This window comes from Phoenix dactylifera, chromosome 4 (genome assembly GCF_051530095.1).
Source record: "Phoenix dactylifera cultivar Ajwa chromosome 4, Ajwa_hap1_PhDact_Kaust_v1.1, whole genome shotgun sequence".
Classification (NCBI taxonomy): Eukaryota; Viridiplantae; Streptophyta; class Magnoliopsida; order Arecales; family Arecaceae; genus Phoenix; species Phoenix dactylifera.
In genome coordinates, this window is record NC_143193.1 from 47,513,348 (window position 1) to 47,635,243 (window position 121,896).

At 37.2% G+C, this 121,896-nt stretch overlaps 9 protein-coding genes across 32 annotated transcripts in view; 5 read left to right on the top strand and 4 right to left on the bottom strand.

The window, feature by feature from the left end:
* The window catches only part of ELF9 (RNA binding (RRM/RBD/RNP motifs) family protein), a 13,322-nt gene extending 8,256 nt beyond the window's left edge, over window positions 1–5,066 (top strand). For all 4 annotated transcript variants that reach the window (XM_008802545.6, XM_008802553.6, XM_088720210.2 and 1 more), the window contains exons 11-14: window positions 1,702–1,778; window positions 1,969–2,049; window positions 3,375–3,466; window positions 4,393–5,066. In XM_008802545.6, the coding sequence (XP_008800767.4) occupies window positions 1,702–1,778; window positions 1,969–2,049; window positions 3,375–3,466; window positions 4,393–4,516 (374 nt within the window). In that variant the 3' untranslated portion in view covers window positions 4,517–5,066. The remainder of the gene's footprint in view (window positions 1–1,701; window positions 1,779–1,968; window positions 2,050–3,374; window positions 3,467–4,392) is intronic.
* A 5,646-nt stretch (window positions 5,067–10,712) lies between these two features.
* On the top strand, window positions 10,713–17,245 carry LOC103715054 (protein FAR1-RELATED SEQUENCE 6-like). Its single transcript, XM_089930216.1, has 7 exons — window positions 10,713–10,840; window positions 12,179–14,303; window positions 14,397–14,507; window positions 14,716–14,826; window positions 15,018–15,083; window positions 15,220–15,427; window positions 16,678–17,245. The coding sequence occupies exons 2-6, from the start codon at window positions 12,207–12,209 to the stop codon at window positions 15,268–15,270; spliced, it is 2,436 nt and encodes an 811-aa protein (XP_089786342.1). The 5' UTR covers window positions 10,713–10,840; window positions 12,179–12,206; the 3' UTR covers window positions 15,271–15,427; window positions 16,678–17,245.
* A 1,995-nt stretch (window positions 17,246–19,240) lies between these two features.
* On the top strand, window positions 19,241–24,526 carry LOC103715097 (protein FAR1-RELATED SEQUENCE 6-like). Of its 4 annotated transcripts, XR_003387217.4 has the most exons (9): window positions 19,255–19,536; window positions 20,167–20,286; window positions 20,382–22,526; window positions 22,614–22,724; window positions 22,823–22,933; window positions 23,203–23,271; window positions 23,407–23,486; window positions 23,590–23,694; window positions 23,979–24,118. XR_003387217.4 is itself a non-coding variant. In XM_008802625.5 (8 exons), exons 2-7 carry the CDS (start codon window positions 20,170–20,172, stop codon window positions 23,449–23,451), a joined length of 2,598 nt encoding a protein of 865 aa, XP_008800847.4. In that variant the 5' UTR covers window positions 19,241–19,536; window positions 20,167–20,169; the 3' UTR covers window positions 23,452–23,486; window positions 23,979–24,526. The 4 variants fall into 4 exon arrangements, 3 of the variants coding, with proteins under 3 accessions (XP_008800847.4, XP_088576337.2, XP_038989586.3); XM_008802625.5 differs by lacking the exon at window positions 23,590–23,694 and having other exon boundaries at window positions 19,241–19,536; window positions 23,979–24,526; XM_088720211.2 differs by lacking the exon at window positions 23,590–23,694 and having other exon boundaries at window positions 19,255–19,533; window positions 23,979–24,526.
* Window positions 24,527–25,968: 1,442 nt separating this feature from the next.
* LOC103715111 (eukaryotic translation initiation factor 2 subunit gamma-like) lies at window positions 25,969–38,766 on the bottom strand. Of its 2 annotated transcripts, XM_008802645.6 has the most exons (9): window positions 38,576–38,766; window positions 37,813–37,947; window positions 30,719–30,780; window positions 29,793–29,905; window positions 29,601–29,703; window positions 28,176–28,403; window positions 27,865–28,083; window positions 27,181–27,441; window positions 25,969–26,474 (listed from the first exon to the last, which is right to left on the bottom strand). In XM_008802645.6, the coding sequence occupies exons 2-9, from the start codon at window positions 37,916–37,918 to the stop codon at window positions 26,172–26,174; spliced, it is 1,395 nt and encodes a 464-aa protein (XP_008800867.1). In that variant the 5' UTR covers window positions 37,919–37,947; window positions 38,576–38,766; the 3' UTR covers window positions 25,969–26,171. The 2 variants fall into 2 exon arrangements, with proteins under 2 accessions (XP_008800867.1, XP_088576338.1); XM_088720212.2 differs by lacking the exons at window positions 30,719–30,780; window positions 37,813–37,947; window positions 38,576–38,766 and adding an exon at window positions 30,247–30,376.
* A 2,648-nt stretch (window positions 38,767–41,414) lies between these two features.
* Window positions 41,415–46,424, top strand: LOC103715127 (protein FAR1-RELATED SEQUENCE 6-like). Of its 4 annotated transcripts, none has more exons than XM_008802663.6 (7): window positions 41,415–41,634; window positions 41,888–44,008; window positions 44,136–44,156; window positions 44,341–44,457; window positions 45,317–45,385; window positions 45,476–45,656; window positions 45,823–46,424. In XM_008802663.6, exons 1-6 carry the CDS (start codon window positions 41,563–41,565, stop codon window positions 45,617–45,619), a joined length of 2,544 nt encoding a protein of 847 aa, XP_008800885.4. In that variant the 5' UTR covers window positions 41,415–41,562; the 3' UTR covers window positions 45,620–45,656; window positions 45,823–46,424. The 4 variants fall into 4 exon arrangements, with proteins under 4 accessions (XP_008800885.4, XP_008800891.4, XP_088576339.2 ...); XM_008802669.6 differs by having other exon boundaries at window positions 45,832–46,424; XM_088720213.2 differs by lacking the exon at window positions 44,136–44,156.
* A 1,391-nt stretch (window positions 46,425–47,815) lies between these two features.
* Window positions 47,816–59,479, bottom strand: LOC103715148 (putative V-type proton ATPase subunit H). 3 transcript variants are annotated; one of them, XR_003387233.4, is made up of 13 exons: window positions 59,364–59,479; window positions 59,104–59,203; window positions 57,549–57,674; window positions 56,699–56,801; window positions 56,553–56,625; window positions 56,137–56,202; window positions 55,940–56,057; window positions 54,790–54,951; window positions 52,802–52,927; window positions 52,588–52,713; window positions 51,502–51,681; window positions 47,956–48,407; window positions 47,816–47,871 (listed from the first exon to the last, which is right to left on the bottom strand). XR_003387233.4 is itself a non-coding variant. In XM_008802690.5 (12 exons), exons 2-12 carry the CDS (start codon window positions 59,131–59,133, stop codon window positions 48,159–48,161), a joined length of 1,359 nt encoding a protein of 452 aa, XP_008800912.4. In that variant the 5' UTR covers window positions 59,134–59,203; window positions 59,364–59,479; the 3' UTR covers window positions 47,816–48,158. The 3 variants fall into 3 exon arrangements, 2 of the variants coding, with proteins under 2 accessions (XP_008800912.4, XP_089786343.1); XM_008802690.5 differs by having other exon boundaries at window positions 47,816–48,407; XM_089930217.1 differs by lacking the exon at window positions 59,364–59,479 and having other exon boundaries at window positions 47,816–48,407; window positions 59,104–59,361.
* Window positions 59,480–66,120: 6,641 nt separating this feature from the next.
* LOC103715158 (formin-like protein 1) lies at window positions 66,121–75,040 on the top strand. The gene is made up of 4 exons (XM_008802699.5): window positions 66,121–67,701; window positions 67,784–67,983; window positions 70,055–70,299; window positions 73,985–75,040. Exons 1-4 carry the CDS (start codon window positions 66,191–66,193, stop codon window positions 74,789–74,791), a joined length of 2,763 nt encoding a protein of 920 aa, XP_008800921.4. The 5' UTR covers window positions 66,121–66,190; the 3' UTR covers window positions 74,792–75,040.
* A 1,889-nt stretch (window positions 75,041–76,929) lies between these two features.
* On the bottom strand, window positions 76,930–102,760 carry LOC103715167 (carbon-nitrogen hydrolase family protein). Of its 11 annotated transcripts, none has more exons than XR_015977277.2 (16): window positions 101,584–101,808; window positions 98,829–99,040; window positions 96,239–96,544; window positions 94,915–95,138; window positions 93,422–93,525; window positions 91,510–91,644; window positions 90,306–90,474; window positions 87,325–87,460; window positions 86,530–86,668; window positions 82,320–82,496; window positions 81,776–81,943; window positions 81,289–81,384; window positions 80,642–80,770; window positions 80,266–80,534; window positions 79,954–80,037; window positions 76,930–77,084 (listed from the first exon to the last, which is right to left on the bottom strand). XR_015977277.2 is itself a non-coding variant. In XM_008802729.6 (15 exons), exons 2-14 carry the CDS (start codon window positions 99,020–99,022, stop codon window positions 80,304–80,306), a joined length of 2,208 nt encoding a protein of 735 aa, XP_008800951.3. In that variant the 5' UTR covers window positions 99,023–99,040; window positions 101,584–102,760; the 3' UTR covers window positions 76,930–77,084; window positions 80,266–80,303. The 11 variants fall into 11 exon arrangements, 9 of the variants coding, with proteins under 9 accessions (XP_008800951.3, XP_008800960.3, XP_088576346.1 ...); XR_605341.5 differs by lacking the exon at window positions 76,930–77,084 and adding an exon at window positions 79,383–79,760 and having other exon boundaries at window positions 101,584–101,824; XM_008802729.6 differs by lacking the exon at window positions 79,954–80,037 and having other exon boundaries at window positions 101,584–102,760.
* An 848-nt stretch (window positions 102,761–103,608) lies between these two features.
* On the bottom strand, window positions 103,609–116,426 carry LOC103715196 (integrin-linked protein kinase 1-like). 2 transcript variants are annotated; one of them, XM_008802750.6, is made up of 12 exons: window positions 115,349–116,426; window positions 114,983–115,057; window positions 114,741–114,845; window positions 113,617–113,702; window positions 111,538–111,658; window positions 111,198–111,277; window positions 110,521–110,583; window positions 110,285–110,400; window positions 109,771–109,856; window positions 107,775–107,899; window positions 105,326–105,457; window positions 103,609–103,851 (listed from the first exon to the last, which is right to left on the bottom strand). In XM_008802750.6, exons 1-12 carry the CDS (start codon window positions 115,763–115,765, stop codon window positions 103,845–103,847), a joined length of 1,413 nt encoding a protein of 470 aa, XP_008800972.1. In that variant the 5' UTR covers window positions 115,766–116,426; the 3' UTR covers window positions 103,609–103,844. The 2 variants fall into 2 exon arrangements, with proteins under 2 accessions (XP_008800972.1, XP_088576347.1); XM_088720221.2 differs by lacking the exons at window positions 103,609–103,851; window positions 105,326–105,457; window positions 107,775–107,899 and adding an exon at window positions 108,028–108,204.
* Window positions 116,427–121,896: the final 5,470 nt, after the last annotated feature.

The window sequence follows — 121,896 nt, forward strand, 5'->3', positions numbered from 1 at the left end:
AGATTGTAATCGCGTTAGAGGTATATGAAATGAAATGCCGTTTTGACCCCCCAAAAAAAAGGCTATATAATATAGCTTCATCTATCCTCTGTGCTGTCTGGGTAGATCTATCGGCCGTCAATTGTATTGAACCTTTTATGTAACAATGGTTCCAACCAAATCACATATTATATGCCATTTCGTTTAAGTCAATGTAACACTTTTCCTTTGTATTGAGTTCATATGACCGGAAGTGCTTGCTGTGGATTTTCTAGATTGTAATTCCTCTACCTTGTGTTCTGGGTTCTGTCCACATCTATCCAAAAAAAGGAAATAAATACCCAAACCCCCCTTAGAACTAAAATCCAACAAACTCAAACCCCTAAGGAAACTATTGTCTTCCAATCAATCTATCAGGAGCTACCAAAAATGATGAATTAAACAGTGTATGTCTGTCTAGACAAGAATATAAAAATCTTTTGTCCGTATATAAAACACGCTAATGCAAAATTTTCACAGTAGTTGTTGACAGAGGTAAAATAGCCAAAACATACTTGAACTCAATGGACATGTTTATCTCAAATGCAGTAGGAACACCCAGTCCAAGGACTTCAGTTGCTTTTAGGTTGGATCTGGCATGAAAAATGTGATAAGGTTCCTTTGCAAATAGTTTTTACGGCCAACATTAAGCAATTTTGTGTTTGGTCCAGATTAGCATGTAGACCATGTTTTGGCAGGAAATTAACTTAGTTATAAGGGTTTTCTGTACAAATGAATAGATGTCTTGGTAGAATTTTATTGTTAAATATATATTTTGTGTTCTACTATAATCAGCATGAATATAGTATGGTTATATTGGGGAGAGGACTTTGCTCTCTTGCTCATGTACCATTTCAAGATGTTTTTAAAGTTGTGGCTCTGATGCTTATGAAAATGATTTACTGCAATTACAACCTACCTCATAATTTCTACATGGTTAACAATATTTCTTGCCTACAATACTCTTGTCCTATGCATGAGCATTTATGGTTGGCCAGGTAGATATCATCAGGCACTTGTACATCATTTATTTTATGTTAAGTTCTTTCATTTTTATACAAGTGCATCTACTTAAGGATCTGCAAACTTGGCTAAAATTGTCAATAAGATCCAAGTTTACAAAAAGTAAACATATCCAAGGAATATCCTTAAAAATGTTGACAAATGTTTTTTTAGGTTTATTGACATATCTAGGAATGCTAAAAAAAATTGATTTTTGGGTCGTATCCACCTAAAGAGACCCATAATTTGTTGACCTAAACTGTCAAATATTACTGTGCCAGTTCGTTTAAACCTTTTGCTCTAAGCACTGGTCTGGTATTGCTACATCCTGTTAAATGTAAGTTTGTGGGTTCCGCATCAATCTAATATGCAATATGCTGGATAAAAGATTAAACCATTTTAATGCCCTGCACATGTCATTGGTGCCTTTTAGTGCAAGAAAGAAGGTTGTATCCTATATGAATATTCTATTTCATTGTTTAAAAAGTATCATTACTTACATTAAGTTTTTGAATTACTCTCTTCAGTTATGCTTGTTTAAAAAGAGTGGCATCTTTTCTTTTTGCCTGTTATTGGGGATTAGCATGTGTTCATCAGCAATTCTTAACAGTAATATATTGTTGCTGGATTAGTTTTCTGTGAGTTCATTGTTATCTATTGCCACCAACTTTTCCTGCTTAGGTGGACATGATGATGCCAAGCTGAAAATTCCAGCAATCATTGTTTTAAGCAATATGTTCACTCCTGCTGAATTGAGGGTAAGCAGTTAAAGCTCTATTATTCACCAGATCTTTTCATTCATGTTATGATGTTATACAAGGTGGATATTATTTGATAACAATACCATGTTGTAACAATATTCTTTGGACACTATTGACATACATAAATCATCTACGTATTCTTGAAGTCATGAATTCTTGTAAGTGAGTGTGTTTCAAATGTTTGCAGTCTGATGAGAATCTTCTTCCGGAACTGGAAATGGATGTTAGAGGGGAATGTATGAAGCTTGGTCCAGTTGATTCTGTTAAGGTATGAAGAATGCCCGACGTATACTCCCAGACATCATTGAATTTGATTTGCAAATCTCCTACTATAATATGGTGCGAAATTGCTCATAATTGAGATCTGAATTATGAAATTGAATTAGGAATACTTCACTTGAAATGTAGTTATTCTTTTTACTGCATTTTCATCAAGTGCTGTTACAAAGTTATTCGAGTACAATGGTTTAGTTAGAATATTAGATTTATATACCGGAGTTATTACCGCTTCATTGTTTAGTTTAGTTAGGTGATACAAACAAATTTTCATTTTGCCTTGAAGGTCTTTTGTACTTCTTTAGTTGACATTTGCAATTATCGATGAAATGATCTATGTAATGGCAAGGGTGAAACTGTTCCTGTTTAAATTACCTGCATCAAATGCTAGCTTGTAGTTATTGGCAAGGGTCTCTCTTAAGGAATGTGATTCCTCTAAAGTCTAAAGGTTATCTGCTTAAGCATGCTTAAAGAGCTCCAACAATTGTGGCTATTTGTAGAGTGGAGATGTGTCTAGAGGGAATTATTAGCTATATGTATGATAGAGTAAGACTATCTCATAGATTCATGGGAAGGGAGCTTTAGATGAATTGTTGAAGAAATGTACAATGAGTGAATCTCTAATGAAAATGGCATGAACTTCATTATGATCAATGCAGTTTACAGAATCGTGGCATGATATGAGCTACTGCAGACTGTGAATCAAACTAAACTTTGAATCATGTAGACTTGTAACCCCACTCGCCTTTTTGCAGATGCCACTTGATAGGGATGGAAGTTTGAGTATTAATGCCAGGGTTGGTGCTTCTTGGAAAATCTGTGTCCGATGATGAGATTTTTATGCCTTCAAGGCTATTACACATTAGGAACTAATACAGTAGGAGATTCCAAAAACTTAACGTATCTGATGGCTCATCATTTTTAATGTCCTTTTTTACTCAGGTAATCAATAACTTGATAGGTTAGAAGGTCGGATGACAAGAGTCATGACTAAGAAAACTTGTAGAGAAAGCAATAATAAAGAATTCAAACCTGCCAAGGAATTGGTTCATCATGAGGAATGGCAATGGAATCTTTATAAGGCTTATCACAAATTGAAACTGTAAGATCCTTTTTTTAGATGATATATGATGCATTAGATATGGTTGTATATGGTCCATTAGTATATTATCACAACTTTTCTTTAAGTTTGTTGCTGTTTGGTGAACTGGAGTATCCCGAGGTATCTTATGATGAGAAATTGATTAATTGTTAATTATTGTAGCTCTTACTAGTTTTATTGCTTGTGTCGATACTAAATTGTGGATTTGCATGCAGGTCTGTGAAAATCATCCGGAAGGTGTTGTCTTGGTAAAATTTAAGGATCGCAAAGATGGTGCAAAGTGTATTGAGCTGATGAATGGAAGATGGTGTGTTTTCTAGACCCTACAAGAAAATGTGCTTCTTGATTTAACTGAGAGCAGACCTCACTATTTAGTGCTACATGCTATCATTCATGGTTTTGTCGTGCTGTATGCCTTTTGAAAGGCATTACTTTGGATGTTGCTTTTTAGTACCAAAAGTGATATGCAAAAACAGCCTTAAACACAGATTCAAGAGTTGGAATCTGTGTCATTCTCTTATCTTTAGGCTATACTGCAATTCTTACGATTGAAGATTACAAATGTTTTAGGATGCAACATGTTAAGAAAGCCAAACTATATGGAGCATCAAGACCATAAGGTAGTTGCACATCAATAGTTTATACTATGTTTCTGAGTAATTCTTTTTCCATTTTCCAAAATTCAGCACATGCGGTAACAGTTGTCACACTCAAAAAGAGTTCTAATAGGCTTGTCTCATATTATGGGACAATGCTATCTTCTGGATGAGTGCATGCTAGCACGTGAAATACACCCTTCCACCTTCACCTATGTTAATCACCTAACACAGGCGGGAGCGGTCGAGAAAATGGACTGTTCCATCAAGCAATCCTGCTTTTGCCTGGTTCCTTGAAGTAAAATTTCCCACTCTACCAGCACGAAGGCTGAAAGTAAACTGTGTTTATGTTAGTGGTATGATTAATACCAGTATCTCTGGGAGGAGTTTTTGATTGCAAATCCTAGATCCCATACTACTTTTACCCTTGGAATCAAAATTCTCAAATATGCCCCCCCTCAGATATATGCAATAATGACAATTGACAAATCAGATATATAGGTTTCTTCAGCGGTTTTCGCGTTTCAGTTTATTAGCTTTTCTTATTTTTGGTGGTCTATGGGGATTTCAGTTGGCTCTGTATCTGAAGTTTCTTATTATAGTTGCATGCATATCTCAACAATTTCTTATTTTGTAGGTTTGGGGGCAGGCAGATACGTGCACGGGAAGATGATGGTTCCGTTAACCATGCTCATGTTCGGGATCTTGATGAAGAGGTATCTAGGCTGGAGCAATTTGGTGCAGAACTCGAAGCCGGCTGATAGCAGATTTGGGGATTCCTTGTTATAGCCAGTACAGTGACAGTTACCGGATATAGTTCTTGGGAGGATTACTCATCTTACTCTCACTTCCATGGCTTAAAACCCATCAATAGGTTGCATGGAGTCAGGATGATTTGAAGCATTTTTGTAGCATCAATCCTGTATATTTGACAAGATAAGAGACATACAATGTTGCCCAAACTGTCATTTAAACATTAAATGGCTTCGGTATGAGCAGCTGTTGTACCAAAAAAAAAAAAAAACATTAAATGGCTGATAGTTTGTAGCAGAAGGTCAGCAGGTCCTGTTTTGTGGTTCAGCAAAAACTGTTTCAATCATTATGGAGGTGCGATCCTAACCATTATGTGTTTTATCCTGTGATGGTGTAAATAACACTGCTACAGTCTGGGAGACTGATTAAGTTGGTGGTGCTGTGTCTTGATATTTGTACCGCATTGGAGAGTATCAGAATCCATGTACCTTGTGGTTTAGTACTGTGAACACAAAGTTCTATTAGCTGGTACTAAGCTCTATGTGCCTTGGTTTTATAGTTCGACTGTTCATGTTTAAAGTTAAGTATTCAGATATGATTTTTTTCCCTTTATTTTTTTCAATCCTTTCTTGCAACAACCATGGGTATGTTAAAGTCTCTTTCTCATCCTGCATTGGAGCCTCTTTACAGGTAATAGTTAGAAAATATAAGAGACATAGGGCCTATTTTGTTTGTGGGTTTCCCCACTTTATGTGGTATTATGTGGAAGTTGATTTTGATCATGGCGTTTGCGCAGAGCTCTTAAGCAAGAGAGGTTTACTATGAATATTTTACAAACAATTAAACTTAAAAAAAAGTTTTTCAAGGAATAGATTTTTATTTTCATTCTAGTTAGCTCTTCTTAATTTTTTTTTGAAAAGAAATAAGAAATGAAAACATTAAGCTCCAAGGTATCCACAAGTTTTCTTTTTTTTTTTTTTTTGGTTAAATTACTAATGTTGTCTTGAACAGAGCCGGCCCGAGCCTTAGGCGATCGAGGCGGTCGCCTAAGGCCCCGGGCCAATGGAAGGCCCCAAAAGGTGAAGGGAGAAAAGAAATTGAGAGAGAGAGGGGGAAGTTTTTGGCACCGTGATCAAAAGGAAGCAAAGGCCCCTTTTAAAACGGAAACAGGAGCTGGCTACGAGTCTTCCCCCTTGATGGAAGGGAGGTGGAGAGTTTTCTGGCCTGCAGAGGAGCAATTTGGGAAGTTGGGGATAGTAGTTTTGTTTTGGGTGGAGGGGGAGAGAGAGAGAGAGAGAGAGAGAGGAGGGATTTGGTTAGCTTGATACCCGCCTAAAGCCACTCTTATCTTTCATCCCTTCTCTTTTTTGGTTTTGGTCTTGGTTTTCCTTCCCTCACAATACTCCTGATCCACCTGGGCCATCGGGAAGAAAGATAGGGGGATTGGAGATGGACTTCTTGGAGGGTAGAGAGAGAAAAGGAGGGAAGGGGGGGGGGGGGTGTTGAATGGCTGCTGTGCTGTGATGCTGCAGTAGCTGCTTCGGTACTCACCAAGTAAGGGTACTCACTTTGAAAGGGAGATGGTGGGATGGGATTTTTATTAATTAGATCGAGTGAATTTTCCATAATGCCCCTACTTTCTTTTATAGAAAAGGCCTGGACAAATTCTGCTCTTGCTTTACCATAATTCCCATAATTTCTTTATCTTGACCATGAAGTGCCATAGGATGATCTTTTCCTATTCTACTCTTACTTGACAGAATAAAAGTATTATTAAGTATTATCTCAGTTATTTAATCAGTTTCATGGCTCTTTTCTTAGGTTAATTACTTTTCTATATTTTCATTCAAAAATTATATTAAATTGAAAAGACTTCTTATCTATTCTTATTAGATTCGTGTATCTTTATTGGAATATTATACTTGATTACTATCTATTTTTATATCATTTTTAAAAAATATTTTATACTTATTTAAAATTTTATTATTAAAAAAAATGCCTCATCTATTGGATTCGCCTTAGGCCCCCAAATGTATTGGGCCGCCCCTGGTCTTGAAAGCAGTACAACAATTTATGTAAAATCAAGAATTAGAGCGAAAGAAAAGTAAGGGGATCCATCCATTCAGATTGATAATAATTAGTTAAATCAAGAATTGACAAAACGTATTTCACAAAGAGTACAAACTAAGACTAAACTAAGAATCAGGGTGATAGAAAGTATTGTGCATATGCTTGTGCCTGCATGTAGAAGCATGCAGAAAAAGTATAAATATTTCTTCATGCATGTCTCCATGCAGGAGCATGTGCGTGTTTCTTATGCATCATGGGCTTATATTGAATGTTTATAAAGTCATAATTCCTTAATAACAATCAGTTCATAACAATATTATTATCTGTTCCTTTTCATATTTTTGCTATTTATCTCAATAAGATAATATTTTTTAAATCAAAATGCTAGTTACTGAAAATGATATCATTATAAGTCGAACAAGATATTAGGAGATGGGGATAAATCTCGCCAGATTCATCAGCAAGTGAAACATTCCATATCTCTCGGGGAGTAGAAGAGTAAGATTCCAAAACACACTCAGCTGCGTTGTTGCTCTCCCGATAGACATTGGTCAACCATAGTTGCAGGCATTAGTAAAAATTGCACTGTCGGGCATCTTGAATTCCACTTGATCACCTTCTCTAAAAAAAAAGAATTAATTTGATGAATTGTAATTTGAGCAAGAGACTCAATTAATCTCCAGAGCTTTGTAACAGTCAATATCTTATTCCTGAATGCGCTCTGAACTCGTTTAGTTCACAAAAAAAAGAATGGAAGAAAGTATGATTAATGAAAAAAAAAAGAAATACCTTTTGTTTGGTTGGAGTTTTCAAAGAAAAAAAAGATGGAAAAGCAGTATTCCCATGAGAATAAAATTTTCATGTTTCTTAGTAAAGAAAAATTCATGGAAAATATGGAAAAGCTACTTTTTTGCCCGTTAGAAATTTGGATTTTTTTTTCAAAAATTATTCTTAAGCCATAAAAACGTATAAGTAAGATCTTTTTATTTATTAAGGATATAATAGATATTTCATATAACTTTCCTAAAAATGTAAATGCTCATCAATCAAATATAAGTCACTCTGAAATATATCACTTTTTCATTATCAACTAAACATACCAAAACCAGTTTTTCAAATACCATATTCGTACGAATCATCTTTTTGGGAAAATAATTTCAGTGAGAAAATTTTTTTTCCACAAACCAAACAAGTTCTTGATCAATTTGATCCGAAGAAACAAAAAATCACTGTTCCCACTATCAATGAAAAATAATGGATTCGGCGAGGTTTGTTTTTTTGTTTTTTTGTTTTTTGAGATATCACTATCTTTTGAAACCTTTATCAGGAGATCACAGCCATCCATGATTCTTCCTCACAAGCACTGCTCGTGCCCAAAAACAGGCTCGACCCAGTCCAATTCTACAAATGAGTCAGGTTGGATCCCTTCTTCGAACCCAATTCAAATTGGTCCAGACCAGCTATTCAAATCAGTCTATTTAGTGATAGAAAAATATTCACAGCAGTGTTTCTCTCAACTTTTTATATTTTCATTCAAAACATACACAGAGAAGCTCATATGGACACTAGATAAAGAGAGAAGCCATCCTATACGTTCTAGTTTCCCAACTTTCGCTACTAACCTCGTTCCAACTCTGCACAATCTTGTACTTCTTGGGCTTACGAATCCGACATTCGCATTGGTTATGGTTAGTTAAGCTTGGATTGGACCAAACAAATGAGTTCGGGTGTCGGACCAATCAGGAAAGTCACCTGAAAAATATATTGATTCATGCAGAAGTCAGATTGGGTTGAAATTGCTCATGGAATCAGGCTAATCTGGTTATTGTTAGTTAAGCTTGGATTGGCCAAAGAAGTGAGTCGAACCACTCAGAAAAATCACTTGAAAACATAAGAGATTCATGGTTAAGTCAGATTGGGTTGAACTTGCTCAAGTCATGGAGCTAATTTGAGCTGAATTATATATGAATAAGTACATTGTGATTGTACTAGACACGAAGAACATAAATAACACATGAAATAAACATCACTAGAGCATGTATTAATTCTTGTAGTATAGTTTTCATCCTATAAATAATAATATAAAAATAATATTTTTATATATGAAATTAAAATTATGAGATTGATGTATTATAAAAATAAAGTTCAGATATTGGTGGAAATTGATGTTGTGAATAAGAACTATATTATTCAATATCGAGAATATTGTCTAATGTATTTCTAATGTCATCAAAATGAGAATAAGTTGTAAGATAGTTTTCTTTAATTAAGGATCCTTTTGTTTTAAGATTTCTTTCAGGCATAGTTTGTAGCGAGTACATGTTAAAAGAAGATACTAGCTCTATATTGTTAAGATACTTATTTTTTATATCATTCTTAATCCCTCAAAAAATATTTTTAACTCTCTAATTATTTTTTATTAAAGAGAAAAAAATACAAATGGAATCTTTATCTGGATACATTCTTATAGGAAATTTGTATTCAAATTTTACTCTAAAAATTTAAAGAAAAGACACGTCTTCAATCTTTTCTGTTCTAATTCTCATTTTTTGTGAAAATAAAAGTCTTTTAATATTTTTTGTAGCATTAAAAGTCTTACTCTTCTTTCTTGCTACAACAAGCATTCGGCAAGACATATGCTTATCCCTTATAGTTTTAATTTATTTAGAATTGGACTCTCGATGGATCAAATATTTATAATTTTGAATTTTTTGTACTAGAGACATGATTCCAATTTTCAAGGTTACATATAGTTTGTAGACAGGATTCCTCTCTTAATTGTTTATAGCATGGGAAATCATATAAATACTTTCTTTACCATGTGAGTTGTTGTAATCATATACGATTTTTTTATATATTTTTTTCCAAATTTTATTATTTATTTATTATCAAATGATATTATTTTATTTTTTCAAAACATAAAATCTGGTTTTCTTCGTGCCCAGCTAGCAACTCTTTTTATTGGTGACTCACAAGGGATCATGGCCTGGGCGTGTTTCAATATTTTAAATACCCCTTGTACTTCCCATCAAAATATTATCTTCACTTTCAATCTTGCTCATGCAAGAAACTTGATAGGGTGCTCGAATAATGTTTTATCAAGCCAATGGTTCACATTCAACCCACGGATCCATTACTTCATGCACATATACACATACACATACATACATACATATTTTTCACTTACATACATAAGTACGTATGTGAATGTATGTGTGTGTATAAAAAGAGAGCTAGACTTGGTTACACTCGAGTAGATCTTCACTCATATCCAATTAGACCTAAAGTGGATGATAGGAGTCCCACAACGATGATCCGAATTATTAGATATGATTTATTATATTAAAATTATTGACATAACAAAAATCATATGAGTGGGAGACCCCTACCTACCCATCAAATAGTCAAAAAAATAGACAAGTCTAAATAACACTAGATTATATATATTCTTTGATTACTTGATACATAAGTTGAAGGTCTTTAAATCATATGATTTTTACTATGTAAGCAGTTTAAAAATAATATATCATATCTGATAGCTTGAATTATTGATGTGAGATCTCTACCATCTAATTTGTATTGTCCATATGTAAGTGAAAATCCAATTGAATGTAACCAAGTCCAGCTCTCCCTCTATATATTGCATAACAAAAGTAAATGAAATAACCATACAAATCATAAAACTCTAAACAAATATTAGATCCAATGGTTCACGTTTAACCCACAAATCCATCACTTCGTACCTATATATTAAATTCTCAATGATAGCTATTATTAAATTATAAAGAATAGTATTTTTATCATATTTTTCAGTTGCAAACCTCTCATTGTCTCCGCAGATGAAGTAGTTTTAACAGAAAAATGGATCATTTCATCTTCCTCTTTCACTAGTAGCCTCTCTTTTTTTTTTCTTTTCAAACTATGTTTTGTTTTGTTATCAAAGGCTAAACTTCTAATAGTAAAAAGTTTTATTTGATCACATGGAATCCACTTATTTTGGGATTTATAATTATCTCGCATGGGTGCCCTAGTTATGAACATATCTTCTGCACGTGCAACACACGTGCCGGAAAACTACTAGACCACAAAACCCCACGCACCCGGTGACGCACAATTTTAGTTTGTGGTGAAAAATACTCGGTGCACGTCCTCGTATTATATCCCCCTGCTAACCGCACTCGGTTTCGCACCCACCCTTCGCTGTTCCCCTTCCCACCTCTCCCCTCCACCCATACCCTAATTTGGCGACTCCTCGTCCCAAGGTTAGTTTTTTCCCCAAGAAATCTAATATTTAGTAGAAACCCTCTTGGTTCGCCCGGTCGATTCCGCTTCAAAGGTCTTCTCGAAGGTTTCCACCTCCGATTCTTAAGTCTGTAGATTTTACTGATAGAGTTTTCCTTTTTTTCGATTTTTTTTTGAACCAAGAATTTGTTTTTGTGCCTTCCGTTGGAAGATTTTATGACTAGAATTTTATGGGCTAGATACGTATTTGGGTTTTTTCCTCCCAGTTTCGTCCTGTTCTTTGGTAGATAGAAGATTGCTTTTTCTTCTTCTTTTTCTTTGAAATATACGTTTTTAGGAAAAGTGTTATTTTGTTAAATCTTCTTGATTTTATTAGTCCCTGTATTTAATTAAAAATATAGCTCTTCTGCGTTGGGGGAACTATATTCAGTATTAGCTCATTATGTAAAATGATGGAATGGTTGCTGTAGATTAAGATGGCTCTTGCAAGTTTTCAATTTCAGACCGTGTTTATCTTGAGAAAGTTATGAACATAAAATGTTATGCCTATTGGAGTAGTTATGTGACAATTATTCCTTTTTTTTGGCTAGAATTTCTGGGGATAATTTTCAGCTGAGGGTGTTTTTGTCCCTAGAAAGAGGGAAAAAGAAAAGGAGGCACACATAAATGATGAGTTTCTGCCAGGAATAGCTTTGGAATTGTTTTGCCTGACATAAGAATGTTTAACCAGCATAGCTATTCCATGCTTGTGCTTGTTTTTATTAAGGGGCAGGGATGAGGTTTATGACAAGCCTATGCCTGCATCATTCCCAACCAAGGCTGATGATAGAAATTTTGCAATTCTTCTGATTGAACCTTGTTCATGATTTTCCCTTTGAGTACTGTTGACAAGTTGATTTGAATACTATTGGTATCATTACTCGCAATACCTCAAAGTGCTTCGAGTTTTTCATTCTTGCATTGATGATTATATTACAAGAGGAGTTTATTGATTCATCGCTAATTGTAAAGTCATGTGTTTCTAGTTATTATATTTAGTTGGGGGAATTTAATTTTAATGACTTTTGAAATTATAAATGCAGCTGCTTGCTGAATTCTATGTTTATCTGCCTCTCAATGTATGAATAGTTTGAAATTTGTTATGAACTAGTGTAGAACCTGTATGTCTTCTTCTTTTTTTCGGAAGTGTAAAATATTTCCATGACTCTAGATGTCAAATTCTGTATCCTCATTATTTGTTTCTTGCGTCCTAAACGTTGGTAATGGTTATCTTTTTGCTGGACTATGCTCTCTTGTTTTGAAAATGTAGGTGCTCTAGCGCACTTCTAAGAGATGACTGATACTTCTGTTGTGGCTAGTTCATCATGTGAGGAACCAAACAGTAACATGCAGAATGGGGATTGCAAAACAACTGGTGGAAATGATGATAGGACACCTCAAGTTGGAATGACATTTAGATCCTACGATGAAGTGTCAGAGTTTTATAGACAATATGGTCGACGTATAGGGTTTGATGTACGTTTAAAGAGGACGACCTTAAACAAAGCTGGACAATACTATACAGTGGAGTTCATGTGCTCTCGTGGTGGCAAGGGGAGAACAGATCCTAGCTACCTGGCCAGACCAACAGCAAAAACAAATTGTCAGGCTGCAATTCTCTTGAAGTTACATGGTGATGGATTATTACATGTGAAGAAAGTTAATCTTGAACACAACCATCCTGTTGATCCTTCTATGGTTAAGTTAAAGAAACATAAAAGGAAGATGTCCAGTGGTATGGGAGAGCATCATGAAGAGAATGAGAAGGAAGTCATACGAAGAATTAGGAGGTGTCAAACATCATTCCACGAAGTTGGTGCTGAGGGCTTAACTTCTGGTGAGGACTGTGAAGCTTTTAATAGAAGAAGACACTTGATGCTTCAAGTTGGAGATGCTGATGCTATGTATAAGTTTTTTATGCACATGCAGACACAAAATCCAAACTCTTTTTATTCAATAGATTTTGACGGTGAAGGTCGCTTAAGGAATCTACTTTGGGTTGATGCCATGTCAAGGGCAGCATATAAGTATTTTGGAGACGTTCTTTTGTTTGACACAACCTACTTGACAAATGACTATGATTTGCCTCTTGTTCTATTTCTTGGAGTAAATAATCATAGTCAACTAGTATTGCTTGGTTGTGGCTTGCTTTCAGATGAAACTGCTGAGACATACTTTTGGTTATTTAAGACATGGTTAGCTTGCATGTCAAGCCGTCCTCCAAATGCCCTAATCACAGACCAATGTGAGGCCATTAAAAATGCAGCTGCAAAAGTATTTCCAGGAGCTCGTCATCGTCTATGCCTTTGGCAAGTAATGAAAAGGATTTCAGAGACATTGAAGGGAAATGAAAGGTGCAAGGAAATCAAAAAGTCATTAGAGAAAGTAATATACAACTCTTATAGAGCTAATGAGTTTGAAGAGGACTGGATGAAAACCAGTGAAAAATATGGACTTAAAGATAATGATTGTCTCAATTGGTTGTATGAAAATCGACATTCTTGGGTCCCCCTTTATCTTAAAGATACATTTTGGGCTGGAATGTCCATGACCCGGCGTGGTCCCAGCATGTGTGCCTTTTTTGATGGATTTATATATTCTGGAACTTCCTTAAAGCAGTTTCTAAGCTTGTATGAGACTGCTTTACAAAGTAAATATGAAAAGGAAGCTCAAGCTGATTATGAGTCATTCAACAAGGGTCGGAACTTGGTCTCGAAATTTTACATGGAAGAGCAGCTGTTCGAGCTGTACACTCATAACATGTTCAAAGAATTCCAGGAGGAGCTGAAGACCACGATATATTGTAATGTTTCACTGGTCAAAGAGGATGGACCTGTCTCAACCTTTGAAATTAATGAATCTATTTTTCTGGAAGATGGCAGTGTTGCAGAGTATAAAGCTCTTGAAGTTATTTACAATTCAGAGGAACAAGAGATCCAATGTCTTTGTGGTTCTTTCCAATTTAGAGGTATTCTATGTAGGCATGCCTTATCTGTGTTTAAGTTACAGGTCTATGAGATTCCATCTCGGTACATCGTTGATCGCTGGAGGAAGGATGTTAAGCTTTTACATGCTTTGGTTCAGTCCTCCAATGATTCAGTAGCCAACAACCGATTGGAACGTTATAATAATTTAGTTATTCGCTGCTTTCAACTTGTTGAGGTAGGAATGACATCCGATGATAGATACCGTCTAGCACTGAATTCAACAGGAGAGTTGGAGAAGTTTCTATTGAATAACAGCACCTCTGCAAATATGCAAGTTAAGATCGTGCCTTGTGAAACAAAGACAAATGAAAATGCTGAGAATCTTGCAGCGTCACAGCTGGGCACAATTGAGGGTGATAAGGTTCTAAATTCGTTACAAGGGAAGCGGAGAGGTCGACCACCAAAGAAAAGGAAAGAATCCGATATAGATGCTTCATCCTTATCAGATAAGAAAACGGTACTTGAAGGCTGAAACAAATTGCTTGAATTATTTCCAGTGTTACGTTAATTTCAGTCTCAGATATTTTGTTTCTCAAAATTGTATGCACAGAATGATTTGAGAACCTTGTGTATTGAAAGTCAGAGTGAGAGGCTTCTAGTTGCTTCTCCTACTTTGCATCCTGGCTCCATTATTGGTGCACAAGAAAGCTTGATGCTAATGGTAAATAAAATGTTCAGTTTTCGTTATTTTTAGTTTTGATATTATAACCATGATGGCTGTAATTGCTTGTTCTGCATGATCCTGTAGCATGATTATAGTAGTTATGAAAAGTTTTATCATGTAGTTCTCAAATAGATTATAATTTTATAAAATTCCTCTTAGTACTCTTGTTGTTCTTATAAGTCATGGATCTGTTAATGTAATGCAGGGAGAAGTAAGCCCAAATGATTTCTCACTCGGTAGTCATTATGACAGACAAGTGAACCATCAACATCAACATGGCAGTCAATCAAGAATTTTTTCGAGTGACTTGTTACAGGTTTTTTTTTTCTTTTGTTTTATCCTTCTATATTCTCTTCCTTTGGCAAAAATGACCAAGTGTCGCATCCTTTGGCATGTGATTGTGTTATCTTAATGAACTGTCCATGTTTTTCAGTTAGCTCTAACAACTTAATAGCTCTAACAACTTAATAGCTCATGTTTGTCATTAATTAATTCTTATATTAACAGGGTCAATTTGCCCAAACAGTTGAAAATCAATCAAGGATGCAGTGGATCTATCCACATATGCTGCAGGTTTGTATTTAAGTTGCCTTCCTGTTACTTTTTATTTTTTCAATTTTCTAGTGGTAGCTCATGTTTCGGTATTAGGAATTTTCCTTGCAATGTGACTTTAATATGATTGTACACTGATCTGGTTGATGTGATCAAGAAGCAGGAAGCTCAATTACAGAAGGCAGCTCCTGATCAAACAACTGGGTAGAGGAGGAGGCATCCAATTACAAAATTGAAGATGTCATAGTGATGTCTATGTTTATGTATACTCTCAATAGTTGTTCCTTGAGATTCTTGCCTGTTAAAAGCATGATGTATTCCTAAGTATGGGTTCATCATGGCATCACCTAATGAAACATATTCAGGTAATTTTCCCCTTTACAGAACTTCATGTTGATCTTCTAATATTGTTGAATTTATTTATGTTCCTGATTGTTGCTTATAACACTTCTGAAAGATTGAAAGGTGCTTTTAATAGGTTTATCTAGCATCTTTTGTATTGTTGTGTGTATCCTGACTTTCAAAATATGGATGTGTTAGACATGTTGCATTTAAAAGTAATAATTATAGCAAGCACACCATAGGACAGCAGTTCTTGCTAAATGAATGTTTGTATCTTTTCTTTAGATTTTTAGATGTTTATCAATGTTCTCAATCAGGGACTTATGAATCTAATCCTTTACTCCTCCCTCTCAATCTCTGTGTGTGCATGAATTCTCATACACACATAAATAAGTAGATTCACGTATTCACTGAAAACAGGTGTGTATGTATGTGGTTGTGTGTAATTTATATACATATATGGGTATGGTTAAATAGACACAAGGTGTTCCGATAGGACTTTATATCCACCCTCGATCGTAAAATGAAAAATTTAAACCAGTGGATCCGACTTACCTATATGCAAAAAATTCATGTGTTAAAGAGACTCCTTTACCATGCATCAAGTAGCCTAAAAAGAGTCCCTTTTATCATGCCATTGGAACTATATATTTGAGGCTACTTGTTGCGTGGGCTATTGGTCTCAAAAACATTAGTTTTTGTAAGGTTGTTTTTTTATGTTGTGTAATAATTGTACCCATATATTGATAGGGTCAGGATCAGGTTACACTTGGTGTAACTCTATAAGAATTACACCTTTTTCGAGTTGGATAGGGGGGTCCTACATTAATGATTCGAGCCATTGGATATGGTTTACTATCTTTAAACTGCTTATACACGAAAAAAAAATGTGATTTCAATATCCCTGGCCTATTGGTCGAGTGGTCAAAAAAACATATATTATTTTATGTTATTTAAATTGTCTGATTTTTAATTACTTGATGTATAGGTTAGGGGTCTTCAATCACATAATTTTTGGTATGTAAGCAGTTGTCCAATTCAAAAAAGATATAACTTGAACCTCACCCATATATGTATACACACATACATACATATGTGTGTGGGGGGGAAGAGATCAGAAAATTAAATTTTCCAGACAACTCATTCTTTAACAGGCCAGTGAGCTGGATAAACTAGTGTCTTGTATCACAAGAGACCCTTTACGGCCATATATTTATCTGCTACATATTGCTTAGGCAGTTTATCTTGAGATACTTATTACATGATCTGGCAGGTCTCGGCCATTGAAAAGGTTAAAACTGGAGCTCAAGGAAGACACATCAAGGTAATCCTTGAGGGCAATCAAGGTTTTAAAGCTAGTATTAGAACCACTTGCCTTCTCCCAGATAACTGCAAGTTTTCCTTGGGTGTCTGAATCCACCTTAGGAGAATTAAGTTTCACTCTAGAAGCTTGTCATTGCCAAAAAAAATTTCTGGTAAAATCTCTGACCATGATAAAGATTTTTTCAGTTTTAAATGTAAAAATTGTGAATTGCATGAGATGCTGCAGGTCATAGAAACTTTAGGGGAGCGTGTCAATATCTGGATTCCAGGGAACATGTTTCTACTGCACATACAACTTCAAAGAACCAACTAAAGCTCGGGGGATGGATCATAGAGGCTGGTGACAATTTTATATCTTGGGGGCCTTGTTCAGGATATGAGATATGTTTCTTGTATATTTGTGGAAGCAACTCTGTCCTATAATTCTTTGGAGTGGGAAGTAGTAGTTCAACTTTGAGGTTTGTACTGATGCACTTGAAGATATTAAGGATATCCACAGTCACAATATTCGGGAGAAACGCCTGATTCTGTTGTTGCTATCTGTGATCATGTTTCTAGAGAATTTAACTACTTGACTGACTGGTTAATTAACTATTGCTGCTAATTACTGCGTCTCAGCTGTGCTTGTCTTTTGTATTTGTCAGGCCTTAAAATTTGGATAATACAGGAAATGCTAGGTTGTAAGGACCCCAATACTCTTTGCATGTGATAATGCATTTATGCTGTGTTTACCTCAGATTTCCCCCCAAAAGAGGTGGTGAGCAAGAAAAATTGGAAGCACCGTGATAGCAAAACTTCCCACAACAATATTGTTTATTGACAGAGGTGTTGCATTTTTCTTTTATTGATCCCTGCAATCTGTATCCCCAACCTTAGAGCCAGGTTGCCCAACTTTTAATTCCTACCCTCAGGGAAGAAGCGCAATAGTGGCAAGGGGTGATTTTTTTTCAGATGAACATTGCAGGACTTACAGCTCCACACTAGCCTTCTCTGATGGTTTTGATGTTAGATGGTTTATGAACCTTGATCTCAGGTTTGCAAATCACAGTCATGAATCCTCTGTTAATTGGCATTAGATGCTTTCATTTAGGACTAAGATCAGACACCATTTTAATGCATCTTTTCTTCTTTTTTTTTTGTCTCTTCTCCGTGGTTGGAACCTATTTGAGGAGCATGGTCATGGAGACTATGGAGCCCAGCTGAATATTAGTGGACTAATTATTGTGACTATGAAAAAGGATTGCATGTGTGATATTTCCCAATGCTGTGCAGATTCTTTTGCACCAGATATATGTCAAGGAACTAGAGCAGGTTTTGCTTTAAAGTTGGAAGAAGTAATGATTATTGAATATATTTACCTCCGAAGAAAATCTTTAAGCTGTTGTTTTATTTAAAGATGGGAAGGTTAGCTCACAAATTCACAGCTATTATTCTTGCATCACCTATAATATCTCAGTGTCGTTGAAAATGTGTTTGTAAAACCAAGGGGAGATCCAGACATACTTACAACTTGTAGGATAAGTAAATTGTGAAAAAAAAAATTATAAGACTGTTGGAACTGCTACTTGCTAAATTTTGAGAACTTAAACACTCATGGCCGCTCAAATAAAATATCTCGGAATGATTTGTGGGAGCTTTCAATGGTTTTCCACGCACCTACCAGAAATTCCTTGTTTATTTTGATAATTCTATTTGTGATCTTGCTTCCTGAACTTCTTATATCCAGCATTTCTGCTTTCTTGAACTCATCTCAGTATGGCTTACTTGGAGTTTCAGTAAGCTATGTTCTGAATTCAGCAAATCCAAAATTTTTCAACAGCTTCCACCTAAACTAACTTGTAACAATAGCAGCATGGGGGTTCGAATGCTTGAATGATCTGAAAAAGTGGTGAAACTTGACAGGTCAAGAAAAAAAAAAGGTCAAAGAAAGATCCCTCTTATATTCAAAATCAATCTGTCTGTGTATTGGATACAGGCTAAGCTTATCCAACCAACCAAACTTTGTGAAACATACTTCAGCTTTATGAATTTCTACAACTGAAGATCATAAAGATTTGACACTCCAAGAACTAGATGGGTGACCGGTATCCAGACAGCCACGACCTCAGTTTATTCTAATTGAGAAGCAGTAATGAAATTTTTTTATAGATTCCAAGATTTTTCCAATAATATATAAATCGAGATACGGGAATCTCAACTAGTGTAATAGATACAATTCTAACTATCATATTAAAAAACTTTTTGAATATTTTACAATTTAAATTTTAGGAGAAAATTTTGATTGATTTATTAGTATTGTATCGATCACATACCATATCCATAGATATTGGTCCAGATAATAGAACTTGAAAAATTATTTATATCATAATTTCATAAAGATCATTATCTCAGCTATAATAGAATACTAGATACTTTAAAGTGTTCGGCTGTTCTCCTGGAAACACAGGTGGGCCCACTTGTATTTGATTGCATCAACATCCTTAAATAAGTGGGGCCCATCCCCTCCCTTTTATGGGTGCCGGACTGGGGGTTACGGCGACCGGTCCATTCATCTCGAGCCATCCACCTCCTCCTCCTCCTCCTCTCCCCTCCCTCGCTCGCTCTCGCGCCGGCCCGCCTTGGACGACCCTAAAACCCTCTTCCCCCCACCCTTCTCGAATCCTCCCGGCCTCCAAAACCTTATTCAAATCCGTTCTAATCCGTTGATTCGCTCCTGCCGAATTTTTTGAATCCTCCAACAAGGATCGGAGGAAAAGGGAGGGCGGAATCGAAGAGAGCATGCGTCTCGCGCCGTGATCCGAACTCCGTGGTCAGATCTCTCCCCGTTCACATTTCCAGCTTTTGATTTCCGGAACTTAGGATTTCGCACCAGAAGACTCGATTTTTATTGATTTTTAAGAAATTAGGGTTTTCCTGCTTTTGAACTCATTCGCTAATTCTTGAGCTAGGATTTCTTTCTATGGAGTTGTGGGGTTTTTATAGGATATTCGGAGCCTAGACGCCTTTATGATGAGGACCGAATTGAATATGGAATCTGGTATCGTTTAGTCTAATATAAAATTTGATATCTTTTCCCCCTGATTTTAGATGAACTTTCTTGCGATCAATTGGTGGCTTTCAAGACTGTAACTCTGTAAAAGCCATCAATACTTCTGGTGATTATAGAATTGGCTGGTCGAGTACTTGTCGTGCTTGTATCGAGTTGTTGCAGTGTTGTGGATACAGTACTTTAGATAAATTAGATTACACTTGTTCAGCAATATATGTGACGTATTTGAGGGAAAAAAATGAATTAGGAATACTGAGTAAATTCTATTTGCTTCTTTCTTGAAGCTTGGATGCTCAGTTTTTGATTAGTAAAGCGTAATGTTTCATGCCAAGTACTATAAGTTTGTGAGGGGGTTATAATTTGATGTCATGGGTTCTCTTCTTTTTACAGGGAATGGCAGGTGATTCTGTAAGGGAAGTGCCACTTGATGTTGATACTGATATTAATGTAGGAAAGGACACGGAGCTGAATGGGAATAACATGTCACCTGCAGATGATAAAACATCTCAGGTATATATGGTATTCTGAGTTCTGTTGTGAAGTTTTGAAATTTTTCTTATGCAACCTTAATTGCTTACATAAATGTTGTTTGTTTCCTTTGTCAGGAGCTGCCAGATTTATCCCCCACTAAGGAATCCTTACTGGGTGAGGATAAAGAAGTTACTGTTGGATATAATGTTCGTGATGTTGAGAAAAAGGATAACGCTGAGCTTGAAGAGGATCATAAAGCAGTTGGAGGAGATGATAAGACACCTCAAGTTGGGATGGTTTTCAAATCTTATGATGAAGTTTCTAATTTCTATAAGCAATATGCTCTGCGTGTAGGCTTTGGAGTGGCTGTAAGAAAGTCTCAATTTACAAAATCTGGAGTATGTAGAAGGTTGATACTTGCATGTTCCAGGGCAGGCCGTGGACGACAAGATGCATGCTACCAAGCTAGACAGACTGCAAAAACAAACTGCCAGGCGATGATTGTATTGAAATTATGGGGTGATGGGTTGCTTCATTTGGCAGAAGCCAATCTTGAGCATAATCATCCATTAAGCCCGTCAACAGCACGTTTCTTGAGCTGTTATAAAAAAATGACAGATGCGATGGTAGAAGGACCTATTGCACAACCAAATGGACATCAGAACATTCAGTCTGAGAACAGAAACTCTAATGAGATAGGGCGATTGAAGCTTGCAGAAGGAGATGATGAATCTATTTGTCATTTTTTTGCAGGCATGCAGAACAAGAATCCAAATTTCTTTTATTTAATGGATTTGGACAAGCATGGTTATTTGAGGAATTTGTTTTGGTCTGATGCCAGATCTAGGGCAGCATATCAATACTTTGGCGATGTTGTTTCCTTTGATACAACGTACTTAACTGAAAAATATGATTTGCCTCTGGTTTTGTTCATTGGTATGAACCATCATGGACAATCGGTGCTGTTGGGATGTGGTTTAGTTTCGGATGAAACAATTGAGACCTATATTTGGTTGTTTAAGGCATTCCTAACATGTATGCTAGGGTGCTGTCCAAATGCTATAATCACTGACCATTGTATGGCCATTCAGGGTGCAGTTGCAGAGGTTTTTCCTGGAGTTAGACATCGTTTTTGCATGTTTCATATAATGAAAAAGATGCCAGAGGAATTGAAGGGTTTTGCAGACTTCAAAGCAGTCAAGAAGGCGGTAAAAAAAGCAGCATATGACTCTTTAAGAGTCAATGAGTTTGAAGAAGAATGGAAAAAAATAATCGAGGGACATGAACTTGAGGGTAATGAATGGCTTGACTCGTTATATGAAAATCGGAACATGTGGGTACCAGCTTATCTTAAAGATGCATTTTGGGCAGGAATGTCCATTTCTCAACGCGGTGAGACTGTACCTGCATTTTTTGATGGGTGTCTATATCCAAGAACTTCCTTGAAGCAGTTTCTCAGTAAATATGAGATGATCTTACAAAGTAAGTACAAAAAGGAGGCACAAGCAGACTCAGAGTCATTTCACAAGACCCCACTCACTATATCTAAATTTTATATGGAAGAACAACTTTCCAAATTGTACACTGTTAGCATGTTTAGGAAATTTCAGGATGAGCTAAAAGCCACTATGTATTGTGATGTTTCACCGATAAAGGTTGATGGATCACTCATTATGTTTGAAGTCAGAGAGTGTTCATATATGGAAGATGGTAAAAGGACAGAGAAGAAGGATCATGAGGTTCTTTATGATGCAGATAAATTTCAGGTGCAATGCATTTGTGGATCATTTCAGTTTAGGGGCATTTTATGTAGACATGCTCTATCCGTTTTTAAGTTACAACAAGTGTTTGAGATTCCATCTCATTACATTCTTGATCGTTGGAAAAAAGATTATAAGCGATTACATGCTCTTGCTCATCCTTCACATGACATGCTAGCTGATACTATCATGGAGCGCTATGATTATCTCTCCATGCGTTGTCTTCATCTTGCTGAGCTAGGGTTCGTATCTGACGATAGGTACCAGGTTACATTGAAGTTAATAAGAGAGGTGGAGAAGTCTCTTTTCGATAATGGCTCGTGCAGAGACAGGCAACCTATGCTGCTATCTCTTGAAAGTCAGTCAAATGAAAATGTCCAAAATCTTCTGGTACCCCGTCTGGGCATATCTGAGGGCAATAAGAATTCTAACTCTTCCCATGTGAAGCGGAGAGGTCGGCCACCGAAAAAAGGGAGAGAACCTCAAGTAGAGTTGTTAGTTCGATCAAGCAAGGAACAGGTACTTACAATGATAGACAGATGTGCCAATCATTCCTGATAAACATTATTGATTCAAATGGGTTTCTTTTCAATTGTATATGTCCAGGATTTTCTAAGATCATCATTAGTTGGCAATGAAAACAATGTGCTCCAATCTGCCCCACTTGCTTCGCATCTTGATGCTCATATAGGGACACAAGGAGGCATTGATCTAATGGTAGTGGTTTATGATACTCATGTTCTATCTCATATTTCTACGCCTCTTCTATCTGTTATATCTACCTTTTCACACTCTTTTTCTGTAATTTTGATTAGGAAGAAGTTACCCCAGATGACTTGTCATTTGGCAGTCATTTCAGCATCCATGTTAATCACCAGCATCATATGGGCAATCATACAAGACTGCAGTCAAGCAATTTACTGCAGGTGTGTAATTTAATTGTTTTAATATGTAATTGGATGTCTTGATTTTTCCTCTTTTTCACTACCTAATCACAGATTTTTTTTTGCTTTTGAACTGTGTTCAATATGCGAGATCACCCAATGAACTCTCTCTCTCTCTCTCTCTCTCTCTCTCTCTGTGTGTGTGTGTGTGTGTGTGTGTGTGTGTGTGTGTGTGTGTGTGAACTGCTCGAATATGTACCAAAAGGTGTTGGACATCTATATTCTCTTAATATGATGTTCGCAAACTGCAGGGTCAGTATGATCATCAAACAATTGGAAATCAGTCAAGGGTGCAGTGGATTTATCAACAGATGTTACAGGTTTTTTTTTTTCTTCCAGTTTTCAGCTTCCCATAATATCATTATTGCTAGCTGTTACGCTTCTTTATAAAATAAGATGATACCTGATGTCGAGTGTAAAGTTGTTCAGGGGTTTGATAAATGATAAAATTGCAGGACGATCAGATTGCAAATGCACATTCTGGCCGAAGGACTGGGTAGAAGATGAGGATGTAGGTTATGAAATGCAAACTCAGGTAAGCACACAAAATTACCTGCACACAGTTTACAGTCTCAGTATCAGATCCCATTCCCCATATTGAGTGTCTTTATGGTATATATCTCGGTACCTTCACCCAGTACGCGAGGGGTACCGATTCTTGGTGCACAGTCCGGTACAGCAAACTATGCATGCACATGCAAAGGCTTGGTAACAATATCTTTATGGAACACTATTATCTTCTGGTATGTTCCAGTAATTCATGGAGTATACTACTTTTGGCATCTAATCTAATAGACACAGGAATACCATATTCTGATAAAGTAGGCAGGTGAAAACAAAAATTGAGGACATATTCTAGAAATACAAGTAATTGTTTCCTGAATATGTTACTGCCAATTCTCTGTCAGCACTAATATTTTCCATGGCCTTGATCTGAAACTTCCCTACATATGCATGCACAATTTTCCTTTCCAACCAAAGTGTTTATCACAATTTAAATTAAAGACCAAGTTCACATGTTTGGCAGGTCTAAAGGCTGTGGAGGAAAAGATGGGAACATTCAACAAAGGTACTTAACAATGATTAATATGAAAACATCGCACGGATACTAGACCTGTCATGCCTGCTCGCTGATGGTGCTCAGCACCAGTAGTACACTTGACATTGCCAGCTTACTGATGTTGCTCAGCACCATGGTTGACCTCTAGCTCCTGAGGAGTCTGAATTGAACTTTGGATAATTTGGACACCAGTTGCCACTGGAAGATATAGCGGTAGATAATCTAACCAAGATAAAAATACAAGATAGAGGCTGCATTTTGCAATTGAAATATTCGATACGAACAGCAGCAGGAAGCTTTTGCATAGAAAATGCCTTTTTGTTTATGGAAATTCCTATTTGTTGATTTTGTTCAATCAACCTTACCTTCCTTTTTTTCTCCAAATATGTTAACGAGCCTTCCTCTGATTTTAGCTAGAATTGTTTATCATCGTGTCTTTGAAATAGCTTTTGTCAATGTGCATATGGATATATTTGTATATTTAATTTCCTTTTTGTGGAGTATTACTCATGAAACGCTGTATACTCTTTTATGGTTGAGTTCCAGCTGATTGGCAATGAAGTTGGATGGACAGACCCTAACCCAAAGATGGAAGGTAGGTCAAGTCAAATTGGGCTAGGGTTGGGGTTGGATCAAGTTTTTGCTCCATCGCAACCCAATCCAGTTCAGCATGGAGTTCTTGGGCACAACCTAATTCAAATTTACCAAAACTTAACCGGCCGCTACCTACTAAGGTTTTTAAACCTTGGTGTATCAATTATCTCGATGGATGGCTGAGACTCAGATGAATTGAGATCTCAATTTATCTCGGCTGATAAGATAAGTAGAAAAATTTGGAGAAAATCGTGATTTTCTGACACTTCAATAGGTTTTTTTGTTCCAGGATTCCAAAATATCAAATAATATGGTCAATTTAGATTAAGAATTTATTTATGTATTGATTTCAAAGCTTATTAATTAAAAAATCTTTATTGATAGACATTTTATATTTTATCAATTTATATTGACCGAGATAATAACGTTGAAATCTCCATATATATATCATATCGCTGCGGTCCCTGGTATTGATGAGAACCGAGATCCAGGCCAGAATGATTATATTGCCTCTCCCCCATAAGTAGGTTGGGCCGGTAAGTTTGAGTTCTGACCAATCCAAATTACACGCCACATTATAATGCTGTAATGGTTGTTAAACAATAGTTTCTCTGAGTTTATATTAATCGTTTAACAAGTTTTCTTTTGGACTGTAGGATTAATTTCACCTCGATGCTTTCTAATGTATCGTTAACCCAACACCATCGAAGCACTGTAGTATTATAGGTAGTTCAATTTTACATGCAGCGATATGAGTTAAACCGATATGAGTTGTCCCATCTGCCATGTCTCCGTCTCCGTGCAACTTAAGAATATAGTTGGGGAGAGTTAGGATCACGAGAATGAGTGACTTCCACTACAATTGTCGAAGAAATCTCAATCTCTCAAAGCTTAATTCCGGCTCTTCTTTCAGTATTTCACCAAATTTACTATCTAAAAAAAATTAATTTTTTCAAAAATACCTCTGTTTCATTAAATTTTTAAAAATATTTTTTTATTAATTGATTTTCAACATTATTTCAATCACGAACCAAATACATCTGAAATTATGATCATTCCAATTGACATTCCAATCACTCCCATTTCTATGCTGCTTGTGAACCAATTACATCCTAAATTTCCGAGCTTCAGCAGTGCACTGGAAACAGTTCTAGAAGCAACAACAGATATTGGTTTGCATCCTTGAAGGAAAAAGCGCATCCACCATGATTCAAGATATCAATTTAGTTGAGTCTGAAATTACTGAAAAACTCTCCAGGCTTCAGGTAAATTCTTGAAACACTAGCAACAACACGATTTAAATCGTTCAAAGGAAAAGGCACATTTGTTATGATTTCAGATATCATCACTGTTAAGCCTCATATTGCTGAAAATCTGATATTACTGAAAAATACTCTCCGGTCTTCAGATAAATTTTTGAAACACAAAAGCAACAAAACTTCGTAACTTTCATGTTTTCTTCTCCATCTCACAAAAACTGTTCCTAGAAGCTGCCTACCCTCCCACATGATCTCTCACAGATCTCTTAAGTATTGCTCTATTTTTTGCGTTACAGAATCCTTTGGTTTAGAAAGGGCATGGTGGGACATCAAGAGTTACACCAGCCTGGATCTGGCCCCACCCAATAAGACGCCAATGCTTCTCAACCCGCCGGCTGAGAGCAACCTTCTCACCTTTGCTTGTGCACACTGGTGCAGTGAGCTGCAGCTTAGCTAGATCATTCTTCACAGCAATCACTCGCGCCCCAGTTGACATAGATCCAATGTTCAACATCAGGATCTCACCCTTTGCAAGCTTTGATACCTTCCCTTGTTTCTCTGTGCCCTTTGTCCTTACCCCTAAAAGCCTCCGGAGAAGGAAAAAGTTCACCTATAAAATCAACAAACGTACGTGTCAGAAAAACAGTCATGGCTGAAAGCAAATAGTAAGCATATAAACCCTGAATACGATATGATTCCATTCATATCTAGGTTTGTTGCCTCTGGCTTCCGCTTGCAATTGGCCCTTCAGTTAGTCTGTGCTTAACAGATGAAGACAGATCAAACATTGAAATATTCCTTTATCTGCATGATTTTCCTGAGTTTAAATTGTGTACTCAAATAATATGAAGTAGTCTCCTCGCAGTTAATCAACCCTCTAAATTTCACCCTCACTCAAAATCATCTTGGCAAGCAATCAGCCAACAAGAGAGGCATAAAATCATGCCTGAGTACCAATTACGAGGTACGCCATACCAGCCCGAACCGGATAGTACGGGACGTACTTTACCATATCGGTTCGTAGTGGCGTTACTCAGTACGCCAAAAAAAATCCATAATATACCGTACTAACACTGTGGTAGTGTAGTATCAAGATAGCGAACCTTGACCAATTACAAATTGTTTTTCGGCTTAGATGGATAATCCTTGATCCATTTAACTGACACAAATCAGTTCAGCATTAGTTTTAGGATTTATGTTTCTGTCAACCATCTTAAGTTCTGATAATTTTTCTTTTAAAAAATAATACAACTAATATCACTCTATTCAGCATCATTAATTCAGGGATGGAAGAGGCATTCAGAAGATTGGCAAACCTCAAGCTCCACAAAAACATCAGGCAGAGTTCCAACTTCCCCAAGAACCTGACCCACCAGCCTGTCAGCACGTGTTAGCGTAGGGTCCATTGTAGTGCCTACTCCAATGAGCCCCCCAGGTACAGCAAATTGGAGCTCATTTTGCTCAGCATAAAGTGAAACTATCCTTGAATATATTGGAGTGCATTTGATGTTGCCACTCTCATCTTTGATAACAATACCTGGACGGACTTCAATATACTGGTTCACCTTCAAAACTCCCTGAAAAAAAGGTTACTCTATATATAATAACAAAGCATAGAGTCACATGGAAAAGTAGCTATAAAAATTTAACGTCATCATCATCCAAGCATTTCCCACCAAATATGGTGTCAGCTAATTGAATCCTTTCATTAAGAGATAGTAAATTATAACATGTTAACAGCAAACAACATGTAGCAAATTTGTCTGGTAAAAATGCTGCATGGAACATAAAACAAGATGTGGCTACTAAAATGCATGACAGTGATTATCAGAGCAGCTTCTACATGACAAACAAATATCCAGAGGACCCAAGTTCCTACAGAAGCAGAACTGTGTAGAATTCATATATGGTAGTTAGTAAATGGTAAAGAGAAATCTGAATAATAACTATCAAAGCTTATAGCTAATGATGTTAAAATTTCTGAATGAGGAGCTGCATACCCTAAGGATACTTCCACCTGCAACACCACCTTTTATCTCATCAACCTCTGAACCAGGCTTATTCACATCAAAAGAACGAATGACTATCATGTTTGGTGGTGAAGTAAAGTTTCTCTCTGGAATAGGGATTTTGTTAACAATATACTCGGCAACAACGTCAATGTTATACTTCAACTGAGCAGAGATTGGTACAACAGGTGCCCCATCAGCAATTGTGCCCTGCATGGACCATTCAAGAACTAATGACAACAAGTAGATTGCAAAAAGAAATACTGGAGAACAGGGTGGAGTGTGGCTTGAAAGTTACTGACCTGAATAAATTTCTGGATTGCTTCATGCTGATTAATTGCCACACTTTCCTGAATAAGATCAATCTTGTTCTGTAGAATAATAATATGCTGAAGTCGCATGATTTCAACAGCAGCCAGATGCTCAGAAGTCTGAGGCTGGGGGCAGCTTTCATTTCCAGCAATCAAAAGCAATGCTCCATCCATGATTGCAGCTCCATTAAGCATTGTAGCCATAAGAATATCATGTCCCTAATAAGAAAACAGAGAAATCAGAAGCATTGACATAACAAAAGTGAATGCTCATAAATTTAGAAGGTAAACAAGAAGGAATTGCATTTCATAGTATGCTGACACCAAAGATAGGTGCCATAGTCTTGCATGGCGATGAGTGGAAACAACATATTAAAAAAAAGAAAAGCAGTAGAAGTCCCATTTATAGAAGATTTCTCCACTTGTGACATTTATGATAACTCTGCAACGAATACAAAATAACATGGTGAATAACTGCATGAAAGATCATCATCAAGACATTTTCCCAACAAAAGGAGACCAGATATCGAGCACAGCTTCTAAGTCAAAATGGCAATCACCAGGTTTTCAGAAAAGAAAAAAGTAATTGCGGTTAAGTTTCATTGAAAATGTTCAAACAAAGTACGGTTTATCTTTGTGATTATCACGTAATGGAGCCTTTGATAATGATATAACTTAATAAGCTTGTCAGACTATTTCAAATGTTTAGAGATACAAAAGGTAGATGCTTATATGAAGAACAAAGCAAAGAAGATGTCGTGGACATATGTCATGTAACCAGTGTGAATAGGGCTATGGATGTTTGGCTGATTTTGATATATCAGCTGGGTTTAACAAGAACAGCTCTTTGGATTGTTTCTTCTTTTTTTTGATAAAAGCAGCATATTAAAATTTAAAGGCTAATAGAGCCAATACATAAGCAATAAACCACATTTATATGCTTATTTTGGTGGGAATCACACAACTTTTTCCCAGATTTGATTATATAACTAATAATTTCAACAGCTCTCTCACCTTACGGTCAAGAAGACTTCCAGCCAAGTTTTGCTATTTTTTAGTGTTTCCAGAATCATCTCAAAACCTATAGAACTTTAGCTGTGATTGATTGTGCAGTGCTTAAACCTCTTTCAAAATTATCCTTCTTATACTTTGATACAAAAATTATTCAACAAAATTGTGTAATTTCTTTGTGTATGAAATAATCTTGGAGGCATCTTGACAAAGCGATTCTACACTTCCCTACAAGGATGGTCTTAAAGCCTTGGCATTTGACAGGCTTGAATTAACTACATGTGCTAATACCAACAGATCTTAGTCCTCCAAATCCTTCTATTTAGTATGAACTATCAAGACAATTCAAACCAGGTCTAATGGTCTTGCAACAAAAGTTAAAGGTCTAAAGATATGCCATCTTACCGGGCAGTCTACAAACGAGACATGCCTTAGGAGTTTCATCCTGGTGTTCTCAAATCCCGGCACATCACATAGAGGGCTGTCTTCCTTTCCGCTTCCATAAGCCCTGTGAACAACATAAGTCATCAGCATAAAGTAATAAGCATAAATGCAAACAATAAATATTTGTCCTCAACTCCTCACTGAAAATCATACCTGTAGCACATTGGTCGTGGGCATCTATCATCTTCACATTTATATATTTTTGCATTAGCATATCCGAGCTTGATAGTGATATTTCTCTCCAACTCATTCTTAAAGCGAACAGTCTGCAGACATATAAGAGGGCTGGATCAGCAGCATATGGAAGCAGAGGAAGATGGTTAAAAATGAACATAAAACTACTCTATTTAGTGTATCTTATTATTAGTTTTGATTCCTTTGGTGTTCAATGACATTGAGTTTTTGGCACTCTTTGTTTCCAACCCTTCTACACAAACCTGAGCCTCTCTTTTTACCTAGGCTCCTGAAATTCTGATTGCACATGCTTAGATATCATCCACTCACTTCTCTCTCAATGTAGTCAATCGGAACAAAAACATTGAAATCCACTCTGATATGGTTAGTATAAATCTGAAAACAAAGGATGCACATAAAAAGGGTCGGGCACCTGTCATTGGCAGGGTTTGGGAACGGTCAGACGTAGGCAGCCTTACCCCCGCAGAGAGGCTGTTTCCGTGCTTTGACCACATATAGGTCACAAAGGATGCAGATACGACAAAGAAACAAAGGTCAAGAAACTGCCCGGTGATCATACAAGTTACAGAAAGAAGTTTACAAATCAATCATAGGTCACTGTATAGAATGTAAGTTGACTATAGAATAAATTACTGAGTTTGGCAGGGAATCCCTGAAGGAATTAAATCAGCATCTTTTTCAAATGTTAATTGATTTTTTTTAATTTGAGGAAACCACTTCTAACATACTTCTCAATACCACAATCACGGACATGCTCAAATTAAAAGCAAAACTAAACTATTTGCCAGAGGGGAAAGAGGAATAAAATGAGTGCAAATAATAACTGAACACCAAAAATAACTTTTACAACAGTTAAGTCAAATAAAAATGAGTGAGCATAATACCTGAACACCAGAAATAGCTTTTACAACAGTTGACTTTCCATGGGCCACATGACCAATGGTACCTAAGCATTTAATATAAACAAGAATCAAATCAGGCAAATCATAATATTAACTATGCTAAAATAGTGAACATGGATTTGCAAGCGCAAGTGTTGCGCACGCGTGCACACACACACAGAGAGAAGAATTATATGAAAGATGTAAGCTATAATTTTCAAAGAGGCATTCAACAGTTTTTCAGGATCTAACTAAAAAATATATATATGAAAGATATAAAACAGTAAATATCTCAAAAGAAAATTTGGATGAAGAGAATATGTTTTGATAGAAATTCTAGCAAATAGATATCCACTTTTTTTAGGTACCAATGTTGGTACAAATGAAATAATGCTTGAATTGGACCAAACAGAGAGATTAAATCTCAATTTAAGCTTTTGGACCTTTCTCCAATCATATTACAGCTAGGACACAAAGAAACTTTAAGCAATAGATCCATGATTACGAGCATAATGTTTAATTACAGCATGAATTTTTGAATACTGGCATACTGCCTACTGATGTATAATCTTAGGAAGCAGGTAAAAAAGTTGAGCTGATATTTATTTTTGGTATTATGAAACATCTCAATAAGATGTGGGGTACTCTTGTGGGCCTCGCTCACCACCTCGGCTTCATTGGGCCCAGCTGCTCTCAAAGGGTGGGCTCATTGACCAGCAAAAGGTGGGCCCACAAAATCAATCTAATCGGGTTGGATCGGATCAGATTTAATATTAATTTTATCAATCCACAGGATTTTTCGGATCAAAGTGGGACAAAAATAATCCAAACACAAATGATAATAAACATATATGAATTGACTATCTAATTATATTATAAACATATTATGCCATAAAAATAGTAAGCAACATATAAACAATATTAAAAACATATTATGTATAGGATCTGATTGATAACCAGCAAAATTGTAAACAACAACATAAATTATTGACATTGTATCATGAGAAGAAGACTAATGTCTTATATTCAAGAGGGTTTTGAAATATACAGTATACTAGTTTTGAATCAATTCGGGTCAGATCGGAGTTCAGATTAGGAATTTAAGGATCCAAATCCCATCCATATCTGAAATAGGCCATGTTTTCGAATCCAAGCCTAAACCAAATAACTTCAATTCAGGCTGGACTGGATTAATTTCAGATGGATTCCAGATTGGAAGCGGGTCAATCCAATCCACCTGCAGCCTTATTGACCATTAACACTGCCCATACCAGGGAACACCACTTTGGGACACAAAGCCCAACACAATGTACTTAAGACACCATAAACTACAATAGAACATTAGGAAAGGGTTCATGTGTGGAGCTTATTGACATCCTACACGATGAGATAATTACCTCTTCTCTAACTATTTTTGATCATCCATTGGGCTAAAGACCATGAGAATGATATACCAAAATCCTCATTGTTCACAAGCTATAGCTCATGGCAAACAAAAAACCATGCCGCATAAACCTCCTTGAACTTGGATCTAGAGCACTATTTGGCATTGCTCTAAGGTTGAGACGACCAATGTTCAGAAACTAGTGACTTGGTCAATTTGCAATAATGTTTGGGTCACCAGTTGTCAATTCAGCCATGGGTTATACATGGTTCAATCGGCCCACTATAAAATCCCACTTCTCAAAAAACCCTAACACCTAGTTCGCCCATCTTTCCGAAAATATCTCCATGTCTCCAAACTTCCTTCTCGACTTCTCTTTGGAAGGAGAATATGAAGCAGTGCTTGCCTCACCATGCCGCCTCAACTCAATTCTGATCTGATGTCCATCTCTCTCCTCTCTCATCTTGATCCCCATTGGGAACACCGTGCTGCCTTGGTTCTCACCAATTTCACTGCTGGGTCTCAATTCTCACTGATCAGGCAAACTCGCCTGGAAACCCATCAGATCAAGTCACCTGACCTCGAAACCTGCCATATCTGACTATCTCACCTAGAAATCCAGTAGATTTAGCCCCTCTGAATCCAGCCATCACCTTCAATTTTACCAAATATCACCATGCCAAAACCTCTTGCAACTCCTCCATTCCATTGCGCCAGATAATCCAACCTTGGTCCACCCATACCAATAGTGGACAGTGGACAGGAGATCTTGGATGTGGTGAACAATGAAAATCAGTGGCAATACAAAGCCTCGATTGCAGCCAAGGTGACAAATGGTAGCACGATGGTGAGAAGAAAAGGATGCCTCTCCCAAGGCACCAACCGATCCAATACTTTCCCTTTCTCTTTCTTTAATTTTTTTTTATTTGAGCAATGGTTCAACTAGTTGTTGGGAACCACTAATTCAGTCTGGACCGGCCCAACAGTTCATTGTACGACCCATTAGGTCTGGTGACTCTGATCCAACCCAGTAGAGACTTTGGTGGTGAGTCAGGTAAGTTGACCTGCCCGACCCTCTAAAACATTAGCAAGGAACATGGGAAATACTTGGCAAGAGATATTGTGACAGGTTAACAATGGCCAAAGCTAAGAAAGGATCAAGGTCTTCGGAAAGGATGTAGAGAAGCATTGAAACCTTTGCTCAAGGCAGCGTACAAGGCAAGATGGCACAAAATTAGCTTAGATAGCCCAAGCGGACCCAAAATGAGGAGCAGCCAATACATGCTAAGAGTGCAGCAACCAATTAAATTTTCCATGGAGTTTCTCCCTCTGAACTTTTAGAGCGAAAGGAATATCTCCAGATTGCCTTGTACAACATGAATCTATATTATATTAAACAAAACCTAATATGTGAAATAAGATTTCCATAAACATATATATGACCAGTTGTTTTCTATAATTCTTCTTGCTTTGTACATCAAAACCAAATGATCGCTCTACTTATCATTAAAAATTGTCATTTAGAGCAAAATGCAATCTCTAGATTCACATTTCAATTAATTGTTGTCATTATTAAGCAACTGCCTGACTTGCTAGAAGATGGAGCATGTTATCCAACTTCTATACAAGGAATAAAGAAAATAGGTAAGACAGACCTCGAACCCTTTGCTAATAAACAATGCAATATTATACCATATAAATTACCATGTGGTGCCAATTTGCAAGTTGATGGCGTAATACACCGTGAATTTAATACTCTTTAAGGTCATGTTGGGTCAAGTTGGTACAATAATATATGGAACCTTGACCCGCACCTGACCAATCCTGACATCAGAATGAGGTTCTTCAACCCATTCCCTGCCCACAGGTTGACCCCAATATCCCAACCTAACCAAGTTGGCCCTTAATGCAATCTACCGCATGATCCATGCCTTAACCTAATCCAATATGCTTGACCAAACCCTTGCAAATCTCTGTGACTCAATTCATTGTGAATTGAACAACTCTTTGAATCCTTAACCCAAGGTCATGATACATGCAGAATAAGCTGACCACCCAAATAAAACCCTACCCTACCTTACCCTTAGGATGCAGGCTGGATCCAAGCTCTAACCCATTCCTAACCATTTAAAGTTCAAATTAAAAGTTTGACCCGTAGCCAACACAAACTAAACAACAATAACTAATGCCCAGCCAAGCAGGGTTGAGTCAGGTCAGATTTTCAGGTTGGATCAATTTTCATCATCCCTACTTATTAGTCGATTTGGTTGTAGACAATCGAAAGACAATTTTTTTTTCTATTAGAACATCAACGAGCCTGACAATAAGATCAAGTAATTGTTTTAAATTTGTCCTCCAAATAAGCCAGGATCCAGGCATCTAAACTAAATAGCAAAAAAATGTATATGAATAATAGACTGATAAGAAACTATCAATATACAGGTAGATTATTGTTTTCCAATGATGAAACTAACTTAAAGTGATACATGCCCGAAAAGATAACAGATAATTTACTTTGATGAGACTTAGATTACTGTAGAGTTGTAGAGAATTCCTATTTCCAAATGAAGTAAAAAAATCTAATATTTTTTAAATTAATTCACCTTGGAACAACTTAAAAGTCTTGGAGTAAGGATGTATAGAACAGCCAAAAGTCAAGTTTAGACAAAAAATCAAATCACTTGAAAATAATACTGTAACATGTATTTTGTTGAATGACTGTTTCTTCTACTAATGTGAAAATAGTTAGAATCGCAGTGTTAGACAGATCTAGAAAGATTAAAACAGCAAGAGTTGCTAAACGATCTTTAGGATAAATGTCTTTAAAGATCCTGTGATTTTATACCTTTAAATTTAGGAAACCTCCTAAAGTTTTTAACAGAATATTGGAAAGAATACCATTTCACACATTGTCAACATTTTATCCTCCTTGAATTCAGTTAGAAAAGGAATGCCTATAAATATAAATAACACTTTCCACAATGTGATCCTTAAGAGTGACAGCATTGATAATAGTTCAAAGAATAACACAAAGCATTTTCACAACTAAGCAATCAGACGTTACATCCAGAGCGAGGTAAAGATAATACAGATTCAACCATTTCTAACAAAATATGCACCAAGTTCGGCTGAATCAAATAAAACCGTGAATATGTATGAGTTGCATATGATTGGACCAAGTGACCTGAGGCTAAAAGAGATAAATTAAGTCTTTGGATTTATCAATATAAGTCTGTTGATTATTTTCTTAAAACTCTTTTTTGCATCAAAATCATTCGTACATGTTTCCAAAAAAGTTGGTAGATAATCAACAGCTCTCCAGTGAAAAATTATAATTGTGTATTTTATACAATTCCGGCTTTCCTTCTAGTAGTCTGTGAGTTTCTACAGTCGAATTTTTTGGCCAAAAAAACAAGACACTCTTGTCCAAAATGCAATTTATTTCTGTTAATATCCTTAACCCCTCAACTAAGAAAACCATTGAATCCAGGAATCAAACCTTAGTCCGAAATTACTTTAGCAAATTAAAAAAGCACTGGTAATGGTCCAGCAGTGGACCATTGTAGATAATGTTATCGTAGAGAGGAAAGGAGATATTTTGATACAAGAGAAATATAGAGGCATTTTTCCATCCCCGGGGTGGGGGAGGAGGGGGCTAATTCAATGTGATAGAAAAAGGGGAAAAAGACTCAATTTTATTATGAAAAAAAAAAGAGAAACAAAGAGAGTGAAAAGAAACCATTCAGAATGTTTGCTATCCAAACTAATAAGAATCATCCTCGTTCACTAATTTCAATTCAAAAGGCACCACAGACCTCCTCAGTCTACATGATAATCTTCTAAATTGTTTTCGAATTTCTACTTCACCATATCTTTCACCAAACCATATAACAAGCCACAGTCAACAATGGTTTTTAAATAACTGCTCGCTCATTTACTTTATTGATAGACATGTTGAAATATCAATTCAATGAACCAATTCCTTGATCTCTACAAATTAAAAGTTCTCTGATTTACAGGTCCAGTTACATTTAGTTTGAATGGTAGTTTCCCTATGGTAATTATAATTCTTATGCTGCTGTGCTATTGATATCACATAAGCCTCTTGAATTCACTTAGAGATATAATACCCAGATAGGTAATCCCTAGCTCCAAGGCCGTTAACATTGGTAACTTTAGTTTACCAAAGGTTCGATAGTAAAGTAGATATTCTGGTGGTGCACCAAAAATTGCCCATTGCTGTGGATGGTTGAATGAGTCAGGTTTTAATCTCAGCCAGTATATACATGGATATAACTTATAACTCAGCCAATATTATATCAGACCATATAATATCAAAATATCAGCCGACATTTCTTAATATGCATTTAGAATATTAAGTTAATGTTTTAGTTATTAAATATCCAAGTAACTGTCTTGATATGGAAGTTCAAGTTTATTAACCACGACTTTGGAAATCTTGATACTCTACTGAAATCTCAGAAATCTCGATTCTTTCCCTTTTTCTGAGTTACCTATCTTGGCCAAGGTAAACCAAGACCTCAGTTTATCACAGTATTAGACACCTTTCAAGATGGCAAAGATCACAACAATCAAAAAGAGGAGAGAGAAGAAAATGAAAAGGGACATTCATAACAAAGGGAGAAGATTGAAAAACGTAATTTATTTTTTTTTATCAAGGTATAGCGTAAAATGAATGAGATAAGCTGAGCTGAAAAATAAGGTAAAAAAAAAGTAACTATAAACAAAATAACATATTATAAACAAAATCGTCCATAATGGTCATTCTCAGTCCAAATATGCAACTTGCAGCCTACTGAGACCAAAGACATCCCCACCCAGAACCGCACAGATCAAGCACCCACCTTTTTCTACAATCTTTACATGTTTGGTTATCTCTACCTACTCACCAAAATTTTCTTTTGTAGCTGCCACCTTAAGCACTGTTTGGTTTTATCAAGTACGAGTATAGAAGAAGAAAAAAAAAAACATCCACTAACTGAGAATCGACTACGTCCTATTTTGGTATTGGATCTTGTTCACAACCTACTCCTCTAAAATGGAAATTGTTATCTCATAGAGAAAAACAGAAAAGTCAAAAAGTGCAGTCATAAAATATTTCTTCAGAAAAGATCTTATGAAGATAGAATTCACATTTAGCTAACAGAAATTGCAGAAGCAAAACCAAAGAAACACTTTTCGTTTAATAAAAATGAATGTATTTAGCAATCAGCGTAATACAGAAACCCCATCTAAAGAAGGAAATCAACATTGAATTGTGTATTAGAATGTGACGCCTTTGGTGCCAGAAGATGTTTTATTTATCTCTCATTTATAATATTTCATTGTTATCTAATCCATAGGATTGACTTAGCAATTAGCATACTTATATTTATAAAAGTCAAAGAAAAATATGTTTTTTTGTGATTGTACATATATGCTCAGAATCATTATCTAGATTCTTACTTTTCTGCGAAAAAAATGACTCTTTAATAATCTATCCTCTCACAGTCTTAGCATACATATTATTATCATTAACCAATAATTAACTTTTTCGCATTGTAAGAGAAGTTCAGGCCTGAAACCTATTATGCATGTCTCTATGAAGAATAACAACTTCATCTAGCTAAAAGTACAATGCACACAGAGCTCCTTAAGAACTTAATTGTGTGACATCAAGTAAAAAATGCATACAGAAATATAATAGTCTTACCAATATTAATTGTAGCTTGACGTGAAATAACTTCTGGTGACAGTGGATGCAGTTTTGTCACATCAAGCTTACTTAGGTCCTGCTCCATTAATCCTTTACGAGACATTTTTGCTGCAGGTAATGTACCTCCAAACCCTGAAATGGGAAGAGAGAAATATACATAAGTGATATGCATTTCTGAAGCATCAGAAATGTTTTTATATAATCTCTAAATCTTGAAATGTGACAATTTGTGAAGTCAAATGATACTTCTAAGGTATCATTCAGTAAATTGCATGCATCATCAACTTAACCAGATTACATGGGATGACAACAAAAGCAAATGAAACTACTATCTTCAGAATCTTGGTTAATTATTGTCAGTCGATGGAACAATATACACAGTAAAACCAGTCTCCTTCTACACTTATTACTCATCCTTATCCACCTAAAAAAATTAATTCCATGAAGAACCAACCAAAGTTTAAGACTTGTGAACATTAATCTGAATAAAAATAGGAAATACATTCATAATCATGTACATCACGGCAAAACCAAGAAGATCAAGAAGAAGGTCCAAGAATCAATACTTAAAAGAAAAGAAAGAAAATAGAAAGGGAGAGAACAAACAGAAACTGGGGCATAGGCCAGGGTAAGGATGGGGTTGGGAAATGCTGGGAGAATTGTTGGGGTAGGGTTACAGGGTTCCGGAGAGAACATTCTCGCCGGCGACCGGGTTACGGCAGAAATGGGGGAACGGGATTGGGGGGAGGAGGGAGCTCACCGAGATCGGAGACTAGGGCGGTCCTCGGGAGAAGGGAGGAGGGGGGCGGTGGCGATCTCTCGGCCGAAGAGAGAGCGGAGGATCGGAGGCAGTGGGGAGGCGTCGCAGGCGGAGATTAGGGGAGGGGCGGAGAGGAGCCGAATCGAGGGTTTTTGGGTTACGCGCAATCGCACGTGTGGCGGGATGAGTATAAAGAGGCTGGTACTGACACATGCGAAATGCACGTGAGCGGCACGGGGGAAGTGTTACTTGAAATGCTATACCTTGGCATAAATTTGGCAACTATGAAGCTTATACCAAAAACTTTGCATCCGCTTCATACTTTGACCCAAAAACTGCAGGAAGACATGAACTTTGTCGGAATTAACTTTGTCAAAATAACTCCAGCTCTCCATCGATGAAGTCAGTTTTCATAATTTTTTTTGAACCCAATTCAAAAACTAAGCTCAAGCCATTTCAAAAAGAACTCAAAATAACTTCAGCACCCACCTAAATTTTATAAAAGAAATAGGTAGCGTATCGACACTCAATAGGCTAAAAAAACTCCATACCGTACCGTACCGATATTGTGCTAGTGTGGCACCGGTATGAAATTCGGTGCTGAGATGGCAAACCTTGATCTATATAAATAGTAGTATTTTGGTATAGATGCATGCCTAGGATGCATGTCAGGACAAGTGTAAGCATTGTCCCGCGAGAAAAGTGTTGATGAACCATGGTCGCATTCTGTGTCTAATGAATGCAGAAGTTATGAATTTATATTGTTCCCTTGGCTTCTTTAAGAGCCGACACAATGTTGATGAATTTTTATTGAAGGATAAGTACACATATTGTAAATGGATCGTTGACTATATTTTACTAGTAACATAAGCTTAAAGATTATGGATGAAAATTGAAACTTGGTTGCATCGTAATAGCGGATGATGCTAGCCAAATCTACTAATGCATTACCATATTCATTAACTTGTATTCTTTGTAGTTGAACCATGTAAACAATAGTTTTAGCTATACTTGCAACTACGGTTGATTTTTTAATAAAATTTAGTATTTTCTTTTCTCATTTTTTTGTAATCTAGAACACTTTTTTTTCTATTTTTGAAAAATAAGTTAATGCTATAATTATTTTGTCAAGATAACAGAAAGAAACTAATAAAATGAGAGTTATATATATATATATATATATATATATATATATATATATATATATATATATATATATATATGGAGCCAACTGAATCAATGTTCCGATCGAGCTCTATCCTGTTTCATAGGCTCTGTCCCACACGGGCTCGGGGCATGAAATATGCTTTAGAATGTAAATATGTTGATCATGCTTGTAAAGGCACTAAGATAACATATTCTTTTAACATAGTCAATGCTTGACCGACAATTGCCAAAAAAATTGTTGGTCCTAGGTTATTTTGAAGTTGTCAATTTTTCAGTTCTTCTCTTTGGTGGTATTAAAATGCTTGAAAGGAAATATAAAGCTTAGATTATAGTAATATGACCAAAGAATAATGGAAAAAATATATAATTTATAGATTTAGTTGGACTTGGACAAAAATGAGAAATTGAGATAGTCTGTGAACCTTCCTTTGCTGGGAGTTTTCTTTTCAAGATCCTAACTTTCATGGTAATTAAGCCATGTGAAGATTGTAATTCTTTTAGAAATATGTTTTTCAAGAATCAAGAGGCCAAAATAACGAGAAAAAACATATATCAAAGATGAAGAAAGTGACAGAATATTTTGACAAAGTATACTAGCAAGTTGCAAGTCGCAAAGCAAAGTAGAGAGGAGTATTCTAGTTAATTCATAATTGGTCCTAGGGTCAAAATGGCATTGTAATGCTTCAAAATTTTCAACAATGAATTGGATATATATGGATTTCATGGCAAGGATAAAGAATAGTGTGAAATTGATATAAAAACAAGCAAATGATAAGAATTTTTCTAGCTATAAAGAAATATATATTTTTGAAATGTTTAGCAAGAAATGATTTGTGGATCTCAAAACGGATGCACGTGCATAACTCGAACCGAATATATATAACTCCACTTTGATGATTATGATGGCAATATAGAAAAAAAATTTATAATCTGTCGTAAGAGAGATTAGTGAAATAAAAGGCTATGAGCAAAATATTTAATTATTCTTTTTTTCCAATTAATTTCTCTAAAGAATAATATTTTTATTTGTTTTATTTTTATTACTATTAAAAAATTTGGTTTCTTATGTTGGATGTCTGAAGACTCTTATTTTATTTAATATTAAATAAATTATATTTTTTTATTTTATATTATTTATTTAATTTGCATATAAAAAATAATTTTTATAGCTTTATTTAACTTGATCCGTTACAATCCGTTCTAACTGTATCTGGGCATGTGATTTTCAATTGCGGGATGGGTGCACCTATCTAATCCGTATCCGGTCGGTTGCCATCTCTAATTTTGATTGCACCAAAATGTTGACCCAGTCACAATACCTGACACCTGTCACCGGCAGCAGTTTTCCTTCGTCTCCACGTGATGTCCTAAATGCCGGTCCTCGTTGCAGCCTTCCGGCAACTTTCGATGGGACCCACGACGGCGAGAACCCCGGGTTTCAAACCCAGGTTAAATCACGGTCCGTAGAAAATTATAATTTCAGAGTAACTCAAATAAATCCATTTTAAAAATCAGCGATAATACTCTCCCCCGCCCACCCAGTCCACGTGTCGCTCTCTCGTTTGCTCTTACGACCTCGTGGCCTTTTTCGCGTCCCGGTCCGGATCGTCCCCTGGACTCGACTCGGCGCGGTCCCGTCACCTCCCGCGGTCCCCTCGTTCCCTCTCGGGTCCCCAAGAAATTAACCCTCGAATCGAACCCACGTCCTCCCATCCGTCCTTCGTCCCGTTCGCCAGAAACGCTTCCCGTCCTCGCCGGTGAACACTCCCGACGGACGATCCGTGCCCTCCGGTCCGATCTCCGGAGGATCGAGGGTGGAGATGGAAGAACCCAGCGCCCGATCAAAGAACCCTAGAAGAGCTCGTCTCTCCCGCCGTGACCTCAACTCTAAGGTCCGATCTTGTCCCCCTTAAAACTCTCCTCTGGTTCCATTATACTCTTCCTTACCGCCGATTTTATTCCATTTCATGGTTTCGTCTCCTCCCTTGTCAAAACTTGCAATATTCTGTTTAAGGTTTTCAGGGTTTTATTCGTTTCCTTCTTGGTTTGCATCAGATAGCTTCAAGATTGAATCTTTTTATTTAAAAAGTTCGGACTTTGATCTGCTTTCTTTGGTTTTTTGTTTAATTTATGCCGTTGGGTTAGGACCTGGCGGGGGATGGTGCCGTGGGTGGAGTTGGTCAAGCTGAAGGACTGGAAAATGATGAATCGGATGGGGATAGCGCCACCGAGGGAGGCTACGATGGAGTCCCAGAGGTGGGCATGGTGTTTAAAACCCATCAAGAAGTCTCTAAGTTCTACAAGAGATATGCTCGCCGGGTGGGATTCGGAGTCTCGGTGAGAAGATCTTCTTTCACCAAGGAAGGTCAATGTCTGTATCTAGAACTGATGTGCTGCAAAGGTGGCCGGAAACGGCCGGAGCCGAAGTATAGGAAGAGGACTTCAGCAACCACAAACTGCCCGGCGAAGATCAGGGTGAAGTTATGGGGTGATGGGTTGCTGCATTTGGAGCTAGCCAACCTTGATCATAACCACCCGGTTAGCCCTTCGATGGCCCGATTCTTGAGCTGCTATAAACAGCTCGAGGCAGCCAAGAAACGTGGCTCCGAACATGTGAATGGTGATGGTGCGCTGGTGCAGCCAGAGGAATTATCTCAATTTCCTGTTGATAGATTACGTGCGCTTGAAGAGCTACTCTTTAGTGAAAGTGAGCATAGGAGTTTTGTCGAACGAGGTAGGCTGAGGCTCGGGGAAGGAGATGCCGAAGCTCTCCGCCTGTTCTTTACCCTAATGCAAGCCAAGAACTCAGATTTCTTTAACGTCATTGATCTAGATGAGGAAGGCTGTGTGAGGAATGTGTTCTGGGCCGATGCCAGGTCAAGGGCGGCATATCAGTATTATAATGATGTTGTTGCTCTTGATACAACCTATGTGACGAATAACTACGATTTGCCTCTTGCAACTTTTGTGGGGGTGAACCATCATGGTCAGCCAGTGTTATTGGGCTGCAGTTTGCTCTCGGATGAGACCACGGAGACCTATGTATGGTTGCTTAAGGCATGGATAGCATGTATGTCAGGGCATATTCCCAAGGCCCTGATCAGTGACCATTGTAAGGGCATTCAGAGTGCGGTGTCGGAGGTGCTCCCGGGAATTCGCCATCGCCTATGCTCATGGCAGATAATTAAAAAGGTCCCAGAAAAACTAGGGGGTTTCGCAGAGTATAGAGCGATCAGCAAAGCGATGCAGAAGGCTGTGTATGACTCCTTGACAGTTGATGAATTTGAGGAAGATTGGAGGAGGATGATTGAGATATATGGACTCCAAGAGAATGAGTGGCAGAAATCACTATACGAATGTCGGCATGCTTGGGCCCCTGTTTATCTTAAAGACACATTTTGGGCAGGGATGTCCCCTACCCAACGTAGCGAGACTATGAATACCTTTTTTGATGGGTACATAGATGCAAAAACTTCTTTGAAGCAGTTTCTTTGTAAATATGAGATGGCCTTACAGAGTAAGTATGAAAAGGAAGCCCAAGCAGATTTTGAGACATTCCACAAAAGACGACCCTCGGTGTCGAAGTTTTACATGGAAGAGCAGCTGTCCAAAGTGTACACTCTCAATATGTTTAAAAAGTTCCAGGATGAGATTGAGGCCATAATGTATTGTCATGCATCACTAGTTAAGTCAGATGGGCCAGTCTCTACCTTCAATGTGAAGGAATGTATTTTTCTTGATGATGGTAAGAGGACAATGAATAGGAATCATGGAGTCCTATACAACACAGAACAAAAGGAAGTTCAGTGCATTTGTGGTTCCTTTCAATTTAGAGGAATTCTGTGTAGGCATGCTTTATCTGTCTTTAAGCTGCAACAAGTGCATGAAATTCCGTCCCAGTATATTCTTGATCGATGGAAAAAGGACTTCAAGCGGTTGCATGTTATAGCTCGTTCTTCAAATGATGTGGTTGCTAATAACCGAGTGGATCGTTATGATTATTTATCAATGCGATGCCTTCAACTGGTTGAAGTTGGAGTTTTGTCAGATAAATACCAACTTGCTTTGAAGTTGATGAGGGAGATGGAGAAGTTTCTTCTAAGTGATAGCACACATGATGATACACAACCTAAGATTAAGCCTCATGTTCCTAAAACAAATAAACTGAATCAGGATATCAATCAAAGCGTAGGAAAGATTGCAGCTCCAGAGAATGGAAATGAAATGCGGCGGCGTGGTCGGCCACCACAAACAAAACAGTTGCAGGTAGTGGTAATCATCAAAGCAGAAATATAGTGTGATAGTTTTTCAATGAGATGCGTTTGTATTAGCTAGCCCTTACTGCTAACATGTAATTATTACCTGCTGCTAACGTATAATTACCTATGAGCAGGCTTCTCTTGGAACATCAAAGGTTGGTAATCAAAGCTATGGGTTTCAAAATGCTCCAACTGTTCCATATCTTCACACCCATGTTGGGATGCAACCAATCATGATTCCAATGGGTTTTTTTTTCCAATATATGTTTTTAGCTTATCATTGCTATACATCCAGTATAAGTGTATATTCATCTGTACGGTATTGCTTATTTCTTGTAGGAAGGAGTAAACCCACAGGTCTTTCCAACTGGTAGCCAGTTTGGTGTACCAATGCATCACCCACAGTATATTGGCCATCAAGCAGCAATGCGACCGAGCATTGTTTATATGTTTCCGGTTTGTGGTCTTCCATAAACATATGTTAAATATATTTGTTTTTCCTTTTTGATTTTTTTTGCCATTTTATTTTAAGCTATGCAAATTTTATTTGTGTAATAGATGTAACATGTGGTAGGTGTATATTCTTCCAATTATTGGTGATATTATTGGCAAGAACTGAACTACCAACATCTTGAGTCATTTAATATGAAATATGATTACGATATCCTTTATTTATTTATTTATTTATTTTGGGCAGACCAGTCTGACACACATGTAGATGTAGTGCGCCATAACCATTATTATTGGGAAGAAATAAGCCAAATATCATTTGGCATCATTGAAAATCAAATAATGCTTGTGAGATATCTTTTGAATGCTCCTTCTTGAACTTGTCTCATGCACATGCTGTGCGCCATAACCATAATCATCAAGCCATATCCCAACACGGCTAACAATGCCCATGCAGGTCAGATTCTGGACTGTCCTGGTTTGATGCTACATGGGCAGCCATTGTCAAAAGCATGTCAAACTTGGAAATGCTCGTACATGCAAAGGGACAGTTTCTTTTCAAAAAAAAAGAAAAAGGAACAAAACAACCATTGCTTCTTTAAGATAGATTAGTTAAGAGAAATAGATAACGCAAGTGAAAAATAATCATGAAACAGATAGTTATGCAAGTGGGAATCCTTTTTCTGATATTCGAAAAAAGAAGGCATCAATATAAAAGCAGTATTTAATACCAAAAACATTAGAAGCAGTTTTAGAATGACTGGCAGATTTGATAGAAACATGACAAGCCAGTGGAGCCTTTTCTCTAAAGATTAAACATGGTTATTTGGTAAGCAGACTCTTATGTGGCAGTTCTGTGTTACAGGGTGGGTTTGACCCACAGACATTTGGAAATGGACCAATGATGCCGTGGATTTATCAGCAAATGTTCCAGGTCTGTATTTTAGTGCTCTACTGTTACTTTGATCAGTAGCAAATCTTCCATTTAATGCGGCCCTATAGTAAAATGGTTTGCATCATGCAGGCAGCTCAGAAACCAAAGGATTCTCTTGGTCCAAGTGCAGGACGACCAACAAGAAAACGGAAGATATATCGTGGCCACAAGCCTGTGGAAGCAACTCAAGAACCCAAAGAACCTCCTGCCCCAGCAGCCCCAGCGACTGGTTAGCAGTGAAGGGCATCAAAACGCAGAAACATGGTCCTAGGTATGTCTCCTAATCCTATTACAGTATTTCCATTTTCATAATTTTGTGATTTGTGTAGTGTTAATCTTATTAATTCTAGCTATACAGTGTTGATGTAGATTAACTATAACATATTCTAGACAATTACATGTTTATAGTTGGACTTAAGCTTATTTGTGTATGTAAGGTGGTGCAGAAGCCATCGAAAGTCGTGTAAGAGGAAGAAAGTACCTTGCAATATTACAGAGGAAAATTGGGGTTTCGATGTTAAAGCATAGTCTAAAGGCCATCTCCCAATTCACAACCTTGACTCTGGGAGATCTGAAGTCTAATCTGCTGCCAGTATGGCTCTTTTACAGGAAGCCTGACACTACAGCCTTTGGTGTTGGATATTTGACCAAGATATTTGACCAGATAGGCCACATTTTGCAATTAGCCCCACATGAGAGGCAGCAGATGGTAACATCTTCTTTGGAACATCGTGACTTCTACTGATCAGAGTTGAAAATTTTCCCCAAGTTTTTCGGGTCAGAAGGAATTTATAGGAAATTGCACACATGGCTAATAGCATAGTACTTGTTTTTTTTTCCCCCCTTGAAAAGGGTGTGTCTGGTGTATCTGTTTCATCTTTCTCCTCCTAAAATGTTAGTTTTGTGATAATGTAGTGGGAATTGTTGCTAGGCCTGCATAGTGCAGTTTACTGGTTGAACTAGATCTCTGCTGTAAATAATTGGTTCAGCCATTCAACAATTCGATCATGTTGATATGCAAATGCTGTTTAACATCAAATTGGTACTTAATTATGCTTTCTTCTCCTTTGTAGTTTAATGGTGGTTATGGTGCATTATTTATTTAATGCATGTTTTATGGTACTTTAGAATCCTGTTAATGACTTACTGACAGTAAAATGTTGTAAATACTGGGACTTTGATCAGAGGTACATTTCTCAGCTTTCGCAGCGAAAACAATGTCAGCATACTGGCGTTTTTACCAACAAATGGATAAAGCTGCTGTCATGATCTGTGATTTTCTCGCACATATTGTTCCTTTTCAGTCTGGCTGTTGCGACGTCTAGTAATCTTTGGCCAAAGCGAGGTGTATTTCTGTGGTGAAAACAAATGCTTGCTGACTAGGATGCACCTTCCATGCTACGTGCTATTAGGCAAAGCTCGTAATAAAGAACAGTTTTGCGTGATGATGGGGATTCAGATTATGGCTATTATCTGAAATTCATTCTGTTACAGTGGCCTTTGTACAACAACATTTTCTAATTTATGGCTAATACCAATCTTTATAACAACCATTCTTTTATTTCCAAATAAATTCATTCAGGCAATTAACATAACCTCTGTTTTTTTAAGGCGGACTTCTACTAGGGGGTATCACTTTAGGAGAGGTTGGATTTTTCTTTTTCTTTTTTTATTCCTGCCATCTAAAGCATTTCGTAGACATCTAGCAAGAAACCTAAGAAGCCTGCATCACAAATTATGGTCTGACGTGGCAGGCAGGGATTGGTGAGGTCAAATAACGGTCAAGGGATTGCTGTGCTGGCAAATTATATAATACAGTAGAAATTTTAAATGCACTGGCTCAACCTGAAAGAGATCCAGAACGGCAGAATCCCTCGCTAATATTGGTGCTCCCATTCAATCTAGTTACCGTCAGCAGCCCTTCTGGATCAACTTATTGAAGGAGATGATAAAATGCTATCCGATTGGAAGTGGAAAAATACTTGATTTCTTAGATTTTGGTAAGTCCATATTGAATTCAGAATGGTGAGAGAGATGCTTTGCATTAACCATAGATCCATCAGGTCAGAGACGACAAGCCTGAGCTGCTCCGACTGTCACCAGCAAATACCTGATCACAATCCAGCTTTGCCTGCCCTAATTTTTTAGCCACAATCTCTCCCTTCAGTGGCCCTCTCAAGCATCGGAATTACAAGCTCATCGGCAGCAACATCGGCTGCCTGACCATACTTTGGCAGCAACACTAGGTACCTGACCGTACCAAGAGAGTATCACAGAGCAACTGATCTGGCCATTGTCGGTCAGTTTTCCACAAGACCAACCTAAGTAGGACCAGCCATCAAACACAGAATCTTCAGACAGCCCATGTAAAAGCCGGTCAAAATTCCCAGCACAAAGAACAGAAAACGAAAATATATGCAGAAGAGAATCTAACAGCTGAAAATGAATGCATTTCGGGTTCTGCAGCCAAATATTTTCGCCCAAATCTGGCAACGTGAATAAATAATACTCAAAAAAAGATTTAACAAACAGTAGGAATTTATTACATGGAGCAAGAAATAATAACTTACACAAAATATGGGATCGCCAGAAACAAAGTACCTCAGGGGATGATAATACCCATGTCCTTTTCCTTCTCTTCTTCCACAGTATGTCAGATAAAGTTTGCAATTTCCAACAGAATGCCTAAGGTTTCATCAACTAAGGCTACAACTTAATTGTGATAGCATGAGCTCACACACAAGCCAGAGTCCCAAAGGCATAGCTTATGGACTTAAGACTGCAAAAAGCTAGCATATTTGGCACCAAGGAAAAGCCTCTGGACACAAAGAAGGGCATTCTTTGTAACCTCAGCATTTTCATGATTCATGAGTTTCATTGCCCTCTCCTTGGCCTTCAGATCCGAAACAACAATCCTCCCGCCAGGGTGGTACTGAATGAATTGAGATAAATCATAACAAGCAACAGCAAGTGCTGTTGGATCATTTGACATATCAAGGATTGTTACGAGGACACGCAGGATCTGCAACAAAATATTTTTGTCTCAGTCACATGTTCGAAAGTAATACACACAAGTCTTACGACTGGGCATTGAGGGGCAAACTACTTCCAGAAAGACTTGTGTTTGGAAATTTCAACAAGATGCAAGGTAGAGAAGAGTCTTCGGAAACTATTTTTTGGAAAGAAAGTTGGACAGATTCAGCAATGCTGATTTGATTGAGCCATTAGTTGGATCTTTAAATGAGACTATCATCAGCAAGGTTTCAATTCTTCATTACCTCCACCAACTGTAGTTAGAAAACAAAAATAGTATACAGGTCTTTTTATGTGGCCAAAATTTTAAAAGTCAAAATTCAGTTGCAAATAACTTGTGTAACTCGATGATACTAAACTAACCACATTTACAGAAGAATCACTTCTTCAAAGCCTTAACAAGTAGAAATATAAAGTTCCCAATCTAAGTCTTTCTGTACAAGATTTTCCAGACCAACTTGAGGGGCTATCTGTTACCAATAAAGGGATTTTGTTTTCATAATAGTTGTAGAAGTTTAGGTCCCACCCTTCCAAGCCAGGTGAGGGGTTAAGGGAGTCAGTATCAGGAAGCCAGGTGAGGGGTTAAGGGAGTCGGTGTCGGGAATGTTTAGAGATGGAGTTATCACTAAATTAGTTTAGTCACCATGTTGATCTATTAATCTCTCCATAAGGTAGAAATGTCTTGGCATGTTAGAGATCAATGGGTAAACTATAAAATTAATGAGGCAAACTTTATGAAATTAAATATTGGACTTGATGCCTTCTTTCATTTCTATTAAACTAAGACTGCTTCAAGCAAGATAATTGAAAACCTTATGGGTGTTTACATGAAGAAACATATTTTTCTTCTGAACCAAGAGAAGTTTCTGAACACATAATATAGGCATGTATCTATGCATGTATTTATGTATGTGTGTATGTGTGTCTATATATATATATAGATAGAGAGAGAGAAAGGGGAGTTAGACTAGGATGCATTCGAGTGCATTTGGTCCCAAATGCTTTCTAGTGGAAATCAATGATGCATCTTTCAAAACGAAAATAAACACTGTGGATCATTTATGGGGTATAAAATGCCTAGAGACTAAAAATCATTTATTTTAGAAATCTCTTGCATTAAGCAAGCCAAAAATGAACGACAACAAAATAGCCAGCGAGTAAAAGTACATTACTACATTATTTACTATATAATTTGCAAACCTAAACTATTGATCTTAATCTAAATATTTTAAAACATATACATATCAAAAGTTCAGCTGATTTGGAAGCTTCTAGACTACAGGTCAAATAAAGATATGGCATCATATGGCTAAACTGTTCATTTGTCATTGATTTGATGCATGGGTAAAAGATCTCAAAACTCTGATTTTATTTCTAGGCATTTTATGCACGATACCATCATGTTCAGCAGTGCCAACTTTCATTTTGAAAGGTCCATCATTGATTTCCACTAGAAAGCATTTGAGGCCAAATGCACTCAAGTGCATCCTAACCTCTCTCTCTCTCTCTCTAATATATATTACAGAACTATTAAAGGCATCCTAAGAATTCATGTCCTTCTGCAAATTAACTAGGGAAAGGGAAAACAACCTTCTACATCACTAAAATTCTCTCAAGTCTTTCAACTACTAAGTACAAATCATATATGAGTAATATGTTGGCTAGATGTAAGTATTTAACAGCTAAATATTAAATCTAAAGGAAAAACATCTTCAATTTTCCTAACATGAAAGAAAAAGAACCATATGATGGAGACTGAACAAGTAAAATAACTAGGGTTGCATTTGGAATCATTGCCATTTCTGTTTTTAAAACCTGAAAACTGAAACTATTTCTTTTTTTCTGAATTTTTAAAAGAATAAATAGTTTCATTTAACCAAGTGTTTTTAGAAACGTAAACATGAATTCTATAGCCATGGTGGTGGCGGTGGCGGTGGCGGTGGCAGTGGTGGCGGCGACAACACTCCCCCCCAATAGTGGTAATGGCAGGAAAGTCGGCAGTATGGGGGTAAAATAGAACCCGTTTCTCTTTTCAAAAAAGTGAAACTCACTTTTAATACTTTTATTTTTCTTAAACATCAGACTAGAGGTTTTCAGAAAACAAAAAACTGCTCTACCAGACAGGTTTTTGTCTTGATTTTCTGTGTTTTAGTTTTCTAAAAACTGAAAACCAAAACCAGCTGTGATACTGAACACGGCCTAGATTTTTGTAGTTGTTTTTTTGGTAACATAGATTTCTGTAGTTTTAATCAAGGTTTTCATGTTTCTGTTTATCCAAGTTTTTAAAATATATAAATAGTTTCATATGACTGATTGTTTTAAAAACATGAACATGAATTCTATAAAATCTGCTTGGTGGTGGCAGTGGTGGTAGCGGCAATAGTTGTACTGGCAGCGACAGGTGGGGATGTGGTAAATTAAAATCTGCCTCACTTTTCAAAAAGGTTAGTCACTTTTAATGGCTTTTATTTTTCCTAAAATTCAGAATATATTTTTTTTAGAATAAAATATTCTACCAAAGAGGTTTTTTAATCTCAGCTTTCATGTTTTAGTTTTTTAAAAACTGAAGATCTCGTGTAGTTTTTTTCCCTGCTTTGGTAACATAGATTTGTGCAGTTTTGATCAAGGTTTCAAGTACTGGTCTCGGTATTCCTATGAAAACCCATCCAATGCAATGTCAGTACGATACAGTTTTGGTACCAATAGTTGCTATGGAGGTGTACCAAGTACCGGTTATCTATTGGTACTCAAAAACAATGTTTTTGAACCTTCTGATAATGTTTTCCATCAGAGATTATTCTAATTTGGTATCATGACCTAAATCAGTTGTTAGTTTCAACATGAAAGTGTTACTGCAAAAATAAAAAAAACTTGAACCAAAAACTTGTAGTTTTCTTGGATATGGATACAATATCTTGCTAATTATGACTAAGACTATTTAACAAATCATAAGCAAAAAGGAAAATGACTGTACAGGTTAACTAAGCCAAAATAAAAGCCATCAGTCAGCATGATTAATTACATGGTACACACACTAGAACATTTCCATATGGAAGGGTATTAGTAGCATTGCAGGATTATACCTGGAAATCATTTTCTTCAAAGTTTGTAATATTGTCACGCCAGAAATTTGGATCCTTGTGCATAGGGGACCAGTCAAGATGACCTAGAAGGACTTCCTGCTTATATTTATCAAATGAACTTAATCTTTTGATGTTATCTTTAAGCCCATCTTCTAGCTGATTCAATGCATCCAACAAATCCTACACAATCCAAAAAATACTCTTGTAAAAGGATCATTGCAACACTTAATAGATGTAGAAAGAGCAAACTTCCAATCAATTATGGGAGAACTGAACTGTTTAAGAGTGACTTGAGTATGATTGAATTTCGCCAATAGTTAAATCTAACAAAAAGTTACAGCAGTTAAACTTCTGTGGTGACAATTTATTCAAACCACAGTCTCAAATGAACTTAGGAGAAGCATAAAATACAGTTCAAACAAAAGCAGCTTAAGATATAGGGGTAGTCACAGTGTCAAGTGATTTCCTAAAACTACTTGCCACATGATACTTAAAATAGCACCTTTAGTTGCAATGAAAACATAGAACAATTATAAAGGTGATTCTATGAATTTATTGAAAAACTCTCTTGGAAAAAGCACCAATCGACTTGCACACCATAAAAATCATAACAATTTCCATAGTAGGTCCAGCATAATGCTTCCTTATTCCCCACTTATGAGTGCTTATGTTCCTTCTGACCTTACAGATTTATGTATTTATATACCAAACTATCGGATAAAGACAAAGTTGTCAGCATGGGCAATTCCAGGAATGCCTTTAAGGTTATACAGCCATAATACAGTTGAACTTATGATATTAAACCCTTGCACTTGCATTTAATTAACCAATGAAAATGCATATCATTCACTTTTTATATGGCATGTTTACTGCATGTTTTGCCAAAAGGCAAAAAAAGATACACTTCTTTGTCAAGATCAATATACAAGAGAGAAATGGAATTTGCTATTTAATTATATGTTCATAAGCTAGGAAAGTTGTATCCCATAATCCAAGACAATTTAGTCCATTGGATATGACTTTCAATTCTCATGTTCTGTCTCTAATATTACATTGCAAGATAAATGAAAGATGTCAAAACCTCACCTCATCACTCCATGCCTGTGCTTTTAAACTCTGGACAATATGCGGTAATCCAAGATCGATCATTTGAGCCCCAAATGCTCCCTTTGCTAGCAAATTGCGGAAGGTCAAAACAATAACCCTCACAACCTACAATAAATACATTCCACATACTAATGCTTAGTAATGTTAAATATAGAGAGCATGGCACAAACAGGAAATATAAGATGAAACCCACCTTCTCCTTTGTGGAACTTTTGACAACTTCCACCAGTCTTGGCATTATCCTGGTAGTGGCCAAATAGTCAACTGCAGCATCATAATATGACAACAGCCAAATACAGAGGCAAGCTTCATAAAGGAGCTGCAGAAAAGAACATAAGCCATTGACTCACAATTAGTGGGTCAACATGATGAGGACATATGGCATATTGCACTTAAATCTTCACTCAAAATATATTGCCCTTTGGTTGTATGAGCTTAAAATGTGACCAGTAAGGTGGATATCTCCACCCGTTGACTTTGCTTAAATGACTTTCTAAATCCCTTTCTTGCTTAAAAATGCCATAGCCACAAACCTGACACCAAATTCTAGAGGATGGATGTCAAGGTGATAGCCTACCATGTAATGTGCACAATCCATCTATAGGGCCTTTTTCAGCTGAGTCCTGCTCTAAAACCAACCCCATGTTCTGACAGGAAAAGGTTGGGAGGACGCATAAATATATGTGGTGTGGTGTCAACTATGCTTACCGCATGATGCTTAAACCTATACACTAACCATTTAGCAAACAGGGGAAGAAGATCAATAGAGCACATGCTTTACATCAAGTTCTTTTGAAAGAAACCTTTAAGTAGTTCCGATGGAACAAAAACCACGCTGCCCTCAACCTTTCTCCATAACACTTAGTGTTCGAAAGCAATAAATGATAATTTTATTAAAAATCCCTCAAAGCAAAAACCAGTATTCAGCAGAAATAATTTTTGAGTCTTTAACCTCCAATCTCTAATGCACTAGGTCTCACTTTACAGAAAATATTTACATTATAATAATGAAACACCACAAAACTTTAATTGAGCTTTTGATTGTAGGCACATTCATGTTTGCGCAAAGAAAAGTTTGAAACACTTTTGCAATACAAACCAAAACATTTAGTTTGCAATTTCTTCAACTCTGCAATCTGGATTAAAGCACTTGAAAAAGCTACCAGTCAAATGTAAGCTAATGCGCTACTTATTCCAAATTCACACCATTTGTCAGACATCATTTACAAAATTTACATTTTCCAATGAAAGTTCCCTTCTATTTACACCTCCCTTTGCCTGTGTCATGCTTTAGTCCTAGGAAAAGTACCATGTCTTAGATTAATATGCATTTGGACAAGTACCCTTAGTTAATCAACTTAATGACTCTCCAAAAAATTTCGAATACCTTATAATGCCAAACAATTGCACAAAACCCATGACGATTTATTTTTATGATTTAGCAGAAGATCAAAGTGCCTAAGCTCCAGCTCAATGTTGAGCCATAGAAAATAGCTAGTCCAAGGTCAAAGTCTCCTAGGATTTAGACTTCACCTAGACAAGACATGAGTAAAGGTGGCACAAGACAAAAAAGAGCAGAAAGAGCGCTTTCAAAAACTAGAGCAAAAACAGTCTGAATGGCATAAATACAAAACTTATTGCAATTGCCAAAGAAAAGAAAGCCATGAACGGATTTGAAATGGTAACTTCAATTATGAGCAGTAATTGTTGCACGACAAAAGTCAACACTATGCTAATACTTTGCTACACAATGAAAATTCATTCGAACATCTCCTATACTCAGGATGCTAACAAAACAACATCAAAAAATGGGAAAAGAATTGACAGAATAATTTTAAAAAGTACTATTGTTAGGTTGAACTCGACAAATGTAGAAGTTCCATAGATTGCTCCAGGCATGTTGCACAAATCAGCTAATTTGCATGTCTAAATAATTGGTTTATTTCTAAATATCCCGTGAACTGAAAGGAAAAGGACACTTGTTAAGGAACAGCAATATAACTGTCCTACATATATACAGTAGAAGGTAAAAAAATTATAAGAACATCATAATCAAAAAGGGCCTTTCTAAGTTGAAGCCATTGACCATATATACTACAAGCTTCATTATATTCTTCCATATGAGAGTCCTGAACCATTTCAGAAGAGGCCCAAGCATATGAAGAAACAAGAACACGTTACCTGGATAGACTGCTGAGTGGATGCTGGAGAAATCAAAGGAATTAGCAACTTCACGCCATCTGCTTGAACAAATGAAGCTCTCACGCAAGGTTCTCGTAGCAAAGTGGCTAAACAATTTATAGCCGTGGGCACAGAACAATTGGGATGAGATGGGTTCTTCAGCTGCAAATAATGTATCCTCTCATAAATACATTATAAGTTCTAAATGATAGCTTCATAAAACTCAGTATGGCACTTCATTCAACTGAAAATTAGAAGAGCCTGAGCAAGAGATAGGTATGCCCACAACAGCAATAGCAAAAAAACAAAAAAAAAAAAACTCATTCTCATGTGCTCAAGGAATGTTTAGCTAAATAAACAATATAATTTCAGCCTAACAGTTAGCAGCCAAGTAACATAGTACATCATAACAATATGTCGATGTATAGGTATGGACCAATAACCAATAATACAATTGATACAAAAATAAAGTCTCATGAATTTTGCCTACAACATTGTAGCATGATATGATGTGCATGGGATGTTACATGGAATAGTGCTAAGTAGTGAACTATGATGTCCTACATTACTCGATCTGGCCTATATAATGTGATCATGGGCTTCTCTAACACAAGAAGGGAACAAATCATAGTAAAATTAGACATAGCCTAAGAAAGAGAAGCAAACCACATGAAATGGGATCTGCCTCGCCTCTCCACCCCTATCTTATTAACAATACATTCACAACCAGCCTTTGGGGTCAGTGTAGCCTTGGGCCTGTGCCCAACAATTGAAGTAAAAGGAAAGACATGTATTCATCTTGGTGTACGGAATGCATGATTAGATATTATTGAACAAAAAAAAAATCAAACCAAAGTCAATCCTTTGAGATCTCTTAGTAAATGTATTTTTCTACAGATTGTCTTCACTTTCAACTTGCTTTTAGACTATAATCCAACCACACTTCCACAAAGCATGTAAAAATTGCCAGCCAAAATCCATGACTCTAGCTTATGCCTTAGTTCAAGCATTCTCTCCCAATAGTTCAAAAAAGTTTGGATTAAAAAAAAAAAAAAAATTTCCAGACCTACACATCTACTCACACATTCATCCAACCAAGAAGTATTATCCAAGAAGTATATAGACACGCAACTTTAGGCAGAATGCCAACCTGAGAACATAGCCACTCAACCAGGCCTTTTAGCACATCATTGATGCCAGTGCGCGTGCTTTTTGAATGTGAAGTGTTTCCATTTAGAACAATGCCATCCTGAATTTTTGGTCGAACACTGTAAGCAGAAAAGGCAAAATATTATGTCATGTATGTCTTTGATATTAGCATTTTCCGCAATACAGAATTTCAAGCACCTCACTATGAGAGACAGTATTTTACAGCTCTTTTCTTGTATGAACCAGTTGCCTTTCCATAGCAATCTGAAAATGAAAAATAACTGTGAATTACTCCAGATAGACAGGAAAATTCATTCACTTGCATCTGAATTGGCAAACTGTAAAGTTAATTCAACGAAAGTTCATGAAAGATAGGTCTCGCAAGACCAACCATGATTACAAGGATACTTGGTCATAAGGATCTCAACAGGTCAGCCTACATGCCTAGTTTTATATTGTTTTGAGGCCAGGTCATGAGGCTGGGCCTATTCAAAGTTGAGTTGAAAAGTATCCTCGCCTTAAACCAATAGAAGAGTTGCCACCTATCTCAATGGTGGGCATCAGAAAACAATAAAAGACATTTATAATAATGCAAGAGTTCCCAAAAAACTTAACTTAAGAAAGGTTCATAAGTATCTTCATTTGCTAGAGACCTGTCATGAAAAAGTCTAGCACGTTTGGGATTTGCTGCAAAGAACAAATAGTATTATCAAAATTTATAGCTTAAGAATGTTAATCTAATTGTTAATTCATTTCATACCTGTAAGCATTTCATCAATAAGAGCAAGCACATATTCTACTGTTTCTTCCTTCGCAATGTCACGTAGAATATTCACAAAGACCTGAACATAAGCTGGTCCATCCTGTCAAAATCATTAACTTCTAGTGACCACAACAGAAATAAGAATATCCATGCAGCTTGTTAAATTGTGATTCTATGATCAACAGAATTTAAAGGACTTAAAGGACTGAGTTAGATATTAAAACCTTTAATTAATATGAGACAGTTTAGCAATGCCCTAACTTGGTCTGCTCAAAATTTATTAAGCCTGAACACGTGTGTGTTTGAATCTCAAACTTGTCAATTTCACCGGAATTTCCATGTCGACTCAGGATTTTAGAAAAGCTCAGACAAGCAGGCATGATGATGGTTTAATGATCTAGATAATGATTGAAAAACTGTGATAATAAAAAAGATTTCAAACAACAAAGTGGACTAAAAACAAACATACCGGCCAGAATAATTAGCTGATTAGAATACGCTGGGAAATCTAAAACTACAACATGAGTTAAAGATGAAAAACCTGAAGTGCTATAGTTTATATGCTACCATGAATTCTAAAAATTCTTTGCTACATGCTCGGGCATATCAACTGTACATGCCAATGCATTCATAGTGCAGGGTGTCTTCATCTTTCGAAGAAACAGAAGAGGATAGACATGTTTTACATTCAACATATTGAGGGTGTAGATTAGATCCATATGATAGAACATACAGAATGATACAGAAGTGATTTATGAAAAATGAGGCCGTATGTTGAGATCACATACACAAAATGGACATAACAACCTTTAACAAGAGATAAATCAGATAATTAGCCAATACTTACATCATCAAGCAAAGCAGCTCTTTGACTTTCAGATTTGTTGTCATAGCGCCTTAATAGCTGAAGACATGTTCCAGTGATGAGCTTTGTTGACATGTAAGTCTCCCATGGTATATCCCTCTTGAGAACCTAAAAATAATTGAAATGAAAGATATTTAAAGTTCTGTCTTCAACTGACAACATCCCGATAAAAACACCTTTTCCAGAAGTTCCAGCAGAGATCTAACTCATTTAAAGTTTAGCAAACCAAGTAAAGCCAATAGGATAAAATTCATTATCCCATCATTTAGTATCATCAGATTAAAAAAAATACTTGTTAAATTATATACCAGTTATTAGAGCAAATCCTCAATATGCAAATGTCAAGGTTGGCAATAGGAAATACCTAATGATAATATCAGATAATTAAAATAATATATAACCGTCAAACTTTATCCTAACTAACTGGGGTGGTAAACAAAGTGCAGCAATCTACCAATTGAATGATCAATATCATGGTAATGAGAACTGAAACTAAGGAAAAGACTTCTCTAAATTAACATAGAAAAATAAGATTATCCCATTCAGTGTCATTTGGTCCTTACAACATAATTTTGTGAGCCTGAAAATTTATCAAAACGCTCTCATATCTTCCATCAAAATTTTTTACCTCACATTATCATGGCTTAACAGAAAAGAGGTAGGACATCGACCTTTGTATCCCTTAAAACATCTCTGAGACTTTGCTGAACCCTAAGGTTTTACTAATTGATGATTTTCACCCTTGATTTTCCAACTATGAACTCTGGCAGCATCATGATCCTGTGTTCCATAATATATTGCAAGCCCGTGAATTGGTTAGCCATCTCACTGGGTAGAACACTAAAAATCAGGGTAAGACTCTCTTGCTCCTCATTTTCTCCACCTTATTCTGACACTGCTCTGGTAGCTGCCCCAAAAAGGGATCAAAAAGTACAGGAAGGTGAGGTTTGGGACTGCAGTATGTTGCTAACTTTTCGCCATTCATGGTTGACCTTACACCTGAATTCACGATAGTCTGAAACATACAGTTTAACAACAGCTGCTTCTCGTGTTATAGTGGAGAACATAGAACAAGACCATACATGGTTAATTTTGTATGAATTGCAGACTCAATCTTTTCACCAGTGAAGTTAAACTCAACTTAAACGCAGCCATGATGGAGCTCTAATCAACCTATGCTATGGGAACAACAAGAAATGGGAAATCAACAAACCTTACTTTCAAGTGAAATTAAAAAAATAATCCATATCCTGGAGACAAACTACACCAAGTCTTCTAGAGCAAGGCGTATAAACGAGCCGAAAAATTCGACAAATACATAAATAGTTCACCAAAAAAAAACAAAGAAAAACATGTTCTAACTATCAAATTAAACGTCGAAATTAACAATTGATAATTTACTAATAAACTATAAATGCCAGAACAGCTTAGAGATTTAAAATAAAAAGAAACGTACCGCGAAGATAAAACCCTAGGAATCACCAGAAGTTTTTCTCAAAATTAGAAAAAGAATAGACAAATACATCTGATCACGAACCTGTTCGGTCGTCAGCTCCGCGCGATCCATGGCGACGAAAGGCCTCTAGAAGAGAGGAAACTCCTCCACTAAATTCCTCCAGAATCGAACAGGTACAGATCTAAAAACCCCAAAATAATCACATGAAAAGGAATACCGGCAACGAAATTTCCAAGACAAACTGAAACCAATGATCTAACTCTCAATAACTGCACAAAAAATCGCAGAAATATAGGAGGAAGAAAAACGATTTTTTATCGATCTCGGGGATCACTTCTCACCGGAGAGGGGGAAAGATGGGAAGAGAGGAAGAGATCTCCGTGAGGCTCCCAGATGCCGTCTAAACCGTGAATATTAAAAGAGCAGCGGACGAAAATGGAAAGAGACGGGAACAGGCGATGCGACTGAACTCGGTTCGCCCGGCTTGAAGCGGACCGCCCCATCCGGTCCGGTCCGACCGGATCCATCGCCAACCTGTCCACCCTAACCGAACCTAATACGAATGGGAATCCTGGACTTTCTGCAAACCCAGGCCTTTTTTTTTTTTATCCGGTCAGTCGTGCAGAATTGAGAGCTGCACGGAAAAACATTATCTATGCCAAATTGGTTCTAAAAGCAGACTATATCCATTTTGAAGGTGACGCGGCTACGATGATCATCTGAATTCGAAAAAATGTTAATAGGTACAGCCGTTTTGATAGACACCCGCTACCACAGAATGTATGTAAGCTTGTGGGAGGGCTTGTAGCTTTTCGGGTTACTCATATTTATCGGAAAATGAACAGTGCCGCTGACTGGGTTAACTTCTTCTTTTTGACGGTTATGGATATACTCATACGTGTATAGTGTGAGTTACTCTTGTATTAAAAAAAAAAAAAAAGGAAATTACCCAGTCCATTTGATATCTCGACTTTTGACGGTAACGTGCAAGGTTCAAATTTGCTGGGCCTCCTCTCTCCAACCCATGATAATACTAAGCTCCATCCCGTAAGCAAATCCATATTATACAACCATGCAAAAACGTGATAATCAACACCAGTTCTCCTTCTTCTTCTTCTTTTTTTTCCTTTTTTTTTTTTTTGTGTAAAAACGGCAATTCATATGACTCTAACGTGAGTATATCTTGCCAAATCAAAAGAAAGTAAAAAGTATAAAGGGGGCGAGAGCCCTACTATGGGCGTCCATAAGAATTTTCTGAAATGTCGTGCAACATAGAAGGCGACCCAGTCTGCTACCATATTTGCCTTCCGAAAGACATGTGCTACCTGGTACATACCCAGCTCCACTATCCGTCTATGTGTCTCACGAATGAGTGGGTGACCATCTTCATACCTGTCTGCACCTTGTATCCACTCGATTACCATAGATGAGTCACCCTCAATGTACACCCGCTCAGTGCCGAGCACTCGCCTTGCATATGATATCCCCTTCCAGGCTGCTCAAAGCTCTGCCCCCACAACGGTAAGGCCCGGCGTGCGTCGACCCCCTGCTGCTACCAAACTACTACGGTGGTCTCTAATTACATATTCAACACCTTCAGATTTTCCATCTGCCGACATGCTACCGTCAAAGTTCATCTTGAGAAAATCAGGGGTGAGAACACCCAAGAAACAAGAGCAAACCTCCTTCTCGCACTTGTTTTATCTTGGTAATATAGAGTCAAATCGGGAATTGTTAGAGCAACAAAGATCCTCACAACTAGATCTGTTTATGGGTCGGGCAATCCACCCAGCGCACCTAAGCTTGCAGCCTTTTGGATAGACTTGGACCAAGATTTTTGGCCTAGTGGGCCGAGCTAAGTCTAGAAAATAGATCTGTTTAATAAATTGCCTAACGTGACTTTATGGACCTAAAACGGGGCCCAATCCTCAGTAAATTCAATTAATCGTTAGGCAAAACTTGGCTTGAGCTTGGCCGTGCCTCGCTCATGAACATGTCTACTCAATATGCACAATGCGCTTGTCGATGCTATTAAGTTGTAAGTAGTTGAAGAGTAGTTAGTCTACGAAATTCCCATCCAGGAGCATCTTTATCTCCACACGGGAAGCCTGTACCATCCCTTACATTGGTTGTCGAAAGTCATCGCAGGGTTCTGATGGGAATATTGGATCCCTTTGCACACGGAAATCACCGAACTGGGTAGAGCTCTGAAGAAGAAAAGAAAAAAAAGGTAAACTCAACGCAAATAAAGCAATAGGAGAAAACACACAATGTACGTGGTTCACCCAACCAGGCTACGTCCACAGGAGAACAGCGAGGAAATTTTGTTTTAATCAAAGATGAAGATACAAGTATTTTGGGCAAACCCAAGAACCTCCTTTTTACAAGAAAAGAAAACCCTAGTTCTTCCACTGGTTTGCGCACACCCTTGGTCTCCTAAAAGAGAGCCTATTTATAGGTTCTTTGCCCTCGATAAAAACTCTTCCATGAAACTTACCCCAAAAAGAAAGTTTCAGTCAAAACCCGCGATCTGGAGTCGACTCATATCTTCTATGAGTCGACTTCCAGATCTTAGAGGTCGACTCTTCCATCTAGAACTTAAGTTTCTTTACTGAAACATGAGCCAAACTCAACCAAATCAGAGCCAAGAGTTTCTAAGAAGTTTGTTATCATCTCCATACATAACAGGTTCCTTGGTGAAGGACACTTGCAAGCGCTTTAATATACCTAGACTTGCCATCACAATTTGGACCAACTTTGCCATTCTTTAGTTTGGAGAGAAAAATTTAGAGATCTGTGAAAGCCTTTCTTTTCTATTTTCTATTTCGTTTTTCCCATATGCTCATAAATAGTAGTTGTATCAAAATAATGAAAAGTGAATGGCCTGATAGTGTTAGAATGTTTTCAGAGAGGATAGAGGGGTGGGGAAAGAGAATGGCAAGTGGAATAAAATTGCAGGGAGGGGAGTCATGGGGTCTTTGGCTGTGTATATATAAGGGAATCAGTGTCATTGAATTGAAGCTCATACTTTAAATATGTCTATTAAGTTCAAATTTTGCACCAACTTCTCTTGTCGGAGTGGTGCGAGAAAGAAGATAAGAGGATTAAACCTGCTTATCGGGTTAGCTGGGCCTCAGGCTTTTTGGACTATGGGCTGCATGCTTGGGAGTGGGAGAGAGGAGTGAGGAGCCGAGAAAGAATCCATCTTGGGCCATGGTAAGTGGAGATGTTGACTTCCAGAATAGAAAGGCCAATGGGACTGCAGATTGGATGGCTTCGTTGTAGCCAACCATTTGGAGGAGCCCTATGGGTTGGAGAGAGAGGGAGTTGCTCAGAGCACTCCAAGATTTGTTGTATGTTGATTTTTTTAGACGTATTCACACATGTATGAGTCATCCGTTGCAGAAAAAAAAAAGAAAAGAAAATGAAAGGATTAGCAAAAGCAAAGAAGCTGGAGGCTACAGCGACCTCATCACCGAGGAGGATCGAGTTCCATCTTGCAAGCTACCTCCTTAATTATCGACGCCCGCCCGGAGGGGCTCAGGCTGAATCAGTGTGAACCCAAGTTCTGCCCTTTTAAAGGTTAGGCTCAAATTTTGGCCCCAACCCGGCCCGTTGAGCTTAAAATCAGGCAATGGCCTATCCGAGACGCTATGGGCTTAGGGTTACATTATTAACGGGATTGAGATATTCCGGTTTAAGAAGTAAACGAGAAAGGATAGAAATGGGTAATTGTTTTGGGAGAAAGATTTTCATTGTTATTGCAATATGCACCTCTCAAATAGAACCATCAGAATTAGAAATAAACTTGACAGTAAGGAGATGATTAAAGTAAAAGTTTATAAACATATAAAACAAATCTTGCAAAGCAGAAACCAAAAAATAAAACTTAACGGCAAGAATAAAAATTTTAAACTAATGTCATTTTTCAAAGAATAAGCTCAATTGCAAGAATATAAGACTTCCATATAAGAATTTATTTTGCAAAGCTTTTAGAGAGCTATAAAGTATTTTCCAGCTCTCCGAAAATATTTTTAAATATTATAATAATATTTGGTAAAAAATCTGAAAGTTACTTTTATTTTTCATAAAGTTTTTAGAGTGGACAAACAACTCTGATACCATAATATAATATACCATATCATATAATTATATTATGAATAATTATATTACATTATGATTATGCCATCGGTGCAGCAGTGCTTCTTAATTTGAATTATATTGAATAAAATTGAAAGCTATGTATTATGCTTTGAGAAGTAATGCTAGAGTAGTATCTTTTTGAATTGGTATTGAAACCTCTTGAAGGGGGAGTGTACCAACCATTTATTTAACACCAAATTACGTATTAATTACTATGCCAAAAAATAAAATTGTATATAATAATTAAATTATAATTATAATTTCAGCATCAATTGCAATTTTTTTTGGGTAAAAAATAGGAGAGGGGGAGAGGCGAACCTCACCTGTATAGCAGCCCCCATTGGGCCCCTTCCACCATGGAATGTTCGATGTAGATCGCAAGTTTCCGTATACCGACCCATAAGCTTCCTTCACTAGGCTTATCATATATGTGTGAGTACGTCACCCCAGCGCCACCTCGGTACCAGCGGATCAGTAGCGCTTCTACTGGCAGCGTCCAGACGTGGAGCATTCGGTTCCTAAATTTAATCGACATCCGTATGTTTCGAACTTGGGCCACCTCGATGAAAGCCAACGTTCTATTCTATCTGGGCTACCACCCTGATGGCATCAATTGCAATTTTTGATCAGATGATTTAAGAGGTGAAAAGTGATGTTCATTTGGAAAAAGGACTTTAAGGAAAGCAACCCAAAGAAAAAGGTTGTGAATCATTAGACCCGTACTGGAATCTAACGGGTCCACCCTCGCCCTATGGAATGCACCCAATCCATTCACAAGCAGCTGATGGCTTTGTCTTCATCTTTCATGGGATGCAAAGAAATGTGGGGTCGATTATGGAGTAGTAGTGATTGGCAAATAAAGAAGGACAGAATCTTGTAACAATATTACAGCAATAAAATAAAATTAGAAAAAGTACGAATCTTATGGTCCACTTGTGTCGACCGGGACAAATCGATGGAATATTACAGATATCTTGCCATGAACAATTTTGTTTCTTCTTAGAGTATTGAGACATATGGGCATTTTATTTTCCATGCAGGCATGTGAGTGTATTTTCATATATTTAAATATATGATGCAAAAAATTATCATACCAAATTATCAAATATTCTGATGAGTATTAAAATTAACCAGCCTACTTCTCAATACAAATATTAGAAGATATCCACTTCAAGTATACAATGGTTTATAATTTATTAAGATCATGTCGGAACTATAATTTTTGATCTTTATAAATCTTTATGTACTCAAGGTATATTCATCTTGCAATGTTACTGTGCTCTTACTCCACCACCATAGGAAGATCCTATGCAACACAATATATATACTGACGCGATTACATATATTTAGAAACTTCGAACTGTATAATAAAGGAGCTAGAGGCAGCATATAAAATCAGAGGTGGAGAGAAAGAGGCCGAGCGACAATAAGAAGAGATGACCGAAGATCTGAAGTTGAGAAGAAAAGTAGTGGAAAAAAGCTGCGAATCTATTAGAAAATAAAGGATCATGTATTAATTTACCAGAAATAAAAAATATACAGGTCTACTAATGAAATCTTCGAATGCTGATTCATTAGAAAATAGAAATTTTGCAGAGAAACAGAGGATATGCGAATTCATCAAAAAAATAAAGGATCTTTGAGTGTTGACTCATCCAAGAACAAAGATTATTGGATTGACAATGAGATATTTAAAGTTGCTAAATATGACAAAAACGGCTACAACAAAGGCAGAAGAGATAGTGACAGTAGATTAGATGATCGATGACTCTGATACTATAAATAAAATATTTGCAAAAAAAAATAAAAAGAGAAAAAATAATTTTATTTTTCTATTACATCACATTCGGTATATTTCAGAGATTATACATACTCATATATAGACTTTAATAAAAAATAATATACACAAGTAAAAATTATATAAATTAAAAAATATTGTAAGTAATGAAGGTTACTATATGATCTTTAAAGCTAAGAATATTAATTTTTTTTAAAAAATATTATATTATTTTTATATATATATATATTTCATTGCACCGGTAACTCATACCATCCGGGCGTGAGTGCACCCAAACTATCCAACAAAAGATGCTGGGGAAGGGTAGAAGGAAAAACTCCAAAGCTCTCCCAAAAAAAATTTCTTTCGAATGATGCCCCGTAAAAAAAAGCGACTCGGTCGGCGCGCTCTTGCAGGCACTATCCATTCTAGTGGAAGCTCTCGGCGGTAACTTGCATCATGCTGCGTAAATTTCTTTTTTTTTACCACTTCTCAGTTCTCGCCCACACGTGGGACCCACCAACGTTGTCACGGACATCACATTGGATTCGGATAATAATTATAATAATAAGATACAGATGTCGCGTTCAAAGATGGTAACGCGAGTTTCAAACTCCAAACAGGAACCACTACTGCTCCTCCTCACGAGACCCCCTCGCCTCCCAAGTCCCAACAAAGTGCAGCCAGCCATCCCTCTGTCTCCCCCACCTCGCTCTCCGTACCCCAAAACCGGATGTCAAGCAAAATGCCAAGCTTTTTTCCCTCTCCCTCTAAAGCCTGACACCTAAATGATGTCAAGCTCAACATCATTTTTTTTCTCTCTCCAAAAGGCTGACAACTTCCACTACTCCCTGTAGCGTCCCATCACCCTCTTATCACTGCAGAAAATAAATCACACCTGACAGAAATCATTCTTCACCAAAGTATGAATCATTAAAGAAACATGCCATCAGATCATTCACTAATCTCACAATAATCACCGCTGTTGCCTTCCACTAAAATAATAGCTTTTCTTTTGTAAGCTATCCAATAAATATAGTTTAATCCATGCTTGTTCCTCTTTGTTTAAACTTTGAACTGTATAATATTGCTAAACCCCAAGGTGGAAAACTAAGTAACATTTTCAAATAAAGCACTCCACCTTCTTCCCCTAAAACCCTCTTCTCCCTCCTCTCTTTTGCTCTTGTAGTGAAGAAAAACACAACCTCTCTCTCTCCCTCTCTCTCTCTCTCTCTCTCTCTCTCAACAATGTCCATCATTTTCTTCTTCACATTCTTCTCCTTCCTCCTTCTATCCTTCACTCAACTCCTCTTATCCCCCACCCACACTCCCACCCACAACAGGAGAGCCCTCCACCAGTCCTTCTTCCCCCTAGACTCCTCTCCCTCCCCGGCCCAACCCCCTTCGCCGTCCTTCCCAAAATACCCCTCCTCTTCCTCCTCTTCCCAAAATAACCAGCGTCCCTTCTTCCCACGCTACCCCTCTCCTCCCCCACCTCCCTCTTCCACCATCTCGTCTTCTCTTCCCACCTTTCCCGCCAATATTTCTTCCATTCTTTCTCCTCCCCGCCACCGCTCTCCCGCCAAGCTCGCTCCCGCGATCGCCCTCCCCCTCCTTGCGCTCGTCTTCGTAGCGTTTTCTCTCGGCCTCATCCTCCTCCACCTCCGCCGCCGCCGCCGCCGCGCCGCCGGCAAGGACGCCCGCTCCGACAGCCTCCGCCTCTTTCCTCCCAACTCCACCGCTTCCGACGGCCGCAAGCTCTCCTCCTCCTCCTCCTCCGCCCCCGCCGCCTCCGACTTCCTCTATCTGGGAACCCTCGTCAGCTCCCGTGGCCGCGCCGACGAGCCCGCCGCCCCGGCCGCCGGCGGCGGCTCGCCGTACAGGAAACTCAGCTCCCCGGAGCTCCGCCCCCTGCCTCCCCTGCCTCGCCAGTGTCGGAATGCCGACGGGGGCGGCGGCGCCGGAGGCTCCTCGGAGGAGGAGTTCTTTTCTCCCAAGGGCTCCCCCGGCCAGAAAGGGAGCCCCAGGGGACCGGCGTCGAGTTCCAGGAAGCCCTTCGCGATGGAGAAGTGTGGGTCTCGGAGCTCCACTCTGAGCTCGGCTTCGTACCCGTCCTCCATTGTAGTATCTTTGTCCTCTCCGTCGTCGCCCACCACTTCGTCGCCGCCTGTGGGCCTGAGCCCCGGGCGATCCGCCGTCAAGTCTCGGAGCTCTAAAGCCGAGAGTATTGTGGTCGGAGATGTTGGGCTCCGGTCGTCCTCGCCTCCTCCTCCGCCACCGTCATTGCTGCGGCCGCAGACCCCCTCGCCTCCAAAGCGGAAGCCGTCTTCCCCTTCCCCACCTTGTTCGCCACCGGCGGTGGATACCGGTAGAAAGGCGGCAACTTTGGAGCTTCCGAGCCAAAATTTGATCTCTCCAAGAAGGATAGGGGACTTTGCTAGAAATCCATTTGCTGTTAGCATGCCCCAGAGGCAAATTTCACCGCCGCCTCCACCTCCGCCACCGCCGGCTGGATACTGGGAGGGTCAGAATCCAAAGATGCCGGCTTGCCAACCTCCAGTTCTCGTGCCTCCCAGAACCAGTGGAATGAGGACCTCATCAGCAACTGTCTTCCCAGCTGGACCGCCGGAGAATTCGAATGGCATGGAGAAGAGTCAGCGTAATATTCGCCCAAAGTTGAAGCCTTTGCATTGGGATAAGGTCCGGGCCAGCTCTGATCGAGCAATGGTGTGGGATCAGTTGAAGTCGAGCTCATTCCAGTAAGACTACGAACTTGAATTTTTACCGAGATGAAATTTTTTCCGATCTTTTTATCGATTTTGAGGAATGATTGGCGAACAGGTTAAATGAGGAGATGATTGAGACATTGTTTGTATGCAACACAAATGACGGGGCTTCAAAGGAAACATCGGGGCGGCATTTTGTTCCTTCAGTGAACCCAGAGAACAGGATCCTTGATCCAAAGAAGTCTCAGAACATTGCGATTCTATTGAGGGCATTGAATGTGACTAAAGAGGAAGTATGTGAAGCCCTCTTAGAAGGTGAGACTCTCCACCCTTGTTGATATACGTGCACAAGGTTATTACTGCTGCCATGTTTGTCCTCTAGTAGTCTCATGGTTGAGTGAAATAGATGATTGTTTCCTTCATTTGATTTGAGTAACTTTTTTGAGTATGCTATGCCTAGTGAAATAGATTCTAGTTCCGAGGCATGTGGTAATATCGATTTAATGTGGTATGACATGGATAGAATGGTCTTGTCTTTATTAAGTTGGCTTAGGTCCAGTGGGCTTGAGAAGGTCTGTTCCGAATTACCAGAGAAATCCTCAATTGGTTGAAATGCCATATATTTGCACGACTGCTCATCAAACTTAGAGCAACTGCTTGTCTGTAGTTTGAACTGCAGTTCTAGAGGTAGAATTCATATATTGTTTTGCATGAGTGACTTTATAAGTTTATCTCATGCAAGCATGTGTTCCTTTGACCTGAAGCATAGAAGGGGGCTTGTTCTTTTAATATGCATTCTTATTCATAGTGATGAAGTTGCTTATTAGTGGATGTGTTGCAAACTTTTCTGCAGAAAAAGAAAATTTAGTGCAGAAATTTTTATGAGTATCAATGGCCTCCTTAGTCATTCTTGCCCCTATTTTTCAGGACCATTTGAAGATCAGTTGTGCAAATTTCTTTTGCCTCTGTGATGTAGAAGCCTTCACTATGGCTTCATGGTCATTCAGATAATTTATGTGGTGGAAATTAAAACTTAAAAAAATAACCTGCATGCACTTTGCAGGCAGCATATTATGATAGCAGGTCTTGCTCTGCGAGTCCAACATTTTTTCCATAACTGAAAGCATGAAGGGGCAAATTATCTAGCATACTTCCTCTACCTGCATCTGAGTTGATGCATATGGACGTCCCTGATTAGGAGATTTTAGTCACCCAACAGGTAGAGGACCAACAAGGAAAAAAGTTCATGAAGTTTTACTATGACGAGACCTAGAACCCATGAAGTAGAAGTGGTATCTCGGTACTAGAAGATGATGTTACAGGGCTTTACCCTTGTGACAAAGTGAAGTTGGATCATAAGTAATAGCTAGCTTGTTTAGGTACTTAAAAGAAGGTCAACTATCTTCAGGAGTTGGAGGGAGCCATTTGTGTGGCACATTCCTAGCGAAGACTACTGTGTCCAATATCTTTTTTCACTTATGTGGCACCACATAATGGTCAGCACCTTTTCCCTAGTTGTTATACAACTACCAGCTAAATTATATCCACCCAACATATCCTGCTTCCGAAGGGCATTATGGGGCTAATTGTTTGTTACAGATACACACAAGTGGATCTAGATATGCAGCTCTCATGGCTGATATTTAATTATTTCATATCTGGAAGCATGATGATCAGTGGTGAAAGGGACAATACTTCAAACAGTATTTTTTTTAACATAGAGCATTATGAATTTGCTTTCGTAGTTTCTCTTTTTGAGCATCATTATCATCGTTAGGAAGGCCGGGGGGGGCGGGCCCACGTGGAGCGGGGTGCTGTCGGCACCAATCCGTTAGTCTTGCATTTCCATAACATAAGTCCAAGGCTCCAAGCCAACCTCCATAAAGCGTGGACCAACATCTATGATACGAAAACCAAAAACGAAAGTAGGACCAAATCAAGAGTTAGCAGCATAGACAAGGATGGATTTTGCGCTACTTTGGCCACCTCGAGAACGTACGTTGCTCTACCTATCTCATGAATAGAAGCAATGAAAAAGACAATACTTCAAACAGTATTTTTTTTTAACATGTCCTATGTTTTTTTGGATCTTTTCTGGGTCTTGTGTACATTAATGTGCGAAAGTCACCCTCTCTCATTAACCAAGGAGCAACTTCTGCAGTTTTGAGTTGCTTGTTCTGGTTATTTAAGAATGCATATTAAACTGTACGTTATCTTGAACTTTCTTTTTGACCCTTGTTGACAATGTCCCCATTTATGAAAATCATCTAGTCGAGCCAGTAAGCGGATATTTTGTTGGTTTCTGATTATTGTTTTGCTGCATTTTCAAAATTATCTGGAATTCTTATTTTTATTAGTTAACACAATGATCTTTGCTGGCAAACAGGCAATACAGTTAGTCTGGGCAGTGAACTTTTAGAAATACTCATGAAAATGGCACCGAGCAGGGAAGAGGAGCTTAAGTTGAAAGAATACAAAGATGATTCCCAGTTCAAGCTTGATTCAGCGGAACAATTTCTCAAAGCAGTGCTTGATATACCATTTGCATTTAAGAGAGTGGATGCAATGCATTACATTGCCAATTTTGATTTGGAGGTTAATTGCCTAAAGAATTCATTTAGAACCCTTGAGGTAACACTCCTTTTCTGCTGTTTTAAGCTTTTCCATATATATTGCACTATTTTCTGCATCAAATAAGCAAAATCAATTTCAAAGCAGATGAGACTAGAAATCAGATACAAGTGAGGTTATGAGATATGGAGTGATGATTGGATTGAGGCAGCCAGTTCATTTGGTCACTTTGGTGGAAGCATGAGACCCTTTGGGTCGTGGCCTGACATTCAAAGGCTCGTATAACTACACCTATGCTTGGAAGAACTTAGCCCATGCAATGCACGTATGTTGTAGAGACCAGTCAACATAGTTTCGAGACAACACAAAACTGCAATTCATGTTACACTGTAGGACAACATCATGAAAGAATTTAGACCAATCATTATCTTTTTAAAACTTATCTTGGGTTGAATGGGTTATAGTCTCTTTCGAACAATGCATGGTGTTGAATAGTGAGGAGCATCCTTTTGATGGTCATTTTTCTTTGTGTTAATAAATGGTTTACCCCTACCAATCACTGCAATCAACTGCCTTACAATATAACATCGATAAGTAAACATTCTAGCTGCTACTTTACCTTTTAAATGCAAACATGTGATAAAGGTGGATCATAATTCATATCATGAAGTTCTGCCTTTTCTTCTACTATCCTGTAAACAATGTATGGAGTGTCAGTATTGGGATGCCTGTAATGTGTCTCACCTAAAATGGTTATATATATGTACATATATATGCTACTAAAAGATTGTTACGTATATTTCTGTATCTGCATGATTTGGCAACTTAAAACAAAAATGTACAGTTGTTTAGCACGCAAGATTTTCAAAATTCACTCTTGAGGTAAACTTACCTGATAGTTTTCAAGTCCTAATATATGATGATGCTGAATTTAAGTTGAGAGCCTTCAGTAAAACATGATTTGCTAATATTTTTTAATCTAAAGTGTGTATTGGGGACCTCACCTTTGTTTCTTCCTCAACTCATTGTCATACGATGGATCCTTTTTTTTTTGGGAAAAAGAATATGACCAAACAAGATACAGTCAGTACTCAGTAATCTATACTTGTAGTTATCTTCTCAGCTTTTTATAATTTTCAGCCAGGCAAACTCAATTCCTATTGCTAAGGCCTGATGTACATTGTTGACCCTTACCCTAATAGCTTAAGCTTTTGGAATCTGCTGGTAAGTTGACATGGTATCAGAGCCAAATATCGTGGATTCAAATCCCGTTTACGCTATTTTTTACCTGTTTATTTTATTGAGTCTTTTCTTCTTTTGACTGGTTCTTGGTCAAATCATTCTTGACTTGTTTAGCCTTGATATGCTTGGTCTAGGCTGTACATGAAAAAAAAAACAGGGGGAGGGGGGTGGTTAATGCTTGATTTACAGTGTTTGCCCCTCCCCCGACAACTTAAGCTTTTGAAGTCTTGTGGTAAGTTAAAACCTATTTGTTAGCATGCTTCAAGCAATTTTTCTATTTCTCCCCCATTCCTTTTTTATAATCTTGTTTTGCAGCTCTTTTTAGACCTAGCCAGAATATTCTGCCCCTTTGTCATTCTGTCTTCATGTTGCATGGTTGTCAATGCACATGCTGTCAGTGCTTTGACTATCTATTTGTTCATCATAATTACTTCACTCAAATGCTTCATTGTAATTACTTCACTCGTTACCTGCTGATGGTCTTGAAATAATTGGTCTCACTCAACTGCTGCTCCAGTCATTGGCAACATATTCCATCGTGCATAGTTTTGCTGCTCATATCACCAACTTTCCACATAAGCTTCACAAACACATCTAGAGTAAATATTAAAAGGAAAAAAATACAGGTATTGAATTACTGGAATGATGCTGTATTGATGGTCTTCGGTGATATCAGATTCTGATGGTCTTCGGTGATATCAGATTCTTGCATTTGGCGTTTCATAGTTCATTCCATAACTATATAAAATTTTATTGAAATAGAAATTCAGTTTGTGTTTATTATTATTTTTGAAAGCTGTAGATCTTTCTTCAAACCAATACATGGTTGACATTACTGAATTATGACTTGGATATAAGTTTTCTAATCCAAGAATAAGTTAGATTTCTTTACACAAACTGATGCACACAATCACAACCATACATGCATCCGTTCATTGTTAACGCATCGGATAGTTTATGACATGAGGCCATGCATGAGCGTTAATTGCATAGTTGACACTTTCGAATGGTGATATCACATGGTGAAACAAATTTTCAATGTCCATAATAAATTGTGCAATAGCTTCCATGATGGATCACGACAATATATGCGTCCACAACAATGCACAGTGAGCACCCATGAGTTTTTGTTTTGTTACTTTCTTTTCACCGATTCATTCCTCTTCCTTTCATCTTTTGATTAACTTGTAGGCATTTAATCAGAGAGTAAAAATGTGATGGGCACAAAACAAGCTCTATATCGATCTTGGAGGAGATGAACTAAGGCACATATTAAATGATTACAAGAGCTTTTCCAACATGTCTTTAAAATTCTGAAGTCTTCTGGTCTTTACTTAACCAATACCTTCCATAAAGGGTTCCAGCCACAGCTATAGAACAAGACCATAGAAATCCTTAACATTATGTTGCATTGTTCAAATGAGTGATTGGTTTCAGAGAGTGAGTGCCATCAAATGCATTAAAAGAGGTGTTAAATCTGAAAATAGCCTCAAAAGTGTGGATTGCAATAATAAATGATTAAGCATTTAAATAGAATTGAGAAATCTAACCGAACAGGGAACATCTTGGGAAGAGCCAATTTTTTAGAGGAAGCTCCAAGAACCCATAGTCCTCCACAAATTTAAAGTGAAATTTTGTGCCTTTTTGTTCTAGTATTCCATTTTCAGGAAACCTCAATTACATTGGACTTCCTGAAACACCATGGGAGATTCCATTATGACCTAATTTTACTTAGATTCTTCGAATACTTTTATTAATTTTTTAAAAAATTGTAGGATCCATTAACCATCGAGATTACTCGAACATACTTGCATATTTGGGGTCCTTTTTTGTTTAAAATGAGTTCTATATGTGTTTGGAAGATATGGGTTGCTACTGGAAAAGGGAAAGAAATTACATGATGCAGTCAATAAGAAAGTATGCGGAAGCATGTGAATTTTACTAAAAGCGAAGCGTGTCATGCCAAAACAAGATTGCTTGCTTGGAAGACACATGGTGCAGGAAGAAGCTTACATGCCTATGCTCTAGGATTGTGCTTTTATCTCATGCATAAAATATGAAAATCAGTTTAAAATCTGGAACATCCTTTATAAGATTCTAGCTGAAATCTGGAGGTCATGGCTTTTGTTCGAACCTGTACATTTTTCCCATGGGAAAAATGCATTGATTTCCTGTAGCAGTTCTGTTGTGATTATGGAAAAATGCATTGATTTCCTGTAGCAGTTCTGTTGTGATTACCAAGAATGAATTAAATCTTCTTGCAACTATGGTCGAACCACTTAAAAGAAATAATGAACCCAAAAAATGATAAATCATTAAAGATATGATGGAATTTTTGTGCTGCAAAGGCTTATTTCTGCAATATTTGTGCCGCTGGAAAGACGTACTTGAGAAAAATCGTCCATAGTAAATCAAAGAGGTAATCATGATCCAGTTCCAGTTTTCACTGGATTCTATTGTGTTAGGTATGGTGCTTACAAGTTCATTGCTTGTTATTTCTCAGGCTGCCTGTGAAGAACTTAGGAGTAGCAGGATGTTTCGCAAGCTTCTAGAGGCTGTTCTAAAGACTGGGAACCGCATGAATGTTGGTACCAACCGAGGGGATGCACATGCCTTCAAGCTGGATACACTTCTTAAGCTGGTTGATGTAAAAGGCACTGATGGCAAGACCACCCTTCTGCATTTTGTCGTCCAGGAAATTATAAGAGCTGAAGGCTCCCGTTTTGCCTCTGCCGATTCTTCAACCACCAAAAACCAGATGAACACTCTGCGAGATGATCTTGAGTGCAGAAAGCTTGGCCTCCAAGTTGTTTCTGGGCTTGGGGAAGAGCTCACCAATGTGAAGAAGGCAGCTTCTATGGACTCAGATTTGCTTAGCAGCAGTGCTGCAACACTTGCTGGAGGAATTGGAAAAATTTATGAGGTTTTGAGATTGAATGATGCATTGAGTTCCAAGGATTGCGGTCAGCGATTTCATGATGCTATGAGAGAGTTCCTGAGAAAAGCGGAGGATGACGTAATAAAGATCCAAGACCAAGAGAGCATTACATTATCATTGGTGAAGGAGATAACTGAATACTTTCATGGGGATTCGGCCAAGGAGGAAGCTCACCCGTTCAGAATTTTCATGGTGGTAAGGGACTTCCTCACCATTCTTGACCGGGTTTGCAAAGAAGTCGATAAAATTAATGAGCGCGCCATCACAAGTACAGCATGCACGTTGCCAGTGCTCGTCAACCCAGCTGCATTCTCTGGACTCAGTGTAATGAGGTCTGGAAGTTCAGATGATGAGAGTTCATCATCATCTTAGAAAGAGGCTTCAGTCATTGAGGACTAGAACTTGTACCATCAAGATTTTGTCGTTCTTTAGTGGCTTGATGCTTCAGGCTGGCAGCTGGTGCTTCATTCAGGTAAAGTTTTGTCTAGTTATTGGTTGAAGGTCAGCCAGGGATGTTGAACAAATGCTTTTTTTCCTTTTTTTTTCACTTTTTTCGTACTAGTAGAAATTGTGTAGAACTTTTGGTTTCCTGATGTCTTATATAATATATACTTAAGGGAATCTGGTTGCAAAGAAGAATGAGCATAAATGAGGTCTTTTATATACCTATATGCATATCCTGTACTATATTAAAAAGGATTTTGTAGGGCTTCTGGATCTATCAAATTTTTCCATGAATTGGTTCTCACAAAAAATAGGGACCTTTCATCTTGGGGAAAATAACTGCAGTCATCCTGTGTCCGATGCACACGGATTTGAACCATCTTTTTTAGGCAGGTTTGGTCGCGGGAGAGACAAAATAGATATGCTGCTTTCTATTGGTAAGCGGTGACTGATGCAACTTTGTCGTCTTGAAGTATGAAAGGGTTGACTTACCAAAAAAAGTATGAAAGGGTTTGCCCGGTGGAATTAGAAGTGATTTTGGTGTTCATATGATTGTGCTGAGAGATGAGGAGGTGCACGCTGTTGTCTTTCAAATTTTTTTCTTTCATGGCTTCTCTGTCATCTGCTGAAGATCTTGGATTTGGAGTCCAAAATTTTTCTCTGCGTTGAGTTATGAGAACGAGGGATTTGGTATGGTGGACGGTGAAGTGGGGTGCGGTAGCCTAAAAGGAGTCAACTAAGGGGTGCTTTTGGTTTACATTGGAATGGGTGTTGAATGGGAATGTATTTAGTTTGGGATTAGAATTAAAATTTTATTTGGATTGACTAATTTTTTTAAAAATTAATTAAGTAAGCAATATTTAGAAAAATTAATTAAATAGAGATGTATTTTTGGAAAATTATTTTTTTAAAGTAAGTTTGATGGAATGAGATTCGAATATGGAGGAGAGAACTGGAATTGGATTTTGGAAGATTAAGATATTTCGATTCTTCTCTGAAAAAATTGGAAATGGAACTTCCCAACCAAACGCCTCTCTATTAGATTTGGGGTAAAAGCTGTAATCAATGTGATCAACAACAATGACGATCAAGTTTGATACCTATCAAGAACCGGTGGCAAATGAAGAACAAATCTGGACGGTAGGGGCCAATATAACCTGAAGGCAACCTTTTATGGATTTTGACACCATGATCCTTGATAAATTTCGTGTTATCATTTGGGATCATGCAAATGATGATGGGCTTAGATTTGGAAACATGTATAAAATTTCCATCATCAAAGGTGATAAAAGTAGAGCATCTGAAAACCGCGCTAAGCATCCAGAAAGTGTTCATTGAACTTGTAACCTTACACCATAATTTATAATGACAGCCATTGTTACAGTTACAGGAACGTTCTGCAATGTGACTTATAATGACAGCCAGTGTTACCGTTAACATGATTTATAGTGATAGCCATTGTTACACTTCCGTATGATGGATATAGTTTGGCCACTATCCTGGTATAACGACTACAATAGAATGCAAAATAGCAGGTGTAAATTAACATTTTCCTTGTTCATGCAATTATTTTTGAGATGAAGGAAAGGAGATTCCCTGTTCATGCAATTGCATAATATTTTTAACTCAAATTTTCATGTCAATTTAAAAATATTTCTTGTTTGGCAAACAGTGTCATCCACCACCAGATGGAAATGGAATTGAGTAGGGATCAGATACCAGAATATCCATGTCTATATTTATTTTATTTGATGAATACATATACTGATACGTATGTTAGTTGGATGCAAAAGAATTCATATCTATATTTGTTTTAACCGAATACCAATACAATTTGGATACCGAAAATGTGAATATAAGTTGGATAATTAAATTTATGGCCATATAATCAAAGGTAGCACTAAGTGGATGATAAATCAAGTTAACAATATATTAATATAATTATTTATGTCTACAAATAGAACCGGATATTCGAATGGATCAGATAATTGTCTATTCATATACATATCCATTTTTTTTTACTGATACGGATACTATATATATATATATATATATATATATATTAGTTGGATGCTCAAATTTCTATTCATATTTAAATAGATTCGAATATAAAAACAGATTTAGATAGATATTATTCGATCCACTTTCATCTCTGATCATCCATACTACTGCAAGTTTACTTTTGTTCTCTATTTGTTTCTCCTTCTGAGAACGAGTCCACCTGAAATTGCAGTGAGAATAGCATCAAACCCATGTCATCTAATATGCACATTCAGAAATGGCTAGCAACAGTAAAGCTAAAAACGGCTCTGACAAAATTCAAGATATTCGTTTCTGCATCCGGTTTAGGTTAGATTTGGATAAAAATTCTATGCCACACGATCTAGACACGAACTTGGATATCTACTTATATATCTTATGGATCCGGATCCGAATCCAAATTCAGAATTTGATAGATTTCTAAATCTAGACGGATGAAAATCTGATTATCAATTTTTGTATCAGATTCTGATCAGATGTGAAATTTTGGTATCCAATCACATCTAGATCTGACTTTGAATTAAAAGATTTTTGGCTCTGGATATCTGGCTAAAAAATCTCTAAATAAATCCTTAAAAGATTAAAGCCAGGTTCCATCAACAACCTGGGAAAAAATATTCGCATAACTAGTTCCACAGAGCGAAAAAGGGAGGAAAAAGGGAGAAAAGAAGAGGCTGGACTATCCAATTCGACTGAATCACCAAAGCCAGTTTGTTGCGAGTACTTTGTTCCTGACAGCAGCTTGAGCTGAGCCCATCAGAGTCTTCGCTTTTAGAGAAAAAAAGTGTCCGCCCCTGCTTCAAAACTACAGGGCGCGCGCCCTCCGTTTGGTAATCTCAAAAATCTGATTTTCAATATCAAAACATACAGAAAAAATTGTCACCATTGGGCTAGTAATCTCTTGACTCCATGTAGTGACCTTTTACTTGGATGACAAGCATTTAACTACCAAGTTACCATATTCATTTCTGTTTTATATAAGAGTTTATTTTACTTATTCATATACATTAACATGATTTAATAGTCCACTAACTTACATTATAATATTTTATGTTTTAATCATTATTTTTATAAAAGATAAATTGTTTTCTCTTTGATAAAAATTAAAAATAAATTTTTTTTTATTCTTTATGATATTTTTAAATTTTATTTTAAAATTAAAATTATTAACAACTTTTATGTATTCCTATATTTATATAAAAATGTTCTTACAAGATTTCTAAAATAGATAATTTATGAAGATTTTTCTATTTATGCTACAGCTGAAGAGTATTATGGTATATGATATAAAAAAATATTAATATTTTGTATTATATGTATTATTTTAAATAATTTTTATTTTTAAATATTTAATACAAGTCCGATCAGACCATGACCCTTAGCTTTCACCAGGTCAGTCGCCATGCACATCGAATTACTATGCCTTATATCTTTCATTACTCATGTGCAGCATATGATCCAGATAATAAATTTTATTTTCTTTTATTTATTACAACCCAGAATCTCACCTAAAATGGATAGCAAGACGGTATTTTTTGAGTTCCTTAGTCCTGTATAAGTACCTAAGATCTTCTCGGCGAATAACTAATGTGAGACTAAACACATGCCTACACAAATCCTTACATACTCCCTCTATTCAAGCCTGACGTTCTCGTCAGACTAAAAGTTCAAATCTATTTAAATTTAATCACAAGCACCACGATAGGCCCGTGATCAGCCTTCATAAACCCTTGCTGCAGTGTCTCCTAGTTCACATAGGCTATGAACCGAATTCGCTCTGATACTATTTATTACAACCCAGAACCTCACCCAAAATGGCTAGTCGGAAAATATTTTTTGGATTCTTTAGTGTTATATAAGTATCCAAAATCTTCTCGACAAATAACTGATGTGGAACTAAATACATGCCCGTACGGATCCTCACTTTATCATTATGATAATAGTTTTTATTATTGAATTCTGCAAAAAAAATTAATTTATATCTAGATAATATCCAACTCATATCCATATTTAAATAGAAGAAATATAAATACAACTGATATTTAGCTTGTTTCCGTAGCCATTTGGAATAAATATTGATTAGCTTGGTATCTACTTTATTTCTAAATTCATTTAGAACAACAGATATGGATACTAATTTTAATATCAAATCTATATATATACTCATTGAAAAAAATATGAATACAAATATAGATATTGCTGGTATCCAATCTGCATCCAATCTATACCCCCAAAAAAACCCAATCCATGACAGCTGCAAAAATAATCTAATATAACATAAATAATTGTATTATAGGAGGTCATTGGAGCCTTAGCTGGGACAGCACGACTGACCACCTTCTCGACCCACATAAGCCAACCCCCTACAATGCGGGGAAAAATATAAATAATATTGCTTGATAGCCACCTTCTCGACCCACATAAAAAACCATTCAAAAATAAGTTACTTCCAGGACACAACAAAGCAGTCTATAAAGAATTAGTACCACTTCTAAAACAATTATTATTATTTAGTTATGTATAGAATGACTTGACCGAAGTATTGCCAACAATTATGCAAATATAGGTTTATCATGTAGATATGGAGTGGAATCTTTCATCAATATAATCACATCTCCAATCAGTCTCATCCTGCTTGTTGGAAATCTGACGATGTAACGCGCCTGCACGTCTTCATCCTATGTCACATACAATTTGAAATCATGGCAAGTGAACTAATTTTGTAAATGATCACCATTTCCCATGCGACTCAACTTTTCCATGGCTCAACAGATCTTGCACAACACAAGTAAACCCCCCAAAAAATGCTTGACATAACGTCCTTTGAATAAGTACATATGGCATCAGGCATAAAGCTCTGCAAAACTTTATATATGCTTATGGTTACAATTAACAAACTACTTACATGGGACTTATTTTAACAGGCCTTGAACAGGAATGAGATTGGGAAGGCCTGGTGTGATATATGTGAACATCCAACAGTTCCCAGCCTTGAAGATATTTTTATTGTAGTATTGAAAAAAATTTTATTTTGGAGCTAGCTTCCTTACCGTCAGACATTCAGGCTGAAATCCTAGCTATTAAAATACTTTTCCACTTGTGCAGCCCAAAACTTTGTTCTTGTCAGGAAATATCTGAGAAAAATTCCATAGTACTAGAAAATCTAAGGGAGTTGTCAAAGGCACAAGTCAAACATGTCTTTAAGTTTTAAACTCGGCAATTCAAATCATCTAGATGACATGAATTGCCTAAAGTTTAGGCGAACATTTACAGAAGAAATAAACAATATAAAGTATGCAAGAACACAATTAGATGATCATTATTAAAAAAAAAAATCATGTAGGGATAAGCAGAGGACTAACCTGCTAGTCAGCTGCATTCATTCCTATCTTATTCATTACTAACGGCCAGCATTTGGATTGCCAGATCCTGCAGCCACTACTCCCATGCCACTCCCCTGGCCTGAGACAATATCTGAATCTTCCTGTCTCAGGAGTTCTGGAAGATTACCAGCTTTGTAATCTCCATCCATCTCTTGGACAAGTTCATCAATCTTGCGGAATTGATAAGGCCATCTTGAGTTATATAGGAACTGGCGAAGATCGAATCTGTTGTCTTCTGGTGAATAGCTCTACAATCATTGGGCATTTTCTCAATATAATTATACCCTGCAGGACTTCTGCCAAGAAATCTGATGGAGATTCATTTTGTGCATAGTGGGGAAGGATAAAAAAATACCTCAGCATGATATGAAGGCGTCAAGACAGTCATCTTGTGCCGATTGATTGAATAATATTTGAAGAAGTGTTTCACTTTATCTGCTACCTCTGATGGTGCTAATCTCCCACACCACTTGTGACAGAGATTCTATGACATTTGAAACATACAAGACAAAGAAGAAGAGGTATAAAATGAATAGCAATCTCAGATCCTAACCAGAAAAAACAGCAATCTCAGATGAGTTGTTATGCATTTTGAGCAATGAAGCAAGCTTGCAGGTTCTAGTTTTCAAAACTCTAGCATTCAGAAGCCATGGTTAACAAACAAGAGGAACATTTTGCTATAAAATCACAAAATAACAGATATTTACTTACTCACTCAAGCTATTACAGATTATAACTAATAAAATTAGGGCTGCTTAAATCAGATTCCTTATGTTTATAACACCTCCATCATTCATTAAACAGCGACAGGTGAGGCGAAACTGTGGGCTGACCACCTGTTGCGTTAATTTGTTTCAGAGAAATCCCTGATTAAAACAACACTATGAGAAGCCGACTCCTGTTGCGTTTGTTGCTGTCGGCATTGTCATTATCGTTATTGTTGTTCAGGCCAAATGAATCTTTATGAACTCAAGTTTCAAATAAAAGGTTTGGGGGACTGACCTGAAACATCGACACAGGACCACAACGGAAAATCTTCCTCAGCCTTCCATAAATTGACAATTCCTCATATGTCATCCCCATGTCCACTTCATCCAACTGATTCGCAGAGACATACATTAAAAACTCAGATTTATGAGGTCAGTCCAATAATGACGTAAACAAAATATGAACTAAGATTATGACCATCCTCATGTTTTCTGTATGTTTGGCATTTATTAGAAAACCTATAGAAAAATTCAACCATGCCAACATCACATGAAGTTATCAGCATAAAAGAACACAAGATATTGATTTGTAGAATCTAATCCAAAATCTGCATCTGAAAAACAAACCAAACTATCAAGTTACTGTATTCACAATCATTGGCCCTGTAAAATCCATCAATATGAAGGTCACCATGGGAGAATCACACCTTAGATCTAGATAAAGATTTTACATTTCACAAATATGCCCTAATGAATTTTAATTTGTGACTAAATATCAATACCTGATTATAGTTTGAACGTATTGGTTCCAGCTCTGCAGTTGGAGGAGCTGCTTCAACTTCTGCCAAAGAAGGATACTTGAGATGAATTGCAGCCCAGCGTAGAAAAGACCGAAGATCCTGCTTACTCACACTTCCGATGGGATTTATATCTGCTGAACTGCAATCATACTGCAAAATACGCAAATATATTGGTACCCCTTTTTTTTACTACCGAACAAATCAAGCCACTATGATAGTTAGGATCAAGGCCAAATGCACTCATTTGAGAAGTATGTGTTTGATGAGTTTAAATAATAGATTCCCCAGAGGGAATAACTATAGTATACCATAAAGAAAATAGTTCAAGTGTAGCACTGCATTTTCTAGAAAATGAAAACTAAAATTGGTTTTACTCTTCCAATATTGCAATGCATCTTATACTTTCAAGTTGTTGTGACTGGAGTCATCAGTTCATAAAATTCTAAACAAATACATATTCATGATGACTTAATAGCGAAAAAATGGACATTTCTATGCATTTTGTAAATAGGATTTCAGCTTTTACCTTGGTTAAGTAACCACGTAGTCCTTCATCCACATTAGAGCTGCCTAATACAAGGTAAAATCCAGACTTATTGTGAACCCATGGCATAAGAGATGCTAGCATAAAGGCTAGCACCATTCTAACTCGAGCTTGAATGTTTTGTAACCCTAGATTCTCTGCATTTGATCCTCCATCAACCTGCATAGCAGAATGGTTGTACTGTTATATACTAAATGTTGATCTGCACTTTGCAATTATGAAACAATCAAGCTTAAGGCAAATAATGCCATGTTCTTGGAAGAGCCATACACTAACAATTATATGGCAGCGATTAGTAGGCCATGGATTTGGGGCAGCAGCACTTGGTAACCAATAAAATTATGACCAAACTATCGTGTTTGCATGACAAGCTACACATAAGGTTGTAAACTTGACATGCAGCAACACTTTCTTTTTAACTTGATAACCAACATTTGCAATACATCCTTTCAAGATCATGAGAATATAACAGTAATCAGAAAGCTCCTTTCAAGATCATGAGAATCAAGAATTACTAGGACACCAAGGCTTAAAATCCACATGCTTAGGATAAAGAAAAAGGACAGGCAACCAGCTAAATATCTCAAATATTTGGTACACATGTTTAGTCAGCCTTTTTGAAGCATGATTTGCCTAATAATAGAAATAAAGAATAAATGCAAATAACATACAAAAGTTGTGACCTAACAGAGTGCAGCATCTGCAACTATCATTAGTTACGACCTAAGATGAAATGCAAGGATTCAATCTAAAATCTAATTTTAACGATACTAATGACAGCAAGTGAAGCAAGTTTAACAAAGTCCTGGCAGAGGCTTAAGGGGCAATCTGGCCATGGCCTTCACATGTTAAAACACATCATTGAGACAGATTGAAACCAGAAGTCCTGACCAGGGCATTCAAGGACTGTGGGGAAAAGTCACGTTGTCATTATGCATGAAGTATATCATACAGCTCATAATTTTTAAAACCTTGAGCCCACAGCCATATTATTGATTTTCTACAAGGCACAAATGGTGAACCAAGGAATGTCCACCTCTCGCCTTCTACAATGATCTTGTAATGTTATAGTCAGCCATGTCTAAGAATAGCACATTTGGTCCCACCATGGCAATACTGCCACTCCACACTTTTAAGTGGCAAATGAGTTAAAACTAATAATAGAAACATGCATGACTTAACATGGGAAGCAATATTGGAGGTGTTACCACAAAATCTATGCACATGACTAAACATTACGTCTCTAAATAGACATGGCACTAGGCAACTAACTTCTCAAATAGATTTCTTATCGCAGAGTACCTTCTAAGTTAAAACACACATATCCTCATCCTTTAGCCAAGGAATTGGTGGTGGCCTGGTGGGGTTGGGTACAACTCCACTGTATTGCAGTGGGAGTGCACAGCACATATTCTCTTTCAGATTTTCATGCTCGCTTCTATTAAATCTTCTTCTTGCACCCCTAAATCTCGACTCTTCACATGAACATATCTCATCCATTCTCCCCTGGTCAATGATAGTACATGTGGAGATCATGAGAATCATTCATTTTATTCACCCTCTAGTGATAGGACTGATGGGAAATACTAGAACTTAATCATTTTTCAAGATTTGTTAAGAGACACGTGATATAAGCTTTCTTAGATTGGAGGTCTTCACTTCCTACGCAGATCTCCAACAAAATAGTTAGATGAGATTCAGGCAACCACTTGCAAATAACACGAAGTCCTTTTTCCTTGTTGCTCGTTCTTGGGAGTTGGGACCACCAAAGAGTAGCCATTCCTTTTTAGTTAATTTGTGGCATGACCAAAATTTGGTTACATTCTTGTTCTCTCTATATGCTCGTAGTCTCCATTCTCACTACAGGACCATGTATTTGCAACACACCCCAAATCTCATGCTATCTTTGAGACTTTGACATGGAAGAAAGAGAATTGTCACACTTGGTTGACAAAAACTTCCCCAACTAAGGCTCTCCATCCTTTCATACGTGATCTAAAAACATAAGGCTATTCTCGCTTCTCAATTTTATTTTCTGGTATGTTTCTAGGCCTTTCTTGTCGGAGGTGGGAAAGTTCTAGAAAGTGATCTAGAATGATTCGGACCATTAGATTTGTGATATTCATGCATAATTATAGCCATTCATTGTACATAGCAGCGCCTATAAAAGGGGAGGCCTCCAACTTTCCATTTACTCAAACTCTCTTTTGTGTGCTTTTCCTAGCATTCTAACTATTACAGGTTGTGGTGCTAGCTTCATAGGCTAACTTAGAGGCAAGTGTAGGCAAGTAAAGCTTCTAATTGCCACACATTGTGCTCGAGGAATAGCAAGTCTATGCCAATTTCCTTGAACAATTTCTTAGGTTTTGGAGCTCCCTAGTTCTAGGAAGTTGAAAAGGAACTTGAACTAAGGCATTTACAAGTCCCTAAATAACATTATAATAACCAAATTAAAGACTGACTAGTGCATATCGCTCCTATAATTATGGGGTATAGGGAGGGTCGGATGTACACAACCTTACTCCTGCATGTGGAGAGGTTGTTTTGGTACTTTGAACCTTTGACCTCTAAGGTCATAATGGAGCAACCTTATAATTGTGCCAAGGCTCATTCTCTACGAAGAGTTCTGGGAACATGTTCAAAAAAGAATTAGAATTTATTGTACTAAACAGACATAGGAGGACATTCACAATGTCCCATAAAAAAAAGCACTAAGAAGTTAGACTGAGTAGAAATAACACAAATTTTGTTGCATATTAGTTATTTACTATACTATTATTGATGATGCAGAAAAGAACATCTTGCGAATTAAGGCAATTGTTGGTCTCAGACAAATTATTACATGATTGAAAAATAATGGGTCTAACGACCTGTAACTTGCAGTGGTCTTTTGAAATATAAGTAGAATAAATATTTTTCCAGAACTGCTTGAACACAACCTAATGAGTGTGCAATAAAAAATTTTGGTCTTATGCTGATTGGAGCAACATATGTTTGGCGATCACACCTTTTCATGAACTCTTAAAAAAGTGGCATACAAACTACCTCAGTCAATCAATGAATTAAGAAAAATAATAGTAAATAAAATGAGTTTGGGTTCCTTGAGACAGAACAAAATTGATAGCCTGGAACAAACTTTTCTTCCAGAGTTCAATTTGCAAAACAGCTATGAACTAAACTATCTCCCAACTAGAGCTGATCATGGGCCGGGCTTGGGCAAAGAAAGGTCAAATTTTAAATAGGCCCGGCCTAAAGCTTGATTAAAAATGAATAAAGTTTAGGCTTAAGGCCCGGTCCGTGATCAGCTCTACTCCAAACTAGACTTGGCGAAGAATCAAACTGCATGATTTATTATTGTACGCTGATACAGAGGCGGTTGCAGTAGTGTGTTTTAATGTTTCAGTCATATCTTGCACCATTTATGCAATATTCAAGGGTTCAACATCAAGATTTGCATTTGATAACCAGACTCATGACTGTAATCTCCACACACTGTATAAAGATCATGATCATATAGGCTTCTGTTTCTTCTGAAGCTTCTGTACGGCGTATAGTATCTGAGAACAACACAATGACTGAGTGAAGAATCAGACTGGATTCAATTTGAAGCCATAATTGATCAATGACCTGCTGATATGGAAGAATATGGTGTAATATGAAATCCATACAGCACTAGTTTGAGCTAATTAGGATCCTTCAGATGCGGAATTCTAACTAGAATTTCTGAGAAATTGGTGTCGAAGAGACTTCCATTTGCAGTGGAATCCTTTTCTCTTGTCTTCTTTATTTAGTACCAGAGAATCAAAAGAATAAACTTTTCTTAAAGAGTTATTTTTGTTGCAAAAGCTCTGACTTACACGATAAAGAAACCAATTTATATTTTCCTGTTTGTTTTATGCTTTTTTCCCTAGACTCGTGTGATATCAACTTTACATATGTGACTATTCTGAATGCAAACATGTGTTTTGTATTTAATAGATCTATTCTTGCAGAAACTCGGAGTAAAGTTATCTCGTATAATTTTTATAGGATGGTAAAGTTATCTCATATAATTTTAATGGACCACCTGCACCTGTGAGCATCACATGGAGTGGTAAAACTGCAGTTCTGATACATTTGTTTGTGCAAATATCTTATGCCCATAACTATGCATCTACAAAAGTTACATAAACACAGATTACCACCTAATTACCTTGTAACGTGGGCGCTTCCCTGTTAGTGTTTGGAATAAAGAAAGCAAAGCAGAAACAACACTATCTATAGGCACATCTAAGTGCCATGAACCAATCTCCTCCGCTAGCTTCTTAGCACGTGATCTAGTATCCTCAGAACTGCAAAGGTACAACAAAACAGATGTTACCAAATATAGTAGTATCCTCAGAACTGCAAAGGTACAACAAAAACAGATGTTACCAAATATAGTAAGGCAGCCAGAGCATAAGTTTGTCTTACATGCAGACATGGATATAGAAAATAGGCAGCTTACTCAGTTCATGTGAAGAAAGCCAGCAAAGAATTCATAAAATTTCTCAATAGTAATTTACAGATTAGATTAATTATTATCTACTATAAGAAAATTCAAAGCAATCATAAATTCCCACTTTAAAGAATCAACTTCATATGGCCAAGTCAAACTTCACCGATGTTGCAGTACCATCTCAATAAGGAACAGATGTGCAGGATATTAATTGTCGAACCTTTTGTTCATTGAATGAATATAAACTATAGAATTCATATAAATATAGATGGTGACAGCATTCACTTTCAAGTTTCAATAGAAAAAAAAATTGAGGAAAAGTTCATGAAACATTTGATTAGGTCAATCCATTAGTAGATAGCATTAAAATATAAGATAGCACCTAAAAAGAAATTGGCCAGTAACGATGTATACACCTTTTCCAGATATTTCCTATCAAAAGAAGTTGATGGATACATTCACGAGATGTGATTCATAATAAAGTTTCTTGCTCTGCTTCCAGTTATCTACCTATTTTCAGTTCCCATATAAACGGTGTAAAATATTCGCCTGGCAAATTCTTTGCTGTCAGTTGGGAACTCTCCATTTTTGTATTGGCCAATCCGTAGTGCATCAGCTTTTACTTGTTCATCTCCATTTTCAATATCTGCACGTGTTTGGCAATTAAATGTTATAAGAGATTTGGTAATGAAAAATAATCTAAGAATGGTGGAAAAAAAGAGTTTTACACAAGGTCCGCCATCTCAATATTGGACCTCATATCGGTACCATCCTACCACAGTATCGGTACATGATACGGTACAGTAAGATTTGACGTACTGAGTGTTGAAACAGTACAGTATACACATACCATTTTAGTACTGGTACCAAACTGTACCAACCAGTACGGCAAACCTTAGTTTCACATGTGAACACAAGTTTGCTTGAAGGGCAATTTTAATATATTTGATGGAATATTACATCTGCTTGCCATCTATAATCAACAACAGGTCAACCTAGTAAATTGGCAATGCATCATATTATAAGTGCAAACCAGCTCGAAAATTCTTTTTCGTGGTGATCACCAGTCCATTAATTTCCCCCCACCAAAAAAGAGTTGCAAAGAGTTGAGTTTATCATCCCAGTTTGTGTTAATGTTCAAAAGGAGAGAAAAAATATTTAAAAAGAAAAATTGACCATTGATACAGTTTAATAGGGTAGACTGACTATTTTTATTGTAATAAAATGTCAAACATCTAAGACGAATGCTAGGAAGTACAAAAGTGGTTTCTAAGAAACCTGATAACAATCATGTGATAATGCATAAGGAGAACAAATAAGTTGAGACACATCAAAGAATATGGCCGTGATTAAAAAGAAGGCAAGGGAAAAATGAATGGGCAAAAGGTAGGAGGTAAGGATGAGATTGTGGTATTCACCATAAAGCTGATGGCATCATCTGAGTTATTTTTTTATCAATAGGGAACCCATATTGGCAAGTTGGTGGATATATACACAGATAATGATCTGGCAAGGTCTTCAAAATATTTGTAACAATGACAATAATGACAGATTTTCAAAAAAGAATAGGAAATCTATGTTCTAAGATTTGCTAGAGAAAAAGGATGCCTTGTGGCTAATGGCTAATATAAATTTCATATGCATAGTGAATAAATTATGGAGGAGTTTCAGACCAGAAATAGAATTCATTTGTATGGCTACCTAATTGTCTTTGTTTAAGGGGCACTAAATGATTGGAGGAGAAGCCATGTGAGTTTGGAGTGGAGAATACTGGTCAATAATATATAGGGTGCAGATTTAGTTTCATGGGGATGCAATGTTGGGATTGATAGATTAATTCATTGTAAATGGTCAGCATGGGTGATTGGAGCATGTCATTTGCTATGGTGATAAGGCTTGGACCAAGGATCAAAGTCCTGGACCTCTTGGTATTGGTGCCCATAATGGTGCAGAACAAACCATTAACAAGAATGAAGAGGAAAAATATATAAGAAAGTTGTCCTGAGATGCCAGGCTGTTCCAAGTGTCAGGAGATGACCATCCTGGTCCATACTGCTTGGTACTAATCGGGATGGTCCAGAATCCTAGTTCATGAGCAAACTAGCGTCTTGGGTACCATTGTCTCATCGAAATGGTATGATACTGGTAGAATGCACCAACACATGAATCCTTGGCTTGGACATTCAATTAGCTTAGCTTCAGAAACAAGCCACTTTGGGTTTTATATGATGTATTATATAATCCCACTTCACCACTAGGTACCCTACTGGTTGATTTGTTGGCATTTTAGAGACAGGCTTTTATGTTTGGCTTAACATGGGCTCTTTGTAATAAAAAAACTAAATAACATAGAATGAGATCTTTGATTCAAGGGGAATAGGTGCTTTAGATGCTGTAATAGGATAGGACTGGAATGCTGGATTTCTTGGGCCAAGGCATAATAAAGCATAGGCATCACCCAACAGGAGGTTGCCACTGGTCATGGATGATGGGGCTTAGCTTTGAGCAATGAGAACTATAGTTGGTTATTCTGGAATAACTGTTAAGCAAGATATAACTTGTCTACCATGTACATGTGAAAGTACATGTGTTTCTCAGGTATAGGCTAGAGATATTGTATCAGAATTTATGTATTAAAAAGCCAAGGGGCTGTGTGAAGTTATATTTATGAGAAGTAATCACTTTGCAGGGGGCTGAGTAAATTATGCATTAGAAGTAATAACTTTGTAGGACCATTATAAGTTAGATCGAGGAAGAAAGAAAATATTTACTGTAAAGTTGCTTGGTGTTGAGATGGTCAGGACATGGTGGACCATCATAAGTAGTTTGGAATTTGGACTAAAATGAAACATGTGAAGGTTAGAATTTGAAAGGGTTGCTGGCATTCAAGTGAAAGCAATGGGAATGGGTTTGCCAATGAGATTCATGAGAATAGCTGTGCGCCTGTGCAGTATACCTACATAAAGGCTGGGATTTGGTTCTAGTCCAATTGACTGAAATGGATTTCAAGAATCAGCGGAAGTTTGATTTCTTTCTATTGAAAGATGTGTCACCATGTAGAAGAGAAGAGTCGAGATGGATTCAGTGAAAATTAACATGCAGTTGCTTGTTTTATAGATACAGAATGAGTCTTCCATGAGTAACTAGAAAGCAATATGTGTGTTCTTGTGAATTTAGCTCTCATACAGGCTATCTAGTGGTCCCAACTGATGATTCAAGGTTCAGGAGATCCTAAGAGGCCTATGAATAAAACATTTTCTTTAAACTTCATGGAGATTCGTAGGAAGGTTGTCTGCACTTGGGCTATTGCTGCCTAGTGACATACTGGCAAGTGTTTGAATCTATCAAGACCATCCAATGATGATTTTAAAGATAGAAATCTGACATTTGGCACTTTAGACTGCCTAATTATTGCTCCTTGATTTTTAAAAAAAAATCAAAAACAAGACAAAAGAAATTCTGAAAGAGGTCCCATATTTTGCAGAACCGACCTTTTATTACGAGTTGGCACATGCAGCCAACAATTGCTGCAACAGAAGAACTATCTGCGCCACCAGAAAGAGGAAGCAAAAACCCAGATGCTCCACTTCTTCGTACATAATCCCATAGCCAACAACTAGGTCCAAATGCAATCTCTTCTTCAGGACAGTGATACATAACCTGCACATAACAAATACTCAACGTAAATAAATCAGCAAACCATACACATGATAGTTAACAACTTAACATATTAATAAAGTTGCCATAAGAACAAGCAAAGCAGTACACAAGTGCAGACAGCAGTTGTCTAACATTAAAAGATTTCTGAAAGCACCACCACAAATAGTTTGGATGGAGTTTATAGCCAGTTTAGCTACCACAGCAACCCTGTGAAGTGCGAAACTCAAATTGCCAACCATAAGTTTCATGTGTATAAGGATGTTGGGACTGGTATCTCTTACTTCACGTTAACATGTAAAACATTAGTAGCAGTGAGGATGATTATACTTATTGCCCTACAAATGTTGTGGTGACTTTTCACTTTGCAGCGCCACCAAGTCAACATGGCAAGGTCTAAGAAAATATAAAATACAATTTTTTCTTACAATTAACTAGAGACTGAATCAGTTAATGACTATATTAAGTTAAAAACTATACAAATGAAGGGCCAGAGATTGTACAGACAAGACCATCCAAATGTGTGTAACAATTTTTATTCTTTATGCTTGGTTAAAATTATGTATACGCTTGCAATCAACCTCAAGTTTATGATTTGACCTAATAAATGGTGGCAATGAGTTGAAAACCATTTAATAGTGAATTTACAGCTTAATCTCTCATTTGTGTTGTTATTTTAACCAGTTCAAACATTGGTCGCAGTCGCTCCTTTTGGCTTTCTACTACATAATATCTTCTACAGACTTGCATATTTATTTTTCTTGCATCTGTGTGTATACTGAATGGTGGTTGCTTTTGGAATTTTCTGTCAAAGTTAGGAGCATCACAACTAAAGTACTAAAAGATAATCCACAAGTCAAATTAATATACATAAGAAGACACCAATAGCTAAAGCTCAATATTTACTACATTTTTTTTAAATGAAAAAAAAACTGGGAGCATCTCACAGAGGCATGTCAAGCAGACAATGTTTGTTAAAATAAAATAAATCTCACAGCATATAAATAGAATCAAAATTTAGAGGAAACTAAAGCTAACCTCCACTGGACTAGTAGGAAACATTCCAAGCTTAAATGATTGACAAAGTTTATAGGGTGCCTTCACTGATGGAACCTTTTCTTTGTGGCTTGCTTGCTCTCTAAGACTACTAATCGATCCTCGATAACTAGAAACCTGCTTCCCATGAAAGGTTGTGAAAAATTGGAAGACAGAACAAAAGAAGCACAAAGCATGATTTATTTCTTTACAAAGTCATCAGTGATGCCTATATAAGGTTATCAATGATGCTTATATGTAAGTATGTAAATATATGCTCTAAACTTTTCAACTTTGCATGAGATAAGACAACTAGGCCTCTTAAAAGTGATATCACATAACCCAGCTAGAAGCAAATGCCTTGCAAAAAACTAGATACCCATATTATATTCAACAAAGGATGAGAGGGCTAATAGTTATGAGCTAGAAGTTCTGAAACCTTCAAGAAGTGACATCTGCAAAAGCATGAGCATTACCTGGACAGAGGATTATGGTCTGAAATGAACAGTTCAATAACTGATACACAACTTTAAAAAACAGTGACTTGAGTTAGCAAAGGGCTCAAAATAAAACTGAAAATTCTTGTTGACAACTACACATGAGAGTACAAACAGGTAATTGGCATGTGATGTATGTCCTAAGCACTATCCACCCTTATTCCATTATGCCTAGTTTGGTTGCAGAAACACCTTTAATGTGCTTTAACCTGTTTGTCCAGCTATTCTTGCCAAACACCCTTTAAGAAGCCACATTTTTTCAGCATTAGAATAGGTCTATCGAAAACATTATGGCACCATATTTTTCCTTTTACCGCAAGTAAACTCTTCCACTGTAGGGAGAAATAGTTTACTCTGGGTTAAAGTGGGCTAGGGATAGTTTAGCCCATTTATGTTGGCTAAATGATTCCACAACCATATAGGGCTTTAAAATTTCAGTGACAGTTATCTATAAACATGAAGGAAGTAGCAGATCATTCTCTATAAAGAGCTAATTTCTTGAGTCCTAACATTCATAGAAAGAGAGAAAAAGATAAATAGGATGAAAGCATCCCTTGAAAATGAAAACCGAAGTTTGAGACATGACTTGGTGAGATCTGATTGCTGTTTGGAACTAAATGCCTATGATAATAGATGCAATCAAAGATTTAGCTTTGGAAAAACTTGTCATATATATTATAATGCTGTCAACTGCCTAAGCTACAGCACTTGAGCACACCATATCATCAGCAATACAGATTTAGCCAATAATTCAGTCCTCAATTTTTGTGAAACAGTGCACACGGTTTTTTTTAAAGTAAAAAAAAAAAAGAAAGTAAAAGAGAGGCCAGGAGAAAAAGTTGAGATGTCAAGCTGTTAGGCTACTTGTGCTAAGCAAATCACTTGGCAAGCAAACTAACAAAAACCCAGTATATTTAGAACAATCAGCAAAATCCTCACAAAGAAAAATGTATATACTGATATTTAATATGTAAATAATAACTTTAAACTAATCTTTACGAAATGATCAATATTCAGATATTTTGGCATCTTAAATCAGGACGTAAAGAAATTTAATAAAGTTAAACATTTTATCTTTTCTAATGTTTATTTTGAGACCTGTAAGTACCGATGACAGGTAGGTTTCAGCACTGACCACTAGTACCTATGCCCAAATTAATATCTCCTCGCCCTTCAAAAATATTTAAATAAAAGCAAGATAAACAAATTTCCCATGCGCTTGCACAAATTCATATTACCTTTTACTTTCTATGAACAACACTAATATAAATGGAAATGTTCATTTTAGGTTTATAATGGTTTATATGCAAGAAACATGCATGATTTAGATCTAGCTTCTAGCAAGGTTTTGCACCAATTCCGGTGTTGAAATAGTGCAACACAAAATACACAGACAGAATCAAGAGTATATAAATTACCGCATCTAGATCTACTTGGGCAGTCAAAACTTCAACATCTTTCAAGGAAAATTGAGATCCTTGAGCTACCACATCTCCATTCACAGCAATGCAAGAACACCCATCTGTCCAAAAAAAACATTACAATAACTCTGCTGGACCTGAGCATTCTGTAGCAGACACCAGCCAATAACTAGATGAACATAATAAATTAAGGCAAAAATTATTTTTTGCTTTATGTGAAGAGGGTACACAATTAGATTATCAAATCAGAAATGCATCCTACTTCAAGAATTTAATTTCTTCTCTGATATTAAAACTGCTACTATATTTTACAGATAAGCCCAAATTTTTGACAGTTTGCATGAAGTTAGAAAAAAAATGGAAACTTTAAGTTGCTCACTTGATGATGCAAGGCTCAACATCAATTAATTCAAATTTATAGATGCTTCCAAGGGAACATAATCCTTACTTTAATATCAAAACTCAAAAGTTTTAGCCACATCAGGAAGAACACCTTTGAATGGGTTCTGCACCACCTACCATTCGCAATTTTCTTTTCCCTTTTGGTTTCTCCCATATTCTATAATAAGGGTTGAATAACAACAGCAAGCCCTACCAATCTAGATACTAAGCTTTATATGAAAAACTTCCATAAAGAAAACATGCCAATGTTAAACTGTGTTTAACTTGCATAATGCCAATGAAGAATACCCTTGAACCATCAGCTTCAGAAAGCTTTAAATGCATCAGTAATTTGTTCCCTCTATGAATTCAATTCGGACTTTTTACATGGCATAGTTTACATCATGTCATACCTTTTCCCTCTCTTTCATGTAAGTGCATGGCATGCCACTTTAAGCACTAATGGATGGCAAAATTCCAACATGTTAGGGTTAACGGGTGCTGATCCTTACTAACCACCTACTGTTAACAGGAAGCAAAGGGACTATTCTTCATATCAATTGGCTTTAAGGAGCAAAATCTGGTTTGGATCCTCTTCAGTTCTGGTGAAAACTGGACAGATCCACTCCAGTCGTGGAGATTGCACTACATAAGTATGGGTGCAATCACGCAGACCAAATGGCTCACATGAGCAATGATCATTACTATGCAAGCACTGGTAAAGCCATTCTAAATGTAAAACAGCAATGTCTCAAGACTTGTGTGGATTTTTACTTTTTCCTTATGTCTACACTAATATATTTGAGAACTAGAGATTAGGGCATTATCCATATTTGTTAGGAAAGCAATATTACCCCACAAAAAAGAAAATAATTGTACTTGATTATGGGTACAAATAATATTTTAATATAGGATGGTAAAGTATAATTTACAGGAAATGTAAACATTTTAATCTAATAAAGAAAAAATGGGGCCAACAAAAAAAAAACAATATAAGCTCGAAAATTCTTGAACATAATGTTCTGTGAGCATGCAGTAATAACAGGAAATCATGAAAAGAATGTAAAACTAAATAAACCTCTATCAATCAAAAACAAAAAATTACACACCATAGTAAAGGCGGCCGCCATCACATCCCTGGTGATTACTGTACATGTAAACACCTCCACAGAAACGGGTTGCATTTTTTATTGCATCAAGCCGTAGATTAAGCTTTCTTAGCTGGTGGTGGCTTCCACTTGCATTCATAAAGACCTCAACACCATTTAATGCTAGTGCAATGCGAGGAGCATCAGCAGTAAAGAGCTCTTCACATGTTTCAGCAGCAACAGATCTGACAATAAAAAGGATATAACTTAGAAAATGACTTCATGAAGATGTTTAAAGGCCATGGCGAGCTACTTTTAATCTCCATTTACTATTTACATATAAAACACTATATATTAGTTAAATAATAGCGCACAATAGATTGAAACAACATTAATAAATTAAACTGGTACGAGTCAAGCTACCTTGTGCCTTTCATAACATGAAGTCGTAGATCGGTATTACAAATTCGAACAAGGTAAAGCGATGGAGCAATTTTAGCAATGCAAAAAAATCGATTTGGTTTTTGAGGTTCTAAATTATGGATAAAATGAAGGAGGCTAAGAATCATTCCAGGTTGTATAAAATGGATCATGTCCCAACAGAAAATCCTTTTAGTGGATGCTCCTTTCTAGAGAGTCCTCTTTGGGCAATCACAAGGTAAGGCATGAAGTACGGGAAAAGCATAGGTTACAAGGTAAGGCAGAAAGTACACAGTCTCAGTGCCAAAATAAAGGTTAATAACAACCATGAAGAAGAGTAATAAATATAATCTATACCAAGCATAAATTGTTTGTTGAAGGGCCTAGTATATCTTAATACTAATTTTCCCTCGACTTTAATTTGACAAGCCACTGAACCTGACAACAGCCCTCAAGATTTGATGTCAAAATCCTAAAAGCAACTTTACACATGAAGACCCCCCCCCCCATAAAATCTATAAGGGCTAGTTCTCAACAAATGTGACCTACATTAGAGGTCATAGGTTAGGTTTTGAACTCATCCAACCATAGAGCAACCAGACTTGGGATGGGTCTATCTGAAAAGAGAAGAAGGCATGGCTTGATGTATAGAAGCACAGCCATCTTTTTAAGGCACAAACTAAAGTCAAAGAGTTGAGTCAGAACAGAACCTGAAAACCCAAAAAAATTCACTCGTAAGTCATGTCGGAACCATTATGGACTTTATGATCGAGACAATAACACTTATATCAAAGACAGTTTTAATCATGTTCCATTTTAAAAGCTATTTTTTCCATTTTCCAAGAGAATGCAGCAGGAAATAAATGAAGCATATAAGATCTGTTACCAAACTACCACATATATTAGTTAAATACTTAGTGCCTACGCATCCAGAAGCTGAATATATCCATAACCAAAGGGTACGGAGTTTTGTGATATAGCCTCAGCAATGTCAATTGGGAGTTGGAAATCAATAAGCTTGTCTTTAAATGTCCAGGCTGAGAACCATCTGAATTCCCTGTAGTTTCCATCATTTGCAAGGCACATCTTTGGGCGGATCATAACTATCCTTCGGTTCAAACAGAAAACCTGGCAGTTGTACCGCACACTTTCATGAATAATAGGCATTCCTATGCTGCATAATATGTCCTCGGTCCAATCACCTGACAAGATATCCTTCAAACATTCCCAACTGTCGAAAAATGTTGAAGTTGTGTTAGGCCAACGAAATAATCACCATACTAAGGAGTAAGGCCACTTAATAGAAAAATTCATGATGTAAGATATAAGGTTAGCCATACATTATGATATGAAAATTGCAATGTATCAGTCAAGAAATGACAAGAGTTCGACACAAAAATATAAAGTGTCTCAGCTAGAATCTAGGCTTACATGTATTTGAGATTACCAGCCAGCAAGTCTTGCAGCAGAATTATACTAGATGATGGGTTTAGTAAGTGAAGTTGAAGCTATTTTTTCAAAGAATGGGAAAGAACATGTAAAGATTGATGGGCTTAACTCTCTATATGGGATAGTGGAGCAAGTATAAACAATGATTATGGCTAAAGTATTACATAAACAAAGTAAGTGACAAGACCTTAGATCACTTGGGGCTTTCTGTCAACTTAGCTTAAATTTTTAAGAAATTAGAAGTATCTCATTTCCTAGTTTTATGAAAATTTATGAATCAATACCAGAAATTGAAATTCAATGCTAAAGATAGGCCACAAGAAGACAAAAAATATGAAGGTAAAGACCTACGAACACTGGAGAGCATATCTTCTTTTTGATCCCTCGTGTGAGGTCCATATGCTTTCTGATTCACTTTCTATCAATGTTCTAAAACAGCCAGGAAAGTCGCTTTGCAACAAGTCAAGCTTTGGGTCATTCCCCAAAATGCCTTGTGTAGAGCTCGGGCTTGGACTGTAAGTATGATATGATCTATCTTGATCCTAAATCCTAATAAAATTGGTCAATTGATCGTCCAAAACATCTCATCAAGTTAGGGGTAAAAAGAAAGAATTAACACTTACAAAAAAATCTGTTCATTTGCACAGGGACAGTTTATGGATATAAAAAATGTTTCATAAACAGCTTTCATGCGACACCAACTGTTCATGAATGCTGTTGAGTGGTGTTGAGTTGCTGACCAATGCAACTTTGGGAAGAAGCATAAGAAGGCCAATTAACATAGAGCATCACCAGCCATGATTGTTAAAAAGTTTTAAGATCATGCAACCAAGAAGCACACTCCCACAGACTTCAAAAATATATATAGACCAAAGAGGCAAGGATTGTTGTGCCGGTACCGAAGTCCATACTGATTGCCCAACAGCACAATTCAGTACAATACCGTGGCATTCCATACCGATACAACAGAGTTGGGGAAGGCAAGGAAGAGGTAGAATGGTAGAGAGGAAAAACAAGAGAGATGGAGAGGGAGAGGGAGAGTGAGGGAGAGGGAGATGAGGAAGGGAGGGAAAGAGAGGGAGAAGGTCGGCGGAGGGGCGTGAAATGGTGGAGGAAATGCCCCACCCTCCAGTTCCCATGTTTTGTTTGAAACAAGGGTTCCGAAGAAGGCCCCTTTTTTATCTTTAAAAAATTAAGTGAAGTTAGCAACCCGTTACCCACTTCACTTGATTTTTCAAAATAGAAAAAGGCCAAAAATTAAGTGAAGTTGGAAACCTCTTTGCCAACTTCACTTAAGTTTTTCAAAATAAAAAAAGGACTTCCTTTGGAATCTCTATTTCAAACGAAACAGAAAAACAGAGGGTAGAGCCTTTCCTCCGCTCCCCTCTCTGACCCTCCACCGGCCTTCTCCCTTCCTCTCCCTCCCTCCCTCCTCTCTCTCTCTCTCTCTTTTCATCTCTCCCATTCTCTCTCTCCCCCACCCTCGTAAGTATCTCGAACATGGGGGCGGAACTATCCCAATCTACTATCAATATAGCTCGGTACACCCCGGCCCAGACGGTTCAAGGCAATACGGCGAACCTTGAATGGAGGTTTGGTAGAGGGTAAATTTGGGTCATAATTTAAAATTGACTTAAGTTTGGCAGAAAATTGATAATATCTTATATTAAATTGAATGAAACTCAAACGAGTCACAACGTTTTGTAGAAAGTTTTGTCACTAGCCTATTAAAGATCCTTTAAATTTCAATATTATTTTGTTGCAGATTACATATCAAATATATTTGATCTTGACATTAACTATTTTCTAGTGTATGATAATCTATGATTTAATTTTTTGCAATTTATATAATCAAGTTATTTTGAAAGTTCCTTTGTTTTGCATTTTGCCCATGCTCTCTTTCTATCTTCCCAATTTTATTTATAGACATATATTCCTAATACTGATGAATTTGTAGTTTCCTTCCTTTCCACAGTTTAAAAATACTAGCAGAAAAAAGAGAGAGAGTATAGAGCAAAAAATAAGAAATAAGCAAAATAGAGCATCCTAGTTAATAGAAAACTCACGAATGCATCACAGTATCTTGCTCGAGAAAATGATCTTCACAACCATAACCAGTAATCTCAAGCTCCGGACCCATTCTAATTGCAGCTCCTGCCTCCTTTGCCCGGAAGATCGATTCCTTGATATTCCGCAGATTGGTGTCAAAATCCATAGCCCATTGGTTCAAATTGCAAGTCGCCACGTTCAACAGCCTCATCCTTGATCCTTATCTCCCCTGAAAAAAAAAAAGAAACAAAACATCATATTCCCATATTCTCAAATATACTACGATTTTTATAATCACCTACCCTTAATTTCTACAGCTTATTAAATGGACAAACCAATACGTTATGTCATCACCACATGCTAATAAGGAACATGAACACCAAAGAGGGATCAGATGACATTTTTACATATGTACAAAAATTATAGTTTGGATCTGATTTTAGTTACTTACATATGAAAATATTTAACGCAAACAGAGGAGTTGGTTTCTCATACAATTTTAGAAAACAGAGCTTCTGAGATTGATAACAGAGCTCCAGAGATCTGATTTCAAGTGCAAGAACAATTTCTCATACAATTTTAGAAGATAGAGCTTCAGAGATTGATAAATAAACCCAAATCATAATCAGAGCTTCAGAGATTGATAAATAATCAAATCACAAACAGTATCATGGAGTTCTAAACGGCAAATAATTAGAAAGAAAGGATAAATACTTCCTCCCCTAAGGCCCTAACAAGATCCTAATGCAAATCAGAGATCAGGGTAACCTAATACTAGGGATTAAAGCTCCCACTTTTCGCATCATCGCATGGATCAAAGTCACAAACAAAACCCGTATAAGATGCGTTGAAAAAGCCCAGATCATTTAATATAAAACTAAAAGGAGAAAAAGATCAAGAAAATGGATGAAGATTGAAGAACAAAAGGGTAAGAAGGACATGAAAACTGAAAAGAGGAAGGTAGACCTCCGACGCCAAGATTGGCAGGGAGGAAAAGCGGCAGCCGGCGGGATGCGACGGAAGAAGCCTTTCTTGGCTGCAGCCTGCAGGCGGAGGGGGGGGGGGGGGCGCGGTCGGTGGTACTCTTTGTAAGTTGGAACCCCGGCGGCTGGCACGGCGGCACGGTGAAGCAAAGCAGAAGAGGAGGACTGAGGACGATGTCGATGAGGAGCAAAGGAAAGGAGGAAGATGTAGTCTTGCAGAAGAGCTGAACTGCTGAAGACTGAAGAGGTACTGAGGACCTGAGGTAGAGGCGTAGAGCCAGAGCGGCAGAGCCCAGAGGAGCTAGGCTGTCAGAGGCGTAGGACCGTAGGTTTATAGCTTCCATGGGGCGTGGGCGATGGGATTGGGAGGGGCAGCCCGCAGACGGCGACTCCGGACACCCTCATCTTCCCATGTCTTGTCGAGATAGCCGTTGCTCTGGCTCTGCGGCTGCGATTCACTGTAGACACGGAGTTTGGGCGGAGACCTTCTTTGGGCTGGGGCTTTCATAGTTTGGGATAAACTATCGGGTAAAGATTTGCCATGTTTATTTGAGAGATCAAAACTGCAAGTGATGGGGTTCTCTTGAACTGGAACCCACCGACGTAACCCGCCCTTTCTTAGCTAGATCCTGTTGCAATTTAGTACAGGCGTCCCCTTCCCAGCGTCGATCGGTTAGATAGAATTAGAAGTAGAGCGGAAGGAGCGAGTTCAAAAGTGAAAACGGATCAGTTCGACAGCCTTCGCCCATCGGCTCGTTTATTTACTTCTTCGATCCTGGACATTATATAAGCTGAAAAAGAAATCTCGAACAAAGGAAGAAAAACTCCCGATCATAGAAAGAAAAAAAAAACTGATTCATTTATCAACACTAAATGAAGATTCCTCAATGTTTCTCGAATCATCAATCAGAGGCAACCAACTAATCAAACATTCGTCTGGTATTTATAATAAAATTAAACAAAAAAAGAAAGAAAAAGATGCGTGTGAGTTGGGAAGGAAAGAGGAATTCATACCGCCAAGTCCGGTGGAGAATTCTATGGGTCAGAAAGAAAGAAAGAAAAGCGAGCGGAAACTTCGAAATTCTCAGAAGTCTTCAAATGGAGAGGAGGGAGAGAGAACAAATGATATAAAGTCCGAGTTTTCATGGCCGCTGTGCGGCGGCCGCATAGATGCCGTTTTTAAACTCGCAGAATCCTGCGATCGCCCAAAGAATAATAAAAAGCGCGACTGGTCTTCTCAGAACCAGCACCGACTCACGCGCAACCCTAACGAAGGCAAAGTCGGTGGACATACTACCGACCTTTAGACGGATGGCCACCGGATTCCGGCGTTGCCTCAATCACCCAGGCGAGATTGTCCATGGACTTGTTAAAACTTCCTATAAAAATACCACTGGAGGCTTTCTCCATGGTAGCCAACTTGTTATATGACATTCAGATTCTCCTTCTTCAAAAAAATAAAATAAAAAAAGCAAAACAGCATTCAGAGACAGAAGAAAGAGAAGCGATCTTGTAAATGGTCAGAAACAAAGATCCAAATATCTTGATAAATTTATGTAACTTTTGTCATGAATCATGTATCATGAATTCTACTTCAGTTCGAAGAGCAAAGTGAAAAAAATTACTTATGAATGCTGCACCGGGGATCATTTTGATTATTTTTTTTTTGCGATAGGTTTAAGCATCCATTTGCTATCCAAATCCAACGCAAACAAAACAAATCAAACTATTGCAACCAAATATAATTGAAACGAGTTAAGATTGAAAGAAGCCACAGCAAAAACCTCACCGGAAGAGCTTTGCTGCTTCCCGACTGTTCTACTTCGATTCAGTGGATTAAACGTCTCCGAAAGAACAGCATCGACAACGCGATCGAATTTAGCTTCGAATATCCTTGCGATACGATTTCTGGATCAGAATGGATTGGCGAAGGAGGAGAGGATGGAAGAAAAGAAGACGGAGATTAGAGGAGGGGGGAAGCGAGTGGATTTATATAACGAGAGGGAGAGGGAGTATGTCTCGCTCTTCCTGTCTACCGTCTTGGAGGGGAAGAAGGGTCCTACCGTGGTTGACGGGGGACTACAGGAATAGTTCCGTGTGATGAATCAAACGTGGACCGTTTGATTCGTGCGTCATCGCTGTTGAGGAAATTGTAGGGAAAACGTGACTAATGGGCTGGTCTCCTTCCCTCCATTCATGCAAAAGCAAAGGGCAATTAATTTTGTAGATTTTGGATAAAAAAATCTGTTTAATTATAGATTTTGTAAGAAAATTTAAGTTTTTAAAATAATAATACAGTTTGGATCAAGATTTGTCGTCTCGATATCGAACTACATACAGGTACTATATTAGTACAGCGTCAGTACGGTATGGTGCAGATTATTTTTGGCTATCAAGTGTCGGTACGCCACCTATATCGAGTACCGAGACGATATGTCCTGTACCATTCAGTGAGGGCCGATACGGTATACCACGGTCTGGACCCTTTATGGTTAGGTCTAAGTATAAGATAGATAATGGCCTACACAAGTATGTATCAAATATTTAAAATATACTCATTAAATTTGGATATTTAGTAGATATATACTACCTGTCTTATACTTAGATGCAGGCAAAAAATGCTCAAAAGCCCCTAAGAACGTATTATTTTGTTAAAAAAATTAATTTAATCTTTTCTTTCCTTGATCAATAATTAAATAAATTTATTTAAAATTATTATTTCATTTTTTTATTTGCATCAGTAGTGGAGGTTCTTAAGTAATGGTTTATACAGCTTGTGGTAGCCTTATTTCAAATTCTCGAAGCCTTAAAACATGTTAAAGACAAGGCTTCAAGCTAATTCTCTTAATACAATCACCAGGTGTTGCTTCATTATCTAATTTTTCTTTTTTCTTCTTTCCCCTTTTTATTTGCAGGAGCAGTCTAGTTTTAGAATTTTTGAATGATTTTGCCCTAATCTCAGCATGTTCATTTGAAGTTATACCAATATATATATATATATATATATATATATATATATATATATATATATATATATGTTATAGCAAATGCATTTTTTTTATGTGAATGCACATACTTTTGATAATGCCCCTTTAGACTCGAGACTTGTGAGAGGCATAGCAGCATCACTCATCCTCTGGAATAACAAGTTATTCCAGGATATTCCCAGTCCTATAAATTATTCATCTACAACTTGGTTATATATATCTACATACAAGTAAAGAATTTATATGTTAATATACAGTGTACTTTTCTAAATGTCAAAAAGTTAAGGACCTCTCCTCTTTTTTTTGTAGTAAAAATAATAATTAGTATTTAAAAAGAAAAAAAATGGATGGTGAAAAGAGGTTCTGTAATGAAATACTAAATTCTTTACCAGAAGGAAAAATATCCTTCTCGAGACTTCAGAAACAAAACAATCCAGAATACTTGATGGCTGGGAGAGATTGGCACTTCCATTGCAACTGAGCATTAAGATCACAATTTACCAGTAAAGCAGGTTAAACTATAAGTAGCTTTGGGCACATTAACTAATCCAAGAAGACTAGGAGAGTGACTTTATACAAATGGGAGAATCTGAAAAATGGCTCCAGGCACGGCTTTGAGCAATCCAAAGCTCCTTCAAAAAGAACCCAAAGACAGCTTGGAACTTGACCTAATCCAAGTTGGAAAACTGTCAAACTTCCCAGCTTTCAATCTGGTTCTAGCCTCCAGTAAAAGGTGCCTCGTAGATGTTCTACCAGATACCAGTCTAATAATGCTCACAAGAATTTTGCTTTGGTTATTAGCAAATCCAATGGTGGCTCATAAGACAAAAGGAAATCAATAGTTCATTTGCAACAGGAAGTTGTTAAAACAGAAAAGGACCGGAATTACAGTATAGCGGTTTGCTTATACACAATTCGATTATATAAAAAAGGAATTGTTCTTGTTTCTTAACCAGAAAGCCATCTGTCTATTATTTGAGCGTTCATAGATGAAAGCATTTATTTCCTAATAATTACACACCAATATCAGGGACTATTTAATGAGAGCCCACTTGTCTCCACATTATTTCCTGCAAAAGAATCAAGGTATATAGTTCAGAATTAAAGACAAAAGAGCCTAAAGGCAACTAAGCAGCACACTAAATTTTTAAGAGGCAAAAGAGAAGGAAGAGAATCATGAAGAGATATAAACTTCGAGTTTTCCTTAACAAAATCGAAAGATCTTCTGAAATATTAAATGCAATTCGGAGTCTAATTTAGCAAGGCCAAGAGCCAAAAGGATACTCGACGAAATAATTCACATGAGAAACTAAATAGATGAGTACAACAGCATATTCAACATTTTTTAAAAAATTAATGAAAACCGATTCCCAAAGTCATGGAAGAATGTACTACTAACTGCACAGAAAAGACTATCTTTTAGGTAGAATCATCATATATGAGGTTAATTGTGAACATCTTCATAAATTTTATAACAGCTACATTGGGTCTAGCCAGCTGTAAACAATTTGGATTGTAGGTTCTACCATGAAAGACTGAGATCCATGTGAGTAACAAGGCACCAGCTTCTCTAAGAAGCAGAAAATAGGTTGGAAGGATTTTTCTTTTTATAAAAGAGCTGAGTAACATAGATAGGAGCGCAGATAAGAAGACATTATATTCATACAACCAGAAAAACTAAGGGGAAAGGAAACAAGAAATATGAAACTAGTAAAAGGAAATCAGTCTAAAAGAGCAAGCAAACCGAAGCTTAGTGGTAAGCAAGTTAAGGAAAGAGTAAGCATATTAACCCCTAATATTGACATCCTGAAATTAGTAGAACAGATGGAACTGAGGTTCAACAAAATGGTAATTCAAGGAACTTATCTGGTGCGAAGCAGTTGAGGATATGCAATTAAAAAAAAAATTATACAAATAGGCATCGATCAAACAAAATATTGAAAGATGATGCTCCTACTGCCTGCTTCCACTGAAGCATGACGATTTTACAACACCAAGTGTCCACAATACACAACTGTGGCCATTTAGTTGATCAATGTAATGGATCGAAAGTAAAACATCTACATTAGCAGGGTGAGGATCACTGTTGGTGATAGAATATTCTTGCTAATAAGCTGCAGAGTATATAATATCAGACATCAGAAAGTTGATTTTCTTCTCACAAATAAAATCACCTGAAATTCAAGCTCTGTATTACTCACAATATATCCAAGTTAATCATGAATCATGAGGTGATGATAATACCAGGCAATGAATCTTAAGTACACCTAAACTTAGATCACCTATATACATAATAGGGATCAGTTAACCAGTTAGTTGACCATTTGTTCACTCCACTATCAAAAGACCTGTTATGGATATTGTTGCCTGATCCTAAATTTCTTGTTGTAATAGTATTCTTCAATACACTTGATAGCATGAATATTATCATTTCAGATGGAAAATGATCAATATGATTCCCCAAAAATTTTACAAACTAGAGAACATCATGACTTGAGAACTGCTAGGTTGATTTAAGGATGGTTTTCATAAATAACTGCATACCAAGGAAGCTTAAAGTTGTCTTTCCATCCATTCTTCTTGGCACAGTTAGCATATAGTTTGTCCAGTCGCAGAATTATCTCTGAGAATGTTGGCCTGACCGTGGGCTGTGGATGCCAACACTCTTCAATCAACCTGCACCAGTAATGCCCAAACCATATTCATTTAAAAGAGAATGTGGATTGACAGTGGCATAAGAAAGCTGCTCTGAACAGCAGAAGAAATGTATGAACAATTTGTATATCAAGAAAATGAAATAAACATAAAATTTTCTAATGAATATATATGATGCAAATATGAAAGTGAACCCGGGAAAGTGAAAAATTTGAATGCAAGAATCATGCTAACACCAGGAGAAAAGAAATTTAAGTGTAAAGCATTGCTGTCCTCTGTGATTAGAGATTGCTTGCAGCAAATATGGACAGAAAATAAGGAGTTTAACAAATCAACAAGAAGGTTGTGCAGAGCTTGTACAGTTAAAACAGTAAGCAACATACTCAATGATGAATTCAGGTCCCGTAAAATACGTGGAATTCAGAATAATCTTAGAGGCCAGTTGCATGAACTTAATATGAGGGACCGGTAAAGTAAACTTCCCTTGGGACCAACTTGCATTCCAGTATTGGCGGAAGATTCTTGCACAAAACTGCCTTTGCCAGGAATTCAGCATCCCTTCATATTAGGAAAGGTGTGAATTCTAGTACAAGATAATAAAAAGTGCTCTTGTTTTCACTTCTAAGAAGAGGCTCCCAGTTGACTAAAGATCACAAAAAAGATGTGGATATTGTAACTGATCTGATGACTAGGTTAGTACAATGATTTGACAGAGATTGGATCTTGGAACTCTCCAATGCTGTTCCAACTCAAATTCCAGACCAAATTGAGGAGCTTTGTTTTGGTGCACAAAACTTCTTACCTGGCTCATCTTATACTAATTACTTTATGAACCACATAAATACAATACTTTCTCAATACAGTCTGAGTCCAGGGATCCCCTGTGAAGTCCCTGAACTCCCTGAACTAAACCATGGTCCTAGGTGTAGTTTTTCCTCATTCAGATAACAAGTCAGCAACCTAATATCCCTTCTTGAAAAATACGGGAAACATGCACCTTCTCTAAAGTCCTTTCCACCCAAAGTATAAAACCACCACACAATTACATGACTAGTCGAACACCTTCCTACATAGACCTGGAGATGTGGCTCCACATGATAATCGTCCTTAAAGTTGGTCAGGGGTCATGCAAGGAATGTTGTTATAATAGACTAAAAGTGTGGTACCAGATAAAACTGTTTACACAGTGGTCGAGGAGAGAAGGAAAAAATCTGTCTCAGAAGGCCTTAAGTCTGAGATGAGTTGAGTGCAGTGACTAGATAGGGATTTGAAGACAATGCAGTTATTGAACTTTCTCCTGCTAATCAATTTATCAATGAAAAGGACATTATCATTGCACAAGAGGAACATTTTGGAAGATTCCTTTTCGCAGACTTATTTAAAGATGATTTCGTGAAATTTGCCCACATCTGTTCTACCACTAAACTTAAACTCTTGAGTCATGTTTGTGAACCTCTGGAAATTTCCTTGCATCTGCCTCCACTACATTTGTCTCCACTTTTTATGCTTTCACATGTGCTGGACGTGCCCAGGTCTAGTCTAACAAAAAGGCAACAGCCTCTTGATCTCTTTAGCCAAGTTTGGTGCTCAAAGAAGACTATGCCCCTTCATCTATAATATCTTCTCTACAAGGACTCAGAAATTATCAGACGGTGCTTCTAAACTTCTGATTTAAAAAGAACCCAAAATTATCTGAAAAACTTTGGCCTGCATGACCTTTTAGAAAGAATAAACTCGATACACAATTCATGCATCTGAAGTTGGGAGTTTAGTGTTTCCAGTATGAATTCAAGAATATCATATTGAGACTGATCAAATCGATATTATTGCCAATGGAAACAATTATAAATTTAAGTATTCATATCAACATGCGATTCAGTCAAACAATTCCGAAAACACCACAATTATCAGTCTGCAAAGAGAACCTCAACATTTTTCCATAATAATATCGAAGAATAAGTTCTACTTTAGGCTAGAGTCCAAAAGGCACAAGTTGTCAACATCTGAAGGGAGGACCATGGAACTTAATACTGTCCTTCCACATAGTGTATTTCATATTAGTCTTTACAGAAACCATGGGAACATGGAAAAAGTAACTGAACGACCATAGTGTAGTTAATCGTATACAACAGTCGATCAGTTTACTATTGCATAAATCTGCACATTATAAAAAAAAGATGGTTGAGGATTCTTTCTGAAAAAAATAGCTGCCTAGTTCTCAAATTCTAACGTCATTCTAAACAAGGTCCATCAAAACTATCAAAAACAAGCCATACAATTTCAAACAGATTAGACCTTACAGAATATAGACTCATTAAGTTAGGGGGAGCAAACTCACTCCTTTAGACCAGGAGGACAATTTTTAGACTTGTTCTTAAATGGTGGTCTCATTCCTTCCAAGCAAATCATTTTAGCAGCATCTTCAGGAGCCTTGGGGTGGAAAGCTGGTGCTCCTTCGATCATCTAAACACACAGTTTAAGAGGCAAATGATTAAAGAATTTATTTTATGGTCAGTCCGAGTAAAGTTCAACATGATCTGCATAACTTAAGCTATTTAATACAAACAGAAATCATTAAAGGTCTTTATATTCCAAAGAATTGAGGATGTAGCATGTAATAAATAAGTTTCTTTCGTTTACATAAAGTACAAGCCATAATGTAAGTCATGTTCCGTGTATAGGGAGCTTTCATTCACAATAATGGTAAAAAGTAAACCATATTCATTTTCAGCCTCCACCTTCTCCTATGTATTTTCCAATATATTGTGCTGTAAGGAAATTCCTAGCATGAACACATCAGAAACAGGGCATACATTGATACACAAATAACTATATGTTGTCAATCATATCAATTCCAACAGAGAAAGGGATTTTCAACTGAAGTAATTTTAATAGAAAGAGTAGGGTCTGTGAAAAATGAAACACGGAAATCACCAAGTAGAATCAAAGTGTTTTCTAGAAAAAACATATCAAATGATTATTCTGTAAAGTTACAGCGCTGGCATTCAACATTCTGCAAAGTATAGAAGATAGAGTAAGTCTGCTTCCAAATATTTCTACTTTTCTAGCATAAAACTCATATACTAATTAGGAAAGTGAGTATCATTTGTTCATACTAAAGCATTATGAATAGCTGTTATTATGATTATACCCCTATCCTTTTCAAATTAAGACTCGAATAACTTTAAACAAATATTAATCTTAAAACAAAGTCCTGGCCCTTCTTAAAACAGCAGATTTCCCCCATACGTGATTGATCAGTTGACTTGCAGTTTATACATCATTTTATGCTTCAATTATCAGCCTAGTAGCACATAACAAACACGAAAAATGCATTAACATCATGGCTAAAACTTCGAATATTCAACCAATCTCAAATTGAAAAGAGCAATTTGGAAATGGAAATGACATCAATCACTACTTATAATTTTGGAGGCTTGAATTTTTTTCCTTATACGTGCCTGCGCGCAATGTTGTTAAGATCAGGATAAGTCATAAATCCTAGAGTAGGTAGGACTGGATCAAATCACAGACTGTAATTTTTCCTAATTTCTTTCAAAATTTTTAAAATGTATAAGAAATGTAAAAATTGAAATATGAGTAAATATTGAGTCTGATTAAGAATAAAAAGTCATACATACAAGAAGTCTGGTTTCCACTAACATATGCCCACATATGGCATGTTTGATGGAATAAACATTTTGTTTGATTATCCAAGATAGTTATATATACTATCTATCAAGAAAATTACCATTTTAGCTAGAATGCTTTAGGAAAAAGCAAGGAAGAGATTTTAATAAATGGTTGTAAAAATATATGAAAATTCGCATCTTATGATCGAAAAGGCAGTATGATTCATAATACAGATCAAGATCCTATTTTCCAAATCAATCCTGATCCAGCAATGAGATCCGGATTGTTTAAGGCAATTTTGTCTGCAGGTTATGATCCAGATCATGAATCATACAAGTGTCTAGGTAACAGTGCAAAAAGGTCAAAACTGTAGACATGACTAGACCTACTAATCTAAGCTCATTGATCCAATGATTAATCTAATCCATAAGCATCTACATATTGGAGGACAGAAATAGGTCGATTATATAAAAATACAGTCAGTAACTCCATTGCACAATTATATATTTTTAAATAATTGTTAGGTGGTTCCTTATAAATTAATCGCTATCATCAAAATTAACTAAAAAACTAGATGTTAGAAGTTCATGAGATGATTGCTTTTCAACTTGTAGAGTGATGTTTCAATTATAAGAAATGTACTGTGGCAGAAAGGAAATGTTAAAATTCAGTAAATAAAAGTTACAGCAAGTCTGACATACCTCATAAAGAATTAGACCGAAAGAAAATGCATCAACATCTCTATCGAATAGTTCATTCTTGTAAACTTCAGGTGCCATATACAAACCTAGCATGAATAACTAATTGCCATGATCAGATTTCAAGGATATTAATATAACAACTATAAAAACTGAGCCTTAAATATCACAAATTGAAATAAATATTGGATTACTGAACAGATTTATCAAGGGGAAATTTAACTAAGCTAATTAAGAATATGAAAACTGAGATGTCGAGATCAACTTAGGAATTAATATGTTTGATTAGACATTTTGTTCTTTCAAATTATAAAATTCCAAATCACTAAAAGTTCCACCTCTACATCAATGACAATTCAGTATCTCCCTATTTAATGCAATATACTCCTCTATGAAGCATGACTAGGAATACATCTTGACCGTATTAGCAGATACCTTGTACTAGGAAAAGAAACAATACATTCCAGTAAAATTTAGGTAGAGTGGAATTTAGATTCACAGGAACAATGTAACTTACTGTCAATACGAGCCACCGGATGTGTTAATTTAAATTTATCTGGCAATACTCTTACTATCTCAATCAAGCCAAATCCCTCCACCTTCAATCGGCCACCATTATCCAGCAAAATATTTCTGGCACCTTACCAAAATATCATAAAGTATAGTACATAACCAAATAGGTAGAAATAAATTCCACTTAGAAACTGCTTTATCATCAATAGTGAGACAGATTCATTATTTGATCAATCTTACTTTGGCTTTAAATCACAATGGATAATTGGGTCTGGTTTGCACTCATGAAGATAATTTATGCCCCTGGATCCAAAGGAGAAACAATACTTCAGTAAGACATCATTTTGGTAAAAGCTGGCGGTATATATTCTCAATTTGTAAGAGACTATTACAGGCTAATAATGCACATGGTATGCTGACTCATATAAGAATATGCAACAACTATTTGTACTTTCACATCTTTTCAGCTGTGAAGAGGAAACCAACATGGGAATGGATGAAGCATAACGCGCAGAGAAACACATGAGAATTTCAGGCAGCAAGAGTTAGGTGGCTTAAGAACATTCATTTGCATATACTAGGATCATCTGTAAGGTAAGGACAAAGACTGGACAACAGATGCCGCTTAAGCAAGAGATCAAGTAATAATGAAATGTACCCTTCTTTCCATCAAAGAAAGAAGGTCAATCACAAGGAAATAAATAAGAAATTTGAAGGAAAAGGCAAAACTTGATACTAACAGATACGGACATATCTACCAGGACTCAGTCAGCATCTAGACATCTCTCAACATAAGTGAAAACCATGTAGCTAGATTTCTACAAAGATAAAAATGAAATTTTCAAGCAACATATTAGGTCAGCAGGATCACATCAATTTGATAAGCGGTACCATCTTAAAAACACATTAATACATGCCTGGCAATATCAAGGGCATATCTAAGTGCTTTATGGATCTTTAGACGTCCCTTCTTTTGAAGATGACTTCCTAGATCACCCTGAGTTTAAGAGCAACAGATAAATCCAGAAGTTAGAGTGTCATTCTAGTCAAATAGCAACTTCTTCACTATTTCTTTGAAAATTAATTTCTAAGAATTTCGAGAAATTGACATGTGAAAGAAGAAGCAAATAATTGATGTAAAAAGTTACCAGAAATTATTGGAGAACAGAATGGTTCTAGAAAATTATTAGTGGCTTAGATTGGTTAAATAATCCCTGTAATTCAAATTCATATAAGAGAATGGCATATAAAACTTACAAATGGATGGTACTCCGAAACAGTCATCATAGGTATATTTTGGGTTACAGCTCCAACAAACTGAACCACATTTGGATGCCGAACCTTCTGTAATAGAGTCAACTCATGCTTGAAAGCATTTCTGCAGCAGATGGAGTAGCAAGGACAATTAACAGTAAACAAAACTAAATGAAGCAAATTTTAAAGCTATATAATTATGGGCTGAGAGGAGAAAGATGGACTCGGTTGCTTATAACTCGATATGCAAATAGAGCTACAACAATGTGGCAAATGAGCTCTAATTAATTTTGTTGGGCACGGGCTCACATCAAGATAATTACAGTAGAAGATTAACCCAGAGATCAATATTTGTTTTTAAACAGTGACAGCAAGAGTTTCGACTAAAATTAGGAGAAATGCAAAAAGAAAAGGAAGTACAAATAAAGGCACCAAAAAATAAGAAAAAACCAACATACTTATAAAGAGTAATTTGTTCCTAGGGTACTATTGACAAATTACCATGAACTAAAACCTAACATGCAGTCCAATAATTTTCCTACATATTATAGGATAATAGTTGGTCAGAAATGGAGATATTTCAATAAATACTTGTCGCTTTGGAAGTTCAATAAACAGGCTGGCCATAAAGGTGATGTAATATAATACGACAGCAATATGTTATATTATCACATGTGTGGGCATTTTACTTCTCCTTAGTTATATTTTAACTTCCATGCACCTTTTTTTCCCCTACAAATCTGGACATGTTAAATTACTATGTCTCATTTAGAGCTCTCTATTAAAATCTAAAATGGAATGTAGGATTGGCCAAATAGGCCATCACATGTAGTGTTTAATCAAAATCATAAGAATATAAAAGCCTTAATAGAAAGCATAATATTGCTAAACACATTCAATCATTTGCCGGGAGTACTAGATTATGACAATGTGGCAGAGAAAATCAACCTTGATGCTCATGAGGATAGACATATAAAAGTCTATGTCTGTAAGTATGTGCTCTTACATGAATCAAGTTTAACAAGAAGCCTTTGTTTTAGAGACGTTAGCAACAAATAGCTTCAGATTAATTCCCTCATAGTGGATTAAAACTTATTGGATCAGATTCATAATTACCAAGTTTTTTTCTTTTCAGTCAAGCTCAGCAATCTAAGGTAATCTAACCACTTTAATTGTAGCAACCAATTTGGCAAAACAAGTTCACATTCGCCAACATGAAGAAACAAATCAGAATTTATCATGACCAAGAAGCAGGAATTTGAAAGTAAAAGCTGCTCAGTTTTGTTAATTATTTTTACTATATTTTTAAAGGTTGTAGCATATCATGTGAAAATGTTTCCAAAGGGCACATGTAAGAATACATACAGAAGAAAGCAACATGACTCAATCTCATATTACTGAAAGGGATAGTGTAACCAACCATGACCTCACTCAAAAAGGTTGGCTAGAAGATGTTATTTGGGTTTCTTAATCCTGTATAAGTATCCAAAATCTACCCGCTGCATAGTCAATGTGTGACTAAACATACACTCATGGAGGTTCTTATATACTTATCTTGTTTAAGTCCGAGTATCTTTGCCAGGCTAAGGATCCAAATCCATTCAAATCTAATCATAAGTACCAGACATCAAATCACAACCACGCCGAGCAGCCCACGGTGAACCCAAATGGGCTTGTGCTGTAGTGCCCCTCGTCCATATGAGCCATGGGTTGGCTCTGCTCTGATACCATTAGTAACAACTCAGGACATCACCCAAAAAAAGCTAACCAGAAGATGTTATTTGGGTTCCTTGACTCTATATAAGTATCCAAGATCTACCTAGTGCATGGCCAATATGGGACTAAATACACGCTCATACGGGTCCTCATAGACTGGGTCAGGAATACAAATTCAAACAGAAATAAGAGATGAAAGTATAATAATTCAATATCACAATTTCATAAAAACCAATTCTTTTATATCAATCACATCATGCCCTCCAAAACAATTTAAAATTTAACAAAGACATTCTTATACATAACCTTTTTAATGGAAGAAGAAGAAGAGGAAGATAACAACGAGAAGGATAAGCAAGCAAGTACATGTTATCCGGATTTGAATAGCTTTCCTTGCCAAGTATCTTCACGGAAACCTTTGTTCCATTCCATTTAGCTACTTGATGCGTGCCCTATCAATATTGAGAAATAACAATTACCGATCAACTTATAAGACAAGAATTTTTTCTTTAAGAACATCAACAATACCTAATTGAAATACATAGTAAGCATTAGAAAGAAATGAACCAATGAAGCAGCTCTTGTAGCAAAATAAAAGTTAACTAGAAAACCAAGCCCAAGAGAAAACAGATTATTGAATCCTTATGCAGTAGCATTTATGTTGGTCACAAATGATGCGGAGGTTCTCCTGACCTTGAGTAAGATCACCATCTTCATGATAGCACAAATTTAGCTGGTAATAATTAATATAAACAATCGGTCACAGAAAGCATAGATTAGAGCCAGAGGCAATAGTAAAAATAATGCGTACTGTTCAAGATGTTGACTTTTGTTATGGTCCATTAAGATGTCATGGATGCATTTCCACCAAACCTTGTACAGCCTAAGAATAAACAGTAGCCAATTGGTAATCCTTACATGATAAGAATTATGACAACAGGTAGACAGGTATATTGGAGAGAGTACATATGCACATATATGATTATAAAGATGTGAGAACACGATCACAAGCGCATATGATCGCACCAGCACTATTCATACATCAGATATTTTGACAGAGAAAGAAAAGTGAACTCTCCTGAAAAGTTCGCTGCATATAATCAGCCTTAGGCAAGGTTTAAAAGCCAAACATACTGTACTGCACCACATGCCATACCGTCCTGTTGTGGCACTGCCCCATGTCTGGTACACCCCATACCACGGTATTTCAGACCTTATTAGTAGATATATCTGAGTCTTCTAAAAGTAATTTCACCCAAAACAAATTAAATATGTTTTTGAAAAGCATGATTGGAAAGAAAAAAAGAAGTACAGTTAAATTTTGAGAACGTCAAGGTTTAATTATTATAACTTTAAGTTCTTATTCTTTTTTTTCCCCAAAAGCTGAAGCTCTATCTTCAAGTTAATCAGGTGTCGACATGGAGAGTATTGAAGTACAGATATAGAATGCCATAAGCATAGAGTGCCATATAACAAACATAAAAACATGCCTCTAAAAGCTCGTCGCCTCTCCGAAACTCAAGCTCAAATGGGTTCAGCTCATACTCCGGAACATCTTGGGGATGTGACACAGTCATGGGAGTCTTCCTGGTTTTCTGAAGAGGAAAACCGGATTTTACAAAATAAAGAAAGTCAGCAACAAATTCAAGCTCCGTGGAAAAGAAGAAGAAGAAGAAGAAGAAGCAGGTTCTCAGTTTATTATCAAAATTCACAACGAAGCGCCTTATAGTACCGGAACTTTGGCTCCTCTAGCTCTTAAGAGATTAAAGACCTCGACATTGCCATAGTGCTTCGCATCTAAAACCGGCTGCATTGAAATAAAGTCCAAAAAAAAAAAAAATCAGATACATATTAAAGAAACTGAATTACAAAATGAGAAGTAGTAAATTCTATCATTGACTCGATCTCTGACTATAAAAAAAAAAAAAAATCCACACTTGATCTTAACCAAAAGGCCGAGAAAGAAAAATTCAATTTTTCATTCAAGAAAATTGCAAACTTGCAGCGAGTAATAGGTTGAATCGTTCAGAGTTTAAAATGTCAAAAAAAAAAAGAAGCAATTTTGAAGTAAAAGAAGGAGAAAACATGAAAACTTTACCGTGCTTCCCCACCGATCGCGGGCATCGATATTGGCCTTCCAGCTGAGCAAGAGCCTGACAACATCAACGTGCCCCTCGCAAGCCCCAATATGGAGCGCAGTCCGCCCATCCAAATCTATGCTGTTGACATCAACCCCCTCCTTAAGGAGGTTTTCAAGCCCCTTCGCGTCGCCTCGGCAGGCCATGAAGAGGAGCTGCATGGTGAAGTCCAGATTCTCCGGCACCGTGAGCTCCTTCGCCGGGCTCCGGCGGTTGGGGTCAAGCGACGACTGCCGCCCGAAGGCGAACCGGCTCGCATTTCCCAGCCTCGGATCCAGCGACGCCTGCCGCCGGAGGCTGAACCTCCCGCTCTTCCCCAGCGACCGGCCCGAGAACTGCCTCGAGACCTCCCGCTTCAGCTTCGCCACCACTTCCATCCCTCCCAAGATTCAGATCTCAAATCAAACACCAATCCCTCAAAACTTAAATCAGATCGGAGATCATATCGCGGAGAAATTTTCCAAGAAAAAGCATCGAAACTACATCAAAACTGATGCCCGGAGAGATCGTTTGGGTAAAGCACTGTGACTCGAACGAAATTAGTGTTAGAATCCCAGATTGAGCGCTCGAGTTGCAGATCTCGAGACGCCGATATCGCTGAGAAAAAGTGGGAGAAAATTGGGAGGAAGCCAGATTTGGAGAAAGCTTTTGGACGCAGCAAGATGAGGCTTTTATCCTATTCTATTCCGCGTCCCTGTGGACGGCGGGAGGAGGAGAAGAAAAATATTTAAAAATCGAGTGAACGAGGACCGCTTGACGGAACGGGACCACTGATCGGACGGCTAGAACTAGTCGACGGCCACTGACCCTTCAACGAATGGAAGGGCTCTCCGATGTCACACGTGGAAGTTGGGTCACCGGAATCAATTATTTGAGCTTGGAATATCATGTGAACATAACGAGGCCCGGCTTCACGGGGGATGACCCCAAGTTGGCGAAGTCTTATCCTCACCATCGGACGTTTAATCTGGCCAATTGCCACCGACACGTCTCCTTCATTATGTTGGCTGTATGTCGGATTAATGTGGTTTCAGAGATTCTCATGCAAGTATCTCTTAAGCATATTGTTATCGTTCACTTATCAGATCACCGCTAGGTTTTGCGTATCAGTATAGCAGCCGATCATAGTACTTGAATTAAGTTATTGATATTCATTAAATCACATGCTCAGCTGCTCATCAACAAAAAACTACGCCAAGCCAACTAAGTAGCTAACTATCATATATTTTTTATTTTTATTAAATTTTTATTATGGATCGTGATTCTCTCCAAGTGCGCCATCTTTTATACTCTATCTCCATGCAACCATAGATAAAACATACTTTACTTAATAATTTGCAAAGAAAAAAAAGAGCATATTCTAAGAATCTAAATGGAGGATCAATTCATTTTATTGCTCTCCATTTGCGTGTATCATACTCTGGAATCTTTAGAAGTAATTTATTTTGTTTCTCAAGAAACATAATCTTGTTTTGTATGAAAGAAAAAAATAGTAGGTGAGACTCGTAATTGGAAGGATCTTGCGTACGAGGCAAGCTCGTGCTCGCGATCGCGGACCAGAAGGACGGGGGGGGGAGACCGGGTCAGCCGTCCAGCAAATACAGCAAACAGCCTTTGGTTCGACTACAAAGCGAACCAACTGTCCCACTCATGACTAGTGACCGAGTCATGAGCTGTTGAGTCTTACGTGGAAACCAGAGAGGGCATGAGCAGGAAAGCCACGGCTTCGCAGATCCAAGAGACAAAGAGAGGGAAAAAGGAAGTCACAAGGCGACGTGGCTCTCACCCTCGAGAATACGACGACGATGGCACGCGGCATCGCTGTCAAGCGGGGAACCTTCCTCCAAGCCAAGGGCCAAGTCATTGCCGACATCAAACTTTTTTAATATTAAAACCTCACATAAAACTTTATTTGGGTGCCGACATCAAAGTGTCACGCCAAAAGACACCTGGAACACTTTTTTTTTTTCTCTCAATTATTTTTTTTGGTAAAAAATTAGGGGGGGGGGGGGGGGGGGGGGTGGAGAAACAAACCTACCCGCATAGCAGTTCCCACTAGGCCCCCCCTCCATCAGAGAATGTTCGATGCGGGTCGCAAGTTTTCGCATGCCCCTTCCGACCCATGGATTATCCCACATGTGAGTACGTCGCTCCAGCATCACCTCGGTACCGATGGATCAGATGGCGACTTCATTAAGCAAATCAGATAGAGGACATCTGATCTCCATATTTAATCGATGCATGTACTTTTCAAACTTGAATCATTCATGTGGAATTTTAGCTCCACCCCAATCATGCTACCATCTTAGTGACCTTTTATCTTTTTTTGGCTATGGCAACCCTGTACGGAGCTTTCAACTCATACCTAACCTATCTCATGTGAGTCAGAAGCCTAAGCTCTCGATCAGAAAAAAATATTTGATGGATCAGATTCTTTATAAACCTAAGATGAAATCATCCTAAATCGTATTAGGTTCATGGTGGATTTTGCCTATCCAATAATATCTCTTCGAGAAGATCAAGCCAACAAGTAACATGATGAAAACGTAAATCTTAAAAAAAAGAAAAGGTTGGTCATGATGTGTACGGATGCATGTGGTGCACCCAAAAGTAGATATGAAATGATGTGATTCGTATAGATTAATACAATCAGGTTTCACATCTTAATTTGTTTTGCAAAAATAATATTATATGAGAGATGGACAGAGACAGTGGGGAATTATGGGATGGCTCGTCATCCCACAAGATGTGATTTCTCACCTCCATGCACTAACAAAGACAGCACGTACATTTGAGGCGTGGGCATTCCCTTTTCTTTTTCTTTTTTTTATCGTTATCCCTTCTCTATCTAGGGCGTCCTGGACGGAGGAGCTATGGATTCAGAATGAGATGACCTTTCTCCTTTTGGGTCCTAAAACAGAATGTGGACTGAGCCCGGTCCACTTGCGCTGCCCAGCCATACTTAGGCCATGCTCGTTTGCGATGCATGTGAGAATGACGAGGAAGATGCTGGCCGGAGTCTTCTTCCTCTTCGGTCACGATGAGATCAAAAATCCATCGCGGTCTAGAGACTGGTCAGATAAAGTCGGATCCAGGATCCATTATTTAAGATCCCCTTTCTTGTTCTTTAAGTTCATCAGAGTTTGAGCCACCAATTCTGAGCTTCTTCTCCGATCGTCTTCATCGATTTATCGTTGAAACGAGTCACCGAAACCCTTGTCGGGCTAAGGTATGTCTCCCTCTTCTTCTTCTCTCTCCCTTGTGGTTTTTTGGAGCTATGTTTTTGCCTTGTTTTGAGCCGGTGAATCACTAGAAAACCATTCGAAATATGGAAGCCGTATTTCAATCTATTTTTCCTCGCCGCCGGCTACCATCAGTCGCTGCCCATAGTGGGCGGCCGTGAGTCCCTTGACTTGAGGCACCACCATAACCACCTTCTCCCTCTCCCTTCTTCTTCCCCTGGCTAGAGAGAGCTCTTGTTCTTTCTTCCTCTCTTTTTTCTCTCTTTTCCACACTTTCTCTCTTCCTCTCTCTTATTTCTCTCTCTGCAAAGTTTCTCTTCTTAATTCGTGGCTAGACATGTTGATTGATTTAGGTTGACCCGTGCCATTGACAACCAAGTCCAAACCCTTGATTAAATCCACACTGAGATTCTCTCTCCCTTCTCCATCCTTTCTCTCTCTGGGCTCATTGGTTCATGGGAAAAGAAGAGGAAAAAGTGTGGTTAACGGAAAAGTAATGAGATGCCTCTTGTTTGGTTGGAGTTTTCAAAGAAAAGATATGGGAAAGTTGTATTCCCATGGGAATATGATTCCCATATTTCATGAAAAAAAAATTTCCATGAGAAACAAGGGAAAGTTACTTTCCCATGAGCTAGGAATTAGTCCATTTTTATTTTTTTTCCAAAAAGGCCCTTCAGCATTAAAGTATAATAGGAATTACACATAATTTTTTCAGAAAAGTAGATGGTCAACCAAACATAAGCATTCTGAAAATCTGTCTTTCTTATGATCAACCAAACATGCCAAAAGTACTTTCTCAGGCATCCTCTTCCTCGGAATCTGCTAAATGCTTCCCGCGAACCAAACGAGCCTTCTATGAAGTTTTTTTCTCTATCTGAACTTTTTCTCTCTACTCTTTTTCTAGAGATGATAGACCAGCAAGATACTTCTCTTCCTATCTTTGGGTCCTCATCCAGTGTCATCGAGTGGCGTGTCAACCCTCACTCTGGCCTCTATCAAACACTGTTAGATTTGATTATCCCGATTTTTATTGAACCATTTGTGCCCTAGTCCGAGTACGATTCAATGAATTTCACTTTGATCAGACCAATTGGGATGTCGGGCACTTCCGCTTGGTCAACCCTGCGAAGGTATCAGAATTTAAAATTTTTATTATTAAAATAAAAATAATTATGATGAAATTCTAATAAAAAATATAATTTTGAAATATTAGACTCTTAAAAAGATTTTCGAAATTAATTGGAGCTATTAGTTGGATTACATTCGCAAGGAAAGTAATTATTTGATGGATCATATTCTTTATAAATCTAAGATAAAATCATCCTAAATTGTATTACTATTATATTTTTTTAAAAAAATAATAGAGTGATTTTATCCTAGATTTATAGTGGATCTGATCAATCTAATAATATATTTCCGGGCAGATGAAGTCAGCATGTAAAATGATAAAAACTTAAATCTTAAGAAAAAAAGTTTTTTAAAAAAAGGGTTGGTCATGATGTGCACGGCAGCACGGGCGCATGCGGTTACAAAAATCCTCCTGCTGATGTTCACATAGATCATAGTAACTTTGCATTCCTTCGAGCGATCCGAGCTGACGCAATAGGCTTTTACAGGGTATAAGGCGATCCATGCAGCCTTCCTCCAGAAGATCGACTGACTCCTGGGGCTGCAGATGACCTCCAAATCCATCTTAAATCCATATTGTTAGAATTAGTATTCGTACCTCTTTTCACAACCAGCTTGCAAGTATCCCTTGCTTTGATATCATCAAGGTTTCATTCTCACCCCATACCGCTCTATCTTCTCTTACACCTTTAGGAGTAGGCATACTTGGCACCTTGAAGGCCAACCCAGGGGGAAACATTCCATTCAGTTGAGTGTTACAGGAACTCTCCATAGAGATGAGCCGAGAGGCATAACAAAGATGAGAACAGATCAAAGGGACACTGTCTATCCAAGGATCATTATGGATGTTGATTTGATTCCCATCCCCCAGCTGCCAATGAAAAGACACAGGCATTAGAATAGATTGACTTTGAAAAAAAAAAAAGGCTGATGACTGCCTCCGCTAAGCATTAAATAGATACTTATCCCTAACCACTTGGACTCCATAGAATTAGGGTGGAGCTGCAGCTTACTGGCACCAGCGACCGGATGATAGCATTGATGATAGTTGGAGGAGAAGATATGATTTTTGTAACAACCCAAGACCTCACCCAAAATGGCTAGCCGGAAAGTATTATTTGGGTTCCTTGATCCTGTATAAGTATCCAAGATCTACCCAGCGAATAACCGATATGGGACTAAACACATGCTCGCACGGATCCTCACAATTATGATGCTGGTTATCTTCATTCTCATTTCCTGCCCACGAACCTATTGTTTTTTTTTTGTTTTTTTTTAAAAAAATGGAAATGGATTTTAGCACCCTTTGAGGCTATGTATGGATGTGTTTGTTTGGTATATGGCTCATGGGTTGGATTGGATCCGACTGTGCCACCCTCACCCATCGAACTCGAGCAGTTATTGGTTGGACCAGATCCATCGCTCAGTAGTGAGCCAATCCAATCGTAAAGCAACGCGCACAAAGCTGGAGAAAAAGAAAAAGTGTGTAGAACATGCATATGTTTGTGTAGAGCAACACATAGTATTTTATTTTTTAATTTTGTTGACTGTTTTCACACTCGTCAGATGTGAGCCACTGATAGAAAACTAGTCCACCAACTCAATAGTGGATTTGATCTAACTAAAATTTACACGGACCGACCAATTAAAGCTGGGGAGGAGAAGTGCGGAAAATAATAATAATAATAAAATCTTGCCAAGGGACCATCATAAAGAAATATATAAAAGAAAAAATTTGACCATATGATATGAGAGTTCAACCATAAATGTAAGACCAAGTATACTCTTGAAGTCCACACCTATACATAATGATAGAAATAAGAAAATATACTTGAGTAGATAAATTTGTTTTATCTTTCCTTTCACTTAGTCATTAGTCATATGCATCGCATGCAATTGTTGCTGGTTAACTTTAATTTGTTTGTTTTAACCATATCCTCGATTTTGAAGTAGATTAGTATATTCATTCTATTGCAGAACTCAAGGAAAGATGTGTGAATGTCTAAGAAAAAGACAATCTTAAACTGAGTTTACTTCTCTTATCCTACGTTGTTTCAAATCTAAAAGTAGGTGAATTAATCTACTTATCAAGGAACTTACTGAAAGATTAATGGTTCAATGAGCTAAGTTGCAAGAGA

Bases quoted from the DNA above. Each gene is read 5' to 3' on its own strand.
- LOC103715167 (XM_008802729.6), bottom strand. From the start codon at position 99,022: ATGAGGCTGTTGAACGTGGCGACTTGCAATTTGAACCAATGGGCTATG. The intron at 93,526-94,914 runs GTGTGTAATTTT...TTTTTTGGACAG, and splicing joins TGGCGGCCGCCTTTACTATG to ATGGGTGTTCTTGCATTGCT. The intron at 80,535-80,641 runs GTATTTTTTTAT...CAATGATTGTAG, and splicing joins CGCCTTCATATCATGCTGAG to AGCTATTCACCAGAAGACAA.
- LOC103715097 (XM_008802625.5), top strand. From the start codon at position 20,170: ATGGCAGGTGATTCTGTAAGGGAAGTGCCACTTGATGTTGATACTGAT. The intron at 20,287-20,381 runs GTATATATGGTA...TTCCTTTGTCAG, and splicing joins CAGATGATAAAACATCTCAG to GAGCTGCCAGATTTATCCCC. The intron at 22,725-22,822 runs GTAGTGGTTTAT...AATTTTGATTAG, and splicing joins AAGGAGGCATTGATCTAATG to GAAGAAGTTACCCCAGATGA.
- LOC103715054 (XM_089930216.1), top strand. From the start codon at position 12,207: ATGCAGAATGGGGATTGCAAAACAACTGGTGGAAATGATGATAGGACA. The intron at 14,304-14,396 runs GTACTTGAAGGC...TTGTATGCACAG, and splicing joins CCTTATCAGATAAGAAAACG to AATGATTTGAGAACCTTGTG. The intron at 14,827-15,017 runs GTTTTTTTTTTC...TTATATTAACAG, and splicing joins TTTCGAGTGACTTGTTACAG to GGTCAATTTGCCCAAACAGT.
- LOC103715148 (XM_008802690.5), bottom strand. From the start codon at position 59,133: ATGGATCGCGCGGAGCTGACGACCGAACAG. The intron at 56,058-56,136 runs GTGCTTGAAATT...TTCTGCTTACAG, and splicing joins ATACTGTCTCTCATAGTGAG to TGTTCGACCAAAAATTCAGG. The intron at 52,714-52,801 runs GTGGGTTTCATC...TATTTATTGTAG, and splicing joins AAAGTTCCACAAAGGAGAAG to GTTGTGAGGGTTATTGTTTT.
- LOC103715111 (XM_008802645.6), bottom strand. From the start codon at position 37,918: ATGTCTCGTAAAGGATTAATGGAGCAGGACCTAAGTAAGCTTGATGTG. The intron at 30,781-37,812 runs GTAAGACTATTA...TTAAATGCTTAG, and splicing joins TCAAGCTACAATTAATATTG to GTACCATTGGTCATGTGGCC. The intron at 29,906-30,718 runs GTATTATGCTCA...ATATGTCTGCAG, and splicing joins AAGCTATTTCTGGTGTTCAG to ACTGTTCGCTTTAAGAATGA.
- LOC103715158 (XM_008802699.5), top strand. From the start codon at position 66,191: ATGTCCATCATTTTCTTCTTCACATTCTTCTCCTTCCTCCTTCTATCC. The intron at 67,702-67,783 runs GTAAGACTACGA...ATTGGCGAACAG, and splicing joins TTGAAGTCGAGCTCATTCCA to GTTAAATGAGGAGATGATTG. The intron at 70,300-73,984 runs GTAACACTCCTT...GTTATTTCTCAG, and splicing joins ATTCATTTAGAACCCTTGAG to GCTGCCTGTGAAGAACTTAG.
- LOC103715196 (XM_008802750.6), bottom strand. From the start codon at position 115,765: ATGGAAGTGGTGGCGAAGCTGAAGCGGGAGGTCTCGAGGCAGTTCTCG. The intron at 109,857-110,284 runs GTAAGTTACATT...TATTCATGCTAG, and splicing joins TCCGGTGGCTCGTATTGACA to GTTTGTATATGGCACCTGAA. The intron at 105,458-107,774 runs GTGAGTTTGCTC...TTACTGGTGCAG, and splicing joins TGTCCTCCTGGTCTAAAGGA to GTTGATTGAAGAGTGTTGGC.
- LOC103715127 (XM_008802663.6), top strand. From the start codon at position 41,563: ATGGAAGAACCCAGCGCCCGATCAAAGAACCCTAGAAGAGCTCGTCTC. The intron at 41,635-41,887 runs GTCCGATCTTGT...CCGTTGGGTTAG, and splicing joins GCCGTGACCTCAACTCTAAG to GACCTGGCGGGGGATGGTGC. The intron at 44,458-45,316 runs GTTTGTGGTCTT...TCTGTGTTACAG, and splicing joins GCATTGTTTATATGTTTCCG to GGTGGGTTTGACCCACAGAC.